Here is a 144,179-nt window from a genome sequence, read left to right as displayed (position 1 = left end):
AGGAGGTCGAGGCTTATGGGGCTGAACATCTTCCAGAAGACCTCACATTTCATTCAACAATTAATTTGAATTTGAATTTGAACCCAGCATAGACAGACCCTTTCCATTACCACGCAACCTTCCTTCGTACATGTCCGGTTTTCTTTATCAGGATGTCCTGATAAAGTCTCAGAGCCATGATGTTTTGTAGGTATTATTAAACTTTACCTAATTCATTATTATAAATCTTGCCCAGTCGCAATGGCAATAATCGATCTGGCTGCACTCCTGAGACACCTCAGGTGACACCATGATGGGAGATAGAGCCCACCTCCCCTCTTGGGAACTTTGGGAAAACGATGGCAACCTGATTTTCGCTAAAACCGGAGGAATGTTCCCTACAGTGGCATGGGTTTCTGGGCTGCTTGCTGGAGGATCACAGCACCTGTCGGGACATGGCCCTCTCTGCGGCACGTGTCCCAGGACAGGTTTCAGAAGCTCTTGCCCCAAAGTAGCAGCACTTCCTTTGCAGTTCCTTTCCTTCCTCTTCCATTCTGGCTCAGTGGGGGGGATTGGGAGTCTGGCTGCGTCCACCTTGATTACCTGGGGTGCTGGCAGTCACCCCTGCTTTGTGTTTCTGGGATATGGGCGGATGCAGACACTCCACTTCTCCTTTGTGTGGGGCAGTGAAGGCTAGCGTGCCCTCTTCAGCATGCTTTGCTGAGCCGCGGGTGCCGGGGGACCCTCTGCTCTGTTGGCTTATTCCCCAGAGCTGCCCAAGGACACTGTGTACCCCAAAGAGCATTCACCTTCCTCACAGGGACTCAGGTACCCCCACTTCAGCTGCCAGCTTCGTTCTCTCTCTCTGTCTCTCTCTCTCGCTCTCTCTCCAGGGTTTTCCTGGGAAATCCTACTTTTCTGACAGCCCACGCTCCACGTCCACTATCTCTGCTATCAGAGAACAGCTTGGCCAGCAGTTCTCCAGATTGCCACCCTAAAGTAACAGGGTTTCTTTCAGAGTGAAGGAAAAGCAAAATAAATGTGGGAAATAACTTCACAGGCTGGGGTAACAGGTGAAAGAATGAAGGGCAGCTGGCAGGTCCCAGCCCTGACCCATCAGAGAAGCAGCCCTGCCCTGAGAACGGGCTCTGGTGGACCCCACACCTCAAGGATCTAGTTCATCCCCCTTCGCCGCCCCCTGTCGACACAGACCTGTTTTCTCATGCAGGACCTTCATCTCCGTGTTCGTGCTCCCATACCCCCTTCCCACCTTTCATAGGGGAAGGGTCTTTTTCAGGTAAAACCAATCCATTTGGCTTTACTTTCTGCCCTTTCTCTCAAAAACAAGCGTTTCCCAATTACATAGTTGCTCTGCCACGATATGAGTCCAGAGGCGGTAAAAAAGTATGTGTTGAGCTGTGTGGAATGCCCAGGCTTGCCCCACAGTGCAGTTCCATCAACACTTGTTGGACAATTACTGCATGCCGGGACATGCATTGTCTTTACTTGGCTACGTAGAGGATCATCAGACACAATCACAGCCAACAACAACAAAAAATGCATGCTCTAAGGTTGTTATCTTAGTCAGCTGGGACCCCTATAACAAAATACCATAGGTTGAGTGGCATAAATAACAGACATTTATGTCTCACGGTCCAAAACCTAGCAAGGCAAATTCCATCAGATCTGAAGACTCAGAAATAATCCTCCTTGACTTAATATTCTACCTTCCAGGCTTCCATTCATTGGCCAAACACAGAACTGCAGTGAGTCAAATTTCAAAACACAAGACCACTTTCTGTCAGTGATTGGGAGTATGGGGCTGCCAAGCTGTGCGTCCTTCCTTTGTCCGCAGCTGTTCCTGCATTACCCAACATCCAAACATTAAAATTCAATGGTATAAACCAGACAAGGAATATTTAGACCCATATCAAGAAGGCTACAAATGTAGGGGAGGGCAATGCAGACTGCTCAAGGAAACAACACTTCATAAATGCAAACCCACTCAGGAAACTGCATATCTCTGGGTAAGTCAGAGAGAATGAAGGTGAAAGGAGAGATTTTAAAACCTTTTGTCCATCAGCAGGTTTTGTGTCATTTCTGTTAGAATTGCACATATTTGTAGAGTTCATGTCCATGATTAACAGCCAGACATGGGCTCACTGAAGGGGGGAACCATGTCTTAATCGTCTCTAAGTAAGCACATACTCACAGCAACCCTCTGAGTTAGGAGATATTTTTAGCATTTTGTGAATAAGGGACCTGAAGATAAGCAAGATAAAGAAGTAGTTCAAGGTCACATAGCCAGTAAGTGGCTCAGACACGTTTTCTTTCTCCAAAGCCAGTTTTCTAAAATATACTCCCTGGTATGCTATCTGTCCTGTGAAAATGTGCCTATAGTTACTGAATCTCTTCTCTTTTGGTTTTAAAGAGGGCGTTAGCATTGAAAAGGCTCAAAAATGTCCTGCAGTAAAGACCTCATTTACCTTTGTTTAACTCAGATCTGCTCAACCCCATGTGACTACAGAGACCTTTTATCATATCAAATGCACCTTGAAAGACTCTGAACCTGTATCCTGATGCCTCCCCCTCCTCCCCAGTAAAAAGCTGTTTCTTTGGTCCATGAGCATGAAAAAGCAACCCAAGATTTGACAGATGGATGAGGAAAAGCCCAGGAGACAGTCCAGGGAGGAGCAGTGAGCTCCAGCTGGAGTCATTGGTCACATGTAGGCATGTGAATGTAAGTTTAAGTTACCTAAAATTAAATAAATAAGTTTTCTTAGTCACATCAGCCATGTTTCAAGTCTACAAAAGCCAGATGTGGCCAGTAGATACTGTGTTTGACAGCTGAGGTACAGAACATTGGCATTATGGCCTAAAGTTCTATTGGACAAACAGGGCTGAAACTTAGAGTCAAGGCCTTCATATGGACTTGAATTAGCCCCACTTGTAGAATTAGCCCCAGTGACCTGATTAAAAAGATTCCAGGCTTTGTCCTCTAAGCTCTGTGGCCATCCTCAACTATGGAAAGGGCTTAAATGCTGGCTTATTTTCCTTCTCTGAAGATGAGACTATTGCCTGCACTTTCTTACTTCTTAAGGGTGATGGGAATAAAATGTGATAATATATACAGAAACAATTTCAATTCATATAATATCTTTCTGGTTAAAACTCAAAAATATCATTATGTCCCTCTGAGAAATATGCTTTCTCCATATTTAGAAACATAAATATTCAGATATCTATATAATCCCTTTTGAATGAAGACCAACATTTATAAGTAATGAATTTTTAAAAATCCTACTGCTTTTTACTGGCTCCATTATCAAAATGATGCTTCTATAGCTATCTTGCCTACCACTGCGAGGCAAATTTTCCTAGATATCTGTTTTTCCACACTCTTCCCTGCTCAAAAGCCACCAGTGGCTCCTTATTGTGTTTAATTCCAACTCCTCCTCACTCAGGCTTTCCAACCATCGATGTGGTCCACTCCCCACCCTCACTCAGCCTCTTCCATAAACAGCACAGAAAGATCAGTCATGGACTGCCTTCTCTTAGAGGGACAAGAATGATCAAGAACCATGCCTCAGAGAACAGGAGGAGGAACTGAGACCATGTTCCCACTCCCGTGCCCTTGTTCACAGCCCTCCCCCTCGGGATGTGGTCCCCATTTATCAGGCTCCACAGACAGTGGTCTGCAAACAGGAAGTCTGAAGGCAAAAAGGTCATGTTTTCTCTAATTTTCTTCCTAAGGTGTCTTATCGAATATACAAGTTTGCTAAGCACGAGCCTTATCAGGTCTAAGGGGTAATATGTGTCCTCCTTACTTTAAGCCATGCTTCACACACCCTCAGATCAATATCCAAAACTTCTCTTTGCTAATGTCCCTTTCTCACATTTCATCCTTCAGTAAATTTTGTTGCCCTTTTGGGTAAAGTCTCAGACTCTGAGCCTCTGGCATTCAAGGCCCTTCACGATCTGTCTCTTGCACCTGAAATTGCAGCAAGACTAGGGACTCATTGCCCCCTGGGTTATCACTTCTATTCTTTCTTTGAGCACATTGAGCATCCTTCTTTGATTCTATACCTTCAGCTTCAAGGAGTGCACTGGCTTTCTTTAAACCCAGAATGAAAATCAAACTCCCCATTATGGCCTTTAAAACTTTCCATGTGGGTCTCATTGGCTTCATCGGTCTCATGCCATGCCACTCACCACTACCTTGGTCATGAGGACACAGCCACACTGACCTTTCTGTCCTTGACTGAGCTACACTGTTACCACCTCAGAGCCTCAACACTTCCCGCCAAGTGCCTCTCATTCACTGCACTCTGCTGCACTCCACTTACAGCAGGCATCACTGATTGACATCATTCACTTACTGTTTTATTTGTGCAGGGTGTGTGCAAACCCCACTGCAAAGTTAGAAGTCACAACTTTTGTTATATCTTAGACTAGTGCCATGTACCTAGTACGTAAGTGCTCATAATGATATAATTAATAATTGAATTGGGCTGCCATGGACATAGCAAACAGTTCATTTTGTCTTTCCTTTATCCATTGATTATAAAATAATCAGGATCTTATAGTTATCTCAATTGTAACAGTCATCACACTACTTATTTACCTGTGGGCCCCTTAGACTGTGAGCCTACGAAAGCCAAGACAGCGTGCTGGTTATGTCTGCATTCACGTTGGCTACATAGTGCCTGACATGCAGGAGAAGAACAGGAATCACAAAGCATATGCATGAAAGAAAAAGTAACAAAACAATCAAGTATTTTAAAAAGTGACATAGTCCTAGCAAGGTTGAAGAGGTACAAAGAAAGAGAGAAATAGCCTAATATATTAAAGATGTAAAACTAGATATAATTATATATTACAGATTCATGAGCAAAATAAATCAGATAAAAGATACACACTGTAAGAGTCCCTTTATATAAAGTTCAAAAATAGGCAAAATGAATGTATGGTATTTAAAATCAGGGTAGCCAATCAATTTGGAAAGTTCTACCAACACCAAGGAGGAGGCTTCAGGAGGGTGTTTCTGTGATGCTGATAGTGTTATGCTTCTGGACCTGGGTCCTGGTTACAAAGGTGTATTTACCCTTGTGAAAATTCATCTATCTGTGTACTTATTAGTATTTATGTTATACTTCAATAAAGAATGCAAAAGAAGTGAATGTGAAATGAAAAAGTTTTCAAATTTCCCAGCATACCTGCACTAAAGGTATTCTATAGGTAGAAGGAAAATGTCCTTAAATGGAAGCTCAGTTTACTATCTTTTCTGCATAACAAAGTTAATACCTCACACAACCAAATTTATTACTCATCAGCAGTGATGGGATAGGAAAGAACAGCCCTTAGCAGGAACGTGATGGATTCTTATGGAAGCAGTGAAGAGTGAAATGTGGAGCTGACCCACAAAATCATGCATAAAGCTTCTGCCCAGACATGGTATAATCACATCTGTTTATATCCCACTGCCCAAGGCCAAAGTCAATAGAGGGGTCATTAAGAATCATAAGCATCATGCAATTGACCATCCTCAGATGCAGGAGAGAATGAAGAGCAACACAAAGGATAAATCGAAGTGATTATTGACTAAGTAATGCAAACAAACACAACACCAAAAATCTGAGATGTGTAACTACATTACAGAAAATGTAAACACTGAAGAGCTATGTAATAGGAATCAGGCAGGAGACTGAGTACTCCGAAGCCTTTGTACTGTCCACAAAGTGAAAAAGACTAATTTTATTAAACTTTAATGAGTCTGGAATTAATCTTGTAGTCTCTATGGCAATTGCTAATGTAATAATTAAGAACATATAACTCACAAGAAAATATGATGAAAGTGTTACAGTAAAAATGAATTAAAATAAGACAAAAAGAGAGAAAAAAAGAACAGAGATGAGAAAGGAGAAGTAGAGGAACAAATAGAAAGAAAATATATCAACAGTTACTCTAAATGTTAGTGAACTAAACTTTCCAAGTAAAAGGCAAAGAGCATCAGTGTGGATTAAAAATAACAAAAATATGCTGCTTGTAGGAGACTCAAGTTGAATAGTAAGAATGCAAAATGGTTGAAAGAAAAAGGCTGCAAAATACTATGCAAACACAAATCATGACCTTGGGGTAAGCAAAGAGTTTCTAAACAAGATTAAGAATAATCTTAATAATCTCATTAAGTGTAATGGAAAAGACTGATAAAACTGGATTTCATTAAGACTAAGAAATTTGAGTCGTTAAAAGAAACCACTAAGAGATAGTAAAAACTCAAGTCACAAAATGGGAGAAATTATTTGCAACACGTATAACCAAAATCAGTCTATATACAGAATATGTAAAGAATTTGTAAACTTTGACAGGTAAACCTACTCAAACGGTCAATAAAGAGACATTTCTCTATAGAAAACACTAAAAAGTTATAATGCACATGAAAATTGCTCAATGTTATTTATTCTCAAGAAAAGCAAATTAAAACCATATTGAGATACCAATACACAGGAATTAGAAAGGCTGAAGTTTAAAAAAACTGACATCTTGCGTCTCCCTCCCACCCTCCCTATCCCACCCCTCTAGGTGGACACAAAGCACCAAGATGATCTCCCTGTGCTATGCGGCTGCTTCCCACTAGCTATCTATTTTACATTTGGTAGTGTATATATGTCCATGCCACTCTCTCACTTCTTCCCAGCTTACCCTTCCCCCTCCCCATGTCCTCAAGTCCATTATCTATGTCTGCGTCTTTATTCCTGCCCTGCCCCTAGGTTCATCAGAACCTTTTTTTTTTTTTTTAGTGGAAGGGGATATGGGGATATATGTATACATATAGCTGATTCACTTTGCTATACAACAGAAACTAACACAACACTGTAAAGCAATTATACTCCAATAAAGATGTTAAATAAAACAATTTTTAAAAAAGACTGACATCAAGCATTATCAAGTATATGGAGCAACCAGAACTCTAAACAAACCTATCAGGGTGTAAATCTGTACAACTTGGGGAAATTGTTTGGAAGAACCTACTAAAGTTGAACATACTCTATCACTTAGCAATCTGATTCCCAGGTATGCACTCACTGAGATGCACATGTGTACTGAAAGACACATCAAGTGTGATCATAACAGCATTATTCCCAAGAGCTCCAAACTGGAAACTATCCAAGTGGCTAAACTATCCAAATGGATAAACAATTAAATATTATAAATATGAATAATATCTCATTAACATAAAGTTGAGAGAAAGAAGGCAGAGACAAGTACTACCTGATTGTTAGTTTAAAATCCTTGTTTAAATTGTTAAAATCTTGTTAAAAATTTTAAACACCTTGTTAAAAATCAGGATAGCTGTTACCTGGAAAAAGGAAGGAGGTTAAGATCAGAATGGATTGTGGGGAGGGCGGATGAGGTGCTGGAAATGTTTATTTCTTGTTCAGAGTATCTGTGGATTTACTCTTATTTAATTGACAAGTATACTGAGATAATTATAACTCCACATGTATTAGAAATAATATTAATTAAGAAATAATGCAGAGAGATCAGATCCCATGTGCTCTTTACCCAGTTTCCCCTAATGGTAACATCTTGCAAAACCATACTACAGTATAACAACCTGGATACCTACATTGATACAATCCTCCAGTTCAGATTCTCCTTGTATATTTTTACTATTTGTGTGTGTGTGTGTGTGTGTGTGTGTGTGTGCTGTGTTGTGTTTTAGTTCCATACAAATTTAACACATCCATAGGTTTGTGTATCCATCACTTCAGTCAAGACACAGGACAATTTCATGACCACAGAATACCTTGTGTTTCCCTTTCATAATCACAGCCACTTCCCTCTGCCAATCCATTCCTAGCCCCTGGCAACCCCTAATCTGTTCTCTATTTCTAAAATTAAGTCGTTTTAAGGCGTTATATAAATGGAATCAGGCAACACATAACCTTTTGTGGTTGGCTTTTTTTTTCTTTTTGAAATAGCATGATTCCTTTGAGATGCATCCAAGCATCAATAGCCCTTCCCCTTCCCCATCCACTGCTCCTTCTCCCCGCTAATCCTCCTCCTTCTCCATCTTCTGTTTTTGAGTACCACAGTTTGAGTTTGCTTAATTATTCTACCTGTTGAAGGATGTCTAGCTTCTTTCCAATTCTTGCTATTATGAATACAGCTGCTATTAACATTCATGTACAAATTTTTATATGAACATAAATTTTTACTTTAAAACATTGTAACATCTTTTTTTAGTCTCCATGTGTTCTAATTAGGTATGCACTTTTATTCAAATTTGTGTTGCTCTAATGATGTATAATTTCTCTCTGGCTGTTTTTAAGATTTTCCTTTGTCTTTCAATTTTTTCACTTTTTAAATTTTTTTTTAATATTTTTTAATTTTTTATACAATTTTAAAGGTTACGTTCCATTTACAGTTATTACAAAATATTGGCTACATTTCCCGTGTTGTACAATACATCCTTGAGCCAATAGCTTGTAGCTCTACTCTCCCACCCCTATATTGCCTTTCACCCTCAACTGGTAACCACTAGTTCATTCTCTGTAACTGTGAGTCTGCTTCTTTTTTGTTATGTTCACTAGTTTGTTGTATTTTTTAGATTCCACATATAAGTGATATCATGCAGTATTTGTCTTTCTCTGTATGACTTATTTCACTTAGCATAATGCCCTCCAAGTCCATCCACGTTGCTGCAAGTGGCAAAATTTTATTCTTTTTTATGGCTGAGTAGTATTCCATTGTATATATATACCACATCTTGCCCATCCATTCATCTGTTGATGGACACTTAGGTTGCTTCCATATCTGTCTTTAAATTTTTGAAGTTTAATTTTTATATGTGTTGGCATGGGTTTTCTTGAGTTTATCCTGTTTGGAGTTTGCTCCAAATTATGTAGATTTGTGTCTCACTAAATTTAGGAAGTTTCAGCCATTATAATTTTGAACACTTGTTTATCTTCACTCTTTCTCCCCTCTTTCTGGGACTTTGTATCCTTTGTACCAAAGATAGGTTTATTATTATTATTATTATTATTATTATTATTATTATTATTATTATTATCCCTCATGTCCCTGAGGCTTTGGCTATTTATTTTTTTAGTCTGTTTACTACAAATTATTCAGATTGAATAATTCTGTTGATAGGTGCTCAAGTTCATTGACTCTATATTCTGTCATTTCCACTCTACTGTTAAGCCCCATGAGGAGGTTTTGTTCTAAATTTCTGTTATTTGATTTCTTGTATTATTTTTCCAGGCTTTATTGAGGTACGATTGACAAATAAATTTGTATATATTTAAAATGTACAATGCGATCATTTCCATTTGATTATCTTTTCATAGCTTCTATTTCTTCACTGAGATTTTCATTTGTTTCAAGAGAATATTTTTGAAGTATTTTTACTATGGCTGCTTTAAGATCATGGTCAGATCATTCTAACATCTGATGTGCTACTGTTGGCATCGTTTGACTGCCTTTTCTCATTCAAGTTGTGATTTTCCTATATGTTGCTATGGTGGGTGGTTTTCTATTGTATCCTAGACATTTTAACTGAAATGTAGAAGACTGGATTCTATTTAAATCGTATAGTTTAGCACATGTTTAGGTTTAGCACATAGCTCCCGGGCTTACTTTGTGGGCTGTGGTTCCAATGACAATTTACTGACCTGAACCTCTGGGATGTTATTTTGGTATGCCTGATTTAAATGGGGCCATTGGGGCACCCACGGGGCAGCTGGAGAAAAGCATTTCTGCAGGACAGGCTACTTGATATCTCTTGGAGGAGGAGTGGAATTTGAGACCCACAGGGACAGAGATTTCCCTGGCTGGGTGTTTGTTGTGGTTGGTTCTGCCTTGCCTGTGGAGATTGGAGAGCAGCCTCTGGGCTGGGTACTTCATGTAGCAGGATTCCCCCCTAACAGTGCCCCTTAGCTATACTGGTGTCTCTGGGCAGTCAACTAATTAATATCAGTTCTGATATTCTAACAATATCTAGTGAGGTTAGCCACTAATTAAGGAAAAAAGTTGCAAGTTAAACACAAGATATCCCCATACAAGTACAATCTCTTTTTTTTTTTTTTTTTCAAGTACAATCTCTTAATCATATCAGAACAAATGTGTCTGCTGCAGTTGTTGATGTCTTTTCCAGACTTCGTTCTGACAGTAAAACCTTGAAGCCAGGAAGACAAAGCCTGCCTTTCAGCACTGCTTAACTGTGTCTTGTTCCACTAAAACTGCAAGACTTGGCAAACTGCTAAATGTGAGACTACTCTATCCCTCTTTGATATACATTTTTCTCAGAGATTTGATAGTCTCCTCTTCAGTTAAGACTCTTTATACAATATTATTCTTTAAGGAACTAGAGGAAAGAAAACACCTTAGTCCTCATATCTTGGAATATAACTAACAACAACAGGTATTGATCACTTGCTATGTGGACAGCACAATTCTGTGCCTCGGACACAGCCCTGCATTGATGAAATCCCCCAGAGAGCTGCAGGGGCCCACAGGTCCCTGTCTTAATGGATCCACTCAGTGGTCACAAGAAGAGGAAATGACATCAGGCCAGGTGACCAACTGGCCTTCATGTCAGGAGCTGGACTTCAGCTGGATGCCAGCTCCAGCTTCTTTCTCAGGACCAATTGTTTTGTCTTCCTGCTGTATTAGAGAAACAAACATGCACACATTAAAAAGTTAAATAAAATTGTAAAACAGTCTGTCAGTCAAGAGTTCAGAAAGCTGTAGTTTGATTTTTGAAATATCCATATAACACACGCGCATACACACACACACCCCATTTAGATACTCTGTGTAGTATGAATATGCTTATTTAGTTAAGCTCTGTTATAAAGTATGTTCAGTTGTCATAAAACCCTCTCAGTGGTATCTTTGCCAAGTTGGTCCTCACAGAGACTAGGAGCAAAAGTCCTGGGTCTGTAGTTGGACCCAGTTCCATCCAGCCTGTCTCTTAATAACCACGTGCTCTTGGGTATTTCCTCCCTCATAAAGAGGAACATCAATACACGGTTTGTCAATTTTACAAAGTGTTGGTGAGGCTCACATTTGCTAATGCAAGTGTAATCTCCTAATAAAGTATTAAATAATCCATTGTAGTAAGTTATCATTGTTCTTCCTAAATACCCATTTCCAACGTCATTGTCCTGTTCTCTTGTATGAGCTTGCCTAGTTTTCTAGGAGGGAAAGGAAAGATTGACAGTTTGAGTTCTGAACGCCAGGCTGCTATCTTGTCCAGCATTACTGAAAATACTACTATGGCACTATAAAAGTAGAGTGGGGACAACTTGAGGTGCTTCCAGGCACATACAGCAATGCTAGGAGCCATTTAGTATGAACGAAGAAGGAGAAAATGAATGTGGGACATTTCCAAACATGGATATTTTTTCAAAGGAAGAAATCATAAAGGCTGGCTGACAGCTGTTGACCTTCTGATCAGAGCAGTAGATCTTCTCTGCTCAAACCCATTATAAATGTTATGAATCCAGCCCAAATGGAGACGTACCAGTGACGGCTCAGCACAAAAATTGTTCACTCATTCTCCACGACTCCTTTTGTCACTGGGGCGGTAAGGAGTATTATATCACCTGCAGATGATCCTGCACTGCTTAGCAAGTACCAAACTGAGGACAGTCTGACGGGTGCGTGCATCACTCCACAAAGAGCAGGCTGTCTCAGTGGTAATCTGGGGAAACAGCTTGTGTGGTTGTGCTGTGTCCTGCAGGGAAACCAGTGACTTCAGGGAGCTTGGATAATGAATCACGATTTTCTATGGCACCTGTTTTACTGTCCTTTGGAGCAGGCTCTCAGTCACCCTGCACCATCATTTATAGAGTCCTTTACAGTTCATCAGATAGCTCTAAGAGCAAACCCTATACAGTGCTGCCTTACAACCCAGGTGTCTTCTAACTTGGGGATGCAATGGAGAGCAGAGAAAAATACACTGTAGGAAGGCCCAGCCTCTGGCACACACAGAGAACTCTGGTGTGGGGGTGGGGAGGAGGGACTGTGGGGACATTAGGCCCAAGCTTCACAGGCAAGGCTTTGGGTAGAACCAAAGAATCCATGACTAGAGTGTGGTCAACACAAGAAATGGACACTCATGACACCTGAGAACAGCTCTTTTCTTTATCCACAGCCATTTTCCCTCCCCTTTAGACATCACATTCTACCATTCTGGCAGTCTATCAGGGTGCTTACCATGTGCCCAGCCTAGCACCCAGAGAACTTCAAGGCACTTCCCAGTTCATTTAATATTCATGAAATATTTTGGCAAGGTTGGTTTTCAGTTAAGAGAAAGCTAGTATTAAGTCCTGTTTCTCTACCTCATATACCTTCTATACTACAGGCATATTATTGCATATATGACAAGATGAAATGACCACTGTGGGTTGCACAGACTTTCCTCTCCCCTAATCTCCTATGAAAATATTGAAATTGCCAGTCCAATTTCCCCTTCCTCTTTCCCTCCCCTACCTCTGCCTTTCAAAGGACTCTTGCTCTCCAGCACCTGTTGTGTGACTTTGGTCTCCCAGGCCTGTGGGATGGAGATGATCAGCAGGAAGTGGCCAGACAGGAAGCTACACTGTGGGAGACTAGGTCAATGTTCCCAGCACAGCACTGGGAGATGGAAAAGAGGGCAGGAAGCAGGGTGCCCTAGCTGTGGACACCAAGGAGATGGTTTTATGTTTTATATGAGGGCAGGTTTGTGAGTGAAAAACACTGGAGAGGGTAAAGTATAAAAAATAGAGATTTGAAAAAGGGAGCATGGAAAATATTGCTGGTATTGAGCTTTAACTCTTAATATCCTTGAAGAGCTGATGAGGAAAGCTTGTGTTGCTTTGCCTTATAAGCTGAGCCCTTTGAACTTGACACCACTCAGGATGGAGCACCAAGGTCTCAGACTTATATTTTCTGTGCAAGAGGCAATATACGTTTTGAGAGAAGCAACTCTCTAAGCTGAGTTCAGGGAGGAAGGGTCTAGGACAATCTCTGAGGACCTGCATCACCCCTGCCCACCAGCACCTGCCTAGGCTGGAGATCACCTTTTACTCAGAGTTGAAGAGCCTCTAGAATGGGCACCAGATCCTTCTGGGTTGGGGGTGAAGGGATAGGAGAGAGATGGTAGAGCTGAAAGGAGACTGATTTTTCCATGAGGTGAGTCCCATGGAAGGAATTCCACCCTAGAAGCCTGTCTGATAGGCAAAGAAATCCTGTTGATGAGAAGCTGGAGTAAGGGGAATGCCTCTTGTGGGGCTTTGGCAAAGAGGAAGAGGCCAAGCCTGAGCCAGTTGGCCCCAAAGTAACCAACAAATGTTCCCACACTGAGGGATCCAATGGTCAGTCAAAGGCAGACAGAGAAACATTAAGATCCACACCTTGCTATGCAATGAGCATGGGCAGGTAAGTCAGAGTCATCTGCCTCTGTTCTCTCTCCCTCCATGAGGTGAAGGGGAGGTGCCCAAGAGCAGCCCATATCCCCTGCTCAGCCCATCCACACCAAGAGTCAGAACCACAAGTCCAGCCTGCACTGGGTGGAGGGAAGGGAAGCTTTTGTGAAGATGATGCTTTAAAAGGAACATGGCTGAATCTTAAAGAACAGAAATGAGACTCTTTATCAATCAAAAACGTGTGACTGGAGAGTTCTGGAAACCTTGGGGAACTGTTGAGGTGGCTACTTCCCATTGGGAAGGGAGTTTCAACAGGCAGTCACTGGAAAAGTAAAACCATCTTCTAGGTAGGAGCTGGAGGCACTCCTAATGACACCAGGTACATTCATTCACACATTTTCTTCCCCACTGGATTGTAATCTCCCTGAAGACAAGGACCCAGTCTGCACCATCTCTCAGCCACTTGCAGAAGTCCTTCACAAAGTGTCATTCTGCAGACATTAGAGTTATCTGCTTATTTGACCATGTCTCCTGCAGACTGTTAAGTCTCTGCTCTGTGTCCCCAGATTCAAGAATGAGACCTAGAACAGAGGAGTCACTCAATAAATGCTAGCTGGACTGTAGAAGTTATAAAGACAGATACCAACTATGATGGGCAGAATGATAGATCTCCCAAAATGTCCACGCCTTAATCCTTGGAACCTGGGAATATGTTACCTTACATGGCAAAAGGGATGTAATTACAGCCCCATCATACACAACACAATTAAAATTACTTTACAGATGCAATTGCATTAAGAATCTTGAGATGGAGAGATTATTCTGGATTATCAAGGTGGGCCCAATGTAGTCACAAGGGTCTTTATAAGAGGGAGGCAAAAGGGTTTAAATTCAGAAAAAGGAGATGTGGTGACAGAAGAAGAGGTTGGGGGATGAGCCTTGAAGGCAGAGGAAGGAGAAGTCAAGGAATGCGGGCAGCTCTGGATGCTGGAAAAGACAAGGAAACCGATTCTCCCCTCTAGTCTCCAAAAAGAATGTGGCTCTGCCCACACCTTGATTTTAGACTTCTGGCCTCTAGAACTGTAAGATAATAAATTTGTTTTGTTTCTAACCACTGAGTTTGTGGTAATTTGTTATAACAGCAATGAGAAGTTAATATACCAGTGGATCACCAGAGGTATTGCTACTAAAGACCCAGAGTAAGAAGTGCCTGGAATGTCGGGAAACAGGTACCTTGTGCAGTCCCCCTCCCCCCACCAGGTGATAAACAAGCAATCAGTACTGGGACCTGCCCAGCACCACAGTCGCTCATCATATTTACATTTCACAAAAACCCTAGCATGTGCACTTGTGCTCTCTGGATGTCTACTTTCTCACTTAAATTTCTATGACATCCTCTTTATCACTTTTTCACAGCATTGCCTTCCCTTATTTCTCTGAGGATACAATGAACAGGCTTTTTTCCTTCTCCCTGTCTCTGTTTCCTCTAAGTGTGTTTTCTGTTTGTTTTGATCTTTGTCATATTACAGGCTCTGTCACATGTCTGAAGATCCTTGGCTTTCTGCTTATGTTAGGAGTGAAGAAATGAAATGCTTCCAGGAAGCTCTGAGCACCGCAGGGCAGGGTTCCCAACCTCGACGCTGTCATTGTTTTGGAAACAAGAAGACAAGGAAGCCCAGGTGAAGCCGTCCATATAAGTCAGCCTTCCAGAACATATAGCATAGAGCATGTGACAGTGATGGGAGAACGATGCAGGGAGCAGGAAACAGATGATACCCAGCATAGGTATCATTATCCCCATTTTCAGGTAGGAAAACTGAGGCTCAGAGAGATTAACTGGGCCTGGTCATAGCTAGTAAACAGCCAAGAAGAATTTGAATTTGGGAGGCCTATATTTTGGTTAAACATGAGGGTGGTTTTTGTTGAGATTAAATTAGTGGAGTTTGAGGAAAGCAGATTGCCCCCAATTATGTGGGTGGGCCTCATCCAATAAGTTGAAGGCCTGAATAGCAAAAGACTGACTTTCCCTGAGCAAGAAGGGATTCTGCAGCAGACTGCCTTCCAACCAGAACTGCAGCATCAGCTCTTCTCTGGGTCTCCAGCCTTCTGACTCACCCTGCAGATTTGCAACTTGCAAGCCTCCATAACTGCATGAGCCAATTCCTTAAAATAAATTCCTCTCCCTCTCTCTCTCTCTTCCTCTGTCTCTCTCTCTGCCTCTGTTTCTCTCTGTCTCTGTGTCTTTCTCTCTGTCTGTCTCTCCCTCAGTTCCAGAGGCTAGAAGTCAAGGTGTTGGCAGGGTTGTTTCTTCCTAAGGCCTTTCTTTGGCGTGCAGACAGCTGCCTTCTCCCTGTGTCTTCACCTGTTCTCTCTGTGCGTGTCTGTGTCCTAATCTCCTTTTCTTATAAGGATACCATCACATTGGATTAGGCCCCCATCAATGGCCACACTTTAACTTAATTACCTCTTTAAAGACCCTATGTCCAAATATGGTCACATTCTGCAGTACTGGGGATTAAGGCTTCAACATATGAATTTGGTGGGGGGGACACAATTCAGTCCATAATAGCAGCTTTTTCAATAATCCTCAGCTTAGAGAGACTGATGCTTGTTAGCATTTGGACAGCTAGTGAGCAGTGAAGGAGGACTTGAGCTGGCCATCCAGTCTCTGCAGAGCTGGCCGTGTTCTTTCTCACAGCTGCTTCACTTTCCCTCTCCACAGATTCCCACCTGGCTGCACGGAGGCTCCTGTCACCACTGGTCCCACAGGGAATAGTTGTAACCATGAGCTTCTGAGTTAGCCCAGAACCTGTCACGACACAAACCATTCCAACGTCCAGTAAGAGCCGGTTTGTTGCCTCTCCTGATGACCTCAGATGAGAGATAGACCCCAAGGCCCTGGAAGAGAAAGGACTGAACAGGTCCTGTGAGGTAACCACATTGTTCTTATAACTGCCTTCTCCATGTTTATTCTCTATCTCAACCTCTCCCTATTTCTCTCTTTTCTCCCTCCTAATTCAGTAACCATGAATGTCCTGCCAGCACCCTTGTCCATCCAGCAGAACCACAACACTAACCTACTCACAGTGACCTCAGGGTGACACTAGAAGACACAGACAAGCTTTCAGCCAGGCACATCCATCCACACTGGCCCCATGCACAGCCCAACTAGCATACAATGGTCTTTGGGCTGATTGCACCACTTGTTTTTGCACTAGCAACTCCACAAAGAGCAGACTTGATTTATGGCCTCATGAACCTTTGTAAAAGGACTTCCAAATTTAGGCTAGTCCCATTCCAACCTAATGAGAGTGCATGGCAAGAATGCTAATCATTTTAAATATAATTGTGCCCATTCTATGCTATTCTATTATCCTCACCATGTGGCGTGTATGATGGGGCTGCAAGGCATCGTCTAGAAGCAGCCAGAGGTACTCACTTGTCCAAACAGGTGTCATCTTTCCTTTGCTGTCCGTTTCAATACTTTAAATGTAAGTATTGAAAAGTAAGAGCAGAAAAGGAATTCTGTTGTAACAACACCGACAACATTTTTGCAGTTTGATGGTTTGTTGCCCTTTGCTGGGGAGTGGGACATCTCTCTCCATCTCCTCCAGCTCTTCCCCAGGTATACCCAGGAGGTGAGATACCTGTCTGGAATCACAACCTGAAATTTACTTCTCAGAGCCTGAGATAAAGAGAGAAACACACTTGAACAAGCTGATCCATGGAGGATAAACTGTCCAGCTGGTATTGTTAAGACTTAATGAATATGTTCCCAACAACTCTCTGGCGATTATTTACCAATGATGTATGACAAGTTGCTGTTTGTACAGGCTTATAAAATGTTACAGAGTTTCATTAATTTGCCCTTCATTAGCTGTGCAATTCTGCTAATGATCTCATCTACATAGACTATTCTGCCCTCAGAGATGCCAGCTCACTGACAAAGCCTATGAACAGTAGCACATTCTGCCTTTGCCCATGTGACCCTGGACATCGTTCAGCTCCGATGCCCCCTCCCACTGCTTTTCTACTTATGCTTCAAAGTGGAGCAATCTCATATTGATAAATGAATAATAACCCCACATATGAAATGAAACTGTATGTTTATTAGAAAGGTAGGAATTATAAAATTAGCAAATCTGTTAATTGTGTGCGATTGCCCCAGAGTAATGAGGCTGCTTGTCATTAACTACCTTTCCTCCAGACTGGTTCAGACACATCTCTGCTATCAGCATGTCTGCTCTGCTGATCCAATCCTCGACCACACTGACAGTGAGGACCACGGACCCCAGGGGCAGGAGCAGTAGGGGCAGGGAGCTTTGGGGAGGAGCAGGGTGGTCGGAAGAGGCAGAGCACTGAGTACAGAATTACACCATCCAGGGGAGAATGTCTGGACCTGGTCCTTGTTGCATGACTGCAAGCTGCAGGGGTTATTTTGCCTTTCTGAATCTCTGTCTACTCATTTGTGAAATGGAGACAGGATTACACACTTTGCAGGAGTGTCAGACGATTAAATGATGTAATTATGGAAGGTACTTAAGAGTAGAGACCCACAGCAATGAGTTAGCTCTCCATCACTAGAGCAGAAAAAAATGAATCCAGTCCTTGAAAGCAAAGAATCAAGATAGGAGCAGGCTTGTGAGGATGGAGGGTAAGACTTTTATAAGCCCCCAAAGCTGAAATAAAAATAAAAGCCATTTTTAAAAAATTCTTCATTTTTAAAAAATGCTTCTTCATTCCCCAAATGAGAAGAAACAAGGTCAGTGCTGTTTGCAGCGCCTTCACCTGTACCACGTGATTGTAGCTCTCCCCCACCAGCCCAAGGCAGGTCTGGGGGCACTGGCCTCCATGGCAGCTCCAGATGACCCACCAGGAGACGGCCAAGAGCATGCCTCAGGTCAAGTCAACTAGTTCAACAAGCACTCCCTGAGCCCCACTTGGTTTTAGACTGAATTTTGGGTATAAACATAAGCTCAGCCCTCAGCATGTTCTCAATCTATCCAGCGGGACATACGTGTAGATATGTACAAAGTGTTGTGATAAATGAATAAAAATTTTAAGTATGGGATGATATGAAAACAGCCAACTAGCCCAGATGGGAGGGTCAGCCTCCCAGAGGAGGAAATGCTGAGGACCCCACAGGAGCAGGAGGATGGAGGTGTGAGGGAGGAGCACCGCGTGTGAATCTACAGGGGATTCATACGTTGAAAGCACAAGTGTGGTCTGAGGGAGGATGTGGACAAAGATGAGGCTGAAGCAGGAGGCTGGGACACATCATGGGGACTTGGAGGGCCCACCAGAGCAGGTGGACTTTATCCTGCAGCAGCCGGCTTCCTTTCTTCTCTCTTTCCTGGTGTTTATTAGGACATATTTCAAACTTTCAGAAAGTAAGGTGAGGGCTTCCCTGGTGGTGCAGTGGTTGAGAATCCGCCTGCCAATGCAGGGGACATGGGTTCGAGCCCTGGTCTGGGAAGATCCCACATGCCGCGGAGCAACTGGGCCCGTGAGCCACAACTACTGAGCCTGTGCGTCTGGAGCCTGTGCTCCGCAACAAGAGAGGCCGCGATAGTGAGAGGCGGGCACACCGCGATGAAGAGTGGCCCCCGCTCGCCGCAACTAGAGAAAGCCCACGCACAGAAACGAAGACCCAACATAACCAAAACTAAATTAATTAATTAATTAATTTTTAAAAAAAAGTAAGGTGAGTAGTATGACAAACAAGTGTTGATATGTTTGTCCTATTTGCTTCATGTTTTGTTTTACAAATAAAACACTTTAGATTGTTGTAATATCCTTCACACCCCTATCATATCCCCTACATTTCCTCTCCCCTCTTCCTTGAGGGAGTCACCATGAAGTTAGTGTTTTTACACTTGTACCCCTTTTATATGAATTTGTAAGTAGCATATAATACTTTTTCTAAGTATTTTAAATTTACAAAAATGACATACTGTGCTTTTCAATAGCAAGCTTTTTTCATTTGGTTTTATTTTCTGAGACTCATTCATTGTGGATCTAGATCATACATTTAAGTCTGCATAGTATTTAATTGTATTAATACATCATAACTTAATTATTTTCTTACTGATAAGCATTTACATTTTGTTTTGTCTTTTACTTTATTGCAAACCAGTCTGCAATGAGCCTCTTTGACATGCCTCCTTTGATGTGCAAGAGCATCTGGAGAATATTTACTTATTAGTAGAACTGAAGAGACCTAAAGAATGTGCATCTTCTCTTTTACAGACATTGCCGAATGGCTGTCTAATGCAGTTATACCAATTTTCACTTTCTCTAGTAGAACCTGCAGGCCTGCATCCTTACTAACACTTTAAACTATCATACTTGCTTTTTTAGTTTTTGGGTGTTTATTTTCAGTCTGATGAGAATGAAATACCATTCCTTTGTTGTTTTCACTGAGTTTGCCTGATTTCTAAGGAGGTAAAGGATTTATTAAATGTTGATGGACCAGGTGGTTTTCTCTCCTGCACATATTTTCTCCCATTTATTGTACTTTGTTGTACTGTTGCTTTTTATCTTGATTTGTAGGAGTTCTTTATGTATTCTGGCTACCAGAATTTGCTTGGCAAATAGCTCCTTCTACCCAGCAGCTTTTTAAAAAATTGTGCTTATTTTGGCTTTTTTGGAGCATAACTATTTTATTATTCCGATATATAAAATATATCAATCTTTTCCTCTATGTTTTCTGCTCTTTTGTCTTTTCTAAGAAACTATTTCCTACCCTGATGTAGTAAAGATGTATTTTCTTTTAAACTTTCATATTTTTATTTTTTGCATTTAAATTATTAGCCCACAAAGGACATACATTTCGTGTAAAGTGAGCTAATTTTATTTTTTTTATCACAAGCGAGCCAATTGTCCCAACACATAAACTGAAGAGTCCAGACTTTCCTCCATCAATTTGCAATGCCGAGTTTTCACATTGTCTATATTCCTGGGAGTGCTCACCAAGCTGGGGCTTCTGCTAAGTGATAGGGTCCTATAAGGTGTCTCCCAAAATCCATACAGTTGGAGTGAGGCCAGTGGAGAGACAGGGGGGTTAAAGTTGGGATGGGGGTATCCACCCTTTCTTTAGTTAAAATAGCTGTAGGCACTTCTATCTGTCTTACATATCACAGCACTAAGGTGATGACCATATGAAAGTCTCCAGTCTCTGTTCCCCTCCCTTCTAGGGGGGATTCAGCTTATTCCTTTCTCCCACCTTCCAAGGAGGGAGAGATTTTCCTCCTAAACTGTTATTTTACCTTCTGTGAAGTAGAATTAGGGAGAAAAGAGAAGATGAAAGGGATACAAGGTGTGCTAGGCTAGAGCTGACTGAAGAATGTTTCTGAGTTTGGAAGAGTGTGTGTGGTGTTAGAAAATCAAGAGGGAGAAAAGGGGAACATGAGGGGTGTTGCAGAAACAGGTGAGTGATTAATGACCCACCTGCCACTTAACACCCTCCAGGAGGTGCAAGTGAGCTACACAGTCCTTTAAAATTATTTTATTATTTCTTTTTGGTGGCAGATTGCACTTCAGATACAACAATGCTTTGAGTCTGAACTACATGAGCATTGATTCCATGGAAGATTTCATTTAGGAGAAAAGTCATGACTAAGATGACAGATTGGAATTGCAGCACAGCAGTAAAACTGGCCACCAGAAAGCACAGATGACCGGGGTTACAATATAACACAAAAAACTGAAAAAAACTGGTGATTAATGAGAAAAATATACCATTCTAGAATATCTGGAAGGCACAGAAGGACTCAAATGTTAATCTTCTTCCCACAATCCAGAAGCCCACTAATTGTGAAAATTTGCACTAGTAACCCTAAAACTGAAAAGAAGCAAAGTGAGTGGTTGGCCTTCCCATTTTCCTCTTGTTCTTAAAGCAGAGAGATAGTAAGAGCTGGGGAGAAATGAGTAAGGGAGAGAACAGTACAGAACAGTGCTGGTTCCATCTTGACATTGAGGTGTCACTGCTCTCACTGAGTCCTCCCTCATGGGAATGGGCTTTACACCTCAACTTGGGGAGCTGAGGGATTCTGGTGTAAAACATTGAAAGAAACTCACAGGGAGAGTTACACCTAGGCCATCCAACTAAGGCTGTCTACAATGGAAACCTAGATTCCTCCAGGTGCTCACCATACCCCCAGGATACCAAGACCTGCCAGAATTCTGAGCACCCAACACTTGCCTTCCAGTGGTTATGAGGAAGAAGAAACAGGTTGGCCTCAGGCACTGTGTGGTGAGAGGGAATGAATCACTCACACTACACCATAGAAATGTAGTAGCCTGAGCAGGAGGAAAAGAGTCAACATGACAAGTATGCAGACTCACTGCAGCAAAAATATAGATAGATAGATGATAAATAGATAGATAGATAGGTAGATACAGGTATTGTATCATGCCAAAGGCACATTAAAATATTCAAAAAAAAAAACCTAAGCAGAGAAATACAGGAAAATTTACCAATATTCCTTTACTCTGCAGAATAGGTTAATAAGAACATGAATTCAAAATTTCAAAGAAGAGGTGATAAAACCACAGAATGAGACCAAAAGTAACACTACAGACCTAAGTTAAACTGGGAACCAAACAACACCGTGATCACATTATCTCAGACCCAGTAAAATGTTATAACAGCAAAGAACTGAATGGCCACCACTGACAACTGAATTACAAGCAGAAAGCCTTGATTTTTAAATAAATAAACTAACTAGAGAGAAGAGGATCGATATGGAAGAGAGACAAAGATATAATATAAGGATAACTAGGTCCCTGAAAAGTCGCCTCCAACAAATGGAACAAAACACACATTCTTATACACAAGGAAAAACTTCCCCAGAGAGAAAACTGTCCTAATTCTGAAGATCAAAAATAATTATTACCATAATCCAGGAAGATCAAGTAAACTAATTAACATCAAGGGAATCACTTATAAAGGGGCATTTAGGAAAGGAATGGACACAGTACTGGATTTCTCTTAGCCACTATTCAATTTTATAAGGACGTGAAATTAGTTCTAAGTATTCCAAGGGACATAAAGCATGACCAAGAATAGTACACTAAACAAAGATTACATACCAGTATTATAGCTCTAGGCAGATCATCTCAAACATGATAGATCTCAAGAAGCACAACACCCTTAAGCTCAATTTGAAAAAAAAATGAAAACAAATAAACATAAGACCTACCAACAGTGAAAGGAGGTCAACTGAAAAATTAGGCATGGGATGGGGAAGTAAAACTGGTCCTGAACCTCGGAACAGTTTGCACTTCGTATCAACGCTAAACAAGCACAGAAATTGTGTTGTAGAATAGAACATAAACATGACAAACATTGACAATATAAAAATAATAACTGAACAATGTCATGAGGTGCAGAGAGGGAAGCTGAGAGAATGAGAAAGAAATCCTGATCTTATATGTCATGGTAGGGGCTAAATTGAAACTGCATAAAAATCAGAACATGTAGTTCAAATTATTACTCAGAACCTCTTAACATTTCCCATAACCTATTTTCTTATTCTTAAAAAGAGGTCTGTTATATAATAACAGCATTTCTTATAGTGAGGAAACCTGTATTTGAAGCCGTATGGTAAGATTACCAGTTGGAGTGCAGAGAATGGGGTGGAGGCACCAACCTGCACCGGGACCAGTTAGAAGGAGGGGCGAGATGTAAGGAAGGAGAACTAGGGAGAAATGAGAAGGCAGAGACAGAGGGGAGGGAGCAGAGATAGATTGGAGAGTGATTCAGAAGTAGAACCAGGAAAACTTAGAGACAGGTTACAGAGTACGTACAGAGGCATCACAAAGGGCATCCATGTGAGGCCAAGCCAGGAGCAGTAGCCAAAGTCCAAAGGCAAGCCCAAGAGAGGCAAGGTCAAGGGCAGAGCAAGAGAGTAGGAGTCCTATGCAGAAGCTACCAGTGGTGATGGATTCCTCCTCCTCTGTTTCCTTTGATCCTATGGTCATTTAGCAGCAGTGCTCAGATCTGACTCTGTCCACCTGAATCAAAAGCCAGGCAGAGGACGGCTGCACCGTGCACCCCTGGCAAGTTCTGTTCCCCGATAACGTAAGCATGTGGAGACCAAAGCAACCTCTGAGACCCTGTCTCTGGAATTTCAACCAAATCCTCTTTCACCTCTCACACAAGCACAGGCAGTCCATACAGGGTCGGCACAAATAGCACATGGAACCACCTTTTGCCATTTAGCAGGTGCCCTTGTCTTTTCTACTCCTCACACCTGGAGAGGCACCCCAGGCCTGAGCGCAGGGATTCCTAAACGGGCACATCCTCTGTAGTGCTGACTTGGAGCGTCTGCTCCTGAGAGCCTCTCCCCAGACGCAGGATGCAGGCTCCTCATCTGGCTTTTTCAAAGATGTCTGTTTTGGAGATTTGGCTGCACCATTCTGTAAGCCTCGTGCTTTGTCAGAGTTGGCACAGTCTGAGTGTTTTATGTGAACTAACCTGTTTACACCCCTGGGCACCCCTTTGCAGCAGATTGTGCTTTGCAGAGATGACCGCACCATTGCCACCCTGCCTATGGGTGAGTGTGGCATGAGACTTTGATGCTCCTCCCAGAGAAGAGGCGTCTCCTTGAGAGTGGAACTGTTGTGACTGCTCCATCTGTGGAGTCTGGTGGAGTGATTTCTGAGGTCGGTTCTCTGAAGATGATGCAGCTTCCACTTTGCTTCCTACAATACTCCTCAGAGCCTTCAGCTGCCTTATAGCAACCCAACTGCCCTGAGGAGAGAGATGACAGCCGTCCCCCACTGCTTCATGTACTCACCCCCAGTTCCAGCTCCAGTCACTGCCCAACTACCACAACCCCAGCAGAGACCCTGAGCTAACTCTGTCCAGCAGAGCCCTTCTGAATTGATGACCCACAAAACCTGTGAGAGAGAACACGATGGCTGCCATTCTAAACCACTACATTTGGTGATTTATTATGCAGCAATAAATGATAGTCAGACACAGGTACTTTTATTATCCCCCATTTAATCAATGAGGGCACTGAGGTACAGAAAAATTAACTCCCCCACAGTGATGCAGCTACTCTGTGGCAGAGCCAGGATTTTAATCTCCAAACTGTCTGGTTCTGGAATGCCTACTCCTAAACAGTTTTCTATACCACTTGCTGCAAGACCAGATGGGAGGGAAGAAGTACTGGGAGCCAGAGGAGCTTGTCTTGGGTCCTGACCCCCACTCAGCTGCCTCACCTTCATTACTAAGCTCTGTGCTTCAGAGACCTCTATACTGCGATGCCCATAAGACCATCATTGTGATTTTCATATCAGCTCAAGTGTTTGTCTTGCTTGTGGGATGTTTTCCTTTTCCAAAGCCGTAGTGACTATTTCCTTAAGGACATAAGAGAGTATAAAAATCTGTTCAGTAAAATGTATAACCACATTGTGCTTCTTAAACAGATTCAACAATAATCAGCACCAAATTAGACAAGGTGAGGTCTTTTCTTGTCATCAAGGTCATCCTTTCCCCAGGGAAGGATAATGGGGAGCTAGCAGAGAGCTGAGGAGAAACCAGAAATTTAAGTCTAAATTCATATGCAAAAGGATGAATTATCTTCTGGTTGGTTCTATCTAAAGGGAAGGCTTATGTCATATCATGGGGCCAGCAACATTGTTCAGGCCCAACCCCAGCTGATACGTCTGGACATCAGGAGCCATGGCGGTGGCAGCACCTGTTCTATTGCCTATCCCTGCTTTTACTGAAAACCTCTATGAAGTCTCCATGCTCCACTATGGAGTTGTCTTAGAATTGAAAAAACGTGGGTGGTTTCAAAAATTAGATGTTTTCTTCTTTTTGAATATGTATAATAGAAAAAGTATATTTATGATTAGCTCTGTGTCTTGGGGAAATGGATCTCAAGGAAGTTTCTTTGTTTGCAGAGGGTCAGTGAGGAAGAGACAGAGTGAAAAGACCAGAGGGAGGAGGCTGAAGCCAGCACAGTGGAACAGAGCATATGGAGACTCCTAGAGAGAGAGCAGGCCTGGGACTGGTGGGTTATAAGAACACAAGTTTGTTTTTCTGTGTGTGCTGCAAGGTTACCCTTCCTCTGGCTTTCCTCGAAACCTTCCTCACGGCATACTACTGCTGCTGGTGTCAGAGTCAGGGTTTCTCTTACTGTGCTGTTGTGTTGTGGTCATTGATGGATGCAGTAAAGCGCTGACTCTGAGCTCATGGGAAAATAGAAAATGCCACATAATGTGGGCCACCTTCAGATAACATTGATAAACAAATGAATCATTCACAATGATGGTGAACAAATCCCACCTCAACAACTTGTTTACTTAATTGATCATTTTTATCTTTATTGGGAAATGTCACACAATGAATCACTGTTTAGCATTTAATTGTAGGATCATTTTTCATACTGAAAAAATTTGGCAACTAAAATAAAACTCTGTTAAGATTTGTGATAAAACTGTAGAGAGCAGCAATTGTCTTTGGGGAAGGAATGTCCTTACTTAAAAATTGTTGTTTTCCAGGGTACTCAGTGTCCCCAGAAGAAGTAATGCAATGTAATTTAATTTTTATGTGTGAAAAATATTTCCATTGCAGAAATGGTCTGACAAATTATTGAAACCGAGAGAAAATATTTTTGGTCAGTACAATGCATGTCAATAGTATACAGGCATACCTCGTTTTATTGTGCTTCACTTTATTGTGCGTCACAGATATGGTGGTTTTTTACACATTGAAGATTTGCGGCAACCCTGAGTCTAGCAATTCTATTGGTGCCATTTTCAACAGCAGCTGTTCACTTTGTGTCTCTGTCGTATTTTGGTAATTCTCACAACATTTCAAGCTTTTTCTTTATTATATTTTTTATGGTGATCTGTGATCAGTGATTTTTGATGTTACAACTGTAGTTGTTTTGGGGCACCACAAATCCCTCCAATATAAGACTTCGAATGTAACTGATAAATGTGTTGTGTTTTCTGACTGCTCCACTGACCAGCTGCTCCTCCATCTGTCTTCCTCTTCTTGGGCCTCCCTATTCCCTGAGACACAAAAATATTGAAATTAGGCCAATTAATAACCTTACAATGGCTTCTAAGTGTTCAAGTAAAAGGAAGAGTCGCATGTCTCTCACTTGAAATCAAAAGCTGGAAATGATTAAGTTTAGTGGGGAAGGCACGTCGAAAGCTGAGATAGGCTGAAAGCAGTTAGCCAAGTTGTGAATGCAAAGGAAAAGTTCTTTAAGGAAATTTTAAGTGCAACTCCAGTGAACACAGGAATGGTAAGGAAGCAAAATTGCTGATTTGGAGAAAGTTTATTGCTGATAAGGAGAAAGTTTATTAATGGTCTACATAGAAAATCAAATCAGCCACAACAGTCCCTTAAACCAAAGCCTAATCCAAAGCAAGACCTTAACTTTCTTCAATTCTGTGAAGGCTGAGAGAGGTGAGTAAGCTTCAGCAGAAAAGTTTGAAGCCGTCAGGGGCTGGTTCTTGAGGCTTAAGGAAAGGGTCATCTCCATAACATCAAAGTGCAAGGTAAAGCCTCAAGTGCTAATGTAGAAGGTACAGCAACTTATACAAAAGATCTGGCTAAGTTAATGGATGAAGGTGGCTACACTAAGAAACAGATATTTATTGTAGATGAAACAGCCTTCTGTTAGAAGGAGATGCTGTCTATGACTTTCATAGCTAGAGAGGTGAAGTCAATGCTTGGCTTCAAAGCTTCAAAGGACAGGCTGACTTTCTTGTTAGGGGCTATCACAGTGGGTAACTTTAAATTGAAGCCAATGTTCATTTTCCATTCTGAAAATCCTAGGGCTCTTAAGAATTATGCTAAATCTACTCTGTTTGTGCTCTATAAACAGAACAACAAAGCCTGGATGACATCTGTTTACAACATGGTTTAATGAATATTTTAAGCCCAATGTTGAGACCTGCTGCTCAGAAAAAAAAGAGATTTCTTTCAAAATATTACTGTTCATTAACAATGCACCTGATCACCCGAGAGTACTGATGGAGATGTACAATGAGATTAATGTCGTTTTCATGTCTGCTAACACAACATCCATTCTGCAGCCCATGGATCAAGGAGTAAATTTGACTTTCAAGTCTTATTATTTAAGAAATAAATTTTGTAAGGCTATACCTGCCATAGATAATGATTCCTCTGATGGATCTGGGCAAACTAAATTGAAAACCGTCCGGAAAGGATTCTCCATTCTAGATTCCATGAAGAACATTTGTGATTTATGAGAAGAGGTCAAAATATTAACATACACAGGAGTTTGAAGAAGTTGATTCCAACCCTCATGGATGACTTGGAGGGGTTCACGACAAGTGAAGGAAGGAACTACAGATGTGGTAGAAGTAGCAAGAGAACTAGGATTAGAAGTGGAGCCTGAGGATGTGACTGAATTGCTGCAATCTCATGATAAAACTTTAATGACTGAGGAGCTGCTTCTCATGGATGAGCAAAGAAAGTGGTTTCTTGAGATGGGATCTACTCCTGGTGAAGAGACTTGGAAGATTATTGAAATGACAACAAAGGATTTATAATATTACATAAACTTAGTTGATAAAGCAGCATCAGGGTTTGAGAGGATTGACTCCAATTTTGAAGAAGTTCTACTGTGGGTAAAATGCTATCAAATAGCATTACATACTACAGATAAATCATTCACAAAAGGAAGAATCAACCGATGCAGCAAACTTCATTTTTGTCTTATTTTAAGAAATTGCTGCAGCCACCCCAACCTTCAGCAACCACCACCCTGATGAGTAAGCACCCATCAACATCAAGGCAAGACCCTCCACCAGCAAAATAATTATGACCTGGTGATGATGGTAAGAATTTTTAGCAATAAATATTTTTAAATTATGGTATGTACATTTTTAAGACATTGTACTATTGTATAGTCTACTGCACATTTAATAGACTACAGTACAGTATAAACATAATTTTTACATGCACTGAGAAACAAAAACTAATGTGACTCACTTTATTGCAATATTTGTTTTATTGCAGTGGTCTGGACCCGAACCTGCAAATATCCCCAGTGTATGCCTGTGCACAAATTCAGGAATAAGAGCAAAGACATAGTGCAAGGCCAGCAAATAAAATCTGAGAAGGTGATGGTCTAGTACAATGACTCTCACACTTGAGGTACATCAGGATCTCCTGGAGATCTGTCTGAACAATGTTGCTGGGCCCTAACCCCAGAATTTCTGCTTCAGTATTTCTGAGTTGAAACCAAGGCATTTTCATTTCTAACAAGTTTCTAACTGATGCTGTTGGTTGGTCCAAGAACCACACCTAGAAACCAGATGTGATAGAAAACATGCTTTGCGTTTGAAGTCAGTCTGTCCTTGATTCAAATCATTTTGGCACCATTTACTTGCATATCACCATGGGTGTGTTTTTAATTTATCTGATTATTTTCTCTTTTCTTTTTAAATAAAAGACAGCTTTCAAGATGAGCATAGGGATTAAATGAGATTGTGTAAATTACATAGTTGAAAGGTATCAGTGTAGGCATTTAGTAAATAATAATGATTTTGCCTAATCTTCATGAAAACCTTTTCCAAACTACTAAATATTTGCCTTGTTTAGGAAACTATGTAGGAAAATAGAAGTTTCTTGATATTAAATGCTTTATTCATTCTTTAAAGAAGCATTTCAGTACTTACTGTATACCAGACATTAGGCTAGTTACTGGGATTTGCCTTGTTATATAATTGTTTTACTAACTAGGCAATAATCTTACCTTTTGAAAAACTGTCTTGGAATAAAACTAAATGAGCTAGATGTCAGTGTGGAGAATCTCCATTAGCAGGAAGGGAACTGGCAATACACAGGCACCTGGAGCTGCAGCTGCCACATACCCCTCCCACTGGCTGTGAAATGGGGTGACTGGACTTCGTTTGTTTATCACTGTTCTTACAATGCTAGTCCAGGGCACGTTCAAGGTTCATTTACATGCATCTGCCAGATTCTCTGATGTTTCATGGTTTCTGCACTTAGTAAATAATTTGCACTTAAAGATAAGCATTTCCTCCACTGTGTTAAAAATGAATGTTTCTAAGCAGACATTGGACACTCTGCTCTGCTTGAACAGAACAATTTTGCTCATGAAGCATATTTTAAATAAAGGCAATGGTGCAGACGCTGTTGATTTGATATTCTGAATCTGGCCCATCACTTTCTCTTGTGTGATTTTGGGAAAGGGCTTGGTCTTATTTTCCTCCTCTAACGAAATGAAAAGATAATTTTTAATTTGTGAGACTCTTGTAAGTACAAGAGGTAATTTATATGAAGGACTTTTAATGAATTTAGTATATTTCAAAAACTGTTTTTGAGATATTTGTGACTGAGGTATTTAAGATACACATGTGCTCCTTGATTTCAATTACTCCAACCCCAGGACTTTCTGCAGACCTCAGATTTTATTCATTGGTGTTTACCTTGAATTCCAGGACCTCCAACTCACCTCTTTTTCCAAACCTCTTAACAATTGAGTATGTAAAGAAGCAAAAGTATTCTGGCAGATGATTCTTATAAGGCAAGACAAGGCAAACATATAATCTTCCCACATGACCTGATGACCTAATATTCATTAATAGGTAAATTTTGTCACAACCAATTGTCTTTCCCCCACCTCCTTCCATTTCCATCTCCTGATCTATCTCCTCTCTTACCTCTCACTTTTATTTCAGTTCACCTTGAACAATCATCCTACAACATAGAAAATGTGTACAGTGTATATAGATATGGAGGGTAGTGCACTGTACTTGTCAGACACAACCTAAGTAAAAGAGTTACAGGAATGGAATCCTGTAATGGATCCATTAAGACTTTCCCCACATCTTTTTTTTTTTTTTCACAACCACCAGGAGCTAGGAGTGTAAGAGATTGGGGAAGGAGAGGTGTATACCTGGGAATAAAAAAGAGGTTGAGACATCAGGATTGGGCAAGGTGAGCCTCACATCTCAATGGAATCTGACAGTCTCAGTCAATCCAGCTGGTAGCTCGAAAGCAAAGATTGCCTGAAAAGAGAGTCCTATATTAGTTTGGAATGTCCAGACTCTGGTATCTCAGCCATGTTTAGTCACTGGCCGGAGCTGCTAAGGAAGAGTAGCAGCTCAGAATCTGAGATTGGCTTCTGAAATTTCTAACCTCTGGGGGCTGTCACCTAAGTGCACTTTTTTCAGGGATGTCTGAGGGGTGCTTCCATACCATTGGAGTGACAGTTCTGTCAGCTGAACCCTGGTCTGCCTGATTCCAAAGCTGATGCTTGTTCCATCATTTCACTCAAGTTCTTTGTTGTACATGGGTGATGAGGTCCACTAAGGAGATAGGTCTGGTTGCATTTGATATTCTTGGGATTCCAGAATCTCAGGAGGATATCCATAAATACATTTGAGGGTATTCATCATGCCTTGGTTCTGTCTCTCACCTGGTGCTTCAGCCCCACACACACGTGGAGGAGGCTGAGGTTGGCCAAAACCACATTCCCTGGTCTATCTTTCCCAGGAGCCTGGTTTTGAGGTGACAGACATTTGCCCAGATATTAATAAAAAAATAGTTATTTCATACTGTTGTTTATATCACCCTTTATTGATATAAGGAAAAGATTTAGTAAGAGATAAGGTGGAATTCAGGCACCAAAAAATTAATATGCAATATTTGTTATATTTGTTTTTAAATGACAACTTTTAAGATTACTTCCTTATATTAACACTAGTTATGATCATCCAGCTCCATTTTTCTCCCTTATTTGCCACTGTTTTGGATTACAGTAAAAGCTCACAGGCTCATGCCTGGTAAAAAACTATAAATGGACTCAGGCACTGAGAGGATCCTTCTCAAGTAGAAGGCAGAAACCACACCTAAACTCCAAAGTAAATTCAAAATTCTTCTTTGTAATTTCCAGTTTCAGTTCTAGTATACAGAGATCTTGGGTAATAATTCCCAATCTTGTTATAAGAAAAAGCAGGGCAAACTGAAAATCAATAACTTTACTTGGGTCCATCAGAGAACTGAACCTGCAGGGCAAACTGCCACCCCAGAATCTGGAGAAACCAGAACTTAGAGTGAATGAGACATGGCTGAGGTTTACTTACCTCAGGTGAAGCTGCTGGAACCAATACCTAGTAGAAACATGTAAATGCTAATTTTGACAGATAGTTGGAGGACATGTGTGGACTAACCTAAAACTAAAACGCTCTTAAGAGACACAGCCTTAGGGCACCCCAGAATTTTATGGGCTTTAACTCTGAGAAAACAGCTAGATTCTTGTGGTGAAGATATAGAAAGATACCTTCAGGCCTCTAGCAGAGGAAAGAGAAGAATAACCACTGTGAAATAAGCCCAGAGACTTTTCCATAACAAAGACCTAGTCTCCAAGGGAAAGAACTTTGCCAGAGACTTGTCCCAGGTGGGGAAAGTGAATTACTTCCATCCCAGGCCCCTCCACATTTCATGTCTCATTTAAGGATAAAAAATAATCAAAAGGGATTACGTCTTCAAGGAAACAGATTGTGAATTCTGTAGTTAGAGGACAGAGAAACCAAAAACCACCTCAATGGAGAAATATTTTTGAAGGTCACATTCTAGGAAAAAAAACCCTAAGATTTAATAAGAAAATTATAGAATGCTATTTCTAACCCACACTTTACCATTACACAAAAAAAAACCCTAATGTAATACAATAGCAGTAAATTAAAACTGAAAAGGTTATGAGACATACATTCTCTCTGAGGAGGAGTATATAGGAAACCCCTAAGGTCTAGTGTTGACTAAAACAGGGACATGAGAGGAATTTGAAGCCCTTGGTACCTATAGCTTCAGCAAACATTAAACACAGACCACCTACTAACCAGAGTAACATAACTCCTCACACTTAAGGCCTATTTACCTCAGTTTCTATTGCCAGATTTGAAATGGCTGGATTTCAGCAAAAAATTACAAGGTGTGAAAAGACCCAAGAAAAAAACATAGTTTGAAGAGACAAAGCAATATAAGAACCAGACCTAGATATGACACAGATGTTGGAATTATCAGAGAACATAAAAGAACTATGATTAATTTGTTAAGGTCTCTAGTGAAAAAAGTAGACAACATGCAAAAGAAATTAAAATGCTAAGAAAGAATCAAAAAGAAATAGTAAAAATCAAAAGTACTATAGTAACAATGAAGAATGCCTACATGGTCTCATCAGTAAACTTGATGCAGCCAAGGAAAAAGCCAACACACTTGAAGATAAGACTACTGAAACTTCCCAGACTAAAGTGCAAAGAAAAAGAAAAAAGAAAAGAAAAGAAAAACATAATAATAATAAATAAAACAGAACAAATCATTTAGGAAATGTGGTATAATATCAAAAGATGTAATACATGAATAATTAGTATATCAGAAAGAGAAGAATGAGTGAATGGGGCAGAAGAAATATTTGAAATAATAATAGTCAAGAACTTTCCAAAATGTAAAATAAACAGCAAACCACCATAGATCAGGAAGCTCAGAAAACACCAAGCAAGAGAAATACTGCCCTCCTCCCATACACCAACACATATTGTATTAAAGTTGCAGAAAACCAGACAAAGAAAAAAGGACAAAGCCCAAATTGGGGTGGGGGGGCATTATATACAGAGAAACATGGATATGAATTACAGTGGACTTCTTATCAGAAACCATGCAAGCAAGAGAGTGGAAAAAATATCTGAAGTATGGAAAGAAAAAGCCACCAGCCTGGAATTCTATATTGAGAAAGATATTGTTCAAATGTCAAAGAGAAATATTTTTTTCAGAAAAAAATAAACAAATTTTAAAAACCTGAGAAAATTCATCATCAGCATAAATGCCCATCAAGAAGTGTTGAAAAAATTCTTCAGGTGGAAAAAAAATTATGTAAGTCAGACACTAAGATATATATAAATTAAGGAAGATAATCATAAAATTAATAAATGAGTGTAAAATATTTTATTTTTCTAATTCTTAATTGATCTAAAAGGTAACTGTTTATGGTCAAAAGGCACATGAAAAACTTCTCAGCATCACTAACTTTAGAGAAATGCAAATCAAAACTACAATGAAGTATCACCTCATACCAGTTAGAATGGGCATCATCAGAAAATATACAAACAACAAATGCTGGAGAGGGTGTGGAGAAAAGGGAACCCTCTTGCACTGTTGGTGGGAATGTAAATTAATATAGCCACTATGGAGAACAGTATGGAGGCCCCTTAAAAAACTAAAAATAGAACTACCATGTGACTCAGCAATCCCACTACTGGGCATATACCCAGAGAAAACCATAATTCAAAAAGACACATGCACTCCAATGTTCATTGCAGCACTATTTACAATAGCCAGGTCATGGAAGCAACCTAAATGCCCATCAACAGACAAATGGGTAAAGAAGATGTGGTACAAATATACAATGGAATATTACTCAACCATAAAAAAGAATGAAATTGGGTCATTTGTAGAGACGAGAATGGACCTAGAGACTGTCATACAGAGTGAAGTAAGTCAGAAAGAGAAAAACAAATATTGTATATTAATGCATATATGTGGAATCTAGAAAAATGGTACAGATGAACCAGTTTGCAAAGCAGAAATAGAGACACAAATGTAGAGAAGAAATGTATGGACACCAAGGGAGGAAAGTGGGGTGGTGGGTGGTTGTGGTTGTGGGGTGAATTGGGAGATTGGGATTGACATATATACACTACTACATATGAAATAGATAAGTAATAAGAACTTGCTGTATTAAAAAAAACTAAAATTCAAAAAAAATAAATAAAAGGTAACTGTTTAAAACAATAATAGACAATATGTTGTGTGATTACAGTATCTGGACAAATTGGATGAATGACAGCAATATCCAAAAGAGTGAGAGGGAGAAATAAAGAACACTGTATTATAAGGTACATCCACTGCATGTGAAATGTTATACTGTCATTTGAAAGTGGAGTTTTATTAGTTAAAAATGTATATTGTGAACACTAGGGCAACTACAATTTTTTTAAAATAATGTTTGATATGGTAAGCCATGACATAAAATGAATTTATAAAAAATTCTCAAAATAAGAGAAGACATCAAGAGGAGAAAAACAAGGGAGAAATGCAATCAATAGAAAATAGTAACAAATATAGATATTAATACATCAATAAAAATACCAAAGTTGTCAGAGTTGATTAAAAAAACAAGACTCAACTATAAGTTGTCTATAAGAAATCCACTTTAAAAGTAAAGACTCAGATAGGATAAAAGTAACGGAATGGTGAAAATATATCATACTAACACTAATCAAAAGACAACTGCAGTAGCTTTATGAATTTCAGACAAAGCGGACTTCAGAGCAAGAAATATTATCTGGGATAAAGAGTCATATTACCTAATAATAGAGGGTTTAATTCGCTAAAAAACAAAAGCAAAAAACCCCACACAATCTTAAATACGTATGTACTTGAAAATAAAAAGCATCAAAATACATGAGGTAAAAACTTATAAATCTGAAGGAGAAACAGACAATTCATCTATTATAGTTAGAGAGTTCAACATCTGTCTTAAAGTAATTGATAGACGATGCAGGCAGAAAATCAGTAACTATATAGTTGAACTGAATGGCACCATCAATCAACTAGATCTAATTGACATTTATAGAATGCTTCATTCAACAGTGGCAGAACACACATTCTTCTCAAGCTCAAGTGGAACATTCACCAAGATCTGGGCCATAAAACACACCTTAACAAATTTAAAAGAATAGATATCATATAAAATATGTTCTCAGACCAAAGGGGAATTAAACTAAAACTCAGTAACAGAAAGATAGTTGGAAAGTCTCCCAAAGATTTGAGAATTAAACACACTTATTAATAACACATGAGTAAAAGAATTCTCAAAAAATATTTTAAACTACTTAAAAATAAATTATCAAAATTTGTGGTATGCAGTGAAAAACAGTACTTGTAGGGAAATTTATAGCAATAAATACATATATTAGAAAAGAAGAATAAATTAATAACATAAACTTCCACCTTAGGAAACTAGAGAAAGAACAACTTAAGCCTAATGCAAGCAAATAAATAAATAAATAAATAATTAGAAAAAATACAGTAGAATTCAATGACATTGAAATTAGTACAATAGAGAAAATCAATAAAATGACTGAATAGATCAATAAAGGTGATAAATCTCTTGTCAGGCTAAACAGGAAAAAAAAGAAAGAATTTGCAAATTTCAATATTAAAACTGTAAAGGGATCATCGTAACTGATTGCCTGGCAATTAAAAGAATAATAAAGGAAAGCTATGATGACTCTATTCACTTAAGTTTTATAATTTAAATGAAATGCAACAATTCTTGAAAGATACAAATGAACAAAATGCATACAAGGAAAGAAAAACAGAATGGCCCTTTATCTATTAAAGAATTAGTCACTGTCAAAAAACAAATTACAAGGCTAAGGTAGTGAACTCTTCCAAATATTTAAGTAAGAAATAATAACAAATTTTCATAATCACTTCCAGAAAATAGAAGCAGAGGAAACATTTTCTACTCATTCTATGAGGCTGACATTACTTTAAAACCAAAATCAGATAACACACAAGAAAAGAAAACTACAGAGTGATATCTCACATGTGAAAACTCTCAACAAAATATTAGCAAATTAAATTCAACAATGTAAAAAAGAATTATACTCCTAATTGTGTAACTAAGTGATACATATTACAGGAGTGCAAACCTGGTTCAATATTCAAAAATCAATCAATGCAGGTTGATTGACATCAGTAAAATGGCAGAGTAGGAAATATCAGTCTTTGTACCCACCCACCCCAAAATGAGACAATTAGACAGCTGACCATGAAGAAAAATAGCCCAGGAGAGCTCAATTGTCCAATTAAAAACATACAACAACACAATGGAGGAAAAACACCAGAGAATAACCACAAAGAAAGGATCGTTGCAGAGTCCAGCATCACTGAGATGTCTAAAGATGATGGCTAGGAACAAAGAAGCATGGGGGCTGTTCACATCAGCCCATCAGCCACTCAGTGAGTACTAACGTGGTCCTCCTCGAGTGGGATGCTCTGCAGAAGGTCCCAGAACCTTTGCCACTGAAGACCTTAACATCCTTAGCGACAGCCGTGAATTCTCCACAGCTTTCACAGTAGAAGACCCAGTAGTGTTTGTCAGTGCAGACCCCAGAAGTTTGCTGCACATAGGACACAAGGAGCTTTTGCCACTGAGATAAGTGACAACCCACAATCCAGATCCTAGCTCTGCAGCTGTGCTGTGCACACACATGTTTCAGACTATGGCTCTGATTGCTCCACATGCACATGTATCTCAGGTACCAGAGCCACCACTGCTGTGGGCTAGCCAGCATCCCAACTCCAGAGCTCCTGTTTCTCCATATGTACCTATACTTCAGACCCTGGCCCTTGGCTGCTCAGTGTGCACCTTCATTACACATGCCAGAGCCACCACTGCTGTGGATTAGTCCATGCTTCAAACCCTGTGACTTTTCAAGTGCCCTCACTCTAGTCCATGACTCCATCGTTTTTCAACCACCCATGACTCAGGCACTGGAGCCATGATTGCTGCAGGTTAGCCAGTACCCCAGATCTCTGTAAATCAGATACCAGTGCTACCACCAACCTAAGGTCAACCACAAGTCAGATCAAGTATCAAGAAGGATGCCCTCAGCCACAACATCCCCCATGGGAGTAAAATAGATCAAGGGGTTCCCTGGATCCCCTGCCACTGAAGAAACCAACAGCTTTCACCAGCACAGTAGACTACCTGTAGCCTTGGCCATTGAGGATCTCTGAAATCTTTGTCAAAGCTGAACTCAGTTGTAGAAGCTGCATGGAGAATATGCTGCTGGACGTCCCTTGGATCTGTGACCACCACTCCCTACCCTACCATTACCCTCACACACACCCACAGACAAAATTCCTTCCCCAACAAAATCAGTCGACAAAGACTGGAAGAGCTGGTTATTCCATCATATGCACAGGCATCAATGCAAGCCTACAAGAAACATGAAAAATCAAAGAAACGAAGAGACCTTCAAGATGGCGGAAGAGTAAGACAAGGAGATCACCTTCCTCTCCACAAATACATCAGAAATACATCTACATATGGAACAACTCCTACAGAACACCTACTAAACACTGGCAGAAGACCTCAGACTTCCCAAAAGGCAAGAAACTCCCCATGTACCTGGGTAGGGCAAAAGAAAAAAGAAAAAACAGAGACAAAAGAATAGGGATGGGACCTGCACCTCTGGGAGGGAGCTGTGAAGGAGGAAAAGTTTCCACACACTAGGAAGCCCCTTCACTGGTGGAGACGGGGGTAGTAGGGGGGAAGCTTCATAGCCACAGAGGAGAGCACAGCAACAGGGATGCAGAGGGCAAAGCGGAGAGATTCCCGCACAGAGGATCAGTGCCGACCAGCACTCACCAGCCCAAGAGGCTTGTCTGTTCACCCACCGGAGCGGGCGGGGGCTGGGAGCTGAGGATCTGGCTTCAGAGTTCAGAACCCAGGGAGAGGACTGGGGTTGGCTGCGTGAACACAGCCTGAAAGGGGCTAGTGTGCCACAGCTAGACAGGAGGTAGTCCAGGAAAAATTCTGGAACTGGCTAAGGGGCAAGAGACCATTGTTTTCGGGTGCACGAGGCGAGGGGATTCAGAGCACCACCTAAACGAGCTCCAGAGATGGGTGCGAGCCGCAGCTATCAGAGCAGACACCAGAGACGGGCATGAAACGCTAAGGCTGCTGCTGCAGGCACCAAGAAACCTGTGTACAAGCACAGGTCACTCTCCACACCGCCCCTCCCAGGAGCCTGTGCAGCCTGCCACTGCCAGGGTCCCGTGATCCAGGGACAACTTTCCCGGAAGAACACACGGTGCACCTCAGGCTGTTGCGACGTCACACTTGCCTCTGCAGCCGCAGGCTTGTCCCACATTCCGTACCCCTCCCTCCCCTTGGCCTGAGTGAGCCAGAGCTCCCTAATCAGTTGCTACTTTAACCCCATCCTGCCTGAGTGAAGAAAATATGCCCTCAGGTGACCTACACGCAGAGGCGGGCGAACCCAAAGCTGAACCCCAGGAGCTGAACAAAGAAGAGAAAGGGAAATTTCTCCCAGCTCCCTCAGGAGCAATGGATTAAATCTCCACAGTCAATTTGATGTACCCTGCATCTGTGGAATACCTGAATAGACAACAAATGATCCCAAAATTCAGGTGGTGGACTTTAGGAGCAATGAAATATATATATTTTTCCTTTTTCTCTTTTTATGAGTGTGTATGTGTATGCTTCTTTGTGTGATTTTGTCTCTATAGCTTTGCTTTTGCCATTCGTCCTAGGGATCTGTCTATCCGTTTTTGTTGTGATTTTATTTTTGGTGTTATTTTATTTTATTTTTTATTTATTTATTCTTTTAGTATCGTTTGTAGTGCTTGTTATCATTGCTGGATTTGTTTTTTGCTTGTGTTGCTCTCTTCTTTCTTTCTCTTTTTTTTCCTTTTTATTACTTTAAATTTTTTTTATTTTTAATAATTACTTTTTAATTTTTCATTTTATTAACTATTTATTTTTATTTTTTTTCTCTTTTCTCTTTTTTTTAAGTGCTTAGGAATTTTAGTATCATTAATGTCATATATATTTTTTGAATTTTATTTTACTAAATTTTATACAGCATGTTCTTATTAGTTATCCATTTTATACATATTAGTGCATATATGCCAATCCCAATCTCTCAATTCATCAGACCACCAACACCCTGCCACTTTCCACCCTTGGTTACCATAGGTTTGTGCTCTATATCTGTGTCGCTATTTCTGCCATGCAAACCGGTTCATCTGTACCATTTTTCTAGGTTCCACATATATGCATTAATATATGATATTTGTTTTTCTCTTTCTGACTTACTTCACTCTGTATGACAGTCTCTAGATCCATCCACATCTTTAAAAGTGACCCAATTTCGTTTCCTTTTATGGCTGAGTAATATTCCATTTATATATGTACCACTTCTTCTTTATCCATTCATCTGTTGCTAGGCATTTAGGTTTCTTCCATGACCTGGCTATTGTAAATAGTGCTGCAATGAACATTGGGGTGCATGTGTCTTTTTAAATTATGTTTTTCTCTGCCTATATGCCCAGTAGTGGAATTGCTGGGTTATATGGTAATTCTATTTTTAGTTTTTTAAGGAACCTCCATACTGTTCTCCATAGTGGCTGTATCATTTTACATTCCCACCAACAGTGAAAGAGGGTTCCCTTTTCTCCACACCCTCTCCAGCATTTGTTGTTTGTAGATTTTCTGATGATACCCATTCAAACTGGTGTGGGGTGATACATCATTGTAGTTTTGATTTGCATTTCTCTAATAATTAGTGATGTTTAGCAGCTTTTCATGTGCTTTGTAGCCATCTGTATGTCATCTTTGGAAAAGTGTCTATTTAGGTCTTCTGCCCAGTTTTTGATTGGGTTGTTTGTTTATTTTAATATTGACCTACATGAGCATTTATATATTTTGGAGATTAATCCTTTGTCCATTGATTCATTTGTAAATCTTTTCTCCCATTCTGAGGGTGGTCTTTTTGTCTTGTTTATGGTTTCCTTTGCTGTGTAAAAGCTTTGAAGTTTCATTAGGTCCCATTTTTTAATTTATGTTTTTATTTCCATTACTCTAGGAGGTGGGTGAAAAAAGATCTTGCTGTCATTTATGTCAAAGAGTGTTCTTCCTATGTTTTCCTCAAAGAGTTTTATAGTGTCCAGTCTTACATTTAGTTCCCAAATCCATTTTGAGTTTATTTTTGTGTATGGTGTTAGGGAGTGTTCTAATTTCATTCTTTTACATGTAGCTGTCCAGTTTTCCCAGCACCACTTTTGAAGAGACTGCCTTTTCTCCATTGTATATCCTTATTCTATGAGGCTACCATCACCCTGCTACCAAAACCAGACAAAGATGTCACAAAGAAAGAAAAATGCAGGCCAATATCACTGAAGAACTTAGATGCAAAAATCCTCAACAAAATACTAACGAACAGAATCCAACAGCACATTGAAAGGATCATACACCATAATCAAGTGGGGTTTATTCCAGGAATGCAAGCGTTCTTCAATATATACAAATCAACCAATGTGAAAAACCATATTAACAAATTGAAGGAGAAAAATCATATGATCATCTCAATAGATGCAGAAAAACTTTCAACAAAATTCAACACCCATTTATGATAAAAACCCTCCAGAAAGTAGGCAAAGAGGGAACTTACCTCAACATAATAAAGGCCATATATGACAAACCCACAGCCAACATCATTCTCAATGGTGAAAAACTGAAACCATATCCCCTATGATCAGGAACAAGACAAGATTGCCCACTCTCACCACTATTATTCATCATAGTTTTGGAAGTTTTAGCCACAGTAATCACAGAAGAAAAATAAATAAAATAATCCAAACCAGAAAAGAGGAAGTAAAGCTGTCACTGTTTGCAGATACCATGATAATATACATAGATGATGCTAAACACGCTACCAGAAAACTATTAGACCTAATCAATGAATTTGGTAAAGTAGCAGGATACAAAATTAATGCACAGAAATCTCTTGCATTACTGTACACTAAGAATGAAAAATCTGAAAGAGAAATTAAGGCAACTCTCCCATTTACCATTGCAACAAAAAGAATAAGTTACCTAGGAATAAACCTACCTCAGGAGACAAAAGACCTGTATGCAGAAAACTATAAGACACTGATGAAAGAAATTAAAGATGATACAAACAGATGGGGAGATATACCATCTTATTGGATTGGAAGAATCAACACTGTGAAAATGACTATACTACCCAAAGCAATCTACAGATTCAATGCAATCGCTATCAAAGTACCAATGGCATTTTTCACAGAACTAGAACAAAAAATTTCACAATTTGTATGGAAACACAAAAGACCCCAAATAGCTATAGCAATCTTGAGAAAGAAAAACGGAGCTGGAGGTTTCAGGCTCCCTAACTTCAGACTATACTACAAAGCTACACTAATCAAGACAGTATGGTACTGCCACAAAAACAGAAATACTGATCAATGGAACAGGATAGAATGCCCAGAGATAAACCCACACACATATAGTCACCTTATTTTTGATAAAGGAAGCAAGAATATACAATGGACAAAAGACAGCCTCTTCAATTAGTGGTGCTGGGAACACTGGACAGCTACATGTAAAAGAATGAAATTATAACACTCCCTAACACAATACACAAAAATAAACTCAAAATGGATTAAAGACCTAAATGTAAGGCCAGTAACTATAAAACTCTTAGAGGAAAACATAGGCAGAACACCCTATGACATAAACCACAGCAAGATCCTTTTTGACCCACCTCCTAGAGAAATGGAAATAAAAACAAAAATAAACAAATAAGACCTAATGAAATTTAAAAGCTTTTGCACAGCAAAGGAAACCATACACAAGAAGAAAAGACAACCCTCAGAATGGGAGAAAATATTTGCAAATAAAGCAACTGACAAAGTATTAATCTCCAAAATTTTCAAGCAGCTCATGCAGCTCAATATCATAAAAACAAACAACCCCATCCAAAAATGGGCAGAAGACCTAAATCGACATATCTCCAAAGAAGATATACAGATTGCCAACAAACACATGAAAGAGTGCTCAACATTACTAACCATTAGAGAAATGCAAATCAAAACTACAATGAGGTAACAACTGACACCAGTCAGAGTGGCCATCATCAAAAAATCTACAAACAGTAAATGCTGGAGTGGGTGTGGAGAAAAGGGAATGCTCTTGCACTGGTGTTGGGAATGTAAATTGATACAGCTACTATGGAGAACAGTATGGAGTTTCCATAAGAAACTAAAAATAGAACTAGCATACAACCCAGCAATCCCACTCCTGGGCATATACCCTGAGAAAACCATAATTCAAAAAGAGTCATGTACCCCAATGTTCACGGCAGCTCTATTTACAATAGCCAGGACATGGAAGCAACCTAAGTGTCCATCAACAGAGGAATGGATTAAGAAGATGTGACACACATATACAATGGAATATTACTCAACCATAAAAAGAAACAGAACTGAGTTATTTGTAATGAGGTGGATGGACCTAGAGTCTGTCATACAGAGTGAAGTAATTAAGAAAAAGAAAAATAAATACCATATGCTAACACATATATATGGAATGTAAAAATTTTTTTAAATGGTTATGAAGAAGCTAGGGGTAAGGTAGGAATAAAGATGCAGATGTAGAGAATGTACTTGAGGACACAGGGAAGGGAATGGTAAGCTGGTACGAAGTGAGAGAGTGGCATGGACTTGTATATACTACCAAATGTAACATAGATAGCTAGTGGGAAGCAACCACATAGCACAGGGAGATCAGCTAGGTGCTTTGTGACCACCTAGAGTGATGGGATAGGGAGGGTGGGAGGGAGACACAAGAGGGAGGAGATATGGGGATATATGTATATGTATAGCTGATTCAGTTTGTTATAAAGCAGAAACTAACTCACCATTGTAAAGCAATTATACTCCAATAAAGATGTTAAAAAAAAAAATCAAGGAAACAACACACCACTAAGAAACACAATGATATTAGCAACCAAGCCTGAAGAAATAGACTACAAATTGCCAGACAAACAATTGAAAATAATTGTTTTAGGGAAACTCAGCAAGCTAAGAGAGAACACAGATAGACAATTCAACAAAATCACAAAACCAGTGAGTAAAATGAGAAGGTCAATGGAGAAATATAAATAATTAAAAGAAACAATTAATGATCTGGAGCTGAAAAATACAATGAATGCAATGAACAATGTAATGAGAGCAACCACCACAGACTTGATCAAGCAGAAGAAAAAATCAGTGAACTTAAAGACAAGTCATTTGAAATTATCCAATCATTGTAGAAAACGGAAAATTGAAAGACTGAAGAAAGCCTAAATTTAGTATGGAATACCATCAAATAAAACAATATTTGTATTATGGGAGTCCCAGTAGGTGAAGAGAAGGAGAAAATGGCAGAAAGCTTATTTAAAGAAATAAAGGCTGAACCTCCCAAATCTGGGAGGAGATATGGACATCCAGGTACATGAAGCTTATAGGTCCTCACACAAATTCAACCCAAAGAAGCCTTCACTGAGACACATTATAATCGAACTTTCAAAAATCAAAAACAAAGAGAAAATCTTGAAAGCAGCAAGAGAAAATATATCTCATACAAGGGAATCCCATAAAGCTATCAGTGGATTTCTCAGCAGAAATCTTGCAAGCAAGGAGTGAGTAGGATGATATATTCAATGTGCTGAAAGAAAAAAACTGCCAACCAAGAATATTTTACCCAGCAAAGCTGTCTTTCAGAAATGAAGGAGAGATAAAGACTTTCCCAGGCAAACAAAAGCTGAGGGAATTTATCACCACTTTTCCTGCCTTACCAGAAATTCTAAACAGATTTCTTCAAGCTGAAATGAAAGGATTCTAATTACTAAGATTAAAACATATTAAAGCATAAAACCTATTAAAAAGGTAAGTATATAGTCAAATCAAAATAATCTATACTATAATGGTGGTGTATAAATCACTTAACTCTAGTATAAAGTTTAAAAAACAAAATTATTAAAAATAATTATAGCTACTGTCAACTACAAATTGTCACTTGCCATCTACCTTTACAAGGATTAAATCATGTGCTGCTGCAGCTGCTGACTTTCAACAGCCCCTGAAAGGAGTTCAGGTGGAGAGCAGAAATGAGGCACTCTGTGCTCTGGGAAAAACTGACAGAACAGGTCTTCAGATAGTTAGATATTTTCAGGAGCCAATTTTATGAGCCCAATTCTTGTATCTCCTCATAACTAGAGAACACTAAAATCCTTCATGGTGACGACTGCTCCTCGTGACTGGCAGTAACTTTCATGAGACAAGCAGAAGATATCTGCAAAAAATGTATGTGCTCAGTTGCATGTACTCTCCCTGCACCAAAATCACATATATACTGATGTTCCCCCTTACCTCTTTGGAGCAGTTTCTCAGAGCTATCTGAAATGCTGTCTACTGGGCTGCAGTCCTCATTTTGCCCCAAATAAAACTTAACTCTCAACTCTCATGCTGTGCATTATTTTAAGTCGACACTACAATAATTTATTAATGGTTACACAAGAGAAAAAGGTGTAAATCGTGACATTAAAAACACAAAATGTGGAGGGAGGGAGTAAAAGTGTATGGTTTCATATACAATTGAAGTTATGTTGATATGTTCAAAATAGACTGTTATGACTATAAATATTTTATGTAAGTCTCATGGTAACCACAAAGCAAAAACCTATACTAGATACACAAAATACAAAGGAATTAAAGCAGTCCACTATGAAAAATCATCAAACCACAAAGAAAGAGAGCAAAAGAGGACAGAGGCATAAAGGAACTACAAAATAATCAAAAAATGATAAGATGGGAAGAGTAAGTCCTCACCTATCAATAATAACTTTAAATTAAATGGATTAAATTACACAACTGAAAGACATAGAGTGGCTGAATGGATTTAAAAAGACCCAACACATGCTGCCTAGGAGAGACTCACTTCAGCTTCAAGGACACACAAAGGCTCAAACCAAAGGGAGGCAAAAAGATATTTCATCCAAGTGAAAAACAAAAAGAGAACAGGAGTGGCTACACTAATATCAGACAAAATGGGCTTTAAGCCAAAAACTGTAACAAGAGACAAAGGAGGTCATTATATGACGATAAAGGGATCAAATCATCAAGAAAATATACAACTGTAGGTATATATGCAACCAACATCAGAGTATCTAAATATATTAAGCAAATATAAACAATTTAAAGGCAGAAATAGAGAGCAACACAATAGTAGCAGGGAATCAATATCCACTTTCAATAAAATTAATTATCTTGCTTTTTCCAGCTTCTAGAGCTGCTTTCCTTGCATTCCTTAGCTTTTGATACTTTGTTCCGTCTTCAAAGCTAGCAGTGTAGCATCTTCAAACCTCTCTCTGCTTTTGTTATGTCATATTCTACAATGTAGTCAATTTTCTTCCTTTCTCTTATAAGACACTTGTGATTACACTTAGAATTCACCCAAATAATCCAGGATAATCTCTTAACTTCAAAATCTTAGCTTAATCACATATAAACAGTCCATTTTTCTATATAAGGTAACATTTCAAGTTCTAGGGAATAGACCCTGGATATCTTTGGGGGCCATAATTCAGTCTATCACACCATACAATCCAGTAATTTTGCACCTACTTATTTATCCAATTGATTTGAAAACTATGTCCACACAACAATCTGCAACTTAATATTTATAGAAACCTTATTCATAATCACAAGAAAAGCCCTGGAAGCTACCAACATTCAGTATGGAAATAGATAGACAAATGGTGGTATATTCATAATGCATTACTATGAAGCGATAAAAAGAAATGAGCCATCAAGTCATGCAAAGACACAATAAATTTAAATGTATATTGCTAAAGTGAAAGAAGTCAGTCTGAAAAGGTTATATAGTATATGGCAAAATGGAAAATGGAAAACTACAGAGATGCTAAAGTGATCAGTGGTTACCACAGATTCAGGGAGAGAAAAGTTCAATAGGAGATGCCCAAGGAATTTTTATTAGAGTGGTGAAACTATTTTGCATGACACTGGAATGATGGACATGTGACCCAGTAAAATTCTACAGCTGGAAGCCTGAATATTTATGTATGCAAATTTTTTAAAATTAGGTCAGCAGAATCCATAATGGAATGCAGAGCATGATAAAATAATCTAACTTCTATTATGGAAAAGAATGTGAGAAAAATTATTGACCTATGTAACTCTGGAAATGTGGAGTCTGTAAACTAAAGGCAAAAGAATCTGCACATTAACACAACAGTAACTGATAAAGTAGTTTCACATCAGGTATGGATTAAATAATTTTGTTACCATGATACATGTGTACTGGAACTGAAAAATTACAGCGGATAAGGAGAGCCAAGCTTCTCACTGTTGGAGGGGAAATTTACAGATAAGCAGGCAGAGGAGGCTAGAATGATTCATACAGTAGTGAACTGGAGTTGGAGACATCAGTATGAACTCATGTTTTTTTTTATATAGATATAGATTGTAAAAACAGGTATATGTATTGACATGTGTATGTACACAGATTAGTATACATGCACACATATTTCCTTTCTCTGTCCACTGAGAGGGCCTAGAAGCAATAATACCTCAGAAGCAATGAGCACACCTAGTACTCAGATCTTTGTTTCTAATATCATTCTCCAACAAAAGAAACTATGGATTCTTGAGAAAATGGATGGTTCTAGGACCAAATTAGGAAATATATAAGATGAGTATGAAGAATTCAAAAATAAGAAAGTGCTCAAACTACAATGATAAGGATATGTCAAAGGGACAAAGTAGCCAACAGAAGTGGTTCCCAATAACCAAAGATGGAATAAATTGAGCAAAAAATAAATAAACAAGGTATTTCTGGATGATAACCCAAGTATGACATAAATATCCATGAGTCCATACAGACATAAATTAATAATTAAATTAATCAATTAAAAAGGGGACTGTAGACAAATCTTTCAAACAGAAGAATTCCAAATAATTTCTGTAGATACTATGCCTTCAATTAGGTGAAGCATAGCTCCCCACGTTTTATGTGCAAACTATGCATAGTGACTTTCTGCCAAAGAGCATTGTATTGAAAGGTGGAAGAAGAGTGGCTTTACAACTCTACTAGCCTGGTGATCAAGATTAACTTTAACAGTTATGTCTTGGTAATAGTATAAACTCTTGATATGATGTGATTAAAGTGGCATTTTGCATCTGTAGTCATCCCCCCAAAATCTCATAACTCCATCCTAATCATGAGAAAAACACCTGACAAACCCCCAATTGACAAATACATGGCCAGTATTCCTAAAATCTCTCAATGTCCTAAAAATTAAGCCTGAAAATCTATCACAGCCAAGAGGATCCTGAAGTGACTTGATGACTCCCTGCATGTAATCCTGGAAGAGTAAAGGTAAAACGAAGGTATTCTGAATAAAGTATGGATTTTAGTTAATAATAATGTATAAGTAGTAATTCATTCATCATGAAAATTTGCCATACAAATGTAAATATTAATCATAGGGGAAACTGGGTCTATATTATATGGGAAATCTATGTATTATCTTGCAACTTTTCTGTAAATCAAAATCTATCATAAAATTAAATTTATTTATATTTTATAAATTTATTGTAAAATAGTCTCTTTAACAAGTAAAAAAAAAAAAAGAAGTAGCCTTATTTGAAATTTCCTGAGCATTCCAAGTAACTCCTGTTAGGTCTAGAATAATTACCTTCCCTGAAAATGCCATGATGGAATCCATATATTTACAATTTCCCAGTTGGATCTTACAGCTGCTTTGAGCTAACTGTGTAATGAATATCTACATTCAGCAATCCTTTCTCTCTATAGAAGATCAAACCAGCACCAGAATCTAATTAAAAGTCTCCATACAAGTGACTCAGCAGGAATTGAGGCAGGGAATATTTTATCATTATGTGTCCAGGGTGACCATACAAGGAATAATATATAATCCTTGGGAATAAAAGCTGATTTATCCTATTGATTTTCAAACACAGACTGTGGTACATTGGAGCATGTAGCAAGCTTGTGATTTTATATTTTCCAGTAAATACTATAAAAACATTAAACATGAATTATCTTTGAATAAAATAAAAATACTTATCTCCCCTTCTACTCATAATTATATATATGATGGTAAACAAAAGGAAGGTATGCTTTCCCATTTATCCATGTGCAATTTAATAAAGAATTAAACTGAGTTAGCCAAAAAATAAAATCAAGTTTAGAAAGATAGGATTCAGCAATGCTACAATAAATAAAGGAATTTAACTGAATGGGATCATGACTTGGCTCAGGTATTCTTAGAAACTACTGGTTCTAATCCACTAGTTTTAGAATACAATAATACTGTATTTGTGTAAACTGGTTCCCAAAATTGTAAAATGACATTAATTGATTTGGTTTCTGGGTATTAGCATAATAGGACACTAAATACACTGGAAATTTCTTACTACAAGCACCTACTAATGTTAGAAATATTTAATAAACATTACATTAAATGCAAAATTTAGTTGGTACAAAACAATGTGAGTGATGGAGAAATCCTCAAATTCCAAGAGAATAGAAATTAAACAAAGACCAATAAACATAAGAGCTCATGCAGCAACCGTCCTAAGAGAGAGATAGGCTGAGAGAGTCCCCAGTCTTTGCAACTCAAGAACCAGAATTTAATACCTTTTTGGTGATAATAAGCTGTTTCTTAAAGGAGTATTAGATAGGGAATTGGGACTAAGACCATTATCTAAATATATCTGCATCTTCAGTAAATTATTTAATTTGAAATAATTCACCCAGCATAAGATTAAAGAGAAAAAACAAAGAACAACAAAACTTAGTTCATTTTGCCTGGGCTCAGGATACAAGATAAAAGAATTCTCCTCTAAGAATACATAATATGAGCTCTTTCACACTTGTAATTGAGATTTGAATTTACCAACATGAGCTGTGATGATTAATTTTATGTGTTGACTGGGCCAGATATTTGGTTAAACATTAATCTGAGTGTTTCTGTGAGTTTATTTTTGGATGAGATTAACATTTAACTCAGTAGAGGGAGTAAAGCAATTCATAATGTAGATGGGCCTCATTCAATCACTTGAATAGAGCAAAGGACAGACTTTTTCTCAAGTGAGAGAATTCTCCTGCCTGATGGCCTTGAAACTGGACATCAGCTCTTCCTGGTTCTACAGCAGCCTCCTGGACTTGAGCTCAAACCAAGATAGCAGCTCTTTCAGAAGCTGCTTCAGACTCAAATGAGGACATTGTCTCTGAAGATTTTGGACTTGCCAGTTTCCATAATTTTATTAGCCAATTCCTTACAATACATTTCTTTATATATGATAGATAGATGTTAGATAAATGATAGATAGATGATAGATAGATAGTTAGCTAGCTAGCTAGCTAGCTAGATAGACAGATGGATATCCTATTGGTTCTGTTTTTCTGGAGAACCTGGAATAATACATGATCCCAAGACATTAACATAAATATCAGTGTCAGGTCAGTGATGCTCCTAGAGTAACTTACAGAACCAATTCATGCTCAACATCACTAATTATTAGAGAAATGCAGATCAAAACTACAATGAGGTATCACCTCACACCGGTCAGAATAGCCGTCATCAAAAAATCTACAAACAATAAATGCTGGAGAGGGTGTGGAGAAAAGGGAACCCTCTTTCACTGTTGGTGGGAATGTAAAATGATACAACCACTATGGAGAACAGTATGGAGGTTCCTTAAAAAACTAAAAATAGAACTACCATATAACCCAGCAATCCCACTACTGGGCATATACCCTGAGAAAACCATAATTCAAAGGGATACATGCACCCCAATGTTCATTGCAACACTATTTACAACAGCCAGGACATGCAAGCAACCTAAATGCCCATTGAAAGAGGAATGGATAAAGAAGAGGTGGTACATATATACAATGGAATATTACTCAGCCATTAAAAGGAATGAAATAGTGCCATTTGCAGTGACATGGATGGACCTAGAGATTGTCATACAGAGTGAAGTAAGTCAGAAAGAGAAAAACAAATATCATATAATATTGCTTACATATGGAATCTAGAAAAATGGTACAGATTAACTTATTTGCAAAGCAGAAATAGAGTCACAGATGTAGAGAACAAACTTATGGATACCAAGGGAGGAAGCAGATGTGGGATGAATTGGGAGATTGGGATTGACATATATACACTACTATGTATAAAATAGACAACTAATGAGAACCTACTGTATAGCACAGGGAACTCTACTCAATGCTCTGTGGTGACCTAAATGGGGAGGAAATCTAAAAAAAGTGGATATATGTATATGTATGACTGATTCACTTTGCTGTACAGCAAGACACTAACACAACATTGTTAAGCAACTATATTCCAATAAAAATTAATTAATTAAAAAAAAAAGCTTGTTAGGAAAGTCTTCAATGTGGGCTACAAAGGATTCCTACAGCTTAAGCAAAATTTCAAAATGAACTCACAATCCAAAGTAATAAAACAAATCAGAAAATGATCATGCATGATCAAAATAAAGAGCAGACTGAGTCCCCTAAATTTCACATAATAAGAGTATAAAATTAGTATATTTAAAATTATTAAACACACAAAAGAAATGAAAATCATAATAAAAAACAAGTCACTAAGAAAAAATACTTTCAGAATGTTTTTTTAAATGCAGAAATTAAAACAATTGCAGAAACATACAGAGAATTAAGAGAGAAGATAGACTTATAAGATCCAATATATGCCTTATATGAATTCTGGAAATATAGAATGGAAGAGTAGAAATATTTGAGGAGAAAACAGCTTAGGTTTCTCAAATTTGATTAAAAGCATAATTTCTCACATTCAATAAATGGAATGAATTACAAGTCAACTAAATAAAAATATGATATATAGATATAGTAAAATAGAAAAATGTCAAAGGCATTGAGATACTGAAAGCTGTCAGATTTCTTAAAAATTATATTACCTGCAATGAAAACATAATTAGACTGACAGCAGACTTACAGTAACAACAAAACCAAAAAGAGCATAAATACTTTCTTCAGTGTACAGAGAATATATATTACAGTCAATCTAGATTCATATACCTACCTAAACTATTATTTAAGAGTATGGAAAAAATCAAGATATCTTTGAACAATTTTTGAGAGGTACTACTCACAAACTTTTATCAAAAGAATTACAGAATACAGGGATACCTTGCAGTGGGCTCAGTTCCAGACCACCACAATAAAGCAAAAATCTTAAAAAAGAAAGTCACACAAATATTTTGTTTTCCCAGTGAATATAAAAGTTATGTTTACACCATACTGTAGTCTATTAAGTGTGCAATAGCATTATGTCTTTTTAAAAAAGTACGTACTTTAATTTAAAAATACTTTATTGCTAAAAAATGTTAACCATCATCTGAATTTTCAGCAAGTCATAGTAGTAACATCAAAGATCACTGATCACAGATCATCATGACAAATATAATAATAATGAAAAATTGAAATATTGCAAGAATTATCAAAATGTGACATAGAGACACAAAGTGAACAAATGCTGTTGGAAAAATGATGTTGATGGACTTGCTCCATACTGAGTTTCCATAAGCCTCCAATCTGTAAAAATCACAATATCTGTAAGGAGCTATAAAACAAAGTATAACTGTAATTCAATTCAAGAATAAAGAAATTTATCTCAAAGGAAAAAAAAGTAATGGGAGAAAGTATGATGAGAGAAGAAATTGGCAGAGCTGGATAAATGCAAATCATTTATTTATGAATAACAACAACAATAATTCCTAATTTGAGAGACATAAAATGAGATGGAAATAATATACTAAAACGTATGAGAAGAGAGGATAATAATCAAGCACTCCAAGTCCTTGTCTTATTCAAGAATTGGTAGAGCTTATTAACTAATGATAGAACTGCTTGGGTCAAGTGTGAATGTTAAAAACACAACAGTAGCTATGGAAGGCAAGAAAGTAGAAGGGCAGTAAGGCAGGCAGGCAGGTAGAAAGGAAGATAGGAAAGGCAGGAATAAGTTCCAGATAGGTAAAATATTTAAAAATCGAGGAGGACAGAAGAAATTTTAAAAAGAAGAGGAATAGATTAAAGAAGGCAAGGGGGAAAAAGTTAATAGAAGGCAAAATAAAAGAGAGGAAATCAAACCTAGTCAGATAAGGTTGTGAGTTTACATCTTAATCTCCCCCTCTGCCCCTCTGTTTCCTCCAATCACATGGCAAAGACAGAAAACTTTTCAAAATTTTTAAACAGGAAAATAACAACAACAATAATAATAATGAAGCCATTTTCCTGAACTGGGGCTGCAACTCAAAAATAATTTTTAACAAAGAGAAAATTACAAGGCAAGCTAAAAGATAAATGTGTCAGGAGTCCCTAAGACTACCTTCAGACTTGTAGATTTTCTAGGACTACAGGACTCAGAAAAGATGTTATAGCCATAAAAATGGTTGATCACAGAATTATATGGACCTGCTTAGTTCACTCAGCAATAATATGTGGTAACACATGTGAAATTTTATCAACCAGGGAAGAACACTCAAGCCTTGATGTTCAAGGTTTTTATTGGGGGTGGGGTCATTCATTAGAGCATACATCTCCTGCATGACTGACCTCAGCTACTGAGACTCTAGTCCCTCAGAGCAAAAACATATTTTCACCACAAATCACACTGTTAGCACAGACTATTGATCAAACTAATACCACATGACTGAAGGCCTCCAGCATACAATACTCTTTCCAGGAAGAATATTTCAGGGGCTTAAAGCATATCTCTCAGGATCTGATCAAGTGACAGCCTTGATGATTGACTATTCCTGGGAGCATGTAGGGTTTGAACATCCCAGGTCTGCTGCATTATTCCTTTCCTGAACAGCAAGAAAAGAAAAGAAAAAGTTTGAAGAGACAAAGCAAACATCCAAACCTTACTCAGATATTTTTAAAATTGCTGCAATTATTGGACAGTAAACTTAAAATAACTATGATTAATACATTTAAGGTATCTAATGGAAAAAGAAACATGTCAAAAAAGATGCGTGATTTAAGAAGAGACAGAGAAAATAAGAAAGGATTAAATTGAAATGCTGGTAGTCAAAAACACTATACATAAATAAAGAATGCCATTGGTAAGGTCATCAAGATTAGACAAGACAAAAGAAAGAATCAATGAGCTTGAAGATAGATTAATGACAATATCCAAAATTGAAATAAAAATAGAAAGAAGAATGAGAATAAAAGCAGGAGAAGGAGAAGAAAAGAGAGAAACAGGAGGAGAAGAACAAAAAGGAGTAAGAGGAGAAAACATGTCAGGACTTCAGGACAATTTTGAGAAGTGTTACATACACATAATTGGAATACCAGAAGGAGAATAAAGAGAAAATAGAGCAGAAAAAAATTGAAGTAATAACTAAGAATTTTCTGAAATTAATGGCAGACACCAAACCACAGAGCCAGAAAGCTCCAATATCACCAAACAGAATAAACACCAGAAGAAACATATCAAAGTGTATTCAAACTGCAGAAAAGCAAGACCAAGAGAAAATGTTAAAAGAAGCCCAAGGAGGGGGAGAGTCTTACTGGTGGAGAGACAAGGGTAAGAATTACTGCAGGCTTTACCTCAAAAATCATGTGGACAAGTAGATAATGGAGAAAAATACTTATAGGCTTGAAAAAGATAACCATGAAACCTAGTATCTATATTCTGAAAAATTATCTTTCACATATAAAGAAGGGAGTGACATCAGCAAAAGTGGAAAAGTAGGCAACTGTGAGTGACCATCTATCCCCAGAAACAACAAAAATCTGACCAAAAATGTCAAAATTAACCTTATCAGAACAGTGGAAGTTAGTCAAAGGTATACAACATCCAAGTGAATGCTTAACAAGGAGAAGTGCACTGAAATATAGTGGAAGAACTCTGATAACACTTTAAATCACTTGCTCTATCCCTATGCCCTGATGCAGTGGTTGACCTGAAGATGGCACACTGTGGTCCTGGAGGACGTACTGAACAAAGATTTTAAACAAACTGCCTAAAATATACTTAAATATATTTAAAAAGTTAAAGGAAAACATAGAAAAAGAACTGAAGAAAACCAGACAAACAATGTATGAACTAACAGAGGAAAGGAGATAGAAATAAAGGCATAGAAACTATAAAAAGGAACAAAGTAATAAAAATATTGGAGTGAAAATTACAATAACTGAAATGAAACATGCCCTAGAAGGATTTAACCCACATTTGAATAGAAGAAGAAAGAATCAGTGAACACGAAGACAAGTCTAGTGAAATTATCCAGTCTGAGAAGCAGAGAGAAAAAAAGGAATTTTAAAAAAATGAACAGAACCTAAGCCTTGTGGGGCACTATTGATGGTACCAACATATACATAATGGGAGTGCCAAAACGAGAAGATAAGGGAAAAGGGACAGAATGAATATTTGAAGAAATAATGGTCAGAACTTACCAAACTTGATTTAAGCATAAAACTACACATCCAAGAAACTTATCAAATTCCAAGTAGGATAAACTCAAAATGATTTACACCAAGACCTTATAATCAAACTGTCAAAAGCCAAAGACAAGGAGAGAATCTTGAAAGCAGCAAAAGTGAAGTGATTCATACAGAAAAGTCATCCTCAGTAAGATTAACAGCTGATTTCTCATCAGAAGCCACAGAGGCAAGAAAGCAGCAGAATATTTAAACTGCTGAAAGAAAACAAACAAAAAAACCCCTACGAACCAAGAATTCTATATATGGCAAAATTACCCTTCAAAATTAAGAAATAAGTAAGACATTCCCAGAGAAACAAGCACAGAGGGAGTTCATTGCTAGTAGATCTGTCCCACAAGAAATGCTAAAGTGAGTCCTTAAGGCCAAAATGTAAGGACACTAGACTAATTCAAAACACTAATAAGAAATAAAGCATACTAGTAAATGTAAGTACACAGTAAATGTAAATAAGTATTAACATATTTTTAGCTTGTCATTCCTCTTTTTATTTCTGTGTGATTTAAAAAGAAACACAAAAACAATAATTATAAATCTATATTAATGGGCACACAATATATAAAGATGTGACAACAACAACCCAAAGGAGGGAGGCACAGGGCTGTATAGAGATGAGTTTTTGGATACTATCAAAGCTAAATTGGTATTTATTTAAACTAGCTATTATAAGTTTAAGATCTTAATTGTAAACCTCAAAGTAACTCCCATGAAAATAATGAAAAGTTATACAGAAAATAAAATGAAAAGGAAAATATAATGGTGCACTACCAAAAAAAAAAAAAAAAAAATCAGTTAAGTACCAAAGAAAGCAGTAGTTGGGGAACTGAGAACAAAAAAAGGTATAACATATGTGGAAAACGAAAAGCAAAATATCAGAAATAAGTCTGTCATCAGTAATTACTCTAAATATAAATGGATTAAAACTTCTAATTTAAAGGAAGAGATTGTCAGTATAAATAAAATAACAAGATCCATCTATACGTTGTCTACTAGAATCTCACTTTAAATCCAAAAGCAAAAATAGGTTGAAAGTAAATGAATGAAAAAGATATCCCCTGCTGATAGCAATCAAAAGAGAGTGGGGTGGCTATCCTAATATCAGAAAAAATAGACATCGAGTCAAACATTACTATAAGGGTTAGAGAAGAACTTTGTAAAGGGTTCAATCAGTAAAGAAAATATAACAATTATAAACATATAGACACCTAAAAACAGAGTCTCAACATATCTGAAACAAACATTGGTAGAAATAAAGGAAGAAATAGTCAGTTCTACAATAATAGTTGGAGACTTGAATACTCCACTTACAATAATGGGTAGAACAACTAGAGAGAAGATTGGTAAGAAAACACAGGACTCAAAAAACATATGAACGAATTGGTTCTAACAGATATATACAAAACATTCCATGCAGCAACAACAAAATACACATTATTTTCGTGTGAACATGAAACATTCCTCATGTATCAGACTGCAAAACAGGACTCTGTAAATTTAAAAGGACTGAAATCATACAAAATATCTTTTCAATTGCAATGGAATTAAACTAGAAATCAAAAACAGAAGGAAAACTGGAAATTTTACAAATACGTAGAAATTAAACAACACACTCTTAAACAACCAAGAGGTCAGAGAAGAAATCACAAGGTAAATTAGAAAATACTTTGAGACAACTGAAAAGAAAATACAACATACCAAAATTAATGAGAGGTAGTAAAAGCAGTGCTCAAAGGAAATGTATTGCTGTAAATGTCTACACTTAAGGAAAAGAAAGATCTCAAATTAGAAACCTAACTTTACACCTTAAAAAGGTAGAAAAGGAACAAAATAATACCAAAACTAGCAGAAAAAAAATGGAATAATAAAGAGTAAAGATAAACAAAATAGACTATACAAACAATAGAGAAAATCAATAGAACAAAAATTGGTTCTTTGAAAATATTAACAAAATTGGCAAAGCTTAATCTAGACTGATAAAAAATAGCAAGAACTTACATTACTAAAATAAAAATAAAATTGGGCTCATTACCAAGGATCTTACAGAAATAAAAAACATTTTAAGAGAATACTGTGAAAAATTGTATGCCAAAAAATTAGATAACCTAGATGAAACAGACAAATTCCTAGGAACACAAAATTACCAAAACTGACTAAAGAAAAAAAAAAAAAAAAAGAGTATGTGAATAGACATAGTAGAAGTAAAGAGATTAAACCAGTAATCAAAAATCTCACTACAAATAAAAGACCAGGACAAGATGACTGTACAGGTGAATTCTACCAAACATTTATATAACTTAATACTTCTCAAACTCTTCTAGAAAATAGAAGGGCAAGGTAACATTTCTTAACTCATTCTGTGAGGCCAGAATTACCCTGATTAGCCAAACAAAGACATCAAGAGAAAAAAAAAAAAAAAACTACAGGCCAATTTCCTGTGAATATAGTTGTAAAATCCTCAACAAAATACTAACAAAATGAATACAGCAGCACATTAAAAGCAATTACACACCATGACAAAGTGGGTTCTCCAAAGAATGCAAGGTGGTTCAATATATGAAAATCAATCAGTGTAATATACATTAATAGAATGAAGGGGAAAAGGCATATGATAATCTCAACTGACACAGAAAAAGCATCTGAGAAACCCAATACTCTTTCAGAATAAAAACACTCAACAAACTAGTGATAGAAAGGAATTTTCTCAACATGAAAAAGGCATATATGAAAAAACTCATAGCTAACATTAAATTTGAAAGACCAAAAGCTTTCTCCTAAGATTGAGATCATGACAAGGATGCCTTCTTTTGTTACTTCTATCCAACACTGTACTAGAAATTCTAACCAGAGATATTAGATAAGGAAAAGAAATAGTTGGCATCCAAATTGGAAGGAAGGCAGTAAAACTAATTCTAGGTGCAGATAAAATGATCTTATATATAGAAAATCCTAAAGAATACACACACACACCAAAAAAACCTTTTAGAGCTAATAATGAATTTAGCAGTTTCAGGATAGAAGATCAACACACAAAAATCAGTTGTATCCCCATACACTAGTAATAAACAATCTGAAAAAAAATTAAGAAAATAATTAATATACAACAACATTAAAAATATAAAATACTTAGGAATAGATTTAACCAAAGAGGCTAAGACTTTAGACTACTAAACATTGTTGAAAGAAAATAAAGAAGACCTAAATAAACAGGAAGATCCCATGTTCATAAATTGAATGAATTAATATTGTTAATATGGTAAATTCCCCAAAGCAACCTACTGAATCATTGAAATCCTTATCAAAATCCAAGTGGCCTTTTATGAAGAAGTGGAAAGGCTGATATTAAAAATTCATATGGAATTGCAAGGGACCCTAAGTAGACAAAACAATCTTGAAAAAGTAGAACTTTTTAGATTACAAAGTTGAATTACTGACACTTTCCAATATCAAATCTTATTACAAAGCTACAGTAAGCAATGAAGTGTAATATTAGCACGAAGACAGATATATAGGCTAACTGATTAGAATCAAGTGTCCAGAAATAAAACCATACATGCATGGCCAATATGAGTAATTTATCACAATACACACAAAAGAAGGAAGTATCCAAAAAATATCAGCTAATATTTACTCCAAGTCAGAAGTTACCTCACTCAGTGTGGAAATAATGAGGATACATTTAAGAACCAATACATAAGAACAAAAGAAAATGAAGAGTTGAGATAACAGAAGTATAAGTGCAGAAATATTAAAGAGAAAGCTTCATATGAAAGAACAAGTCCTCCTTGTGACAAGAGAGAAGAGAGACCTTAAGTTGAGAAATAGGGAAAGTGACCTTAAGTATCTCAACAGTAGGGTTATTCTGCTAATAAATGACCCAGGATGAGCTAACTCATTCAATTATTAATACAAAAAATGCCACATTATTTTTAAATTTAAAAAAATTTAAAAAGAAAGAAAATCAGAGCCTGTTAGAAGCAAAATAAAACTTACCAGAAAATACAGCCACAAATCAGAGGAGACTAGCAACACAACATTTCAACATATTTTTTAAATGAGCAGATACAGTTAAGAAAGAACATAATGAAATGCTTTAAAACAAAACAAAACAAAACCTTAGAGAATTCATGGACAGACAATAGGAAAATGTAGGGAACTCACAGAATTCAGAAATAAATGAACAAAAAAGACAAAATCACTTCAGAAATGGAAACTGGATTACAGGGGGAAAAAAGATAATTGACATCATTGAATCTACATAAAATTATATAAAGGAGATTTTAAAATTGCCTAGAAAAATAAAAAGAAATGGTGAATTATCCCCAAAGTAATAAACATAGAAGATAAGCAAATGATATAAAAAATATGTGCAACTGCAGGTCTTGGCATCAAAAACAAAAAAGGGGAAGAGAACAAACATTTAAAACCATACATCAAAAACCTACACTGGGGCTTCCCTGGTGGCTCAGTGGTTGAGAATCTGCCTGCCAATGCAGGGGACACGGGTTCGAGCCCTGGTCTGGGAATATCCCACATGCCACGGAGCAACTCGGCCCGTGAGCCACAACTACTGAGCTTGTGCGTCTGGAGCCTGTGCCCCGCAACAAGAGAGGCCGCAACAGTGAAAGGCCCGTGCACCACGATGAAGAGTGGCCCCCGCTTGCCGCAACTAGAGAAAGCCCTCACATAGAAACAAAGACCCAACACAGCCAAAATAAATAAATAAATAGGAGTCAGGAGCTCTTTAAAAAAAAAACCTACACTGAAGGTGGGGGAAAAGTTACATAACTTTGGAAATAAGTGGAGTCTGCAAAACTAAATGTAAAAGGAAATGCACATAAGCTCTGCATTCTACATGATAAAGTTGTTACCTGTGGAATATGGGTGAATCATTCTAAAAACATATACGTACACTGGAACCAAACAATTAAATACACGAATGGCAGATATGGTCATGTTTACACTGCTGTAGTGGGATATTACAGACAAGAAAGGGAAGGATAGGATGATCTATGGGGTAATAGATATCAGTATAAACTCATGTTTAGATCAATATAGATACCAAAGATTACATATATAAATATTTATATATACTGTATCAGTTAGTATATAAACATATATTTCTTTTTCATATCAGCTGAAAGGGCCTAGAATCAATGAAACTCTGGTAGCAATTAGTACACCTAGTGCACTAGATGCAGGTGCACTTGTTTTCTGATACCTCCAATAGAACAAATCATGGATCCTTGGAGAATTGGCTGATTATAAGAGTAGGTGCAGGGAATTTACAATGTTAGCCTAGAACATATGTTCCATAAAGTAAGGAAGTCCAACCCCAAAAAAGGGGGTACTACAAAGTGGTGCAAGAGCCAACTGGAAAAGCTCCCATGGCCAAGTCTTAAACAATTTGCACAAAAAAGTAATATTGGATTATAACTCATGGAGTAAAATACATATCCATGAGTCTATACTTATGCTATTAAATTATTGAATACATAAATAAAAGATTGGAGAAAAGACAAATATACTGTGCATAAGAATTCTAAGCAAATTACATAGAGACTGCCCTCAAGGAAGTTAAGCATAACCTCCCATTCCTTAACTGAGAGCTTCCACATGCTGACTTCCATCAAAGAGCATAGTATGGAAAGGAGGTAAAATGGTAACTATACACTATCTTGACTCAGCAATTTAGAAGTGGAGAGGAATTTCCTCAACTTGATTTTTTAAAAAGCAAGAAAATCCAAGCGCTAACATCATACTTAATGGTAGGAAAGATAATGTTTTCCCACAAAATCAGAAACAAGGAAAGGGTATATTTTCTCAACACTCCTATTCAATATCATACAAGAAGTCATAGCTATTTCAACAAGACAAAAAGATGAAATAAAAGCTACATATTGGAAAGAAATAAATTAAACTATCTTTATTCACAGATGACCTGAAAGTCATGTAGATATTTCCAAAGAATCAACAGATATATTTTGGAACAAATAAACAAGTATATCAAGGTTTCAGAATACAAGCTAAATATACAAAAATAAATTTTGTGTTTATCAGCAATAAAAAATTGTAATTTGAATTAGAAAATAATTTCCATCTACACTAGCAACAAAAATAAAATTGAAATACTTATGTATGTCTAACAAAATATTTATAGGGTCTACAAGTAGAAAATGAAAAAACAGTGATAAAAAAATCAAAGATCTAAATAAATGGAAAGATTGCATGCTCATGGATTGGAAATCTCAATATTATTATGCCAATTCTTCCCAAATTTATCCATATATTCAACACAATTACAATCAAAATCCCAGCAAGGTTTATTTTTTTAAATTGAGGTGAAACTCAAATAACATGAAATTAACCATTTTAAAGTATACAATTCAGTGGCCTTTATTATATTCATAATGTTGGGCAACCATTACCATCACCTATCTCCAGAACTTTTTTCACTTTTCCATACTGAAACCACAGAATGTTGCATCATCTCAAAATGAAACCCTTTACCCCTGAAGTAGTTACATCCTATTCTTCTCTCCCCCCATATGCAGGCAACCACTAATATATTTTATGTCTCTATGGATTTACTTGTCTGGATACTTCATATAAATGGAATCCTATAATATGTGACCATTTTTGTCTGGCTTCTTTCAATCCACATAATGTATTTCAGGCTCATCCTGTGTTGCATGTATCAACATGTCATTCCTTCTTATAACTGAATAATATCTCATTGTATGAATGCACAATATTTTGTTCATTTCTTCATCCATTGATACATATTTGAGTTGTTTTCACCTTTTGGATATTGTGAATATTGCTGTTAAGAACATTTGTGTATAAGTATTTGTTTGGGTACATGTTTACAATTCTTTGGGGTATGTTGCTAGGAATGGAGTTTCTGGGTCATATAGTAATTCTATAGTAATTTTTTGAGGGTCCACCAAACTGTTTTTAGTAGCAGTTACACATTTTACATTCCCACCAGCAATGTATGAGGATTACTCCATATATTACTCCATATCCTTATCAACATCTGTTTTCTATTTTTAAAAATTATTATCGCGGTTATCCTAGTGAATGTGAAGCGTTATCCCATTGTGGTTTTGCTTTACATTTTCCTAAAGACTAATGATATTGAACACATTTTCAAGTGCTTTTTGGCCATTTGTATATCTTCTTTGTAGAAATCTCTATTCAAGTTCTTTGCCCAGATTTTTTTTTTAAACATCTTTATTGGAGTCTAATTGCTTTAAAATGGTGTGTTAATCTCTGCTTTATAACAAAGTGAATCAGCTATACATATACATATATATCCCCATATCTCCTCTCTCTTGCATCTCCCTCCCATCCTCCCTATCCCACCCCTTTAGGTGGTCACAAAGCACCAAGCTGACCTCCCTGTGCTATGTGGCTGCTTCCCACTAGCTATCTATTTTACATTTGGTAGTGTATATATGTTAGTGCTATTCTCTCACTTCGTCCCAGCTTACCCTTCCCCCTCCCCATGTCCTCAAGTCTATTCTCTACGTCTGCATCTTTATTCCTGTCCTGACCCTAGGTTCGTCAGAACCTTTTTTTTTAGATTCCATATATATGTGTTAACATACGGGATTTGTTTTTCTCATTCTGACTTACTTCACTCTGTATGACAGACTCTATGTCCATCCACCACACTACAAATAACTCAATTTCGTTTCTTTTTATGGCTGAGTAATATTCCATTGTATATATGTGCCACATCTTCTTTATCTATTCATCTGTCAATAGAAACTTAGGTGGCTTCCATGTCCCGGCTATTGTAAATAGAGCTGCAATGAACATTGTGGTACATGACTCTCTTTGAATTATGGTTTTCTCAGGATATATACCCAGTAGTGGGATTGCTGGTAGATCTATTTTTAGTTTTCTAAGGAACTTCCATATTGTCCTCCATAGTGGCTGTATCAAATTACCTTCCCACCAACAGTGCAAGAGTTTCCTTTTTCTCCACACCCTCTCCAGCATTTATTGTTTGTAGATTTTTTGATGATGGCTATTCTGACCGGTGTGAGGTGATACCTCATTGTAGTTTTCATTTGCATTTCTCTCATGATTAGTGATGTTGAGCATCCTTTCATGTGTTTGTTGGCAATCTGTATGTCTTCTTTGGAGAAATGTCTATTTAGGTCTTCTGCCCATTTTTGGAATGGGTTGTTTGTTTTTTTGATATTGAGCTGCATGAGCTGCTTGTAAATTTTGGAGATTAATCCTTTGTCAGTTGCTTCATTTGGAAATATTTTCTTCCATTCTGAGGGTTGCCCAGATTTTAATTAGGTTGTTTTAATTAGGTTTTTTAAATTGGGTGTGACATAGGATTTCGAACTCATTGTATTGAATGTGGATATCCAGTTGTCCTAGCCCAGGTTGTTCAAAAGACTATTCTTTCCTCATTAAATGGTCTTGGCACACTTGTTGAGAATAAACTGACCATAAGTATAATGATTAATTTCTGGAATATCAGTTCTATTCCACTGGTCTGTATGTCTAGTCTTATGCCAGTACCAAACTGTTTAGATCACTGTAGCATTGTATTATGTTTTGAAATCAGGATGTGTGAGTTCTCCAACTTTGTTCTTCTTTTTCAAGATTGTTCTGGCAACTTGGGTTCCCTTGAAATTCTATGTGCCATCAAGTTTTTTGTAGAGGTGAAAAATCAAATTCTAAAGTGTATATGAAAAGGCAAAAGACCTAGGGTAACTAACACAATAGTGAATAGGAAGAACAAAGTTGAGGACTCAACTATCTGAGACTTATTGCATTACTCTTACTATTTGAGACTTACTACAAACCTAAAGTAATCATGATAGTTTGGTGTCAGGAAAATAAGAGACATGTAGATTAATAAAAAAATAATAGAAATCCCAGAAATAGACCCACTTATAGTCAAATGATCTTTGAAAAGGAACAGACTATTTCAATGGAAAAGATAATATTTTCAACAAATATTGTTACAATAATTAAACAGTACTATGAAAAAATACCTACACACAGGCCTTATGACTTTCACATAAATTAATTCAAAAAGGATTATAGACTTACACATAAACTGCAAAACCATAAAACTTTTTGAAGAAAAGATAGGAGAAAATCTAAGTAACCTTGGGTTTGGTGGTGAGTTTTGACATGTAACAGCAAAAGGATGATCCTTGAAAGAGAAGGATGGATAAGTACAACTTTATTAAAATTAAAAGCTTTGTGCTGTGAAAACAATATTAACAGCATGAAACTGTAAGCCATAGAGCTGGAGAAAATATGTGAAATATACATATATAGTAAAGACTTATATCCAAAATATACCCCCAAAATCTTAAAAGTCAAAAATAATGAAAGAAATAACCCAATTAAAAAATGGACAAAAGACCTGAACAGACATCTCATCAAAGTAGATGCATAGTAGATGGAAAATAAGCATATAAAAAGATACTCAGCATTTTTTGGCATTAGATAATTTCACATTGAAATGAGGTAGCATTACACACCTATTAAGATGATTAAAATCCCAAAACAGAAAATGTCAAATACTAACAAGAATATGGAGCAAAAACTCATTTATTGGTGGGGAAATTTAAAATGGTACAGCTACTTTGAAAAACATTTTGGCATTTTCTTACAGAGCTATGCATAGTTTTACCATATTATACAAGAAACGTGCCGCTAGGCAATAACCCAATTGATCTGAAAACTTATGTCCACATAAAAACCTGTACATGCATGTCTATAACAACTTTATTCATAATTGCCAAAAACTGAAAGTGATGAAGATAATCTTCAGTAAATGAATGGATAAGCAAACTGTGGTGTATTCATCAAATGGGTAAAAAGAATCAGCTCTTAAAAGACATCAAGCCATAGAAAGACATAGATGAATCTTATATACATATCATCATCTGAAAGGAGCCAGTCTGGAAAGACTACATATGATGTGATTTCATTATATGATATTCCAGACATGGCAAAACTACAGAGACAGTAAAAAATCAGTGGTTGTCAGGGGTTTGGATTTGGGAGGTAGTGGAATGGGTGAAGCATATGGGATTTTTTAAGGCAGTGCAATTAGTTTGTATGGTACTATAATGGTAGATATTATGAGCTGAATTGTGTCCCCACAAAATTCATATATTGAAATTCTAACTCCCAATACCTCAGACTATGAATATATTTGAAGATAGAATTGTAAAGAGGCAATTAAATTAAAATAGGGACATTAGGATGAGGCTTAATTCAATATGACTGGTCTCATATAAGAAGAAAAAATTAGGACACAGAGATACATAGAACGAAGACCATGTGAAAACACAAGGAGAAAATGACCATCTCCAAGCCAAAGAGAAGGTCCTCAGAAGAAACCAACCCTGTTGACACCTTGATCTTGGACATCCAGCCTCCAAAACTGTGAGGAAATAAATTTCTGTTGTTTAAGCCTCTTATTCTGTGGTACTTTGTTGCGACAGCCATAGCAAACTAATACAGTGGATTCATAACATTATTCTTTTTTCAAAACTTGTAGAACTTTATCACACAAAGAGTAAGTCTGAATATAAGCAAAATTCAAAAAAAATTTTAGGAGGTTGGAGTATTCTGGTGTGAAATACAGAATGTGACAAAACAATTTAACTCTATTGCAACCTCACTGACGGAACAACCTCACTGACAGGAGTGGGGGGAAAGTTGCTGACCTAAGTAACTTTGGGAACGTGTGCAAAAGAAAATGCACGTAAGCACAGAACTCTTAATGATAATATATTTTCCCCACAGGGGTGATCAAGACAACCTTCAAGTTTCCCTCAGTTTGACTCAACTTTAGACAAGCTTCTTTCTGCCTGGAGATCCCTGACTTCCCTTTCTTTAGAGCATTTATTTTAGAAAACTTGTAATTGTAAATTCTTGCTCTGTCCCTTTCGAAATATATACAAATCTTCTCCCAGCATCTTGTTAGTTCTAAAACCCGGGAAATATCTTTCTAAGAACCTGGGAATCACCGCTTCAAAATGCAGTCATCAAGGAAGATAAGACTCCTTTCTCCAATTCTCTGTTGGAGAGAAGGAGCCTAACTTTGGTGCCAATTAGCAAACACAGGTGGTCCAATCACAGAGAAAACCATTTGCAAACCCAGAAATAACTCAATGTTCTCCACACATCCCTTTGATCAACCATCCACCCAACCTCATCCAGTACTTTCCTATTAGCTGACCAGCACTTGGACACCCTCCACCTTTTGTTTCAGGGGAGTTGAGTTCAGCCCTTTTCCCCTATTGCAATAATATCAAATAAAGTTTTCTCTGCTTGTCTGTGTCCGGTTCATATTTTACTTTAACAGGGGCACAGGCTAACAATTCTGCTATGTTATTCATGAATTGAGTAATTAAGTAAATAAATGGTAGATGGTGGGAGCCAAGTTCCTCACTGTTGGAGTGAGAGGATACATATACTATTAGAATGATCCATGAGGTTAATGGATTAGAGTTGTAGAGATTGCTATGAACTCATTTCTAGCTTAATATATTCAGGTACTTACGTATAGAAAAATATACTCTATATACATGTAGGTATTTCCTTGCTCTGTTACCTGAAAGGGACTAAAAGCAATGAAATCCTTGTAACAATGAGCATACCTAGCCCTAGACCTTGGTTTCTAATACTATTCTATAATAAAAAGAAGCAGGACTCAGAGAAATGACTGATTCTAGAACTGGAGCAGGAAATCTACAAAATGAACCTTGAGCATGTTGTAGTGCCAGGTAGTGCCAGAAATGAGAAAGTGCTAAAAAACAAACAAATAAAACCCCACCATGATGGGGAATATTTCAGAGGGACACTGGGGCCAAGTAAAAGAGCTTCGAGTGTCAAAACAGGAACAGATTAGGCAAAAAATAAATAAGGGAGTATTGGATTATGGCCCAAACTATAACATACATATCTATGGGTCCTTATTGATATAAATAAGTGATTGAAAAAATAAATAAATATGTGGGGGAAGAGAAAAACCTCCTGACCTACAGAAATCAAAATGATTTATGCAGTTACTTTGCCTTAAAGAGCTGAAGTAAAAGTCTATTCCTGTTAAGTGGCGATTATACATAGTGACTTTTTCCCAAAGAGTTCAATATGAAAGCAAAGAGAAAAATAGTAAGTTTACAGTGGAGAAGGCTGACAAAGAGTTGCTAGCCAGATGTTCATGGTTAACTTCAACAATAAGTCATTTAATATGATGTGATGAAAATATCTTCCCAAAAACATATGACCCCAATCTAATCATGAGAAAAACATGAGACAAAATTCTAATTGAGTGTATATGGGAATTCTCTATACTATCTTCACAATATTTCTGTAAATGTAAAAATGTCCTAAAATAAAATGTTTATTTTTTTAAATATCATTTTTATTTTTGTCAAAACTTCCAAGCTAATTTGAAAATGTTGCCTGGAAAAGAAAATGAATTAAAACAGCAAAATAATTTTGAAAAAAAAAAAGAAAAAAGTGGATGGGTTTTCCCTCTCTGACAATAGGAGTACTATAAAGCTATAGTAATCAAGACTGTGGTACTGGGGAACAGATAGACTCATATATTAATAGAACAGAATAGAGTTCAGCAATAAAGCCACCAAGTAAGGTCAATTAGGTTTTAATAAAGATTCAAAGGCAATTGAATGGAGAAAAGAAAGGTGTTTTTTTCCAAAAATGGTGTTGGAATAATTATGTATCCTTAAAATAAAATAAACCTTGACCTAAATGTCTCACTTTATGCAAAAGTAACTTAAAATGGATCATAGATCTAAAGGTAAAACTATAAAACTCCTAAGAAAAAAAAATTGGAGAAAATCTTTGTTGTGTCTTTGAATTAGTAAAGATTTTTAGATACATCACCAAAAGCATGATCATAAAAAGAAAAAATAATAATAATTGTACTTCATCAAAATTTAAAAAATGTTTGCTCTGTGGAAGACATTGGCCAAAGTATGGACAAACACACTGTAACCTGGGAGCGTATGTTTGCAAATAACAAATCTGACAAAGGAACTTGTATTCAGATTATATAAGTACTCTCAAAACTCAACAATAAGGAAATAACCCATTAAATAATGGATAAAAGATCTGAACAAACACTTTATTGAAGAAGAAACACACATGGCTACTAAGTGCTGGTAAGGATGCAGACAATTTGAAATCTCATACACTGCTAGATGGAATGCAAAATGATAAATCTTCTATGGAAAATAGTTTGGATCTCTCTTATATTTGAAATATACACTCACAAGTATGACCCAGTAGTCTCACTATTAGGGATTCATTCAAGAGAAATAAAAGCATACGTTCACCAAAAACCCTGTATTTGAATGTTTATGACATCATTAGTCATAATTGCCAAGAACTGAAACAATTCAAATATCTTTCATCAGTTGAATGAATAAACAGATGTGGTATATCCACACAATGCAACACTATGCAACATTCAAAGTAATGAACAACTGATATACCCATCAATGATATATCTCAAATGCATTATTGAAAGTTAAAGAATTCAGATTCAAAAGCTCACATTGTATGTGATTCCATTCATATGGCATTCTAGAAAAGTCAAAACTTTTGAGAGAAACTAGATCACTGGTTGCCAGAGGTTATAGGTAAAAAAGAGTTTACAGGGGGCAGAAAAAAGGAATATTTGGAGATGAGGGAACTTTTCTTTATCCTGATTGTAGTGATGGTTTCAAGACTCGATACATTTGTCAAAATTCATAAAACTGTACTCCAAAAAACAGTAAAATTTACTATATTTAAATTAAAAACTTTTAAATAGTAAAAAGAAAATTTTAACAATAGTTTATCCTGGTAGCAGCATGAGGAGTTTAATTTCTTCATTCTACTTTTCTTCAGTCTAAAAACTTTTAACCAATGTGTGTATGACATTTACAGTTTGAAAAAATATGTTTATTAAAGATATGGCTGTAAAAGTTAAACAAAAAAGTTATCAGAATTGTGAAGGAAGAGATCAAACCATCCTTACTTTATTATGATAGCCTATGTCATATTATGTAACAACCTAAATGGGAAAAGAATTTGAAAAGGAATAGATACATGTATATATATAACTGAATCATCTTCTGTAAACCTGAAACTATCACAACATTATTAATCAACTATACTCTAATATAAAATAAAAAGTTAAAAAAAGAATATGCTATTAAAAATAAATAAATAAAACAATGATGTTGCATTTGAAAATTCTAAAAGGACACATTTTTTAGCTACAGGAAATTGTTCAAATGGTAATGGGGTGGTGATAGTGTGCTGTTCTTAACTCATCCAAATGCAAAATTTTTTGGATAAACATTTAAAAAGAAGTCAAGTCCCATTCTTGAAGAAATTCATAAATTTCACTACTAAGATAGTATATCTTTTCAATTTGATCTTGTACTTATATTTTTTTAATTTAGAAATAATTGTTCTGAGTTGTAAATTGTAAAGTGCTATTTTTAGCAATGAATTTGTCTCTATTTCATTTATTTTTTGGTTACATTTTACTCTTCATTTTTTTTTCCAGAAAGGCTGCCAAATAATATAATACTCCTTAAGATTTCTAATTTATCATATATTTAAATGGACTTTCAAAGAAACCATTCTACATGTTGTCAAAAATTAAATTAAAAATTTTTTTAAATAAAAAGGAGCTATGGATAAAATCACAACTAAAGAGAGAGATTAACATGCTGACTGGATATAAGAATATACAACACAAATAATACATCTACATGTCAATAATTACCAACTATAATATATAATGAAAAAATTTTCAAAATAGTTACAAAAACTATTAACGTCCATAGGAATAAATACATGAAAGACAGTTGTAGGAAAACTTTAAAATTATGACTGAAAGCCATTAAAGAAAGCCTGTATATATGGAGAGATATAGCATATCCATAGATTTAAAGGTTCAATATCATTAAAATGTCAGTTGTTCCCAAATTTATAAATTCAATGCCATTCTAATAAAAATCTCATAAATATTTTCATGAAATTTTACAGGATCCTATAATTTTATAAAGGGGCCAACGAGACAAAGAGAACCAAGACAGTTGTAAAGAAGAATGTGGTGCTTGGCCCTATTAGGGCATATGATAATGAAATTAAGACAGTGGAATGCTGATGTAGGATCAGAGGTAGACTCAAGGTGAGAGCAGAAAACTCAAGACACAAAATCACGCACACATTCTATATGACAAATCAATGCAGAATGCATGGGCCATTCAATGCAAGGAACAGGTAATTAGTTCTTTAAATATTTCGGAAGAAACCATAGGAAAAGGTTTTTCTGACTTCTAGGTAAGGAAAAAGAAGTTTCCAAAAGATCCTAAAATATTTCCAAAAGAACAATCCATAAAGGAAAAGACTGATCTTCTTTGACATGTTAAAATAAAAACTTATGCAGAAGACATAATAAATAATATGAGAAGATAAGATAGTGAAGGAGAAAATAAGTGATACACATAATTGTAAAAGGATTCATGTCAAATGTATATGTCTAATAAATCAAAAGGGAAAAAGCAAACAATTCACTCAACAAATGGATGGAGGATATGAATATGCAACTTGAATGGGCAATAAATATGGTAAAGTGCTCAGCCTGCACCACTAATCCACAAAAGTTGTGCCTACCATGTGATTAGCAAATTGCTCTTAGGTAGATAACTGGTTCTTAAATGCTTCTTACCTTGTTCCATGTAGAAGACCCATTTATTTATACCATGGCCCAATATACAGAACACATAGGTGTGTATGTGTTTGTGCGTGTGTATGTATTGGGTGGGCCAAAATGTTCATTTGGTTTTTTCTGTAAGATGGCTCTAGTAGCACTTAGTTGTCTTTAACTTCATTGGAAACAATTTTGTTAGATTGTATGTGACAGCTGTCATATCAGCATGCATTTTTAAAAAGACTTATCAAAATTGGTGAATTTTTGTGTAGACATTTTCATATTGAAAATGGAAGAAAAAAAGCAACATTTTTGGCATATTATGCTATATTATTTCAAGAAAAGCAAAAACTCAACTGAAACGCAAAATTAAAAAGATTTGTGCAGTGTATGGAGAAGGTGCTATGACTGATTGAACGTGTCAAAAGTGGTTTGAGAAGTTTCATTCTGGAGATTTCTTGCTGGACGATGCTCCACAGTCAGGTAAACCAGTTGAAGTGAGAGCGATCAAATAGAGACAATAATTGAGAACAATCAATGTTATACCATGCAGGAGATAGCCGACATACTCAAAATATCCAAATCAAGCATTGAAAATCATTTGCACCAGCTTGGTTATGTTAATCGCTTTGATGTTTGGGTTCCACATAGGTTAAGAGAAAAAAAACTTCTTGACCATATTTCCACATGCGATTCTCTACTGAAATGTAATAAAAATGTTCCATTTTTAAAACAAATTGTGATGGGCAATGAAGAATGAATACTGTAAAACAATGTGGAACAGAAGAGATCATAGGACAAGTGAAATGAACCACCACCACACCAAAGGCTGGTCTTCATCCAAAGGTAATGTTGTGTATATGGTGGGATTGGAAGGGAGTCCTCTATTATGAGCTCTTCTGGAAAACCAAATGATTAATTCCAACAAATACTGCTCCCAATTAGACCAACTGAAAGTAGCACTCAGTGAAAAGCATCCAGAATTAGTCAGCAGAAGATGCATAATCTTCAATCAGGATAATGCAAGACTGCATGTTTCTTTGATGACCAGGCAAAAACTGTTACAGCTTTGCTGGGAAGTTCTGATTCATCTGCCGTATTCACCAGACACTGTACCTTTGGATTTCCATTTATTTTGGTCTTTACAAAATTCTCTTAATGGAAAAAATTTCAATTCCCTGGAAGACTGTAAAAGGCACCTGAAACAATTCTTTGCTCAAAAAGATAAAAAACTTTGGGAAGATGGAATTATGAAGTTTCCTGAAAAATGGCAAAAATTATGAAGTTTCCTGAAAGTGTAATAAAAGGGTGAATACACTGTTCAATAAAATTCTTGGAGAAAATGAAAAATGTGCCTTTTATTTTTACTTAAAAAACCGAAGGCACTTTTTGGCCCACACAATATATGTATATGAGTGTGTATTCCATTAAATATACTCATCCTTCTCACATGTGATGCACTGTAATTTTTTAATTCTATCATGCTACCTTCTTTGTAATGCTGGCCTTGACCCACTGCTTGATTTTATGACTCACTAATAGGTCAAGACTTGCTATTTGAAAGACACTCTACCTCCAAAGCTCTTATTCACACATACTACTAGACATGTACAAAAATGTTTACCATAATTTTGTTTGTAATAAACATTTGGAAACATCTTAAATGTCTTCAACAGAATAGACATCAGAGTGTTACCATACATACACATCTGCAGTAAAAATTTTTAACATGTAGTAAAGGTTTTAAAACGTGTGTGGGAATGCTGAAAGCCAAAGTCAGAAAGCAGTTACTTCTGGTGGGCAGGGAGGGAAAAGGCACAGACAAGAGCTACAAATGTATATCTACAAAGTTAGGGTTTATGGAGATATGCAAAAAATATGGGAAAATGCTAACATTTGGCAAAGTATATTTTTCTGTATACTTTACATATTTTATAACTTAAAAAGAGGCAAGGAGACCTTCAAGATGGTGGAGGAGTAAGATGCAGACATCACTGTCCTACCCACAAATAAATCAAAAATACATCTACATGTGGAACAACTCCTACAGAACACCTACTGAACGCTGGCAGAAGACCTCAGACTTCCCCAAAGACAAGAAACTCCCCCACGTACCTGGGTAGGGCCAAAGAAAAAAGAAAAAACAGAGACAAAGAATAGGGACAGAACCTGCAATTCTGGGAGGGAGCTGTAAAGGAGGAAAAATTTCCACACACTAGGAAGCCCCTTCACTGGTGGAGACGGGGGTTGGCGGGGAGGGGGGAAGCTTTGGAGCCATGGAGGAGAGAGCAGCAATAGGGGTGCAGAGGGAAAGTGCAGAGATTCCTGCACAGAGGATTGGTGCCGACCAGCACTCAAAAGACTGAAAGGCTTGTCTGCTCACATGCCAGGGCGGGTGGGACCTGGGAGCTGAGGCTTGGGCTTCGGAGGCCAGATCCCAGGGAGAGGACTGGGGTTGGCTGCGTGAACACAGCCTGAAGGGGGCTAGTGCATCACAGCTAGCTGGAAGAAAGTACAGGAAAATGTCCGGAGCTGCCCAAGAGGCAAGAGACCATTGTTTTAGGGTATGCAAGGAGAGGAGATTCAGAGCACCATCTAAACTAGCTCCAGAGATGGGCACGAAGTGCGGCTATCAGCGTAGACCCCAGAGACGGGCATGAAACGCTAAGGCAGCTGCTGCAGGCACCAACATTCCAGTGTGCAAGCACAGGTCACTATCTACACCTCCCCTCCCGGGAGCCTGTGCAACCTGCCACTGCCAGGGTCCCTTGATCCAGGGACAACTTCCCCGGGAGAACACATGGTGCACCTCAGGCTGTTGCAATGTCACACTGGCTTCTGCTGCCACAGGTTCGCCATGCATTCCGTACCCTTCCCTCCCCTCGGCCTGAGTGAGCCAGAGCCCCCTAATCAGCTGCTACTTTAACCCCATCCTGTCTGAGCAAAGAACAGACGCTCTCAGGTGACCTACACGCAGAGGTAGGGAAAAATCCAAAGCTGAACCCCAGGAGCTGTGTGAACAAAGAAGAGAAAGGAAAATTTCTCCCCTAGCAGCCTCAGGAGGAGTGGATTAAATCTCCACAATCAACTTGATGTACCCAGCAACTCTGGAATACCTCAGTAGACAACAAATCATCCCAAAATTGAGGCGATGGATTTTAGGAGCAACTGTAGACTTGGGGTTTGCTTTCTGCATCTAATTTGTTTTTGGTCTTATGTTTATCTTAGCTTAGAATTTAGAGTTCAGTATCATTGGTAGATTTGTTTATTGATTTTATCACTCTCTTCCTTTTTTTATATATGGATTATTTTTCCTTTTTCTCTTTTTGTGAGTGTGTATATGTAAGCTTCTGTGTGTGATTTTGGCTGTATAGCTTTGCTTTTACAATTTGTCCGAAGGTTCTGTCTCTCCGTTTTTTTGTTTTTTTGTTTTTTGGATTGGTTTGGTTTTCTTTTTGTATACTTTTTAGCACTTGTTATCACTGGTGGATTTGTTTTTTGGTTTGAATGCTCTCTTCTTTCTTTCTTTCTTTTTTATTACTTTTTAATTTGTTTAATTTCTAATTTTTTTTTTACTTTTGATTTTAATAACTTTCTTTTCTTTTCTTTTCTTTCTTTCTTTCTTTCTTTCTTTCTTTCTTTCTTTCTGTCTGTCTGTCTTTCTTTCTTTCTTTCTTTCTTTATCCCTTTTCTTTTGAGCCATGTGGCTAACAGGGTCTTTGTTCACCAGCCAGGTGTCAGCCCTCTGCCCCCGAGGTGAAAGAGCCAAGTTCAGGACACTGGATTACCAGAGACGTCCTGGCACCACATAATATCAAATTGTGAAAGCTTTCCCAGAGATCTCTATCCCAATGCTAAGAGCCAACTCCACTCAACGACCAGCAAGCTGCAGTGCTGGACACTCTATGGCAAACAACCAGCAAGAAAAGTACACAACCCCACCCATTAGCAGAGAGGCTGCCTAAAATCATAATAAGGTCACAGACACCCCAAAACACACCACCAGACATGGTCCTGCTCACGAGAAAGGAAAGATCCAGCCTCATCCACTGGAAGACAGGCACCACTCTCCTCCACCAAGAAGCCTACACAACCCACTGAACAAACCTAAGCCACTGGGGGCAGAACCAAAAAAACAGGAACTGCAAACCAGCAGTCTGTGAAAAGGAGATCCCAAACACAGTAAGTTAAGTAAAATAAGAAGACAGAGAAACACACAGCTGATGAAGGAGCAACAAACAAATAAAGAGGAAAAAGCAGTCTACCTGAAAAAGAATTCAGAGTAATGATAGTAAAGATGATACAAAATCTTGGAAATAGAATGGAGAAAATACAAGAAATGTTTAACAAGGACCTAGAAGAACTAAAGAGCAAACAAACAAAAAATGATGAACAACACAATAAATGAAATTAAAACTTCCCTAGAAGGATTCAATAGCAGAATAACTGAGGCAGAATAATGGATAAGTGACCTGGAAGATAAAATAGTGGAAATAATTACCACAGAACAGAATAAAGAAAAAAGAATGAAAAGAATTGAGGACAGTCTCAGAGACCTCTAGGACAACCTTAAACCCACCAACATTCGAATTATAGGGGCCCCAGAAGAAGAAGAGAAAAAGAAAGAGACTGAGAAAATATTAGAAGACGTTATAGTTGAAAACTTCTCTAATTTGGAGAAGGAAATAGTCAATCAAGTCCAGGAAACGCAGAGAGTCCCATATAGGATAAATCCAAGGAGAAACACTGCAAGACACAAATTAATCAAACTATCCAAAATTAAATACAAATAAAAAATATTAAAAGCAGAAAGGGAAAAGCAACAAATAACATACAAGGGATTCCCCATAAGGTTAACAGATGATCTTTCAGCAGAAACTCTGCAAGCCAGGAGGGAGTGCCAGGACATATTTAAAGAGATGAAAGGGAAAAACCTACAACCAAGATTACTCTACCCAGCAAGGATCTCATTCGGATTCGAAGGAGAAATTAAAATCTTTACAGAAAAGCAAAACCTAATAGAATTCAGCACCAGCAAACCAGCTTTACAACAAATGCTAAAAGAACTTCTCTAGGCAGGAAACACAAGAGAAGGAAAAGACCTACAATAACAAACACAAAACAACTAAGAAAATGGTAATAGGAAAATACACATCGATAACTACCTTAAATATAAATGGAATAAAGCTCCAACTAAAAGACATAGACTGGCTGAATGGATACAAAAACAAGACCCATATATATGCTGTCTACAAGAGACCCACTTCAGACCTAAGGACACATACAGACTGAAAGTGAGGGGATGGAAAAAGATATTCCATGCAAATGGAAATCAAAAGAAAGCTGGAATAGAAATTCTCACACTAGACAAAATAGACTTTAAAATAAAGACTATTACAAGAGACAAAGAAGGACACTACATAATGATCAAGGGATCAATCTAAGAAGAAGATATAACAATTGTAAATATGTATGCATCCAACAGAGGAGCACATCAATACATAAGGCAAATGGAAACAGCCATAAAAGGGGAAATCGACAGCAACAAAATCATAGTAGGGGACTTTAACACCCCACTTTCACCAATGGACAGATCATCAAAAATGAAAATAAATAAGGAAACACAAGCTTTAAATGATACATTAAACAAGATGGGCAGATTGATATTTGTAGGATATACCATACAAAAACAACAGAATACACTTTCTTCTCAAGTGCTCATGAAACATTCTCCAGGATAGATCATCTCTTGGGTCACAAATCAGCCTTGGTAAATTTAAGAAAATTGAAATCTTATCAAGTATCTTTTCCAACCACGATGCTATGAGACTAGATATCAATTACAGGAAAAAATCTGTAAAAAATACAAACACATGGAGGCTAAACAATACACTACTAAAGAACCAAGAGATCACTGAAGAAATCAGAGGAAATAAAAGAATACCTAGAAACAAATGACAATGAAAACAAGATGACCCAAAACCTATGGGATGCAGCAAAACCAGTTCTAAGAGGGAAGTTTATAGCAATACAATCCTACCTCAAGAAACAAGAAACATCTCAAATAAACAACCTAACATTATACCTAAAGCAATTAGAGAAAGAAGAACAAAAAAACCCCAAAGTTAGCAGAAGAAATCATAAAGGTCAGATCAGAAATAAATGAAAAAGAAATGAAGGAAACAATAGCAAAAATCAATGAAACTAAAAGCTGGTTCTTTGAGAAGATAAACAAAATTGATAAACCATTAGCCAGACTCATCAAGAAAAAAAGGGAGAAGACTCAAATGAATAGAATTAAAAATGAAAAAGGAGAAGTAACAACTGACACTGCAGAAATACAAAGGATCATGAGAGATTACTACCAAAAAATATATGCCAGTAAAATGAACAACCTGGAAGAAATGGACAAATTCTTTGAAAAGCACAACCTTCCGAGGCTGAACCAGGAGAAACAGAAAATATAAACAGACCAATCACCAGCACTGAAATTGAGACTGTGATTCAAAATCTTACAACAAACAAAAGCCCAGGACCAGATGGCTTCACAGGTGAATTCTATCAAACATTTAGAGAAGAGCTAACACCTAACCTTCTCAAACTCTTCCAAAATATAACAGAGGAAGGAACATTCCCAAACTCATTCTATGAGACCACCATCATCCTGATGTGAAAACCAGACAAAGATGTCACAAAGACAGAAAACTATAGCCCAATATCACTTATGAACATAGATGTAAAAATCCTCAACAAAATACTAGCAAACAGAATCCAACAGGACATTAAAAGGATCATACACCATGATCAAGTTTGTTTAGCTCCAGGAATGCAAGGATTCTTCAATATATGCAAATCAATCAATGTGACAAAACATATTAACAAATTGAGGGATAAAACCATATGGTCATCTCAATAGATGCAGGAAAAGCTTTTGACAAAATTCAACCCTGATTTATGATAAAAACCCTCCAGAATGTTGGCATAGAGTGAACTTACCTCAACATAATAAAGGTCATATATGAGAAACACACAGCCAACATTGTTCTCAATGGTGAAAAACTGAAACCATTTCCTTTAAGATCAGGAACAAGACAAGGTTGCCCACTCTCAACACTATTATTCAACATAGATTTGGTAGTTTTAGCCACGCCATAAGAGAATAAAAGAAATAAAAGGAATCCAAATCGGAAAAGAAGAGGTAAAGCTGTCACTGATTGCAAATGACATGATACTATACATAGAGAATCTTAAAGATGCTACCAGAAAATTACTAGAGTTAATCAATGAATTTGGTAAAGTAGCAGGATACAAAATTAATGAACAGAAATCTCTTACATTCCTATACACTCATGATGGAAAATCTGAAAGAGAAATTAAGGAAACACTCCCATTTACCAATGCAACAAAAAGAATAAAATACCTAGGAATAAATCTACCTAAGGAGACAAAAGACCTGTGTGCAGAAAACTATAAGACGCTGGTGAAAGAAATTCAAGGTGATACAAACAGATGGAGAGATATACCATGTTCTTGGATTGGAAGAATCAACATCGTGAAAATGACTATACTACCCAATGCAAAGCAACACTACCCAATGACTCTACTACCCAAAGATTCAATGCAATCTCTATCAAACTACCAATGGCATTTTTCACAGAACTAGAAAAAAAAAATTTCAGTTTGTATGGAAACACAAAAGAACCCGAATAGTCAAAGCGATCTTGAGAAAGAAAATCAGAGCTGGAGGAATCAGGCTCCCAGACTTCAGACTACACTACAAAGCTACAGTAATCAAGACAGTATGGTACTGGCACAAAATGAGAAATATAGATCAATGGAACAGGATAGAAAGCCCAGAGATAAACTGATGCACATATGGTCACCTTATTTTTGATAAAGGAGGCAAGAATATACAATGCAGAAAAGACAGCCTCTTCAATAAGTGGTGCTGGGAAATCTGGACAGCTACATATAAAAGGATGAAACACTCACTAACACCATACACAAAAATAAACTCAAAATGGATTAAAGACCTAAATGTAAGGCCAGACACTATAAAACTCTTAGAGGAAAACATAGGCAGCACACTCTATGACATAAATCACAGCAGGATCCTTTCTGACCCACCTTCTAGAGAAATGGAAATAAAAACAAAAATAAACAAATGGGACCTAATGAAACTTAAAAGCTTTTGCACAGCAAAGGGAACCCTAAACAAGACAAAAAGACAACCCTCAGAATGGGAGAAGATATTTGCAAATGAAGCAACTGACAAAGGGTTACTCTCCAAAATTTACAAGCAGCTCATGCAGCTCAATATCAAAAAAACAAACACCCTAATCCAAAAGTTGGCAGAAGACCTAAATAGACATTTCTCCAAAGAAGATATACAGATTGCCAACAAACACATGAAAGGATGTTCAACATCACTAATCATTAGAGAAATGCAATTCAGACTATTATGAGGTATCACCTCACACCAGTCAGAATGGCCATCATCAAAAAATCTACAAACAATTAATGCTGGAGAGGGTGTGGAGAAAAGGGGACCCTCTTGCACTGTGGGTGGGAATGTAAAATGATATAGCCACTATGGAGAACAGTATGGAGGTTCCTTAAAAAACTAAAAATAGAACTAGCATATGACCCAGCAATCCCACTACTGGGCATATACACTGAGAAAACCATAATTCAAAAAGAGTCATGTACCACAATGTTCATTGCAGCTCTATTTACAATAGCCAGGACATGGAAGCAACCTAAGTGTCCATCATCGGATGAATGGATAAAGAAGGTGTGGACCATATATACAATGGAATATTATTCAGCCATAAAAAAGAAACGAAATTGAGTTATCTGTAGTGAGGTGGATGGACCTAGAATCTGTCATACAGAGTGAAGTAAGTCAGAAAGAGAAAAACAAATACCATATGCTAACACATATATATGGAATCTAAAAAAAAAAAAAAATGGTTCTGAAAAACCTAGGGTCAGGACAGGAATAAAGATGGATTTGAGGACACCGGGAGGGGGAAGGGTAAGCTGGGATGAAGTGAGAGAGTGGCATGCACATATATACACTACCAAATGTAAAATAGATATCTAGTGGAAAGCAGCTGCATATCACAGGGTGATCAGCTCGGTGCTTTGTGACCACCTAGAGACGTGGGATATGGAGGTTGGGAGGGAGACTCAAGAGGAAGGAGATATGGGGGTATAAGTATATGTATAGCTGATTCACTTTGTTATAAAGCAGAAATTAACACACCATTGTAAAGCAATTATACTCCAATAAATGTTTTAAAAAAAAAAAGGAGAATCAAGAATAGAGATGAGTTTTTCTGTGACTGTGAAGAGATACATGTAGTAGTTGGAGTAGGGTAAATATCACAGAACTGGGTTTTTTGTGCTGTTCTGCTTTGTTCTTCTCTAGAAGGCCTGACCCTTTGGCCAACCCTCCCCATGTTCCAGTCACTTCCCATTTATTCCATCTGCTTTAGTACTTACAGTGGCTGTGACTGATGGAGATTATCACTCCCATTTCACAGATGAGGAAACTGAAACTCAGAAAAGTTGAACATGCTAACCTGCCTCAGGGCTTGGAGCTCACAGTGGTGGAGCTGGCGTGCAAACTCTGGGACCCCAGCTCCTAGACTATCTTTCCCACTACATGTCCCTTCCTCTAAACGTTAGAGAGGAGACTGGAACTCAGTGTGGGACTCAGCACTGGGGTCACACTGTAGTGTGTCAGCATGCTCCCATTCCTAAGACACAAAAAAAGCAGAGAACTCTTCTTCTGAAGCTCGGAGGTTTTCATGGGAAACCATTCAGCATCAAACGATGCAGAGAAACCCCAGGCCTCACTGCCTCAGGGCCCAGGTGATCTTAATGAAGCGCCTCCCTGGAGTGGGACCCAAGAATCAGCCTGACCATCAAATCTAGCTGCTAAGAGGAGACACCTATGACAGGAGGGTCTTGGGTCTGTGTCAGCAACTCAAGTATCTAGGGATCCGCCAGCCTCCTATCTGCTCCTGTGTAAGATGGGCATGGTGCTGTGGGCACTGTCTCCCGAGGAGGGTTGATTTGATGAGGCAACGGGCATAAAAGTGCTCTGTGAACTGTGATACACAATACATTTGTAAGATTATTATCTTTCACTGTGCTTTGCAAAATCACTCAGTAGGAAAAACACAACTAAAAATGTGGATCTGTGCCCTCTGAGAACCACAGTTACTTGGCCCGGTTGCCACACTAACAAAACGCATGGTCCCACCAAGCTCCACCCAAGACAGATCCAGCTCATCCCTGCCTCAAGGGAGAACTCTGAATGACCTCTAGTTCCCCCAGTACCCTGCACTTCAGAGCACTCAAGCGCCACTGGTTCTTCTGCTTGTCTGCTCAGTCTCCCAACACTGAGCCATCATAAGTGTCTCAGGCCAGAGGAGCTCAGGCTTCCTCCTTCAGGCCCACCGACGGGAGACAACATGCCAGTTTTATGTCTCTCTTCCCACTGTAGGACTATGGGCGTGAGAGGAAACAAAATGTCTAAAAGAGATGATGTGAATTTATAAAGTGCAGCCCATTGTGGCTGGGTCCAGGCCCCAAGTGTCAAGACCACACTCAACTGTGAGATGATGTGATGTCAACACTATTTGCTTATTTCACCCACCAAGGTCAAACTTCCTTTATCCCTGGGAGCCCAAACCATTTTCCCTAAAAGGACACTTATATCCTGAAACATGAGCACATCTCCTAAAAAAGTCACACTTTCTTCACAGCCCTTCTGCCTTAGGGATCTGCCCTCTATTACACGGTGTATTCATCTGCCAGGGCTGCAGATGAACAAAACCACAGACTGGGGAGCTTAAACAGAAATTTGTTTTTGCACAGTTTTGGAGTCTGGAAGTCTAAGACCAAGGTGTCAGCAGAGTTGATTCTTTCTGAGGTTTCTCTCTTTGGCTTATAGACAGCCATCTTCTCCCTGTGTTTCCACACGACCTTCCCTCTGTGTGTGTCTGTGTCCTAATCTCCTTTTCTTAGATTAGGGCCTATGCCAGTATCATACTGGATTAGGGCCTATGCCAATGTCTTTATTCTAACTTAATTACTTCTTTAGAGGTTCTAACTCTAAGTACAGTCATGTTTTCGGGTGCTAGGGTTAGGACTTCAACATACGAATTCTAGAGGAGACACAATTTAGGCCATGACATAGTACAACTCTCCACGTGCCCTGACTTCCCCATCCAGGCTAGGCACCCGTTTGTTTGCCCCCAGAGACCCTTCTGCCTTCCCATAAGGTAGCACTTGGAATGCACTAAAGACAGTCATGTTTTGTCTGTATCCAACCGTCCAATCCCCCCAACTCCCAGCAGAACACCAACACCTTGTCAGCAAGGTGCTCTCTTTCACTTGGCGGCCAGGGCCCAGGAAAGGCTGGCCTGGTCAGCGAGGTGGTCATCATGGAAGGCACTGTGGTCTCTGACTACAGTGTCAACCCTTTCCTCTCACCTTCCAGGCTGCAAGTGCTGCACACTGTCATTGAAGCATCAAAGCAAGGTTGATCTTTACAGTCCTGTTTCTAAAATTCCACACCATATTCCCATTGTAAAAACGCAAGAGAAGTCTGTAGATTTTAACACACCTACCTTTTCATCACTCTGAGCTCAAATAAAAGTATGAGAGCCAATTTTCTGCTACCTGCTTTTCAAGAGCTTCTGCATCTGTCACATTTCCTGAGCTCTTGGCTCTCTGACTGACATTCGACCATGTTTAGCTCAAATACCATCTTTCCTGGGATCTTTCTCCCAGGCCAAGAATCATTCCAGCAAAGCATCCTATAATTATTTATGGGAATATCTAGCTCTCTTAGGAATCTGCAAGCTTCTTGAGGGTAGAAAACTCCAAGATTTATCTCAGTATGACCAGAACTTGACACAATTCTCAATTGGAGATACTCAAAAGTTGTTTTAGGAGTGAATGGATAAATGAGTTTATTAAAAAAATTTTTAAAAAGCTGAAGCCAAATTTGTCTTCTCTTTTCTAAGTATGCTCTGTATCTCTCTACCTTTATAACTTTATTTTCTCCAATCCTTCTGCCCAGAATTTCTTTTCATAAACAGTTAAGAAAATTCTAAAACTTATTCAAATGTTTTTCTAGATTCTAAAACAGTGTCTGACACACATGGGCCTCAGTAGATATGTGATGAGTTACCTTGTTGCAAAATGAAATTCTTCCTTAGATCACTCCAGACTCATCATCTCATCACCTCCCCTTCCTCTCAATTACAGTAGGACACTAATAAATTCATTCATTCATTCATTCAACACTGCCCTCATCTAACCCTGGGCTACATAGATGCAGAAGATGTTGTCTTTCTCCTCAAGCCGTTTCTAGGCTTGTGAAGAGTGTATTGTGTAAATAAACAAAAATGCACCCAAAGAAACCCACAGGTGCTGTGGGAGCAGTGCCTAAAGGACCAGGAAATGGTAAGTTCTCCCCAGAGTCAAGAGGATGGTGGGCAACATGTCCAGGCCAAGGTGAAGCATAAGCTGAACTTTAAGGACAGTGTGAGAGGGGTGGAAGATGACTGTAAAGGCAGGAGATGTGCCTGCTGGGCTGACTGGGAGGGCCCCAGGAATTCAGGATGGCAGGAGTGTAGAGGGTTAAGGAAGGGTGGACAGCAACAAAGGTAGAAAGCAAGCAAGCTGTGGTCACATCATGAGCTGCTGTGTGCATCCTGCTTAGGAGCCTGGGATTTTTCTGGTCATCTCTGTCTTCTTTCATCTTCTTTGGAGTCATGCACAGCACCTATAAAATTGGGTAAAGGAGACACTAAGGTGTTCCACAGAGAATGGCCCCCCAAAAAAGGACTGCAGAAGAACAAGCAGAGAGTCGTGCAGAAGGTAAGCTGAGCCAGGGAGAGGCTAGACTGGGGCAGAGATGGTCAGAAGGGCACAGCAGGAATCCAGAAGGCAAAGGACAGGTGCTAGGGTGGGTGCAAGGGAGGGAGGTGTGGGAGCCTGTGCCCAGGACTCCATGGGGAGGGCGTGGTTCCACAAAGCTCTCTGTATTTTTTCAAGTGCTTATTCCACTCATGATACTTTTTTGCCACTTCCTTGTACCATGGATATTTGTAAACTCCTCCCTATGAATGGTAAATACTTGGAGGACAGGTGCTGTGATTAATTCACCTATACGTACTGTAATTATAAACACTCTAGGGATCCCAGTAAAAACATGTCAAATGCATGTGTAAATGAGTCAGTGAATAAATGGTATCAAGTTAGATGTTGGAGCTTATTTTCATTCAATCTCTTCCTAATTCTTCCTTAATCCAAGCATCAAGAAGCTCTAGAATTCTGTGGAGACACCTAAATCAGGGGGTATTTCATGCAAAATGGGCAGAGAAGATTCCCAGCAAGTAGAAGAAAGATTTAAAAGTGAAGTCAAGGCAAACCAAGATGACCAAGGCCAGACCTCACTGAGGTGTCTGTCTGCCATTTAGCATGTTCACTTTTACACAGAAGGAAGTTAGTATCAGTCTATTGCATGAATGAAAATTGCATGAGTCAATGACAATGATACGGTAGAGAGAAGTAAGAAATGTGATGAATAAGCAGATTTCACTAATTGCCAAAGCTATGTGGATATATTATGTGGTAACCTAAACACAACAGAAGAACACTGTTTTCAAAGATTAAACCTAGATGTGTTTCTGATGTATTTATTTCATCCTCGTATATTTAAAGTCCTAAGTTCTCAAACACTGGCCCTTGTCTCAGTTACCATCTGCTGTACTATAACTAGTCTCCAGCTAATGGCTTCCCACAGTACTGCTCCTGGTTCAAGGAGTAGAACATTGTGATTGAATAGTGATGTCAACCATGGGCACATGCAGGAATCGTGGGACACATAACATGTGATTTTGCCATAACTGTACTAAGCCTTCCGGGGTGCTAGGAGCTGGGAAATCATTCAGTATTTTAACTGTTGGCCCAATCACTTAATCTGAAAACACAACCTATTCATTATGACTTCGGGAAGCAATGAGAAAAAGTAGAAGGAGATGATTGGGTCTGAATTCCAACTTTGCTACTCACAAGCTGGGTAATCACACACACGTTTAAAGACTCTGGGTCTTATTTTCCTTTTTCTGAAAAATGGGAATCCTTACTCAATCTGTGAAAATAGTTTATCTATGGCACCTGGCAAAGTGCTGAAGAGGAGTGACTTCAGGCTGCTTCCCTCCGAACAGCCCCACACCATCACTCTGTGTGCTGCACAGAACTCAAAACGGTCCCATGATCTCTAGGGGCTCACTCCTACTTACTCAGTCAACACTGATGTAGGTGCTGCTGTGGAGAGATTTTACAGTGTGATTAAGGTTCCAAATTCGTTGATCTTAAGACAAAAAATTAGCTTTGGTGGGTCTGACTAATCAGGCAAGTCCTCAAACGACACTGGGCTCTTCCTTGGAAAAGAGGTTCATGGCATGAGAGGAAGTCAACCTGAGAGATATTCTACTATATGGACTTTGAAGATGTGGGTGGCCTCCAGGACTGAGAGAAGTCCCCAGATGACTGAGGAAGTCAACCTGAGAGATATTCTACTCTATTGACTTTGAAGATGTGGGTGGCCTCCAGGACTGAGAGAAGTCCCCAGATGACTGCTAGCAAGAAAACAGGAACCTCAATCGGAGAGCCACAGGATTGAATTTTTCACAACCATGTGAGCTTGGAGGAGGATCCCGAGCTCCAGATGAGACCAGAACACTACCAACAGTTTGACTTCAGCCTCACAAGACTGAGCATGGAGCTCAGCCATGCTGTGCCCAGACTTCTGACCTACAGAACTATGAGTTGTGTTGTTTTAAGCCACTAAGTTTGTGGTCATTTGTTATGCACCAACAAAAAACTAATGTACCCGAGTCCTTCTCTTGCCAATTTTACTTTCTTGAGCTTTAAAAGCTTTATCATTTTAAAACTGCCATAAAAATAATGTTCATTCAAGGAAGACATCTGAACACAAATACCCTTTAATACCCTACAAGGAACAGCTGCAGTGAGGCTCAAGATAATCCCACCAAGTGAGCTGCGTCCTTCTATCATTTCCTGATGGTCAGCGTATTACCTTACTTTGCTTTTATAACAGTGCTTATGGTTGGTTTTCTGAGAATGAAATTGATATACATTTATAGAAAAGTTGGAAGCCACAGAAAAGCAGAATTAAGAAAACATAAATCATCAATAATCCTACTCTCAGAAGCAATCCCTGTTAATATGTTGACAACAATCTTTATATAAAATAAAACTAACAAATGTAAGTGAGGATGTGGAGAAAGTTAACCATATATATATGCATACATATACTTAAAAAGATAAAAACAATACATACTCTAATGTTTCTCAGATTTCTTTGATTGACTACAACCCAATAACATTTTTTATTACTTGCATTACTCCAAAATAACTTCGCAAAACATTATGTACCCTTACTACCTACAATAAATTCTGATAGATTCTGTTTTTCCTTAAAAATATATATTCCTTGCATTCTACTAAACTGATTGCAACACCCGCTAATGTGCTGTTACCTGTACTTTGAAAAACATTGCTATATGCAATTTTGTATCCTGATTTTCTACCTTTCATCATTTCGTGAAATTTTCCAATGCCATTAAAATTATTGTAAGCATATTTGTAATCACTTTATGATCTTAAATCTTATTGCGTTACCTTATTTATTTTACATCCCTAATCCCCTATGTTTGAATATTAGGTTGTTTCAAAATTTAAAATTGAAATAAACATTTTTCTTGAGTATTAATCATGCTTTGTATGTTCTTCAACATTAATAGCAAGAAGTGAAACCACTAGAAAGCATGCATATCTCCATTCTAAATAGTATGGAACTAGGCAAGGGGGCCTAAATCATAAAATTAAGTCATTTCATGACCTTCCTCCCTGTACCCCACTTCCCCTGCCCTGATCCAGTTTGCCAGGGAAAACAGAGTCTGGAGAACACTGTTGTTCTCGAACATCACTGGCCTGAAGGCTAGAAAGTTTGGAGGGAACACTGTGCTGTGTTGTTCTGGATCAGGTAAGCAAAACAGGAGGGGTCTCCACCACAGGCACCTGAGCAGCACCATGGTCGTCAGCTCCACAGCCGCCAGAATGTTCTCATTGCTCATTACCTGTTAGCACTGTTAGTTCTAATGAACTGTGATTTTCATTGCTGCTGAAGCAGGCTGGCATCCTCTCCTCCCCCAGCAACCAACATCCAACATAAGTGCCCCCCACAGGCGCCAGCATGCTTGCTCCATCACTCTCACCTGCCTCTCCAAATCTGTTTCCACCCTGCAGAGCCTGTGAGCCAGCCAAGGACCACACCACACTCCCCTCTCCTTCCCTCCCTCCTTCCTTCCATCTCTCTCCCCCCATCCCCGCCCATCCCTCAATTAATGCAACAGTTAAAGCAGAAAATTCACTTCTCTCTGCACTATTTCAGTATGAGTGTAAATCTCCTGAAGTAAGCAGTTGTTGGGCTGTTTTCATGGGAGCAACTGCACCTGCTTTTGTCACTTGGTGACACCAGCTGGAAGCAGGATTCACCTTACATGATAAAGGCCTCTCCAGAAGGCCCTCCTTATCTTCATCGGAGGCTGCAAACGTGAGGCTCTGAGCATTAGGGTGCAGGGAGGATGCAGGGTGGGGGCTTAGGCATATGTATATGTGTCCATGTCAGCACATCTCTCCATTAACGGGAAACTTAAGGGCATACATTGTTTTCACCTCTCAGTGCTTTTAACTTTGTGCTGTTCTATCCTTTCTACTCTTGGCTAATTTCTACTTAGGCTGCAAGTTCAGTCTGGTTGTCTCCCCCAGGGCAACTTCCTCTGACTTTCCTCTTCTGGGCTTCAACAGAAACCTCATGTACCACTCACAAGGGAGCATAGTCACTCCTTTTTCTCAAGACTGAATCTTAATTTACTTTTCTATCACTTAGTGCCTGTCACATAGGATGTGCTCAGTGAATTTTTACTGCAGCTAACTGAAAAGGTACAGAATTATCTATTCACAACCTTGAGGTTCCTATTAGAAAATGGGCACAGTTGCTATTTCTCCCTTAATTCTGACCTCTAGGTGCTAAAGGTGTCATTTGTCATAGTAAAGAGTAGTGAAAAGTTCTACTTTGTCTTATACATTTCTTGGTTTAAACAATAGAAATTTACCGTCTCACAATTCTGGAGGTTTGAAGTCTGAAATCAGGGTGTCGGCAGGGTGGGCTTCTTCTGAAGGCTGTGAGGGAAAAATCAGTTTCAGACCTCTGTCCTTGGCTTGTAGGTGGCTGTTTCCTCCCTGTATCTCTTCACAGTGTCTCCCGTCTATGTGTGTCCATCTCTGTGTCCAAACTTCCCCTTCTAATTAGGACCCCAGCCATATTTTATTAGGTCCCTCTCTAATGACCTTGGGCTCAGTTACAGGAACCTGAGCAACATCATAATTTTCCTAATTACACAACTTTATTACACACCTTTAATAACTACATTTGCAATGACCCTATTACTAAATAAGGTTACATTTCAAGGTACTGGGGGTAGGACTTGAACATATGGATTTTGGGGAAGGGGGACACAATTCAACCCATAACATATGCCAAAGAAAAATTGTTCATTTTTCATGACAAAGAAAAGTTGTCCTTCAGGTCCTCAATCCTAACTAAATCCAATTCCAGTCAAGTGCTTACTGTGTAGAAGACAGTGGACTAAGGGCAATAGAATGGAAGGAACACATATTTCTCTGCCTTTGAGGATCTCGGGGTGGGATGACAGAATAACAGTTTCCTGGCACATAGGAGGCACCCTATAAATGTTTAAAGAATGTTGGTCCTGTTCTGGGGGTCAAGAACCCCAGATTTTAGACTACTGGTTTCACCACTTGTTTGCTTTATAGCATTCGGAAGCCATTTCCAGCCTCTGAGGCTTTGTCTTGTAATTTAGATCAAATAAGGAAGGACACGATTACAGCAGGATACAATGCAACTGAAATAACGCCATGCCTGAGGAAAGAGCACTGTTGCCCGTGACATTAATCAGTTTGTAGGTCATGTTTGCTAAACAGATTCTAATTTCCTTCTGCCAAATCAAGTGAGAATTATTGTTTTTCATTACCATTTTTAGGAAGTAGCATTTCCATGATTTCCATTAAGATATGTTCTCGGTTACAGGTATCTTTCTCTTGTTTAGTCTGCAGAATAATGTGTTAAATAGTGTTCAAGGACCACAAGTCCATGGAACTCATCCAGTACGTGGAAAACCTGAGGCCGCTGGTCTCACAGGTGATGTCATGATTCCATCTTCTAGTGGTACTGGAAGCCGCATTCACCAATATGACTTACCAACACTTTTGTTGTTTTGTCTCCCCTATCCTCCCACACACACACAACTAAGCCTGTCCCACCATCAGGCAAAAGTACTTCCAAACATGGATTTCACGTGTGGGGGAACAGTGGTGTGGGGAGATAATTCCTCCAAAAAGTAACATAAGAAAGACTTTCAACACTGGCTAGCATGCACACATTCATAATATATTATCCTTCTCATTGTAACACCGAAAAAAAAGGATAAAGTAAAACAATGTATGTTTTAAAACTATATCAGAGAGGTGTGGATGCAAAGAAGCCTAAGAGAACTACACTCTGAAAAAGACAAGCTCTTCTTGGTGAGCAGAGACTAGTAGCCACTTACCTCTGTGGAGCGTCTGTTGAGTCAGGGCATGAACAGGCAGAGACTTTGACTTGGTTCAGGAAAAACAGTGGATGGATTGGAATCTGTAAGAGCCCAAGATGCAGAATGAATTTCCCTCTCTAACACATTTGCCCCCAAAGGACCTTTGCTGAGTGTGACATGTAAGTACCATGATGGAAGGCTGAGGACTGAGCAGATAAAGGAGAGAAAGGTACTGGAATTTTTGAGGTACTCAGAGCCTCTACAGGGAGGGGCTCACTCTTAAGAAATTTAGGCGGAGTTAACTAAAATTAACTAAATGTGTAACCCAGACCTGACACAATTCATTCCTGATTGACCAATGTGACCACCTACTTATCATAGCTACCTGACAAAGGAAGATGAAGCTTATTCTGGAGGAAAATAATGTTTATTCTTGTATCCAGAGATTTTCATAACAACTCCACTGAGATATTTTTGACATATAAAAATTATATATATTTAAGGTGCACAACTTGGTGTTTTGATATATATGTACATTGTGAAAGTATTACCACAATCAAGCTAAATAAATTATCCATTACCTTTACATAGTTACCATTGTGTGTGCTTCTGTGTGTGTTAAGATTTAATTCAAGATCTATATTCTTATCAACTTTCAAGAATACAATAGAGTATTGTTAATTATTGTCACCATGCTATACATTAGATCTCCAGAACTCATTGATCTTGCATAAGTGAAACTTTAGACCCTTTGACCAATATCTCCTCAGTTACCCCTGCCCCTGACTACCACCATTCAACCCTCTAAGAGTTTGACTATTTTAGATTCATCATATTAGTGAGATCATGCAGTAGTTGCCTTTCTGTGTCTGGCTTATTTCAGTTACAAAATATCCTTCAGGCAGATCCATGTTATTGTGAATGGCGAAAATTCCTTTTTTTTTTGAAGCTGAATAATACTTCATTTTACATACATATATGCCACATTTTCTTTATCCATTCATCCATTGACAGACATTTAGATTATTTCCATATCTTTGCGATTGTGAGTAATGCTGCAGTGAACATGGGAGTGCAGATATCTCTTTGAGATTCAAACTTTTTTCTTTAGGAAATATGACCAGAAATGGGATCATCCAGTAGTTCTATTTTTAATTTTTTGAGGAACATCCATACTGTTTCCCATGATGACTGGGTCAATTTACATTCCTACCAATAGTGCACAAGGGCTCCCTTTTCTCTACATCCTTGACCACACTTGTTATATTTCATGTTTTTTTAGTGATAGCCATTATAAATAACAGGTGTGAGGAGATATCTCATTGCAGTATTGCTTTGAATTTTCCTGATGATTACAGATGTTGAACACCATTTCATGTATCTCATGGCCATTTATATTTCTCATTTTGAGAAATGTCTATTCAGTTCCTTTGACCTTTTAAAAATTATTATTATTATTGCTATTCAGTTGTATGCATTCCTTACATATTTTGGATATTAAAACTTTATCAAATATGTGATTTACAAATGTTTTCTCTTATTCCATAGGTTATCTGTTCAATCTAATTGCTCACTTTAATTGTTTCCTTTGCTAATTAAAAGCAGAAGCTTTTTTCTTTTTTTTAAACATCCTGATTGTAGTATAATTGCTTAATTTTACTGTGTTAGTTTCTGCTGTATAACGAAGTGAATCAGCTATACGTATACATATATCCCCATATCCCCTCATTCTTGCCTCTCCCTCCCACCCTCCCTATCCCACACCTCTAGGTAGTCAAAAATCACCGAGCTGATCTCCCTGTGCTATGCGGCTGCTTCCTGCTAACTATCTATTTTACATTTGGTAGTGCATGTATTTCAATGCCACTCTCTCACTTCTTCCCAGCTTATCCTTCCCCTTCCCTGTGTACTCAAGTCCATTCTCTATGTCTGTGTCTTTATTCCTGTCCTGACCCTAGGTTCTACAGAACCATTTTTTTTCAGATTCCATACATATGTGTTAGCATACAATATTTATTTTTCTCTTTCTGACTTACTTCACTCTGTATGACAAACTCTAGGTCTGTCCACCTCACTAAAAATAACTCAATTTTGTTTCTTTCTATGGCTGAGTAACATTCCATTGTATACATGTGCCACATCTGCTTTATCCATTCATCTGTCAAAAGGACACTTAGGTTGTTTCCATGTCCTGGCTATTGTAAATAGAGCTGCAATGAATATTGAGGTATATGACGCTCTTTGAATTATGGTTTTCTCAGGGTATATACCAAGTAGTGGGATTGCTGAGTCATATGATAGTTCTATTTTTAGTTTTCTAAGGAACCTCCATATTGTTCTCCATAGTGGCTGTATCAATTTACATTCCCACCAACACTGCAAGAGAGTTCCCTTTTCTCCACACCCTCTCCAGCATTAATTGTTTGTAGATTTTTTGATGATGGCCATTCTGACCTGTGTGAGGTGATACCTCATTGTAGTGTTGATTTGCTTTTCTCTAATGATTAGTGATGTTGAGCATCCGTTCATGTGTTTGTTGGCAATCTGTATACCTTCTTTGGAGAAATGTCTATTTAGGTCTTCTGCTCAGTTTTGGATTGGATTCTTTGTTTTTTGATATTGAGTTGCATGAGCTGCTTCTATATTTTGGAGATTAATCCTTTGTCAGTTGCTTCATTTGCAAATATTTTCTCCCATTCTAAGGGTTGTCTTTTCATCTTGTTTAGGGTTTCCTTTGCTGTGCAAAAGCTTTTAAGTTTCATTAGGTCCCATTTGTTTATTTTTGTTTTTATTTCCATTTCTCTAGGAGGTGGGCCAAAAAGGATTTTGCTGTGATTTATGTCATACACTGTTCTGCCTATGTTTTCTTCTAAGAGTTTTATAGTGTCTGATCTTATATTTAGGTCTTTAATCAATTTGGAGTTTATTTTTGTGTATGGTGTTAGGGAGTGTTCTAATTTCATTCTTTTACATGTAGCTGTCCAATTTTCCCAGCACCACTTATTGAAGAGGCTGTCTTTTCTCCATTGTGCATTCTTGCCTCCTTTATCAAACATAAGGTGACCATATGTGTGTGGGTTTATCTCTGGGCTTTCTACCCTTTTCCATTGATGTATATTTCTGTTTTTGTGCCAGTACCAAACTGTCTTGATTACTGTAGCTTTGTAGTATGGTCTGAAATCAGGGAGCCTGATTCCTCCAGCTCCATTTTTCTTTCTCAAGATTGCTTTGGCTATTCAGGGTCTTTTGTGTTTCCATACAAATTGTGAAATTTTTTGTACTAGTTCTGTGAAAAATGCCATTGGTAGTTTGATAGGGAGTGCATTGAATCTGTAGATTGCTTTGGGTAGTATAGTCATTTTTACAATGTTCATTCTTCCAATCCAAGAACACAGTATATCTCTCCATCTGTTTGTATCATCTTTAATTTCTTTCATCAGTGTCATAGTTTTCTGCATAGAGGTCTTTTGTCTTCTTAGGTAGGTTTATTCCTTGGTTTTTTATTCTTTGTGTTGCAATGGTATATGGGAGTGTTTCTTTAATTTCTCTTTCAGCTATTTCATCATTATTGTATAGGAATGGAAGTGATTTCTGTGCATTAATTTTGTATCCTGCTACTTTACCAGGTTCATTGATTAGCACTAGTAGTTTACTGGTAGCATCTTTAGGATTCTCTAAGTATAGTATCATGTCATCTGCAAACAGTGACAGTTTTATTCTTCTTTTCCCATTTAGATTCATTTCATTTCTTTTTCTTCTCTGATTGCTGTGGCTAGGACTTCCAAAACTGTGTTGAATAATAATGGTGAGAGTGGGCAACCTTGTCTTGTTCCTGATCTTAATGGAAATGATTTCAGTTTTTCACCATTGAGAACGATGTTGGCTGTGGGTTTGTCATATGTGGCCTTTATTATGTTGAGGTAAGTTCACTCTATGCCTACTTTCTGGAGAGTTTTTATCATAAATTGGTGTTGAATTTTGTTGAAAACTTTTTCTGCACCTATTGAGATGATCACATGATTTTTATTCTTCAATTTGTTAATGTGGTGTATCACATTGATTGATTTGCATATATTGAAGAATCCTTGCATTCCTGGGATAAACCCCACTTGATTATGATATATGATCCTTTTAATGTGCTGCTGGATTCTGTTTGCTAGTATTTTGTTGAGGATTTTCACATCTATGTTTATCAGTGATATTGGCCTGTAGATTTTTTTTTGTGACATCTTTGTCTGGTTTCAGTATCAGGGTGATAGTGGCCTTGTAGAATGCGTTTGGGAGTGTTCCTTCCTCTGTTATATTTTGGAAGAGTTTGAGAATGTTAGGTGTTAGCTCTTCTCTAAGTGTTTGATAGAATTTGCCTGTGAAGCCATCTGGTCCTGGGCTTTTGTTTGTTGGAAGATTTCTAATCACATTTTCAATTTCAATGCTTCTGATTGGTCTTTTTATATTTTCTCTTTCTTCCTGGTTCAGTCTCGGAGGTTGTGCTTTTCTAAGAATTTGTCCATTTCTTCCAGGTTGTCCATTTTATTGGCATATTGTTGCTGGTAGTGATCTCTCATGATCCTTTGTATTTCTGCAGTGTCAGTTGTTACTTCTTTTACATTTCTAATTCCATTGATTTGAGTCTTCTCCCTTTTTTTCTTGATGAGTCTGGTTAATGGTTTATCAATTTTGTTAATATTCTCATAGAACCAGCTTTTAGTTTTAGTGATCTTTTTTATTGTTTCCTTCATTTCTTTTTCACTTATTTCTGATCAGATCTGTATGATTTCTTTCCTTCTGCTAACGTTGGGTGTTTTTGTTGTTGTTGTTGTTGTTGTTATTCTTTCTCTAATTGCTTTAGGTGTAAGGTTAGGTTGTCTATTTGAGATGTTTCTTGTTTCTTGAGGTAGGTTTGTATTGCTATAAACTTTCCTCTTAGAACTGCTTTTGCTGCATCCCATAGGTTTTGTGCCATCATGTTTTCATTGTCATTTCTTTCTAGGTATTTTTTGATTTCCTCTTTGGTTTCTTCAGTGATCTCTTGGTTATTTAGTAGCATATTGTTTACCCTCCATGTGTTTGTATTTTTTACAGTTTTTTTCCCTGTAATTGGTACCTAGGCTCATAGCATTGTGGTTGGAAAAGATACTTGATACGATTTCAATTTTCTTAAATTTACCTAGGCTTGGTTTGTGACCCAGGATATGATCTATCCTGGAGAATGTTCCATGAACACTTGAGAAGAAAGTGTATTCTGTTGTTTTTGGATGGAATGTCCTATAAATATAAATTAAGCCCATCTTGTTTAATGTGTCATTTAAAGCTGTGTTTCCTTATTTATTTTCATTTTGGATGATCTCTCCATTGGTTAATGTGGGGTGTTAAAGTCCCCTACTATGATTGTGTTACTGTCGATTTCCCCTTTTATGGCTTATAGTATTTGCCTTATGTATTGAGGTGCTCCTATGTTGGGTGCATACATATTTACAATTGTTATGTCTTATTCTTGAATTGATCCCCTAATCATTATATAGTGTCCTTCTTTGTCTCTTGTAATAGTCTTTGTTTTAAAGTCTATTTGTCTGATATGAGAATTGCTATTCCAGCTTTCTTTTGATTTCCATTTGAATGGAATATCTTTTTCAATCCCCTCACTTTCAGTCTGTATTTGTCCCTAGGTCTGAAGTGGGTCTCTTGTAGACAGCATATATACAGGTCTTGTTTTTGTATCCATTTATCCAGTCTATGTCTTTTGGTTGGAACATTTAATCCATTTACATTTAAGGTAATTATTGATATGTATGTTCCTATTACCATTTTCTTAATTGTTTTGGGTTTGTTATTGTAGGTCTTTTCCTTCTCTTGTTTTCCTTGCCTAGAAAATTTCCTTTAGCATTTGTTGTAGAGCTGGTTTGGTGGTGCTGAATTCTCTTAGCTTTTGCTTGTCTGTAAAGGTTTTAATTTCTCCTTCAAATCCGAATGAGATCCTTGCTGGGTAGAGTAATTTTGGTTGTAGGTTTTTCCCTTTCATCTCTTTAAATATGTCCTGCCACTCCCTTCTGGCTTGCAGAGTTTCTGCTGAAAGATCAGATGTTAACCTCATGGGGAATCCCTTGTATGTTATTTTTTGTTTTTCCCTTGCTGCTTTTAATATTTTTTCTTTGTATTTAATTTTGAAAATTTGATTAATATGTGTCTTGCAGTGTTTCTCTTTGGTTGTATCCTGTATGGGACTCTCTGCGCTTCCTGGGCTTTATTGACTATTTCCTTTCCCAAATTAGGGAAGTTTTCAGCTATAAACTCTTCAAATATTTTCTTAGTCCCTTTCTTTTTCTCTTCTTTCTCTGGGACCCCTATTATTCGAACGTTGGTGTGTTTAATGTTGTCCCAGACGTCTCTGAGACTGTCCTCAGTTCTTTTCATTCTTTTTTCTTTATTCTGTTTTGCAGTAATTATTTCCACTATTTTGCCTTCCAGGTCACTTATCCGTTCTTCTGCCTCAGTTATTCTGCTCTTTCTAGAGAATTTTTAACTTTATTTCTTGTGTTGTTCATCATTGTTTCTTTACTCTTTAGTTCTTCTAGGTTCTTGTTAATATTTCTTGTAATTTCTCCATTCTATTTCCAAGATTTTGGTCACCTTTACTATCATTACTCTGAATTATTTTTCAGGTAGACTGCTTATTTCCTCTTCATTTGTTTGGTCCGGTAGGTTTTTACCTTGCTCCTTCATCTCCTGCATATTTCTCTGTACTCATTTTGCTTAACTTACTGTGTTTGGGGTCTTCATTTCACAGACTGCAGTTTCATAGTTCCCATTGTTTTTGGCGTCTGTGCCCAGTGGTAAGGTTGGTTCAGTGGTGTGTGTAGGCTTCCTCATGGAGAGAACTGGTGCCTGTGTTCTGGTGAATGAGGCTGGATCTTGTCTTTCTGGTGGGAAGGACTGAGTCTGGTGGTGTGTTTTGCAGTGTCTGTGACCTTATTATGACTTTAGGCAGCCTCTCTGTTAATGGGTGGGGTTGTATTCCTGTCTTGCTAGTTGTTTGGCACAGGGTGTCCAGCACTGTAGCTTGCTGGTCGTGGAGTGGAGCTGAGTCTTAGTGTTGAGATGGAGATCTCTGGGAGATCTCTCTCCGATTGATATTACATGGGTCAGGCGGTCTCTGGTGGTCCAGTGTCCTGAACTTGGCTCTCCCACTTCCAAGGCTCAGGTCTGACACCCAGTCAGAGCACCAAGACCCTGTCAGCCACACCACTCAGAAGAAAAGAGAGAAAAAGAAAGAAAAGAAAAGAAAAAAGAAATAAATAAAATGAAATAAAGTTATTAAAATAAAAAGAGTTTAAATATTATTCACATAAAAACTAAAAACAGCAATTAAAAAAAACAAAAGGGCAACAAAACCAATAAACAAATTCACCAATGATAGCAAGTGCTAAAATCTAAACTAAGATAAACATATAGATCAGAAACTAGTCAATAGCATACAGCAAACCCTAAGTCTACAGTTGCTCTCAAAGTCCACTACCTCAATTTTGAGATGATATGTTGTCTATTCAGGTATTCCACAGATGCAGGATACATCAAGTTGATTGTGGAGATTTAATCTGCTGCTCCTGAGGCTGCTGGGGGAAATTTCCCATTCTCTTCTTTGTTCGCACAGCTCCTGGGGTTCAGCTTTGTATTTGGCCCAACCTCTGCATGTAGGTTGCCCTCTGAAGTCTGTTCTTCGTCCAGACAGGAGGGGGTTAAAGGAGCAGCTGATTATGGTTTCTGGCTCACTCAGGCCAGGGAGAGGGAGGGGTATGGAATCCGGGGCGAGCCTGTAGTGGCAGAGGCTGGCGTGATGTTGGAACAGCCTGAGGCACACCGTGTGTTCTCCTGCGGAAGTTGTCCCTGGATCACGGGACCTTGGCAGTGGCAGGCTGCACAGTCTTCCAGAATGGGAGGTGTGGATAGTGACCTGTGCTTGCACAGAAGATTCTTGGTGGCTGAAGCAGCTGTGTTCGTTTTTCATGCCCTTCTCTGGTGTCCACACTGATAGCCACAGCTCATGCCCATCTCTGAAGCTCGTTTAGGCGGTGCTCTGAATCCCCTCTCCTCGTGAATCCTGAAACAATGGTCTCTTGCCTCTTAGGCAGGTCCACACTTTTTCCCAGACACACTCCTGGCTAGCTGTGGCGAACTAGCCCCCTTCAGGCTGTGTTCATGCAGCCAGTCGTAGTCCTCTCCCTGGGATCTGACCTCTGAAGCACGAGCCTCATTTCCCAGCCCGCACCCGCCCTGGTGGGTGAGCAAATAAGCCTCTCAGGCTGGTGAGTTTGATTGGCACCAATCCTCTGTGTGGGAATCTCTCCGCTTTGCCCTCTGCACCCCTATTGCTGTGCTCTACTCTATGGCTCTGAAGCTTCCCCCCTGCCACCCCCCATCTCTGCCAATGAAGGGGCTTCCTAGTGTGGGGAAACTCTTCCTCCTTCACAGCTCCTTCCCAGAGGTGCAGGTTCTGTCCCTATTCTTTTGTCTCTGTTTTTTCTTTTTTCTTTTGCCCTACCCAGGTACTGGGGATTTTCTTGCCTTTTGGGAAGTCTGAGGTCTTCTGCCAGCATTCAGTAGGTGTTCTGTAGGAGTTGTTCCACATGTATTTTTGATGTATTTGTGGGCAGGAAGGTGATCTCCATGTCCTACTCCTACACCATCTTGAAAGTCCTCAAGCTTTTCTAATTTGGTGCAGTCTCACCCATCCATTTTTGCTTTTGTTGTCTGTGTGTTTGAAGTCATGACCAAAAAATTGTTGTCAAGAAAAATGTCAGGAAGCATTTTCCCTATTTCCTTCTAGTAGTTCTACAGTTTCAGGTCTTACATTTATGTCTTTAATCCATTTTGAGTTGATTTTTATATATGGTGTGAAATAAGGGTCCAGTTTCATTCTTTTTTATGTGGTTATCCAGTTTTCCCTTGGCCATTTAATGAAGAGACTATTCTTTCCACATAGTGTGTGCTTGGCAACCTTGTTGAAGATCAGTTGACTGTAAGTGTGTGTGTTTATTTCTTGGCTCTTTATTTCGTTCCATTGGTCCATGTGTCTCTTTTTATGTCAGTACCATAATGTTTTGATTATTATAGTTTATATTATATTTTGAAATCAGGAAGTGTGATACCTCCAGTTTTTTTCTTCTTTTTCAAAATTGCTTTGGCTGTTCAGGGTCTTTTGTGGTTCCATATGAATTTTAGGATTGTTTTTTTCCATTTCTGTAAAGAATGAAATTGGGATTTTTATAAGTATTGCATTGAATCTGTAGATCACTTTGTGTGGTACAGATATTTAAACAATATCAATTCTTCCAATCCATGAACATAGCATGTCTTTCCATTTATATGTGTCTTCTTTAATTTCCTTCATTAATATTCTATTGTTTTCAGTGTATATATCTCTCAGTTCTTTGGATAAGTTTTTCTTTAGTATTTTACTCTCTTTTTTGCCATGGGATTGTTTCTTAATTTCCTCTTCAGATGGTTTGCTGTTAGTGTATTGAAATTCAGCTGATTTTTGAATGTTGATTTTGGACCCTGCAACTTTTCTGTATTTATTAGTTATAACATTTTTTTTTAATTGAGTCTTTAGGGTTTCCTATATATATAATTATGTCATGTCAGAGAGATAGTTTTTCTTTTTCCTTTCCCATATTGGATGCCTTTTATTTCTTTTTCCTGCTTAACTGCTCTGGCAAGGATTGCCAGTATTATTTTGAATAAGAATGGTCAAAGTGGGTATCTTTGCCTCATATCAAATCTTAAAGAAAAAAACCTTCAATTTTTCCCATTGATTATGATGTTTTCCCATTGAGTATTGATTATGATGAATGGATGTTGAATTTTGTAAAATGTTTTTTCTATATCTGTTGAGATAATCATATAGATCTTATTTTCATTCTCTTAATGTAGTGTATCACACTGATCAATTTCTGTAAGTTAAAACATCTTTGTATTCCAGGGATAAATCCCATTTGATCAGGGTGTGTAATCCCTTTAATGTGCTGCTGAATTTGGTTTGCTAGTATTGTATTGAAGATTTTGCATCTATGGTCATTAGGGATATTGGCACGTGGTTTTCTTTTCTTGTGATATCTTTGTCTAGCTTTGGTATCAAGGTAATGCTGGCCTCATAAAATGAGTTTGAAAGTGTTCCCTCTTCATTTTTTGCAATAGTTTAAGAAATACTGGTATTAAATGTTTGAATGTTTGGTAAATTCACCAATGAAACGATATGGTCCTCGTTTTTTCTTTGCAGGGAGGGTTTTGATTACTGCTTTTTCTGCTTCCATCTCTTTGTCTTTTGTCTGTTCAGACTTCCTATTTTTTTTTTTTAATTTAGTCTTTGTAGGTTTTACATATCTAGGAATTTATCCATTACTTCTAAGGTATCCAATTTGTATGTAATTGTTCATAATAGTATGTTCTGATCCTTTTTATTTCTGAAGCATTCATTATTTGGTTTTAATTGGGCTTTCTAAATGTGGATTTCTATTTCTGTACATGGGTTTGGGAAGTTTTCAGCTATTATTTCTTGGAACAAACTTTCTGCTTCTTTACACCTCTCTTCTCTTTTTCTGGGGCTCCCATAGTACATATATTGCTTTGTTTGGTGAAACCCTATAGCTATAAGCTACCTTCACTCTTTTTCTTTCTTTCTTTCTTTTTTCTCCTCTGACTGAATGATTTTCAATGATCTGTCTGTCTTTGAGTTTGCTGATTCTTTATTCTGATTGAGTCTGATGCTGAATCTCTCTATTAAATTTTCAGTTCAGTTATTGTATTCCTCAGCTCTATTATTTTTATTTGGTACTTTTTATATTTTCTGTCTGTTGAAATTCTAAATTTGTTCATGCACTTTCCTGACCTTGGTGAACAACTTTATAACATTATTTTGAATTCTCTGTCCAGTAAATTATATTATCTCCATTTCATTCAGATTAGTTTCTAGAGATTTTTCTTGTTCTTTTATTGGGAACATATTTTTCTGTTTCTCTACTTTCCTTGACTTTCTGTGTTCGTTTCTGCACATTAGATAAAACAGCTACCTCGCCCAGTCTTCACAGGCTGGCCTTGTATAGACTGACTTCACCAATCAACTTGGCCAGAGAGCCTGAATGCCTCACAAATCTTTGTGCTAGTCTAAACTACTGTCTTTGTTCTTAGTGGCTTCCAGGGTACTATAGTACACCAAGTATTTTCAGTACTCTGAGACAGGCAAGATAGAAGCAAATCCCTCATGTAGCAGCCAGCAAAGTTGGGACAATATACCCAATTTCTTCTCTCCTCAGAGAGCAGGTGGGAACTGGAGTTTATCACCCACTCCCTGCACACTGATCCAGGAATAGGAACTGCAGCACACATGCTTTCAAACCATACTGTCTTTCAAACTGTTGCTTTGCTCTCTGTCACCCTGAGAGGCCTAACAAATGCTGAGACTCATCAGCTCTCAGAGACAGGCCCTTGGGCAACAACTGGAAAAGTCAGGGTACCAGGTATATAGTCTAGCCTCTTCCAGGTAGAAGCTGGAGGCTTGGTTTTTATCATTGGAGCAAGCTGCGGGGAGAAACCCTGGGAAGTGCCCACATACCTGTTCAGATTCCCAAAGGACCCTGTCACCTCCCAGATACAGGCTAGTTAGAAGCCAGACTATGGGCACCAGCTGGAGAAATCAAAGTACTATACTAGATGTGAAGTCAAACCCCTTCCAGGAAGAAACTGCGAGCTAGACTTCATTTCCTGCTCACTGTGTGCTCAGCCAGGGAGAGTGCCGTAGGAAGTAACTGCATGCCCATTTAAAATTGCTCTTGTTCTCTATGGCCCCAGAGGCTAACAAATGCTATGCCGTGTCAGCTCCCAGATCTAGTTAAGTTAGGAACTAATCCCTCAGACGGTGGTCATAAAAGTTGTGGTGCTATATGTGTGGTCCAATTCTTTCTGGGGAGAAACTATAGACTTTGTTTTATCACTGGTGTGAGCTGAGGAGAGATGCCTCAGGAAGTACCCACACACCCATTCAAGCTCTCAAAGGACTGTTCCAGCTTGCAGATGCAGTCTAGTTAGAAGCCAGACCCTTTGACAGCAGCCAGAAAAGTCAGTGCTTAAGATTTGTGGTCTAATTCCTTCCAAGGAGAAGCTGGGAGTTGGACTTTATTGCCTACACATTCTATAGTAAGCCAGAAGAAAGAGCCATGGGAAGTGCTCATGCATCCATTTAAAGCCACTTCTTTGTTCCTTGTGGTCCAAGAGGACTAGTGGATGCTAGGCTCTGTCAACTCCCAGAAATGCACAAAGTAGTATCCAGTCCCTCGGGTAGCAGCAGATTAAAAGTAAAATTACACATATACCAGGCAGTCTGGAAGACTGTGTGCATACACAAGGCTGGACTCTCTTAGGAGTGATCAGAGAAGGAAAGTACAAGCTGTTAATGAAACAAAAACATAAACTCCAGGAACTGTGACAGCAGTCTCCAAGTCATACATACATCCAATGATAAAAGGTAAATATCTATCTGCTAAGGGGGCTTAAGCACAACAATTGATCAAATTGACTTACACTGACTGAGGCAGCTGCTAGGTAACCAGACTAAAAGATATTGAAAATAAAAGTAATAAATCTGAGCAGACATATTAGAGGCTACACACACTATGATAGACCATACGGTAGGTCATAAAACAAGTCCTAATAAACATAAAAGGTTTAAAATCATACAAAGTATATTCTCCAACCACAAAACCATAAAATTAGAAAACTAGAAAAGGAAATGTATGTAATTCACAAAGATGTGAAAGTTATTCAAAACACTCAAAATAATTGATGAGTCAAAGAGAATTCCCAGTGGAAATTAGAAAATAATTTGAGATGAATAAAATTAAAACACAATATACTAACACTTATGGGATGCAGCCAAAGCAGTGCCAAGATGCAAATTGACGGCTGTAAATGCCTATATTAAAAGGGAAAAAAGATCTCAAATCAATAATTTAAGAAGCTAGAAAAAAACAGCAATCTAAGCCCAAACAAGGCAAATCAAATAATAAAGATTATATTGGAAATGAATAAAATAGAGAATAGAAAAATGATTGGGGAAAACCCAAAAAACCAAAAGCTGGTTTTATAAGGCTCAACAACATTAACAAACATTTGACTATATGACGAAGAAAACAAAAACTGGAAACTAAACTACCAAAATCAGGAATAAGAATATATAACTACTGACCTTACATAAATAAGGGAATACTGTGAACAACCATATACTAACAACTTTGATAACTTGGATGAAATAGACAAATTCGTAGAGAGACACAAACTATTAACTGACTTAAGAATAAATGAAAAATCTGAATAGACCTATAACCAGCAAGAGATTTAAGCAGTAATTTAAAATTTTCCCACAAAGAAAAACCAAGTCCCTTATGGCTTCAATGATGGTGTTTACTTAATATTTAAAGAAAAATTAAAACTAATTCTTCAAAAACTCTCCTAAAAAAGAAATTTATAATCTTTTATATATAAAAGATATATATATCTCCCAACTCATTCTATGGAGCCACTATTAAACTAATACCAAAACAAAAGACATCACAAGAAAAAGAAACTACAGATCAATATTCTTTATGAATAGAGACATAAAAATCCTCTATGAAATACTAGTAAATGAAATTCAGCAACACATGTAAAGGATTTTATACCATGAGCACATGGAATTAGCATGTGAAAATCAATTAAAAGTATAAAAAACAGAACTTATATGATCATCTCAATAGACACAGAAAAACATTGGCCAAAATCCACTAGCCTCTTATGATCAAAATAGCAAACAAACACTCAACAACTAGGAATAGACAGGAACTTCTTTGACCGGATAAAGGGCATCTACAAATACCCCACAGCTAATACCATACTTAACAATGAAAGACTAAATGCTTTATCTGTAAGATTAGGAAAAAAATAACAACAAGAATATCTATTCTCACCACTTCTATTCAGCATTGCAATGGATGTTCCAGTTTGGGCAATTAGGTAGGAAAAAGCAGCAAGTGTCATCTTCATGATTTTGTTTATAGAAAATCCTAAGGAATCCATTAAAAAACTAATTGAACTAATATTTGAGTTTAGCAATGTTGCAGCACACAGGATCAATATACAAAAATCAGCTGTATTTCTATACATTAACAATAAATAATTCAAAAATAAAATTATGAAAAAATGCCATTTGCAATAGCATAAAAATATTTAGGAATAACTTTTATGAAATAAATACAAGAAGTACAATGAAAACTACAAAGCATTTTTGAAAGAAAGTAAAGAAGATCTAAATAAGTAGAAAGATACCCCATGGTCATGGATCATAACAATTAATATTGTTAAAATGGCAATACTCCCCAAATTGATGTACAAATTAAGTGAAAAGCCTATCAAAATCCTATCTTGTTTTTTAGCTTATATTGGCAAACTGGCCCTAAAATTCATATGGAAATTTAAAGTGCCAAAAATAACCAACTATACTGAAAATGATGAACAAAGTGAGAAGACTCATACTTCCTGATTTCAAACTTACTACAAAGGTACATTAATCAGTACTGTGTGGTACTAACATAAGGACAGACATATAGATAAATGGAATAGAATGTTGGGTCCAGAAATGAATTCAAATATCTATGATCAATTGAATTTTGGCAAAGGGTACAAGACAAGTCAATGGGGGAAAACCCTCTATTCAGCAAATGGTGCTGGGACAACTGAATTTCCACTTGCAAAAGAATGAATTTGGACACATTACTTACAACATACACAAAAATTAATTTAAAACAGATGACAGAGTGAAATGTATGAGCTAAAAATTATAAAACTGTGAGAAGAAAATTTACAACTAAATCTTCCTCATCTTGGTTTAGGCAGACTTTTTAAGATATGAGATCAAAAATACAGTAACAAAAGAAAATATATATAAATTTGAGGACATTAAAATTTAAAACTTTTCCACTGAAAATAATAACACCAAAAAAGTGAAAAAAAAACAATCCCCAGAATTGGAAAATAGATTTACAAAATCTATATCTGATAAAGGAATTATATCCAATTCCTTTTTAACTCAAAGAGAAAATAAAAATAACCCAATTTATTTTTAACATCTTTATTGGAATATAATTGCTTCACAACAGTGTGTTAGTTTCTGGTTTACAACAAAGTGAAATAGCTATACATATACATACATCCCCATATTTCCTCCCTCCTGGGTCTCCCACACACACTCTGCATCCACACTTCAAGGTGGTCACAAAGCACCGAGTGATCTCCCTGTGCCATGTGGCTGCTTCCCACTAGCTATCTACCTTACACTTGGCAGTGTACATAGGTCCATGCCACTCTCTCACTTCCCCCTCCCCATGTCCTCAAGTCCATTCTCTACATCTGCTGCTTTATTCCTGTCCTGCCCCTAGGTTCGTCAGAACCTTTTTCCTTTTTTTAGATTCCATATGTATGTGTTACCATACCGTATTTGTTTTTCTCTTTCTGACTCACTTCATTCTGTATGACAGACTCTAAGCCCTTCCATCTAACTAGAAAAAAACTTAAATTCGTTGTTTTTTATGGCTGAGTAATATTCCATTGTATATATGTGCCACAACTTCTTCATCTATTCATCTGTCGATGGAAACTTAGGTTGCTTCCATGTCCTGGCTATTGTAAATAGAGCTGCAATGAACTCTGTGGTACATGACTCTTTTTGAATTATGGTTTTCTCAGGGTATATGTCCAGTAGTGGGATTGCTGGGTCATATGATAGTTCTATTTTTAGTTTTCTAAGGAAACTCTATATTGTTCTCCATAGTGGCTGTATCAATTTACATTCCCACCAACAGTGCAACAAGGTTCCCTTTTCTCCACACCCTCTCCAGCATTTATTGTTTGTAGATTTTTTGATGATGGCCATCCTGAACGGTGTCAGGTGATACCTAATTGTAGTGTTGATTTGCATTTCTCTAATGATTAGTGATGTTGAGCATTGTTCATGTGTTTGTTGGCCATCTGTATATCTTCTTTGGAGAAATGTCTATTTAGGTCTTCTGCTCATTTTTGGAATGGGTTGTTTGTTTTTTTTGATATTGAGCTGCATGAGCTGCTTGTAAATTTTGGAGAGTAACCCTTTGTCAGTTGCTTCATTTGCAAATATCTTCTCCCATTCTGAGGGTTGTCTTTTCGTCTTGTTTAGGGTTCCCTTTGCTGTGCAAAAGCTTTTAAGTTTCATTAGGTCCCATTTGTTTATTTTTGTTTTATTTCCATTTCTCTAGGAGGTGGGCCAAAAAGGATTTTGCTGTGATTTATGTCATACACTGTTCTGCCTATGTTTTCTTCTAAGAGTTTTATAGTGTCTGGCCTTACAATTATTTCTTCAACCCATTTGCAGTTTATTTCTGTGTATGGTGTTAGGGAGTGTTCTAATTTCATTCTTTTGCATGTAGCTGTCCAGTTTTCCCAGGACCATTTATTGAAGAGGCTGTCTTTTCTCCACTGTATATTCTTGCCTCCTGTAACAAAACTAAGGTGACCATGTGTGTGTGTGTTTATCTCTGGGCTTTCTATCCTCTTCCATTGATCTATATTTCTGTTTTTGTGCCAGTACCATACTGTCTGGATTACTGTAGCTTTGTAGTATAGTCTGAAGCCTGGGAGTCTGATTCTTCCAGCTACGTTTTTCTTTCTCAAGATACCTTTTGCTATTCAGGGGCTTTTGTTTTCCATAGAGATTGTAAAATTTTTGTTCTAGTTCTGTGAAAAATGCCATTAGTACTTTGATAGGGACTGCATTGAATCTGTAGATTGCTTTGGGTAGTATAGTCATTTTCATGATGTTGATTCTTCCAATCCAAGAATATGGTATATCTCCCCATCTGTTTGTATCATCTTTAATTTCTTTAATCAGTGTCTTATAGTTTTCTGCATACAGGTCTTTTGTCTCCTTAGGTAGATTTATTCCTAGGTATTTTATTCTTTTTGTTGCAATGGTAAATGGGAGTGTTGCCTTAATTTCTCTTTCAGATTTTTCATCATTAGTGTATAGGAATGCAACAGATTTCTGTTCATTAATTTTGTATCCTGCTACTTTACCAGATTAATTGATTAGCTCTAGTAGTTTTCTGGTAGCATCTTAGGATTCTCTATGTATAGTATCATGTCATCTGCAAACAATGACAGCTTTATTCCTTTTTTTCTGATTTGGATTTCTTTTATTTCTTTTTATTCTTTGATTCCTGTGGCTAAAATTTCCAAAACAATGTTGAATAATAGTGGTGAGAGTGGAGAACCTTGCCTTGTTCCTGATCTTAAAGGAAATGGTTTCAGTTTTTCACCATTGAGAACGATGTTGGCTGTGGGTTTGTCATACATGGCCTTTATTATATTGAGATAATTTCCCTCTATGCCTACTTTCTGGAGGGTTTTTATAATAGATGGGTGTTGAATTTTGTCAAAAGCTTTTTCTGCATCTATTAAGATGATCATATGGATATTCTGCTTCAATTTGTTAATATGTTTTATCACATTGATTGATTTGCTTATATTGAAGAATTCTTGCATTCCTGGGATAAATCCCACTTGATCATTGTGTTTGATCCTTTTAATGTGCTGTTGGATTCTGTTTGCTAGTATTTTATTGAAGATTTTGGCATCTGTGTTCATCAGTGATATTGGCCTATATTTTTCTTTCTTTGTGACATCTTTGTCTGGTTTTGGTGTCAGGGTGATGGTGGCCTCATAGAATGAGTTTGGGAGTGTTTCTCCCTCTGCTATATTTTGGAAGAGTTTGAGAAGGATAGGTGTTAGCTCTTCTCTAAATGTTTGATAGAATTCGCCTGTGAAGCCATCTGGTCTAGGGCTCTTTTTTGTTGGAAGATTTTGAATCACAGTCTCAATTTCAGTGTTTGTGATTAGTTTGTTTATATTTTCTATTTCTCCTGGTTCAGTCTTGTAAGGTTGTGCTTTTCTAAGAATCTGTCCATTTCTTCCAGGTTGTCCATTTTATTGGCATATATTTGCTGGTAGTAATCTCTCATGATCCTCTGTATTTCTGCAGTGTCAGTTGTTACTTTCCTTTTTCATTTGTAATTCTATTGATTTTAGTCTTCTCCCTTTTTTTTCTTGATGAATCTTGCTAATGGTTTATCAATTTTGTTTATCTTCTCAAAGAAATAGCTTTTAGTTTTGTTGATCTTTGCTATTGTTTCCTTCATTTCTTTTTAATTTATTTCTGATCTGATCTTTATGATTTCTTTCCTTCTGCTAACTTTGGGGTTTTTTTGTTTTTCTTTCTCTAATTGCTTTAGGTGTAAGGTTAGTTGTTTATTTGAGATGTTTCTTGTTTCTTGAGGTAGGATTGTATTTCTATGATCTTCCCTCTTAGAACTTCTTTTGCTGTATCCCATAGGTTTTGGGTCATCATGTTTTCATTGTCATTTGTTTCTAGGTATTTTTTGATTTCCTCTTTAATTTCTTCAGTGATCTCTTGGTTTTTAAGTAGTGTATTCTTTAGCCTCCATGTGTTTGTATTTTTTACAGATTTTTTTCTGTAATTGATATCTAGTCTAATAGCATTGTGGTTGGAAAGGATACTTGATATGACATAAATTTTCTTAAATTTACCAAGGCTTGATTTGTGACCGAAGATATGGTCTATCCTAGAGAATGTTCCATGAGCACTTGAGTAGGTAGTGTATGCTGTTGTTTTTGGATGGAATGTCCTATAAATATCAGTTAAGTTCAGCTTGTTTAATGTATCATTTAAAGCTTTTGTTTCCTTATTTATTTTCATTTTTGATGAACTCTCCATGGGTGAAAGTGGGGTATTAAAGTCTCCTACTATGATTGTGTTACTGTCAATTACCCTTTTATGGCTGTTAGGATTTTCCTTATGTATTGAAGTGTTCCTATGTTTGGTGCATAGATATTTACAACTGTTATATCTTCTTCTTGGATTGATCCCTTGATCATTATGTACTGTCCTTCTTTGTCTCTTGTAATAGTTTTAATTTTAAAGTCTATTTTGTCTGATATGAGATTTGTTACTCCAGCTTTCTTTTGATTTCCATTTGCATGGAATATCTTTTTCCATCCCTTTACTTTCAGTCTGTATGTGTCCCTAGGTCTGAAGTGGGTCTCTTGTAGACAGCATATATATGGGTCTTCTTTTTGTATCCATTCAGCCAGTCTATGTCTTTTGGTTGTATGTATGTTTATATTACCATTTTCTTAATTGTTGTGGGTTTGTTATTGTAGGTCGTTTCCTTCTCTTGTTTTCCCTGCCTAGAAAAGTTCCTTTAGCATTTGTTGTAGAGCTGGTATGATGGTGTTGAAGTCTCTTAGGTTTTGCTTGTCTGTAAAGGTTTTAATTTCTCTGTCAAATCTGAATGAGATCCTTGCTGGGTAGAGTAATCTTGGTTGTAGGTTTTTCCTTTTTATCACTTTAAATATGTCCTGCCACTCCCTTCTGGCTTGCAGAGTTTCTGCTGAAAGATCAGCTGTTAACCTTAAGGGGGTTCCCTTGTATGTTATTTGTTGCTTTTCCCTTTCTGCTTTTAATATTTTTTCTTTGTATTTAATTTTGGATAGTTTGATTAATATGTGTCTTGGCATGTTTCTCTTTGTATTTATCCTGTATGGGACTCTCTGCACTTCTTGGACTTGATTTACTGTTTCCTTTCCCGTATTAGGGAAGTTCCACTATAATCTATTCAAATATTTTCTCAGTGCTTTTCTTTTTCTCTTCTTCTTCTGGGACCTCTATAATTCAAATGTTGGTGTGTTTACTGTTGTCCCAGATGTCTCTGAGACTGCCTCAATTCTTTTCATTCTTTTCTCTTTATTCTGCTCTGCAGTAGTTATTTCCTATATTTTATCTTCCAAATCACTTGTCTGTGCTTCTGCCTCAATTATTCTGCTATTGATTCCTTCTAGAGAATTTTTAATTTCATTCATTCTATTATTCATCATTGTTTGTTTGCTCTTTAGTTCTTCTAGCTCATTGTTAAAAGTTTCTTGTATTTTCTCCATTCTATTTCCAAGATGTTGTATCACCTTTAATATCATTACTCTGAATTTTTTCAAGGTAGACTGCCTATTTCCTCTACATTTGTTTGGTCTGGTGGGTTTTACCTTGCTCCTTCCTCTGCTGTGCGTTTCTGTGTCTTCTCATTTTGCTTACCTTACTGTGTTTGGGTTTCCTTTTCGCAGGCTGCAGTTCTGTAGTTCCCATTGTTTTTGGTGTCTGCCCCCAGTGCGTGATGTTGGTTCAGTGGGTCATGTAGGCTTCCTGGTGGAGGTGACTGATGTCTTTGTTCTGGTGGATAAGGCTGGATCTTTTCTTTCTGGCGGGCAGGACCACATCCGGTGTTGTGTTTTGAGGTGTCTGTGACCTTATTATGATTTTAGGCATCCTATCTGCTAATGAGCGGGGTTGTGTTCCTGTCTTGCTAGTTGTTTGGTATAGGGTGTCCTGCACTGTAGCTTGCTGGTCATTGAGTGGAACTGGGTCTTCGCGTTGAGATGGACATCTCTGGGAGAGCTTTCGCTGTTTGATATTATGTGGAGCCAGGAGGTCTCTGGTAGACCAATGTCCTGAACTCGGCTCTCCCTCCTCAGAGGCACAGGCATGACACCAGTCCGAAGCACCAAGATGCTGTCAGCCACATGGCTCAGAAGAAAATGGAGAAAAAAAGAAAGAAAGAAGTAAAGAAAAAAAGAAAGAAGAATAAAATAAAATAAAGTTATTAAACTAAAAATTTTTAAATATTAAAAAAAAATTTTGAGTAGTAAAAAAAAAAAAAGAGAGAGAGCAACCCAACCAAAAAAAACCCACAAAAAAACGGACAGAGAGAACGCTAGGACAAATGGTAAAAGCAAAGCTTTACAGACAAAATCACACAACGCAGCATACACATAGACACAAAAAGAGAAAAAGGAAAAATATATATATATAAATAAAGGAAGAGAGCAACTAAATCAATAAAGAAATCTACGAATGATAATAAACTGTAAATACTAAACTAGGATAAACATAAAACCAGAAAAAATCAGATGCAGAAAGCAAATCCCAAATCTACAGTTGCTCCCAAAGTCCACAGCCTCAATTTTGAGATGATTCATTGTCTATTCATGTATTCCAGAGATGCAGGGTACATTAAGTTGTTGGTGGGGATTTAATCCACCGCTCCTGAGGCTGCTGGGTGAGATTTCCCTTTCTCTTCTTTGTTCACACAGCTCCTGGGGTTTGGCTTTGGATTTGGAACCGCCTCTGCCTGTAGGTCATCTGAGGATATCTGTTCTTTGCTCAGACAGGACCGGGTTAAAGTAGCAGCTGATTAGGGGGCTCTGGCTCACTCAGGCTGTGGGGAGGGAAGGGTATGGAATGCGGGACAAGCCTGCAGCTGCCGAGGCCAGTGTGACGTTGCAACAGCCTGAGGCACACCATGTGTTCTCCCAGGGAATTTGTCCCTGGATCACGGGACCCTAGCAGTGGCAGGCTGCACAGGCTCCTGGGAGGGCAGGTGTGGATAGTGACCTGTTCTTGCACACAGGCTTCTTGGTGGCTGCAGCAGCAGCCTTAGCGTTTCATGCCTGTCTCTGTGGTCCGCGCTGATAGCCGTGTTTCATGCCAGTCTCTGGAGCTCATTTATGCAGTGCTCTGAATCCCCTCTCCTTGTGCACCCCACAACAATGATCTCTTGCCTGTTAGGCAGATCCAGACATTTTCCTAGCCTCCCTCCTGGCAAGCTGTGGCGTACTAGCCCTCTTCAGGCTGTGTTCACGCAGCCAACCCCAGTTCTCTCCCTGGGATCTGACCTCTGAAACCCAAGCCTCAGTTTCCAGCCCCCACCTGCCCCAGTGGGGGAGCAGACAAGCCTCTCAGGCTGGTGAGTGCTGGTCGGCATTGATCCTCTGTACAGGAATCTCTCTGCTTTGCCCTCTGCACCCTTATTGCTTTGCTCTCTTCCTTGGCCCCAAAGCTTCCCCTCTGCCACCCCCCATCTCTTCCAGAAAAGGGGTTTCCTAGTGTGTGGAAACTTTTCTTCCTTCACAGCTCCCTCCCAGAGGTGCAAGTCCTGTCTCTATTCTTTTGTCTCTGTTTTTTTCTTTTTTCTTTTGCCCTACCCAGGCACATGGGGAGTTTCTTGCCTTTTGGGAAGTCTGAGGTCTTCTGCCAGGGTTCAGTAGGTGTTCAGTAGGAGTTGTTCCACATGTAGATGTATTTTTGATGTGTTTGTGGGGAGGAAGGTGATCTCCACGTCTTACTCCTCTGCCATCTTGAAGGTTTCTCTCAACCCAATTTTTTTTTTAAATGGAAGTGGAACTCAATAGACATTCCTCCAAATAATATGTGAAAATAACCAGTATGTACATATAAACATGTTAATATTATTACTATATTACCCAATAAACCTGTACTTTGGTATTTATTCAAGATAAATGAAAGTTTACGCTCACCAAAAAACTTATACACAAATATTCTTAGTAGCATTATTCACAATAGCCACAAACTGGAAATAATTCAGATGTTCATCAAATTATAAATGAATAAAAAATATGATATCTGCTCACACAATGAATTATTATTCAGCAATAGGAAGTAGTACTGACAAGTGCCAAGACATGGATGGAGCATGAAGACATTGTGCTAAATGAAAGAATGCATCACAGATGGACACATAGTATATAATTTCATTTACATGAAGTGTTCAAAATCAACAAATCCATGGAGATTGAAATTTGATTAGTGATTGCTTAGGTTTGGGGAAAGAGGAAAGGGAAGCAACTGCTGATGGATATGGGGTTTATCTTCTGGGTGGTGAAAATTTTACTTAGATTGTGGCAGTGGTTGAACAACTCTGTGAATATACTAAAAACCAATAAATTAAATACTTTAGAAAGGTTAATTTTATGTTTTATAAATTATATCTCAATAGTATATTTAAATAATTAATAGAAATATGTTTTAAACAACTTAATGATAATTTGATAATTATTTTGATAATTAGCTAGATAAAACAAATTAAAAATACACACACAGTTTACCAAAACTGTCACAAGAAGAAATAGAAGATCTAAATTAAAAATAAGAAAATAAAAATGATTGTTTAAGAAATTAAATCTCTAATTAAAATTTTTCTATGAAGAGAACTCCAGGCACAGAGTTTCACTGGCAAAGTCTACCAAATAAAAAATAAATAAAAGTTATATTCCACAAACTCTTTTAAAGAAAAGAGAAAGTGGGAACACTTCCCAACTCATTTTTATGATTCCTGCATAACCCTATTACAAAAGTCTTACCAAGATACTTTTTAAAAAGAAATTAGAGATCAATATTATTCATGAAAATAGAGTAAAAATCCTAAACAAAATATCAGCAAACTTAATTGAACAATTTTTTAAGGTATAATGAGAATAGAAATTTTTTTAATGTAAAAATAAATCTTATTATCAAAATAAAGAAGAAAAAATTATATCAACATATTTGGGAAAAGCACTTGCTAAAATTCAATACCCATTCATCTTTAAACTAAAAAAAAAAGTTTTTAGCAATTTAAGAACTTGCCCAATCTGTGTACCTAAAATAAAAAAATAGATAAAAGGTAGATAGACAGACAGATAGACAGGGGGAGAGAGAGAATATCTAAACACACACCTGCCACAGTATGCTTTCACATTTTTTCTATGGCCTGGTATAGCTGTGGCTCTCGCACTTAATCACTTGGAGGGCTTGTTAGACCACTGGTTACTGGGTCCCATCTCCAAGGGTGTCTGATGCAGTATGTCTGAGGTAGGGTCTGAGAATTTGCATTTCTGCTGGTCTAGGGACTGCACTTTGAGACTAACTGTGGTTTCGTATAAATAACATTGGATTGTATGTGATTTAGAGGTTAGGTAAACTGCTGTAAAGTATCTTTTTATATAGTGTGGAGAAAAGGGAACCCTCCTACACCGTCAGTGAGAATGTAAATTGGTGCAGCCACTATGGAGAAAGTATGGAAGTTCCTTAAAAAACTAAAAATAAAACTACCATATGATCATCCTGGGCATATATCTGGACAAAACTATAATTCAAAAAGGTACATGCACCCTTATGTTAACTGCAGCACTATTTACAATAGCCAGGACATGGAAGCAACCTAAATGTCCATCAACAGATGAATGGATATAGAGGATGTGGTACATATATACAATGGAATAATACTCAACCATAAAAAAGAATGAAATAATGCCATTTGCAGCAACATGGATAGACCTAGAGATTATCATACTAAGTGAAGTAAGTCAGATGGAGAAAGACAAATATCATATGATACCACTTATATGTGGAATCTAAAAAAATGATACATATGAACTTATTTACAAAACAGAAATAGAGTCACAGATATAGGGGGAAAAAAAAAAACCTTATGCTTACCAAAGGGGAAAAGGGGAAGGGATAAATTAGGAGTTTGGCATTAACAGATAAAAATTACTGTACATAAAATAGATAAACAAGGACCTACTATATACCACAGGGAATTATATTCAATACTTTGTAATAACCTATAATGGAAAAGAATCTGAAAAAGAATAGCTATACACATGTATAACTGAATCACTTTGCTGTACACCTGAAACATTGTAAATCAACTATACTTCAATAAAAATAAGTAAATAAATAAAATCTCTCTTTGTATAGTCTCTGTTTAATGATATCTTGCCAGTTATCTTTCCAACCTCTTGACTGATAACTGCCTTTTTTCAAAATTTCTATTTTTTTTTGAAATGTTGATGTTCCATATTTTTCTACGAAATTATCCATATCCTCTTTTTTGTCAAAGTTATGCAAAATAGTCTCATAATTTTGTTTTTCTACAGTTTTTATTTTGTTTTGTTTTTTCTTATTCCTAATTTCTTTTTTCCTTAACTGATTTTGTGAGAGCTGTCTATTCCGTTGGTCTTTAAGAACAAGCAAAAACAGATTTTGTTTTTACCATTGTTTTCTAAGTTTCATTTGAACTGATTTTTTTTTCAAAATTAACTCCTTCTCATTTTTTCTCTACTTTGCTTTTGCTATTAATGTGGGTTCTTAGTTCCTTTATTACCAGTTTCTTTAATAATGAAGACATTTGAGGCTATAAGTTTATGTCTGAGTATAATATTATTTGTGGCTCTTGGTGTGCATTTCCTTTATTTATTGATTTCTAGATATTTGGTCATTTATGTTTTATTTCTTCTTTGAATCCTTGGGCATCCATAAATTCCTTTCTTCTGGCCTGACAGGGGAATGGTACCAGAACTGGATGGAGGGTTCCTGGGGTTTTGGTATATTTTCTTCAGTGATCTGTAAAGTTCTTCCACTGTCTTTAAGTTCCCACTCTTGTAGATTAGAAAAAATTCATTTTCCTTTGTTAATAAGTTGTTCTTGTAGTCTGAACGCATGTGTTTCCTTTCTTCCTTGGACTTCAGAAATTTTCCAGGAAAGGTATCTATCTATCTTTCCTAGAACCCAGCCTTTTAAATCAGTTAACAGGTTTTCTTTAGATCAGTGAAAATATTCTCTATTAGTTGTTTAGCCATTGCCTCTTCCGCATCTCTTCTTTCTTCTCCTTCTGGATCTCTTACTATCCATATGTTAGACCTCCTGGATTTGTCCTCTGGTGTCTTGATTTCTTCCTCATGATTTCCATATCTTCATATTTTTCCTCTGAGAGAAATACTCCTTATCCTTGGTCTTCCAGGCTACTGATTTGATTCTCTCCTGTTGTACCAGTGAACATGATCTCAGAAATGAGATGGAGAGAAATACACATACGCCAGCAGGTCCTCCAGAGCCAGGAAGCTCTGACAGTTCTTCTCAATATGGAAACATGTACACACACACACTCACTTATGCAACACACCAAATTCACACACACAGACACACACATACATCCTCTACACTTCTACAAGGGGATTCTGGGTCTCTGAAGGCCAGTTCTGTCTCTGGGACCTTAGTCTTCACACCAGGACTTGGCTGCTGGTCCCCAAGCAGCTCTCAGGGGAAAGCACAATCTTAAGAATGTTCTCCCCCACATGGATGCTGGCAGAACCCTTAGCCCAGTGTACACCTTCTCAGTCTGACTGGCACAGCTATTCCTCCAAGGAAGGGGGAGCAAAAGACCCCCTCTCACTGAAGCTCAGCCTTTTTCAAGCTTGAGTAGCCTCTGTAATCACAACCAGTTGTACGGTAAACCCTAAGGGGCCTGCTGGATAATACTCTGACCTCCACTAACCAGATACTGACAGCCAGTTACCCAAGGAAGTCACTCTGAGGACAGGGACACGGGGTCAGAAAAAGATTAATCCCCCACAGAGACACTTCGGGTGGCCCTTTTAGCTGAAGGGAGGATGCAAAATTGGGCAGTGAGGAAGCACAGCTAAAATAATAAAAATGGTTCCTTGGTCCTCTGTACCAATGTGTTCACGTTTGCTCTGCTTAGAATCCACCTAACCTGCACCTCATCTATCCCATGCCTGTTATGTACTGGGCACCTGGCACATCTTATCTCACTTGGTCTTTATAACACTGTAGAAATAAGTTATTATTGCCTCCACTTTTGAGTCACTAGAAGGCAACACAGTCTCCAAAGACTGACCAGCTCAACCTTCTTCCCGTAGACAATGCTGATAATAGAAATGGATGCTAGAAAGCTAGGACATATTTTTTGAACAGCGTAGATGCTCAGGAGGCCAGGTATGTGGGCAAACTTGGTAGGCATCTGTTTCGGCTCTTACATTTCCTAATGCTTTTTTTAAGGTGCATGGTTTTCGTTAGCCTGTGGAATTGTACTTTTCCCAACCTCTTTCACTTTCCAAATCACTCTAACAGCCATCATTTCCTTAGGTCTTCTGCAATCTCTGTAAGCCAAGAGGATAAGGTTCCTTTCACTTAATCTGTCCGTAGAAGGACCGTGAAGCCAGAGAGGTAAGATTATTTGTGCAAACCCTCACAGCTAGGGGGCAGCATCCCCGAGGCAGGAGCTACACGCGCCCCACCACACCCAAAACCTTACCTCTTTTAGTTTACACCCACCCACACAGAGCCAACAAGTGATGAGGGCACCTCCTGAGCCACATCAGCCCACCTGACGTTCAAAACTAATATTATTTAAGCTTCTAACAGTTTCTCTTTAATTTTCAGATTAATCAACTAGTCTTTAGGCTTTCTGGAAGATTCATCATTCGCCCTCCAAATACTTGCTCTGAGGATGGGAAAGCTAACCCGGCTGGTAATAGATCACCAAGAATGTTATCTCCAGTTAAGACATCAAGAGGTGTACCCAGATTCGAAGAACTTCCAATTTAATCATTACGACACTTACTAATCTTATCTCTTTCTTTCAAAGATAACCGAGCCCTCACTCGCTGCCGACGGCCTGTCTCGTCACCCACAAGCTGTGCTGCTGCCCCAGAAATGCTTCGATTGCCCGCAGTCCTTCGCCAGATTAGGCCAGTGTCCAGGGCACTGGCTCCTCATCTCACTCGGGCTTATGCCAAAGATGTAAAATTTGGTGCAGATGCCCGAGCCTTAATGCTTCAAGGTGTAGACCTTTTAGCTGATGCTGTAGCCATTACTATGGGGCCAAAGGGAAGGACGGTGATTATTGAACAGAGTTGGGGAAGTCCCAAAGTGACAAAAGATGGTGTGACTGTTGCAAAGTCCATTGACTTAAAAGATAAATATAAAAATATTGGCGCGAAACTTGTTCAAGATGTTGCCAATAACACAAACGAAGAGGCTGGGGATGGCACCACTACTGCTACTGTACTGGCACGCTCCATTGCCAAGGAAGGCTTTGAGAAGATTAGCAAAGGTGCTAATCCAGTGGAAATCAGGAGAGGTGTGATGTTAGCTGTTGATGCTGTAATTGCTGAACTTAAGAAGCAGTCTAAACCTGTGACAACCCCAGAAGAGATCGCCCAGGTTGCTACTATTTCTGCAAATGGAGACAAAGAAATCGGCAACATCATTTCTGATGCGATGAAAAAGGTTGGAAGAAAGGGCGTTATCACAGTAAAGGATGGAAAAACACTGAATGATGAATTAGAAATTATTGAAGGCATGAAGTTTGATAGAGGGTATATCTTTCCATACTTTGTTAATACATCAAAAGGTCAGAAATGTGAATTCCAAGATGCCTATGTTCTGTTAAGTGAAAAGAAAATTTCTAGTGTCCAATCCATTGTTCCTGCTCTTGAAATTGCCAATGCTCACCGTAAGCCCTTGGTCATAATTGCTGAAGATGTGGATGGGGAAGCTCTAAGCACACTCGTTTTGAACAGGCTGAAAGTTGGTCTTCAGGTTGTAGCAGTCAAAGCTGCAGGTTTTGGTGACAATAGAAAGAACCAGCTTAAAGACATGGCTATTGCTACTGGTGGTGCAGTATTTGGAGAAGAAGGACTAACTCTAAATCTTGAAGATGTTCAGCTTCATGACTTAGGAAAAGTTGGAGAGGTCATTGTGACCAAAGATGATGTCATGCTCTTGAAAGGAAAAGGTGACAAGGCTCAAATTGAAAAGCGTATTCAAGAAATCATCGAGCAGTTAGATATTACAACTAGTGAATATGAAAAGGAAAAACTGAATGAACGTCTGGCAAAACTCTCAGATGGTGTTGCTGTGCTAAAGGTTGGTGGGACAAGTGATGTTGAAGTGAATGAAAAGAAAGACAGAGTTACAGATGCCCTTAATGCTACACGAGCTGCTGTTGAAGAAGGCATTGTTTTGGGAGGGGGCTGTGCCCTGCTTCGGTGCCTTCCAGCCTTGGATTCAATAACTCCAGCTAATGAAGATCAAAAAATTGGTATAGAAATTATTTAAAAAGCACTCAAAATTCCTGCAATGACCATTGCTAAGAATGCAGGTGTCGAAGGATCATTGATAGTTGAGAAAATTTTGCAAAATTCTTCAGAAGTTGGTTATGATGCTATGCTTGGAGATTTTGTGAATATGGTGGAAAAAGGAATCATTGATCCAACTAAGGTTGTAAGAACTGCATTACTGGATGCTGCTGGAGTGGTCTCTCTGTTAACTACAGCAGAAGTTGTAGTCACAGAAATTCCTAAAGAAGAGAAGGATCCTGGAATGGGCGGGATGGGAGGGATGGGAGATAGTATGGGAGGTGGCATGTCCTAATTCCTAGAATAGTGCTTTACCATCATTAATGAGCTGTGAGAGGAAGCTCAAGGCAGCGTTCCTCACCAATAACTTTAAGAGAGGTCAGTTGAAGGAGATGACTGAAGAAAAGGCTGGCTGATGTTTAAGAAGATCACTATAACCATCAGTAACTGGTTTCAGTTGACAACATAGAATGGTTTACTGCTGTCATTGTCCATGCCTACAGATAATTTATTTTGTATTTTTGAATAAAGACATTTGTACATTCCTGGTAAATGAGTATAAGAGCCATGCACCAATGTACTGCTTTCAACTTAAATCACTGAGGCACTTTTACTACTATTCTGTTAAAATCAGGATTTTAGTGATTGCCATCAACAGATGAGAAGTTAAGAAGCAGCCTTTCTGTGGAGGGTAAGAATAATTGTGTACAGAGTAGAGCAATATCCAATTATGTGACAACATTTGTGTAATAAAAATTGTTTAACGTTAAAAAAAAAAAAAAAAAAAAAAGATAACCGAGCAGGCAAAGGTGAAATTTGGCTTCCCCTGTTTAATATTTCGGTTACAAATCGGTGAAAATGAGACAGTCAGGAAAGCAAACAGGGACCTCCTGCTGAGCCATTGTCCATCAAAAATTGAAGTTACATTAATGTATTTTTTCTTTTTTCTATATGTAAATTGTTAAGAGAGTAAATCCTAAGAGTTCTCATCACAAGGGAAAAATTTTTTTTTCTTTTATATTGTATCTGTATGTGATGATGGATGTTCACTAGATTTATTGTGGTAATCATTTCATGATGTATGTAAGGCAAATAATCATGCTGTACACCTTAAACTTATACAGTGCTATATGTCAATTATATCTCAATAAAAATGGAAGAAAAAATAAATGAATGAACAAAGGTTATGGAAAAAGAAGTCTTTTTTAACATATGAACATAATCGCTGGGATGAACCCTCCCAAAGCAATGGCATGGGAGACTTTCTGTTTCCCTTGTAGCAAAGACAAATAGGAAACCATATGTGGTTTACAGCTACTTACAGCCCTCTTAGCCATGTTAATGTCCATTAGAAATAATACTATATATATATATATACATACACACATACAAATATATATGCACACACACATATATATACACACATACAAACAATATATACACAAACACACACACACCCCATAAAATCAAGTCTCAACCAGCAGGTCTCCAGCTCCCTGTGCTAACTCCATCCACGTCATTTATTGCATATCTCAGGTTTCTGGATGACAGCTAATGTAGATTGGTGTGTCTCTAAGATGTATTCTCCCTACTAAAGGATACAACAAAATTGTTTATTACTGAGAGGTTAACATACAGGAAAGGAAGAAATAGACATATTTTGCTAATTGAAATGAGAGGTGCATAAAATATGAATTATGAGTGTTTCTGTTCTCACAGACGCCCTGGAGCCTCAGTTTGCACATGGTCTCTTGTTTTTCCTTGAAAACACATGCTGGTGATGCATGGCAGAGCTTTGGATTCAATTATCAACACTGGGGAGTAAGTTGGCTTTTCAACAAAGGCAATAAATAATCTATACATGGTTTAATGTAAAGCAATGAATATCTTATTCTTAGCAAAAAAATGTGTCCTTTCATGAAAACACTTACACAAGCAACCCAGAGCTATCTCTATGGCAGGTTATTTTTGAGAATCTTTATATTTTCTTTAAAGGGGTTGGAGAAGAAACCACTTAAGCAATGCACAGTGCAGTGGGGGCCCTGGTGGCAAATCACACCTCTAATGAAGGCACCAGGCTAACAGACCATCTGTGAAACAATTTTGAGATTCAATTGAAAATGGTTTCCTGGCACTCTGTGCAAATGTGCTTGTGTTTCTCCTGCTTGGGGCCAACTACCCTACTGTTTTTGCTTTTCTTTGGAGCAGCTAATGTGTATGATTGCAAACTCCCTAAACACAAAGCCATTTTTAAAATAACATATATTAAGCCTGTTTATATCCTATATTAAAGAAAATCATGTACCCAGTTCTTCCTCTTAATGAAGGCAATAATGATGTTGACAGATGATATAAGCTGCCCTAGGAAATGGGACCAGCCACATTAGGATCGATTTGCCCATGGTTCCTTCTTTGGCTGCAGCCAAGGTCTAGCCAAGGTCTAGCAAGGACAGTTAGGGTCCCCGGGGTGAGAGAAGGAGAATTCTTCCCTCTGGAACACCAGGGGCTACAGAGACAAAGAGCATTGGTGACTGCAATTACATAGGAACTCACCTTTTTATTGATAAAAGAAATGACTGGAAAAGGCCCCAGTTAAGCAGAAAGACTGAGTGGGGAGCATCTGTTCTCTATGCTCCACCGTAGGGTGAGGTGTCTTGCATGGCTGCATTTGAGAGACTGTGTTTGCCATTCCTGGTGGCTGTCCTGGAATGCTATTCCTTTTGGCTATAAGTCGCAACCCCATGATCACAGCAGTGGCCTAGTGACCCAGGTCTGGACAAATTATAATACTCCACTTTCTTGAGCACAGTGATAGCTCTGGGTATATATATATATGTAACCTAAGCAGGGCCAGTCAGAGGAATAATTCATTTTTTGACAGAAGTGAGAAATGTTGGGGAAAATAAATCTGGGGAAGCAAGCAGCTATCTTCCTCCACTACCTGAAAGAGTCCATCAGCAGAATGAGAGGAAAACAGCACAGAAAAAGAAGAACAAGGAGATAGAAAAATACAGGATGAGAAGGGGAAGTGAGGCCAGATAGCATCAGCTTGGGTTCCTGGATTGAGCAGTGCCTGAAGCTAAACATCTCTGTGGACTTCTCCATAACATGAGTCAACATATCACCTCTTTGCCCATGCAGTTTTGAGTTGGGTTTTCTTTCCTTACAACTGAAAAGAGTCCTGACTAATCAAGTTCTAGTTCCTGAATACAGGGAGCCAGAAGGGGTCTCTGTTTTAGACAGTACACACTGCAACACTTACTGAGGCTTTTTGACAAAAGCTGGCGCAAGCTCCAAAATGATCAAAACAACATCACCACTCCCTGCCCTCCACCCCTAAGTCTATTATATAACATTAAAAGTGGAATACAAGAAAGAAAGCAATAAGACCAACCTACAAGCTGCAGAATTAGATTATAAACCCAGTTCTCAAAAGCCTTACTTATAGAGCAAGAGCAAAGCCATCATTTGGTATCTTCATGTTGTGAAGAGGGGCAGTTTCCCAGGAGGACAACAGCTTCTGACCAAGGATTGGAGAAGCATAAGAAAGGGAGACAGGAGGTGGGAGCCAGGGTCACAGATCAGATCCAGGACCAAGGAAGGAAGTCTGGATAAGTCTCCAAAGACCAAAGACTAAGAGAGAAAAATTAAAGCCAGGAATTCACAGACAGGAGCAAAACAGTGAAAAGCACATCAAGAACAAACACAGCTGGCCTTGGGTGATTGACTAAATGGTGTCATCTGCACCTGGCCCGTGCAAGCCCTCAGCCGAATGGTGCTGAACCTACAGGGGTGAGCAGCGAGGGAAGGGTAGAGAGGGCACAGGCCATTAGTGTACTGGAACAAAGATATCAAGCAAAGCCCTTGATAGACTCAAATGAAACACCGAAGCCCCTAAAGAGCACAGACATTAACATCTAGAAATAGACTTGGGTGATTTAAGAAGGAGAGTGATGCAGAGAAATCACTGGTCCACATCCCAGTTTCCTCTGGGATGCCTTCACCCAAGAGTGACAATCAGTTCTCATGAGAGCAACAAGCCTGGTCTGATGGACATTGACCCTGCAGCGTTACAGGATTTTTCATGGTACGATTGTGATTATACTGAGCATAAAGCTCACTGCACCATGATGAACATCTGGTCTGGAATATATTGCCTCAGACAGCCATCCAGATCCTCTTCAATCTGCAATCAACACAGCAGAAGCCTACAGCAATCACAGGGAATTCCAGGGAGTAGATTTTCTCTATAATCCACCATGTCACACTTGGAGAGTGACCACAGGATGGGCATCTGCCTCCTGCTCATGTCCCTTGCAGGACACAGGACAACATCCCAGCAGAAAAGACTGCACGGTTGTTCTATGCCAGAAGAGAAGGATGGATTGGAAACGAGTTTCTGTGGGCAAGCCTGGCATGTCTGTGGACTCATGTCACCCATGGGTTAGCTTTTCAGTGGCACCAGAGAAAGAAGGACATCAGGGCATCACAAGCCCCTAAGCAATTCCTGGACAAATAAATTGAGTGACACTCAATAAAATGATATGCACCATTTTCTGAACAGCTTTCATAACTATGGAGAAACTTTTGGAAAGTATAAAGAAGTGCACTGGGGAGTAAGCAAACAGAAGTCAGCTAGGTGGGACGGCTGGGGTCATGGAGGAAGAAGAGGAATATGTGTAGCCCTGAGTGCTGCTGTGCTCTCTCAGCAAGTCACCAAACTCTCTGAGCCACCCTCTCCTCAACTGGAAACTAGACGGAGGATGGCTGGTCTCACACCCAAAGAGGACCTGGGTCTCTTCTTTCTTGGATGCTGATACCACCAGTACACTAAGTCTCTGTGGTGAAGGGTCACCACCTGCGTGCTCCAGGCTGTCTTGTAGTTGAGGCACGATGCTCTCACAAACTGGGTGTGCCCACACTTTTCTACACAGAACCGGTAAAGGGAACTGGACTAAGCAATTACAAGGTCTAAGGATTCTGGGAGCTCTGGAAAGTTTCCTGCTGACCCTCAACATACTTCTGTCCTTTGCCATAAATTTCATCATCAAGCCATAGATATGAAATCAGATTGACCCAGGTTTCTAAGAGGTTGTATCACTATCAACTCTGGTCACTTGGGCAAGTACTCACTTTTTTTTTAATTGGGGTATAGTTGTTTTACAATGTTGTGTTAGTTTCTACTGTACAGCAAAGTGGAGTTCCCTGTGCTATACAGCAGGTTCTCATTAGTTATCTATTTTATACATATTAGTGTATATATGTCAATCCCAATCTCCCAATTCATCCCCCAGTTTCCCTCCTTGGTGTCCATACATTTGTTCTCTACATCTGTGTCTCTATTTCTGCCTTGCAAACCAGTTCATCTGCATCACTTTTCTAGATTCCACGTGTGTGCTTTAATATACGATATTTGTTTTTCTCTTTCTGACTTACTTCACTCTGTATGACAGTCTCTAGTTCCGTCTACATCTCTACAAAGGACCCAATTTCATTCCTTTTTATGGCTGAGTAATATTCCATTGTATATATGCACCACAGCTTTTTTATCCATTCATCTGTCGATGGACATTTAGGTTGTTTCCATGACCTGGCTATTGTAAATAGTGCTGCAATGAACACTGGGGTGCATATGTCCTTTTGAATTATGGTTTTCTCTGGGTATATGTCAAGTAATCACCTTTTATAAACCTCAGATTGCATTTCTGAAAATGGGTAATAATATCCAATGGAGTCCTGGATATGAAAGTTTTGTAAACCATGAAGAATTAAACAAATGCCATCACCAAAGTTACTATTCAAAAACAATAAATAGTTCAATACCTCTTAGGATGAACATTGCTGAGGCAGGAGCAATACAAGCTTATCCATCATTTATTCACATAATTACAAAATATTAGACCCAGAGATAACCTGTCAAGTTTTTCCAATTCAACCCTTTAACCTCATAAAGGAGGAAATTAAAGCCCAGGAGAGGTCAAGTGACCAAAATTACAGGTCAAACAACAAGCACCTGACCCCCTGAAGTCCCAGAGCAGAGTCTCCACATAGCCTTTTTGCTAGTTGGGAATCAGGCCTCCTTAGAATATTAAACATGAAAGAATCATAAGTGAGAGACAGGAATCATTAGGACAAGGCACCGACAGCTGATCTCACTGCTCTGTGCACCAACTGGGAATGCCCGTTGGGAGGCGCCATCACAGTGGACCGAGCAGGCTTCCAGTCATCATGGATCAGGGTTCAAACCCCAGCATGGAATCTCTCATCATGGATTTCTCATGTATTCAATCCTGGCAATCATAATGGCTTGACGGGGCTGTGGTGAGGGTTAAATTAAATGAGGAAGTTGACCGTGGAGTCTAGCTGATTTTGTATTCTAATCACAAGAGCCTTCTGGAGACTCCCAGGACAGTCATGCAGCAGAGGGGTGGAGGCTGAGCCTGACGACAGTCACATGCAGCTGGGGTGAGGGTGTCTAGGTCAGGGGTGGGACTTGGGAACTGCCCCCAACCCCTCCTAGACACCCAGGCCCCTCCAGACTCCACCCCCACCCACACCAGCAGACATCAGATATCAGAAAACCAGGCACTTAGACAGACAAAGCTGAGAAGTAGTGGCAGTTGGGCCCCTACCAAGGGCAGAATGGGCTTCCAGACCCATTTATAGAACAGCTTCTGGACCAGATAAAACCTGGGAAGAATCTAGGAGAACAGGCCTTCCCTTTTCAGGGAGGTGGAACAGTCTACCCTCAGGTAGCACTATTTCAAAGGAAAGCCCCAAAAGCCTTAGAGAGAAGTTTACTCTGTCCAGCCCACTGATGGGGCTCAGGGGCTGGGCCTACATGGGCTCCAAACCTGTCACTTCTGCCCCAGAGTGGCCTCTCCTAGTCCAGATCCAAGCCAGTCCAAGCAGCTGACCACAGTCAAGGCCTTAACGAGTGGAAACGGCAGAGAAAGGTCATGCCTCGGAGGGCAGAAAAAAATAGAAAATCATTATTAAATGAAAGGTTACCCCACCAAATTTCAGAAGACTAAGTTGTTCAAGATAGCAGCAGCCAGCCTCAGTCTTTGGGGTCTTTGGGGACAGTGCCAGGGCTCTGTCTGTGCCTACAATCTGCAGAGGTCCTACTCCAGCCACTGCCAATTACTCATTTCAGACCCCTCCCCTGAACTGATGGTTCTTACATCCATCCACTGACCATGTCTTTCTCTCCAAAGACAGGAGACAGCAGAATCTATCAAAACATGTTCCATGAGATACCATTTGGTTGGTATGTTACTAGGATACTCTAGTAGACTCAGGGAAGCTTGGTGCTGGATGTACCATAGAATGGAAAAATGCCACTGATCTCCCGAAGATTGTGCTCTTTCTGAGTACTTACAAAGACAGGGGTTCAGTCAGCTGTTAAATAGCACTAAGGGTAAAAACAAGGGAGTGGGATAAGTGGGGTAAAAGCATAATCTCTGTACTCAGAGTCTCTTTCACATTTCAGCTCTGCCAGTTAGTAGCTGTGTGACCTTGTAAATGTATTTAATCTCTGATTCTCAGTTTCCTACTCTATAAAATATGGATAAGGAAGCCTACCTACAAGGCCATCATGAGAAGTACAGAAAATTTATATAAAGTACTTATTTCAGTTTCTGTCACATAAGTGCTCAGTAAATGATACTTTCAATAATAATTCCGTCTCCTCCTCCCCTTCCTCTCTCTCCTCCTCCTCCTTAAAATCAAATCAAATGTTGCCTGAAATATTCTGTCCCTTTGCCCCAGTTCTGCCTTTTAAGACCCCACAATAGCAGCAGAGCCATGGGAAAAACAACCAGCCAAACCCAAGTTTAAAATTCTGGCAGTTATGCCTGGTTGCTAATTTTCTTAAAAGGTAAAGATAAACATACAAATCCTCTTTTTAAAAACAACCAACCAAAAAAAAAAAAAAAAAGGAAAAAACCCTATTTTGTAGTCAAATATAGCTCAAACAAAGCTTGCTAAAATTGGCAAAACATTTCATGTCTGGCTGAGAGGTAATGTAAGAAATGTATTCAGTTCAGCCCACATGTAAAGATTTTATAAAGCAATTAGAGAACCAGCCAAATAAATACAGTTGACCCTTGGACAACACGAGGGTTAATCTGCTAATAAATTATAGCTGGCCTGCATCCCCGGTTCCTAGCATCCATGGATTCAACCTACCATGGACCATGCAGGACTGTAGTGTTTACCAATGAAAAATATCTACATGTAAGTGAACCCGTGCCCCTCAAACCCGAGTTGTCAAAGGTCGACTGTACTCATACGAGGAGGTTGTTTCTCCTCTTGATCTGCATGTTCTGGTTTCAGCACTTGTTCCTTTTGTGTCACTGATGGATCGCTCCCATTTCTGAAAAAGCTAGTCATCTGGGAATAGGAACTACGGAGACACCCAGCTTTGAGTCTCCAGAATGTGGCAAATAATCTCTTCTTAGCAGGTGACAGCGGACATCAACTCCAGTAGAAACATCTCGGGGTGTTGAAGTCTTGTCTCAGATGGCCCTTCTTTCTCTAACACAGCTTCATTCATTCCTTCCACAGGAATGGCCCTCATTAACCTGACCCTCCAAGCCAGGGCCACTTAGAGCAGGGACAAACTCTCTTCCCAAATTGGGTCAGCTAGAGCCCCTTATCTGATCATTCCGATTTGGAACCCACAATGAGAGTTGAACCCCTGGAAGAGAAGGAACAGTGACATCCACCTGTGGGCTGCAGACTGCCACACCCCACATCATGTTCCAAGAGATTGAGAAAGCTGGGACACACTGAGAGGTAAAGAAATTAGAAGTAGGAGGAGCTTCAAGACGGCGGAAGAGTAAGAAGTTGAGATCACCTTCCTCCCCACAAACAAATCAGAAAAACATCTACATGTGGAACAACTCCTACAGAACACGTACTGAACGCTGGCAGAAGAACTCAGACCTCCCAAAATGCAAGAAACTCCCCACGAACCTGGGTAGGGCAAAAGAAAAAACAGAGACAAAGAATAGGGACGGGACCTGCACCAGTGGGAGGGAGCTGTGAAGCAGGAAAGGTTTTCACACACTAGGAAGCCCCTTCGCAGGCAGAGACTGTGGGTAGCAGAGGGGGGAAGCTTTGGAGCCACGGAGGAGAGCGCAGCCACAGGGGTGTGGAGGGCAAAGCGGAGAGATTCCCGCACAGAGGCTCGGCGCCAAGCAGCACTCACCAGCCCGAGAGGCTTGTCTGCTCAGCCGCCGGGGCGGGCGGGGCTGGGAGCGGAGGCTCGGGCTTCGGTCGGATCGCAGGGAGAGGACTGGGGTTGGCGGCGTGAACACAGCCTGAAGGGGCTAGTGCGCCACAGCTAGCCGGGAGGGAGTCCGGGAAAAGGTCTGGAGCTGCCGAACAGGCAAGAGACTTTTTCTTGACTCTTTGTTTCCTGGTGCGTGAGGAGAGGGGATTAAGAGCGCCGCCTAAACGAGCTCCAGAGACGGGCGCGAGCCGTGGCTATTAGCACAGACCCCAGAGACGGGCATGAGATGCTAAGGCTGCTGCTGCAGCCACCAAGAATCCCGTGTTCAAGCACAGGTCACTCTCCACACCGCCCCTCCCAAGAGCCTGTGCAGCCCGCCACTGCCAGGGTCCCGTGATCCAGGGACAACTTCCCCGGGAGAACGCATGGCACACTTCAGGCTGCTGCAATGTCACGTTGGCCTCTGTCACCACAGGCTCGCCCCGCATCCGTACCCCTCCTTCCCCCCGACCTGAGTGAGCCAGAGTGCCCTAATCAGCTGCTACCTTAACCCCCTCCTGTCTGAGCGAAGAACAGACGTCCTCAGGTGACCTACATGCAGAGGTGGGGCCAAATCCAAAGCTGAACCCCAGGAGCTGTGCGAACAAAGAAGAGAAAGGGAAATCTCTCCCAGCAGCCTCAGGAGCAGCGGATTAAATCTCCACAGTCAACTTGATGTACCTGCATCTGTGGAATACCTGAATAGACAATGAATCATCCCAAATTGAGGTGGTGGACTTTGGGAGCAACAATATATATATATATTTTTATTTATTTTTATTTATTTTTCTTTCTTTCCTTCTTTTTTTCTCCCTTTTATTCTGAGTCATGTGGATGCCAGGGTCTTCGTGCTCCGGCTGGGCATCAGGCCTCTCTGAGGTGGGAGATTCGAGTTCAGGACATAGGTCCACCAGAGACCTCCCAGCTCCACATAATATCAAAAATCTCCCAGAGATCTCCATCTCAATGCCAAAACCCAGCTCAATTCAACGACCAGAAAGCTACAGTGCTGGACACCCTATGCCAAACAAATAGCAAGACAGGAACACAAGCCCACCCATTAGCAGAGAGGCTGCCTAAAATCATAATAAGGTCACAGACACCACAAAACACACCATCAGAAGCAGACCTGCCCACCAGAAAGACAAGATACAGCCTCATCCACCAGAAAACAGGCACCAGTCACCTCCACCGGCAAGCCTACACAACCCAGTGGACCAAACTTAGCCACTGGGGGCAGACAACAAAAACAATGGGCAATACGAACCTGCATGCTGGGAAAAGGAGACCCCAAACACAGTAAGTTAAGCAAAATGAGAAGACAGAGAAACACACAGCAGATGGAGGAGCAAGGTAAAATCCCACCAGACCAAACAAATGAAGAGGAAATAGGCAGTTTACCTGAAAAAGAATTCAGAATAATGATAGTAAAGATGATCCAAAATCTTGGAAATAGAATGGAGAAAATTCAAGAAACACTTAACAAGGAGCTAGAAGAACTAAAGATCAAACAAACAACGATAACAACACAATAAATGAAATTAAAAATTCTCTAGAAGGAATCACTAGCAGAATAACTGAGACAGAAGAACAGATAAGTGACCTGGAAAATAAAATAGTGGAAGTAACTACCACAGAGCAGAATAAAGAAAAAAGAATGAAAAGAATTGAGGACAGTCTCAAAGACTTTTGGGACAACATTAAACGCACCAGCATTTGAATTATAGGGGTCCCAGAAGAAGGAGAGAATAAAAAAGGGAATGAGAAAATATTTGAAGAGATTATAGTTGAAAGCTTCCCTAATAGGGAAAAAGGAATAGTTAATCAAGTCCAGGAAGAACAGAGAGTCCCATACAGGATAAATCCAAGGAGAAGCATGCCAAGACACATATTAATCAAATTATCAAAAATTAAATACAATGAAAAAATATTAAAAGTAGCAAGGGAAAAACAACAAATAACATACAAGGGAATCCTCAAAAGGTTAACAGCTGATCTTTCAGCAGAAACTCTGCTAGCCAGAAGGGAGTGGCAGGACATATTTAAAGTGATGAAAGGGAAAAAACCACAACCAAGATTATTCTACCCAGCAAAGATCTCCTTCAGATTCAACAGAGAAATTAAAACCTTTACAGACAAGCAAAAGCTAAGAGAACTCAGCACCACTAAACCAGCTTTACAACAAATGCTAAAGGAACTTCTCTAGGCAGGAAACACAAGAGAAGGAAACGACCTACAATAACAAACCTGAAACAATTAAGAAAATGGTAATAGGAACATATGTATTTACAATAACTTAAATGTAAATGAATTAAATGATCCAACCAAAAGACATAGACTAGCTGAATGGATACAAAAACAACACCCATATATATACTGTCTACAAGAGACTCACTTCAGACCTAGGGACACATACAGACTGAAAGAGAGGGGATGGAAAAAGGTATTCCATGCAAATGGAAATCAAAAGGAAGCTGGAATAGCAATTCTCATATCAGACAAATAGACTTTAAAATAAAGACTATTACAAGAGCAAAGAAGGACACTACATAATGATCAAGGGATCAATCCAAGAAGAAGATATAACAATTGTAAATATTTATGCACCCAACATAGGAGCACCTCAAAACATAAGGCAAATACTAACATCCATAAAAGGGGAAATCAACAGTAACATAACATCCATAAAAGGGGAAATCAACAGTAACACAATCAGAGCAAGGGACTTTAACACTGCAATTGCACCAATGGACAGATCATCCAAAATGAAAATAAATAAGGAAACACAAGCTTTAAATGATACATTAAACAAGATGGACATAAGTGATATTTATAGGATATTCCATCCAAAAACAATAGAATACACTTTCTTCTCAAGTGCTGATGGAACATTTTCCAGCATAGATCATATCTTGGGTCACAAATGAAGCCTTGGTATATTTAAGAAAATTGAAATTGTATCAAGTATCTTTTCCAACCACAATGCTATGAGACTACATATCAGTTACATGAAAAACTGTAAAAAATACAGACACATGGAGACTAAACAGTACATTACTTAATAACCAAGAGATCACTGAAGAAATCAAAGAGGAAATCAAAAAATACTTAGAAACAAATGTCAATGAAAACATGACGACCCAAAACCTTTGGGATGCAGCAAAAGCAGTTCTAAGAGGGAAGTTTATAGCAATACAATCCTACCTCAAGAAACAAGAAACATCTCAAACAAAGAACCTAACCTTACACCTAAAGCAATTATAGAAAGAAGAACAAAAAACCCCAAAGTTAGCAGAAGGAAAGAAATCATAAAAGTCAGATCATAAATAAATGAAATAGAAACAAAGAAAACAAGAGCAAAGATCAATAAAACTAAAAGCTGGTTCTTTGAGAAGATAAACAAAATTGATAAACCGTTAGCCAGATTCATCAAGAAAGAAAGGGAGAAGACTCAAATCAATAGAATTAGAAATGAAAAGGGAGAAGTAACAACTGACACTGCAGAAATTCAAAGAATCATGAGAGATTACTACAAGCAACTATATGCCAATAAAAGGGACAACCTGGAAGAAATGGACAAATTCTTCAAAAAGCACAACCTGCCGAGACTGAACCAGGAAGAAATAGAAAATATAAGCAGACCGATCACAAACACTGAAATTCAAACTGTGATTAAAAATTTTCCAACAAACAAAAGCCCAGGACCAGATGGCTTCACAAGCAAATTCTATCAAACATTCAGAGAAGAGCTAACACCTATCCTTCCCAAACTCTTCCAAAATATAGCAGAGGAAGAAACACTCCGAAACTCATTCTACAAGGCCACCATCACCCTGACACCAAAACTAGACAAAGATGTCACAAAGAAAGAAAATTACCGATCAATATCACTGATGAACATAGATGCAAAAATCCTCAACAAAATAGTAGTAAACAGAATCCAACAACACATTAAAAGGATCATACACCATGATCAAGTGAGGTTTATCCCAGGAATGCAAGGGTTCTTCAATATATGCAAATCAATCAATGTGATACACCATATTAACAAATTGAAGAATAAAAATCATATAATCATCTCAATAGATGCAGAGAAAGCTTTTCACAAAGTTCAACACCGATTTATGATAAAAAAAAATAAAACCCTCCAGAAAGTAGGCATAGCGGGAATTTACCTCAACATAATAAAGGCCATATATGAAAAACCCACAGTCAACATTGTCCTCAATGGTGAAAAATGAAACCATTTCTACTAAGATCAGGAACAAGACAAGGTAGTCCTCTCTTACCACTATTATTCAACATTATTTTGGAAGTTTTAGCCACAGCAATAAGAGAAGAAAAAGAAATAAAAGGAATCCAAATCGGAAAAGAGGAAGGAAAGCTGTCACTGTTTGCAGATGACATGATACTATACATAGAGAATCCTAAAGATGCTACCAGAAAACTACTAGAGCTAATCAATGAATTTGGTAAAGTAGCAGGATACAAAATTAATGCACAGAAATCTCTTGATTCCTATACACTAATGATGAAAAATCTGAAAGAGAAATTAAGGAAACCCACCCATTTACCATTGCAACAAAAATAATAAAATACCAGGTATAAACCTGTGTAAGGAGAGAAAAGACCTGTATGCAAAAAACTATTACACACTGATGAAAGAAATTAAAGATGATACATACAGATGGAGAGATATACCATGTTCTTGGATTGGAAGAATCAAAGTTGTGAAAATGACTCTACTACCCAAAGCAATCTACAGATTCAATGCAATCCCTATCAAACTACCACTAGCATTTTTCACAGAACTAGCACGAAAAATTTCACAATTTGTATGGAAACACAAAAGACCCTGAATAGCCAAACCAATCTTGAGACAGAAAAACGGAGCGGGAGGAATCAGGCTCCCAGACTTCAGACTATACTAGAAAGCTACAGAAATCAAGACAGTATGGTACTGACACAAAAACAGAAATATAGATCAATGGAACAAGATAGAAAGTCCAGAGATAAACCCACGTACATATGGTCACCTTATTTTTGATAAAGGAGGCAAGAATATACAATGCAGAAAAGACAGCCTCTTCAATAAGTGGTGCTGGGAAAACTGGACAGCTACATATAAAAGAATGAAATTAGAACACTCCTTAACACCATACACAAAAATAAACTCAAAATGGATTAAAGACCTAAATGTAAGGCCAGACACTATAAAACTCTTAGAGGAAAACATAGGCAGCACACTCTATGACATAACTCACAGCAAGATCCTTTTTGACCCACCTTCTAGAGAAATGGAAATAAAAACAAAAATAAACAAATGGGACCTAATGAAACTTAAAAGCTTTTGCACAGCAAAGGAAACCATAAACAAGATGAAAAGACAACCCTCAGAATTGGAGAAGATATTTGCAAATGAAGCAACTGACAAAGGATCAATCTCCAAAATTCACAAGCATCTCATGCAACTCAATATCAAAAAAACAAACAACCTAATCCAAAAATAGGCAGAAGACCTAAATAGACATTTCTCCAAAGAAGATATACAGATTGCCAACAAACACATGAAAGGATGTTCAACATCACTAATCATTAGAGAAATGCAATTTAGACTATTATGAGGTATCACCTCACACCAGTCAGAATGGCCATCATCAAAAAATCTACAAACAATTAATGCTGGAGAGGGTGTGGAGAAAAGTGGATCCTCTTGCACTGTTGGTGGGAATGTAAATTGATACAACCACTATGGAGAACAGTATGGAGGTTTCTTAAAAAACTAAAAAAAGAACTATCATACGACCCAGCAATCCCACTACTGGGCATGTACCCTGAGAAAACTGTAATTCAAAATAGTCATGTACCACAATGTTCATTGCAGCTGTATTTACAATAGCCAGGATATGGAAGCAACCTAAGTGTCCATCATTGGATGAATGGATAAAGAAGATGTGGCACATATATACAATGGAATATTACTCAGCCATGAAAAGAAATGAAATTGAGTTATTTGTAGTGAGGTGGATGAACCTAGAGTCTATCATACAGAATGAAGTAAGTCAGACAGAGAAAAACAAATATCGTATGCCAACACATATACATGGAGTCTTAAAAAAAAAAAAAAAAGTCATGAAGAACCTAGGGGTAGGATAGGAATAAAGATGCAGACCTACCAGAGAATGGACTTGAGGACATGGAGAGGGGGAAGGGTAAGCTGGGACAAAGTGAGAGAGTGGCATGGACATATAAAGACTACCAAATGTAAAATAGATAGCTAGTGGGAAGCAGCTGCATAGCACAGGGAGATCAGCTCGGTGCTTTGTGACCACCTAGAGCGGTGGGATAGGAAGGGTGGGAGGGAGGGAGATGCAAGAGGGAAGGGATATGGGCATATATGTATATGTATAGCCGATTCACTTTGTTATAAAGCAGAAACTAACATGCCATTGTAAAGCAATTATACTCCAATAAAGATGTTAAAAAAAAATAAAAGAAAAAAGAAATGATAAGTACGCAGAGGGTGAAGCTCTTTGCCTGTGAAATAGGTTCACAGGTACTGTTCATTTTCTTAAAAAATATAACTATACCTCTATCAGTCATCTATCTGTCTATGCCTGTGCATTCATACACACACATTCATACACATATGCTCATATACGTGTACATACGTATGTGTGCTTGTGTGTAATTACCCATATTAGCTAAGGATAGGCTAAACCTGGGGTTGCCAAACAATGGCCTATAGCGCAAATCTGGCCCCAACCTCTTTTTGTATATAAAGTTTTATTGGAACACAGCCATGATAGATAATGAATAGTCATTCACATATTGTCCATGATAGTTTTCAAGCTACAGTGGAATTGTGACAGAGAACATATGGACCACAAAGCCTGAAATATTTATTATATGGCCTTTACCCACCCCTGGTTTAAACAGTCTCTATTGTCATAAATAACTAACATCTTCTGAATATCCATATGTGCCCAGCACCGTATCAGGCGCTATAAAAATGACAAACATAATGTCACATATGCTTCTTGTGTTTAAGTTCTGTGTTTATAAGATGCGCAAACAATTCCCTTCAAGAATGGGGAATTTTGATGGCAGTAAACTGTTTTTCTTTCCTTTTCTCCTTATCTTTCTAAACAGCTAACACTTGCATATTTTCATAGAATACACAGCTCTCTTGTTGTTGAATAAATGCAATTCACTGTGGAATTAGTGGACCCTTCACTGTTTTCCCTAGTGAGTTTCTCAAACTATGTGCAATTCTTAACTAAGAGAGCATGTATAATGATTCAGAGTGTGGCATCTGGCCACAGACTGGAGTAGGCATCCCACCTCCACAACTTAAGAAAGTTCCTTAATCTGACCGTGCCTCAGTTTCTTCAACTGTAAAATGGGATAATAACAGAATTGTTTCAATGATTATGTGAGCTAATGCATATAAAGCCGTTAGAATTGTGCCTGACACACAAAACATATTCAACTAGGATTAGCTGTTTTTATATTAGGGAAACTATGCCATCAAATATCAACATAAATAATTTGGAAACCTCAGTAATGTCCTAGGTGCTGTTCCAATCCCAGGGAAGACAAACTTCCTTTTTCCAAGGTGTCAGCTTAAAAAATAGAGTTTAATAGGGTTTTCCTTTATATGAGAAATTGTGAGCCCATGTTCTCCTCCAGCTATATCCTTGTATAAGCTGGATGCCCCTCTCCAGAAGGAAGAGTGTAAGCTTTAATTGAACAATTGCTACCATCCCCAGGCTGCTCCCACAAGCCACCAAGACACAGCTTTGCTGCTTCCCAGGCCAATGTGCCTTCCAAACAGCTATGGCATCAGGGGGCCAACAGGGACCCACAAAACACCAGTCTGGTTATGATGGCTTGGCCACATCAGCAGGAGAAACAAAGGTTTCCTAAGTAGGCATGGATTACAGGTTCTACAAACTCAGTAAAATCCCTTTTACCTGAAAAGCAAATCCTTCCCCTGGTCCTTGTGACACCATCCTTTGCACAGCACACAACCAGCACCCTCTGACCCTCCCAGTTCTCGCAAACTTGCTTCAAACTGCCTTCCATTTACCAAGCTACTTCCTCTTCCCACTCTTCCATTCACCCTCCCACTTCTCTACCAAATGAGTCCTTGCTCATATCAAGGACTCCAATGACCTCCGTGTTGCCAAAGGCAAAGGACGTCTCACAGTCTTTGTGGTAGAGTATCGCCCAGTGGCTTTGACCACTTAGGGTTCCTTCCACCTGCAGATAGATACTCCTTCCTGAGCTCCACCACCTTACACTCTCCTGATTTCTGCTTACCTCTCTGGGTACTTTCTGAAGCTCCTTTCCTCGCTTCTTCTCCACCTGACTACTGTTTCAGGGGGTTTTGCTGGGACCTGTTCTCTATCTGTACTCCCTTCCTTGGTGACCTCGCTTTGTTCTGTGGCTATATTGTTGTCTTACATATTTATATATGCACGTTTCCTTCTCCCATGACCTCCAGCTCAAATAAACTACTCAACTTCAGGGCCTGAGACATCTCAAACATAATGCACTCACCATGACGCTCTTGATCCAGCCCTTCTGTCCATACACACCAGCGTATTTCCACTCTCACATAAATAAAGGTTATCATTGGTTTCTGTCGTGTTCCTCATCCACACCCATCCAATCCATTAAAAGTCTTGTCTGCCTCATGCGTCTCCCTCCCACCCTCCTTATCCCACCCCTCTAGGTTGTCACAAAGCACGGAGCTGATCTCCCTGTGCTATGCAGCTGCTTCCCACTAGCTATCAGTTTTACACTTGGTAGTATATATAAGTCCATACCACTCTCTCACTTTGTCCCAGCTTACCCTTCCCCCTCCCTGTGTCCTCAAGAACAACACACCATTATAAAGCAATTATACTCCAATAAAGATGTAAAAAAAAAAAAAGTCCTATCTGGTTCTCTCTCCAAGGCACACTGCTCTATCCAGCAACCTCCTTGTCTTCTTCCATCCTAATAGTATAACCATCACCATGTCTTTCTGGGACTATGCTTATAGACTCCTTGACCCCGTTCATTTCCCATACAATTCATTCTCCAAAGAGCAGCCAGAAAAAGTTTTGAAATCGAAATCAGATCATATCACTCTCTGTTTAAAACCCATTAATGTTTCCCGTTGCACTTGCAATAAAAGCCAGTGACAGCCCTGCGTGAACTGGCTTCCTTCAACTTTCCAGCCTCTACTTATGTGGTTCAGACCCACTGCCCTGACCATAACTTTAATTTCCACCATCCTTTACCTCTCTGAAAATATTATTCTCATTGTTCAGGAGTCATCTCAACTCAAATATCCTCTTCTCAGATAAATCTTCCCTGAAGATATTATCCAAGTGAGTCTCTCTTCTATGTGGCATTTTATGCATCTAATGTCCTGTTTTATAGATTTCCTTTCTTTTCTTTCTTGTTCTTGATTCTCATCCTCTTTATATTGATTTGGCTATTTTCCCTCCTCTTATCTTTCATTCTTTGTTATTTATTAGTTATACACTCTATCATTTCATATGTTGGCCACAAAATTGAAATACACACACTTACCCTAACGATATCCTTAATTTCTTGCCAATTTAAGGGGTTCAGAATGTTTATCACCTGTCACTTTATTTAGTCCCCCCTTTCCCAAATTATATTATTGTTAGGAGTTTTAGGACTAGTTTAACTTTTGAAACTCTAAAAATAGATTATTGCTAACGTTTCATACAGTGACTATTTATTTAGATTTTCTCCAGGTTTTTGTCCACTATTCCTTCTTTTACCTCCCTGGGATCATTTTCCTTTTTCTGAAGTATATACTTTCAATATCCTTGGAATAGGGACTGTTTTACTGAATTGTGTTTTATTTTTTAATCTGTTTCATTTTTCATTATTCCTAAAGAGGGTTTGCAGAATATACAATTCTATTTTGATGATTTGAAGATATTGTTACACTGTATATGGGCTTCAATTATTTCCTTATTAACTATCTATCTAGTCATGTTCCTTTGAAGGTACCATGTCTTCTCTCTGCCTCTTTTTAAGACTTCTTTCTTTTTGGAGTTCTGTTGTTTTACTACATACTACTCTGTATGCTGCTTCAGGTTCACTGGGTTTCCTAAAACAGAGAGATGGAGCCTTTCATAAATTCTAGAAAGTTCACACTCATTATCTTTTTTGCATTATTGTCTACCCTTCCTGTTCTCTCCTCCCAAGACTCTGATCAATATACTTGAAACCTCTCACTCATATCTCTTGTGCTCTCATAATTTCCATTTTCTTTGCCCTCTGAAGTTCATTCCAAGTGCATATCTTTAAATATATATTCCGGTCAATGACAATTTGCTATCTGGCATTACCTAGTCTTATGTTTAACACATTCCTGAGGTGCTGTTATTTTTAATAAACTTTTTTAAAATTTTGAAATAAGTTTAAACTTACAGAAAAGATACAAAAATAGTGCACAGAGTTCCCATATACTCCTCACTCAGTTCCCTCATTGCTAACATCTTACATTACCATGGCACATTTGTCAACATTTAAAAACTGCCAACAATACAATACTACTCACTAAATTACAGATATTATTTGGATTTCACCAGTTTTTCTATGAATGTCCTATTTCTGCTCCAGGATCCAATCCAGAGTATGGCATTGTATCTACTCATTATGCTTCCTTAGTCTCCCCTAAACATTTCACAGGTTTTCCTACTTTTAATGGTTTACAGTCTTGAGTCATACTGTCCAAGTAACCTGAAGAATGTCCTCCAGTTTGGTTTTGTCTGATGTTTCACTTTTGGTTTTGTTTGTTTGTTTGTTTTTATGACTAGCCTAGAATGAATTTATAGGTGGAGTGCCCTTCTTGTCACATCCTACCCAGAGCTACACGACATCCACAGGTCATGTCTGGGGATGTTAATCTTCACCACTTGCTTAAGGTGATGTCTGCCAGGCTTCTCCACTGTAAGTGACTATCTCCACCTTTCCTGTTCTTCAGAAGCAAGTCACTATGTCCATCCTCAAGGAGGGGTGCACATTCCTGAATTTTTAAATTCAATTGTTATCTTTTTTGTTTTAAAGTTTTATTTGTTTCTTTTACAAATCTGGCTGGTCAATTTTGACTGTCTATGATTTCTGTTTATACTTTCAACCCCATATTTTATGTCCTTAAACATTTAAACATCCTTATTTTATGTTTTGTATCTGGCAAGTCCAGCACCTGGAGGGTTTGCAGGTCTGATTCTGCAGTGTTTTGTTTCTGCTGACTTTCATGCATGGTGGCCAGTTTCCTCATATGTTTAAGGAATTTTACAGTTATGAGCTCAGGTTCCTTAGAACTTTATTTTTGAGAATTCCGTGAGGCTGATGTTTAAAATTATTGCTCCAGAGATAATTTCAGCTTGATTCTGACATTATCTATAGGTACTACTAACTTAGGTCTACTTTAAATTAAAATTTTCAACCCCCATCATCTCTGGGCCTAGGCAACCACTAAGCTACTTTCTGTCTCTATAAATTTGCCTCTTCTGGACATTTCATATAAATTAAATCATACAAATGAGATCCTCTATGACTGGCTTCTTTCATTCAGCATAATGTTTTCAAGGTTCATCCAAGTTGTAGCATGTGTCAGCACTTTGTTTCTTTTGATTAGCAAATAATATTCCATTGCAAAGATAGACCACTTTTTATCAATTCATCAAGTCATGGCCATTTGGATTGTTTCCATTTTTTGGCTATTATGAGTTATGCTACTATGAACATTTGTGTACAATTTGTGTGTGTAAGTGTGTGTGTATGTGCAAATGTTTTCATTTGGGGGTGTATATCTAAGAGTGATGTTGCTGGACTGTATGGTAACTCCATGTTTAATCATTTGCAGAACTGCAAGACTATTTTCCAAATAAGCTGAACCATTTTACATTACCACCAGCAGTGTATGAAGGTTCCAATTTCTCCACATTTTCACCAACACTTTTTAATTCTCTGTCCTTTTGACTATAGCATCCTAGTAGGTGTGAAGTGGTGTCCCATTGAGCTTTTGACTTGCATTCCCCTAATGGCTAATGATGTTGAGCATCTTTTTACATGATTGTTGGAAATTTGTTTATCTTCTTTGCACAACTGTCTATACAGATTGTTTGTGCCTTTTTAAAAATTGGGGTTTTGTCTTTTTATTATTGAATGTTATTTACATACTCTTGGTAAAAGTCTCATCAGATATATAACTTGAAAACATTTTTTACCACTCTGAGTTGTCTTTTCTCTTTCTTGATATTGTCCTCTGAAACAAACATATTTTCTTTTCTTTAATTTATTTTATTTTTGGCTGTGTTGGGTCTTTGTTACTGCGAATGGGCTTTCTCTAGTTGCAGCGAGCGGGGACTACTCTTTGTTGTGGTTCGCTGGCTTCTCATTGCGGTGGCTTCTCTTGTGGCAGAGCATGGGCTCTAGGCGAGTGGGCTTCAGTAGTTGTGGCAGGCGGGCTCAGTAGTTGTGGCACATGAGCTTAGTTGCTCCGTGGCTTGTGGGATCTTCCCTGACCAGGGCTCAAACCCTTGTCCCCTGCATTGGCAGACAGATTTGTAACCACTGCGCCACCAGGGAAGCCCCCATATTTTCATCTATTTCAAAAATGTTCACCTTTACCTCATGAATCACTGTTATATGAGTGATTTAAAGTCTATCTGACAATTCCAACATCTGAGTCGTCTCTGGGCTGGCCGCTTTTGATTATATTTTCCCTTGAGAATTGGTCACATTTTCTGAAAATTTTAAATATTATGTTATGTGACTCTGGGTCGTGTTAAAATTCTCTGAAGAGTGTTGGTTTTCTGTTGGTTTTACAGTCAGTCAACCCAATAAGGTTTAGATTGCAGGTTCTTCCTTACCTCTGGGCATGGTGGTTCTGGTGTTGGTTCAGTTTTCACAGCCCTGGCTATGTGGTTGGGTCCATCCCTCACCTGTGCCACTCAGATTTGGTCCAGGATGAGGGCTGTGGTTTTCATGGTGCTTCAGTCCTCAAAGCCTTTGCCAGGCTTACCTGGGTATGTTCTATACAGGTTCAGCCTAGGGGTGGTTCATACATGCATTAGTCTTCTCCAACTCCCCTCGCCCAGATTTCCCCCCATACTGTCTACCTCCGGGGGCTCATTTTCCTCGTTCCTCTAGCCAGAGAGACAGAGTTCTCTCAGTTTCCACAACCTGTACTGTGCTACATGACTGTGTCTGCCTTTGGGACAAAGTGGTGAGGGAAAAAAAGAGAGAAAGTACATCTGGAATACACCCCACACTCTTTGTGAAACGCTCTTTTCCCAGTCCCGAAAAAAATTAGGAAAAAAAGAACGGCTGTGAGGATTCTCTCCATGCTCCCCAGCTCATGGGGGGTTTCTTCTCTATCCTTTGTCCTGATAAACAGACCTATCTTGGAGTTTTTGCCAACAGCACTTGCTATATAGTTTCCCATTTTGATTTGTCTTTGGATCAAAACTGAGAATTAAAAGAGGAAAAGAAAAAAGCCAGGAAACTCACAGCCACCTTCTTGGTCATTTTTCATGTTGGGAGTTTTGATTCGGCTCCCCAGTCTCTCTACTCTTATTATTTTTAGAGTTCTCAGGTAGTGGCTTTTTGTATTTTGTCCAGTGTGTTTGGTTGTAACCACTGTGAGAAATAAGCTGAAATTAGCTTACTTCATTTTGGCCAGAAATGGACAATTTTAAGGCACTTTTAATGATACATCACCTTCTTAATTCCTTGTTTGTTTATTGAATGACTCCCATCCCTGACTCGAAGGAGCGCTTCCGTGCGGAAGGTTTGGTTCTTAATTCACTGCTATATTCCCAGCACTTAGAAAAATACCTGGTACATGGTAACTCTCAATAAATATATATTGAATAAATGAATCTTTATGCATAGTGCTTTTTTCAGCACTTTAGATTTTACTTAAGATAATTTCCTAGAAGTTAAATTACAGTCCCAAAGGTATAATTACCTTTTAGGTTGTATTCATGTTGTCAAATTCTTTGCAAAAGTGTTCCACTCTGCACTAATAAGTGCAAGCCCCTGTGTCAGCGCACTAAAACGAACTTTTTATTAAAACATTTTCTAATCTATAGGTGAAGATGTTATCTCATTGTTATTTTTGTCTATACCAAATACTTTTAACCCAAGCATCCCTGATCTTCTAAAACAATCTTTATTACCAGGACAGGGGTGTTCTCCCAGAGTGCTCTGTATCCTCTGCCTTTGAAACTCCCACCAAAGGGGTTCTTCTGCAGATCCTCTTGCTGGAGAAAGGAGAAGTGTGGTGTTTTTAAAAGCGAGAACTAAATCATGAATATCCCTTTGCAAAAATACCCCTAGGTTCCACTAACTTCTTAACTGGACAGCCCCCCATCCAAAAAAGTGTTGTCAATTCACTTGTGAAGTAATTAGAGTGGTACTTTTCAACTGGATAATTTCATGTAACAATCATCTCATGTGCTTCTAGTTTCCAATACCAAGGTTAGGTCACTTCAATTGAACTAACTTTCGTGTTAAAAACAATTTAAAATGCTGGATAATATTTAAAATTTGGAGATGAGAGAAATTCCCAGATGATTTTTAAAAATTAAATTTTAATTTTTAATTTTAAACATCAAAGCCTTTAACCAAAGTAGTAACCCAAATACTGGGGTTCCAATGTCCTGTGGAAATTTGCCAATACCAAACACCTGTCCTTGGATTTAGTGGCTTTGGTTGACAGACCTTATGGCCCAGGAAACACTCAATCTGGAAAATCTTATAGGTGACATTGTAAGCCTACTGACTTTACCTTCATGGTAATTGAAAAATAAATCTTTTCCATGTCCCACTCCCTCTAACCCTAGGAAAGTATAGAGAAAACAGTCTTGGGAGGAGGGAGCAGGAAAAGTAAAAGAAAATGTGGAGGGAAAAAAGTCCCTGAGGAGTTCTGTCCTTCACACATATTTTCACTCTGGGAAAGCATATCTGAGTCTGTCATGGGACCTCAGGCCGCACATCCAGTTTGAAGTGGTCCACACTTGTGACACCAACAGATTTGGAAACAGCAGATACAATACCCCTCTGAAGGAGTATCCACCTTTGTCTTCAGGAAACACCTACCAAACTTTCCAAGACAAGTGATCATCAGGCACTCAGAAGTACCTCCCACCTTAATAGAGAAAGTGGAACTGAAGCAGTTCTGACACAGGGCGAGCAGGGCCATCCGTATCTCTGCAAGAGGAGGCCAGCAGATCAGATGGCCTGACTCTTTCTCCATCCTCCCTCTAGTCTCCTCCTTGGACTTCTCATTGGCCCAACCAAACCAAAAGCCTAACAATGTAGTCTATTCAGTCCATTTAGGTCAACTTTCCAGGGCACCAGGCAGGATGGAAAGCAGAGGAGAGCACATGTGAAGGTGCTCAGTGCACACAGGAGTCTGAACAAACACAAAGAAACTCCTCCCGAGGAATTGCTATATTCTGTTCCAAATTACCACCCAAGTTATGGAATTCTGCCAGCCAAACTATTGGTCTGTATATGCATGTACCGCTTAACAAGTAACTTAGCACTGCCAATAAATGTTCATTTCCTTCATCCTACCGTAATTTAAAACACATCCGTCACTGGGATAGATTGCACATTAAATCACTAACAATCCATAAAGGGGAGGAAAAGCCTTCACCCTTCTCCTCATTCCCTCCTTACTCTTCTTAAAAATGAAGGAAACACTGACCTAATGAATCATGTTCTTTGGGGACTACGTTTGCTAGTAAATAGGATCCCTTTGTTTTACAAGGCATGCAAGTGGGTGTAACCTTCTCCAAGGTCTCTGTCACCCACAGACACCACACTGAGAGGAGGATGCCCCCGGGCAAGCACAAGTAACTTGCTCTCACTTTACTTCACTCTGGAACATTAAGGCTTTTTAAAAATTATTTCTGGCGCCAGAGTTGGTTGGTTGGTAAAATTGGACACTGTGACCCTAACCCTAAGTTATGTGTTTCAGTCTAACTAGCATCCATTATGAGGATTTAGAGGCACTCATCAAGTTGCTAAAGCATCATTGTGTCCTGAGTATATATCTAGAATTTGATGAAGAGAAAGAGTATTCGAAGTTAACATTCTAGGGATCCTGGGTCAAACACAATTAATAGTTACAGAATCACACCCCCCTTTACATCAGAATAATCATCTCTGATATTTGAATCTGATTTTTATGATTGTCCTATGATCTTATCTCTACCAGGAACAACCTTTATTTTAGTCCCTACTCCATTGTATTACAAAGGCTTGTCTTTGCCACTAGATAAAAATCAAGGACACTGTGTTATTTATTTATGTGTCCCCAAACTTATCAGGGTCTGATGAGTAGTAAGTACTCATTCTTTCATTAATACTGTCATTCAGCAAAATTTTATTGAGCACCTACTATGTGATAGGCATGGTACTGAAGCTGGGTAACACAGAAGTGAACAAAGCAGTCAAAAAATTACTGCCCATATGAAAATTATATTCTATTGGGAGAGACAGCTAATCTATAAGGTATATGGATAAAGTACATAGTATGTCAAGAATTGATACTAAGGAAAAAACGACAGAAAAAGCAGTATACACTGCCACCAGTTACACTGGCTTGTGAAAGCCAACTGTTATATTTTCAGGAACTTTGGAAGGCAGCTGTTGTCACTTTGGTTGCTTAAAATTAACCTTGGTAGGGACTTCCCCGGTGGTCCAGTGATTAAGACTCCACACTTCCACTGCAGGTAGCAGGGGTTCAATCCCTGGTCAGGGATCTGCATGCCACACGGTGCAGACAAAAACAAACAAAACAAAACCAAATTAGCCTTGGTAAAAGTATTCACCTTGCAGAAATCAGCAAGCACC

General features: G+C 38.3%; 1 long non-coding RNA gene and 1 pseudogene across 3 annotated transcripts; one reads left to right on the top strand and one right to left on the bottom strand.

The window, feature by feature from the left end:
• Positions 1-24,773: 24,773 nt before the first annotated feature.
• Positions 24,774-85,041, bottom strand: LOC309630361. 2 transcript variants are annotated; one of them, XR_014245628.1, is made up of 3 exons: positions 37,868-85,041; positions 30,323-30,434; positions 24,774-26,432 (listed from the first exon to the last, which is right to left on the bottom strand). It is a non-coding gene; the product is annotated as an uncharacterized lncRNA (long non-coding RNA). The 2 variants fall into 2 exon arrangements; XR_014245629.1 differs by lacking the exon at positions 37,868-85,041 and adding an exon at positions 30,625-31,380.
• A 31,445-nt stretch (positions 85,042-116,486) lies between these two features.
• On the top strand, positions 116,487-118,544 carry LOC309630350 (60 kDa heat shock protein, mitochondrial pseudogene; annotated as a pseudogene). The gene has a single exon. The product of its transcript is annotated as a 60 kDa heat shock protein, mitochondrial pseudogene (transcript).
• The last annotated feature ends 25,635 nt before the right edge of the window (positions 118,545-144,179 follow it).

This window comes from Balaenoptera borealis, assembly GCF_965194805.1.
Source record: "Balaenoptera borealis genome assembly, chromosome: 6".
Lineage (NCBI taxonomy): Eukaryota > Metazoa > Chordata > Mammalia > Artiodactyla > Balaenopteridae > Balaenoptera > Balaenoptera borealis.
Note: the sequence above shows the minus strand (reverse complement) of the source record. Positions and strands in the feature narration are given on the sequence as shown.